Consider the following 144,179-nt stretch of genomic DNA (forward strand, 5'->3'; position numbering starts at 1 on the left):
GCTGTGAAGTAAGCCAATTATGGGAGGGAGAGAAAGGAAAACAGACATTCTTATGTCCATCTGCCCTGGCCCCGTCCTCTGGTATCATTTCTAGGATTCTCGCATCTGAATTCTAAAGCTCTGTATCCAATTAAAAACATGTTATACCTTCCACAGGGCTTTATGCTTTTCATTTTATTTTATAGCCTTTCAACTCCCATGTGAAGTATAACAGAAATGTTACAGAGAAGTGACTCATCTACATCTAACAGACCTTAAACAGTCTGGGCATAAAGCACCTAAAGCTAAGAGGCCCAAGCCTAGTCACTCTAAGCCTTCATTTTACTTTTAAAAAGAACATCAGGTTCTTCAAATCAGAGACACCGCCACCAGGAACCTTCTTCATCATCATCATCATTATAATCGCGCTTAATGATGAGGTGTGAATTGCTAATTCGCACAGCTTCCAGCAGCTTCTGAGCTTCCTCATCAAATGCTTCTTTGCACACCCTGAGAAAACAAGGGAACACCTCTTCTCGCACTCAGATTTGTTTCTCTGAGAAAGACTGCAGTAGACACAAATGACAAATGAACATGGCTGGGGAGTGGGGCAAGGAAAGTGTGAGGGATACACAGGAGAGGGAAGGCAGGAGGTGAAGGAAAATAGAGAGTAGAAATAGAAATAGACTAAAATTTAAGAGGATCCTCCAGGAGGCTTTTGCTTCTCAAAACAGTACTACTGATAGCAACAGCTAACACATAACACTATTATGTGTTATATGCTAGGCACGGTTCTCACTACAGGTACCCTTGGCTGTTCAAAGATCATACCTATACCACTTCACCCTTATGAGAGCCCAACATTAGCAACTGTTTTTGATAACCAAAGGAAGTCTAAAGATTTTTGCTTTTCTCTCTCTCTCTCTCTCTCTCTCTCTCTCTCTCTCTCTCACACACACACACACACACACACACACACACACACGTAAAAAGCGAAAATAGCATTTGGATCTAGCAAGCCATTATAGAGGCAGCACAAACCCAAGCAGCAAGAGCAGTGGCCCTTCCACGCCCCTTCTCTGGGACCTACACTGCCTCTCAGCACCATGCTGGCATAGCTTTAAACTGTCAGGCATCTGTGCTTTATATCAATTTATTTTGTGCATGTGTCCTAAGGTATCAGAAAAGCCTGAAAGAGGTTATTGTTTAGGTCCAGGAATGCTCAAAAAAATTTCCCATATAAAATTAATTGTAATTGCTTCTCTGCTTTACATCATTTTCGCTTATGAAAGTTTTCATAGAAACACTCTACCTTCAGATAGTAAAACAGAATAGGCGCCCCCCTTCTGAGTCAGCTGATCAATCCTCATAATAAAACATGGGCAGATATCATTTCACCCATTTGTAGATAAGGAAACCGGAACACAGAGATTGGAGACTAGTGCAAGTTCAAATGTCTAGTAAGTTCCAGCTAGCTTTCAAACTCAGGTAGTCTTGCTTTAGAGTTCTTCGCTGTTACCACTATGCTACACTCTCAAAATTCCACGTCCTATGTGAGAAAAACAAATACGGGCCTCAAAAATATGCAAGGATCCACAATCAGGCTGATCCTTAGGCCTGCAGTACACAAGTGGTTCCCCAAATCCTGTTACAGGAAACTTTCACCTTAAGAAGCTAATGAAGACTTACCCCAGAACTTTCAGTTTACATTCAGGAGACTTCAAGACTTCACATAACTTCATCATTCCTTCATACCCTAAAGTATTCTGTTTCAGGTTTATTTTTATCAGGTTTTGGTTGCTTCTAAGAGTAGATGAGAGATCCTGACAGCACAGGGAGGTCAAACCACAGTATTCCAATCTGCAGGGAAGAGAGGCTAAAGATAAAAATTTTATCCCAGAGAGCAAGAACGTAAGAGATCTGTGAGCTGGGAGTGTAGGAGGACTCCAAAGCTTAAAATGAAGGGAGCATAATTAGAGTAAATTTGAAGAATGTAAGTCCTTCTCATATTCATTATTACTAGTTATTTATAGACTGAATATATCCCCTTCCTAAATCAAGAATTCCAAGTTCATAATTATGGTCCAGGGAATAAACAGGAAAACACACTAAGAAAAGTTGAAGCAGTTGGATTTTTGATCATTAAAAGTATAGATGTGTAAGTAGACTTTTGAAATATGGTATTGAGTATTTCAAAAGCAAGATATAGAATGAGGTCTCTAGCACTGTGCCATTTATGCAAATAGAAATGCATACACCAAAAAACATTATATCTTTTACAATGATACAATTATATGGCATATTTCAAACACAGTAGGCCAGCTGCCTACACAAGGGAAGAAAAATGGTTAAAGGAGATAAATTAACCAATAGTCAATAGAGGACATTTGCATAAACCAATGATACTACTAGGAATTGAAGTATTTTAAACTCAACCTTCTACACCTGATGACATCCCCAAGCAATTAATCTTATGTTTACCTAGCCATTCAATAATTGAGTGCCTATATAGGTGCTGAGTTTAAAACATTTAAGTTGCTGCCTCCACATGGAACTCGCCATTAATGTCATAGACCAACAATTTCACTATTTATGACACGAGGTTAATATCACACAAAATAAACCGTAGGGTAAAAAGCACTAGGAGACATAAGAGGTTAAGAATTCATCAGGGGGATCCCTGGGTGGCGCAGCGGTTTGGCGTCTGCCTTTGGCCCAGGGCGCGATCCTGGAGGCCCGGGATCGAGTCCCACATCGGGCTCCCGGTGCATGGAGCCGGCTTCTCCCTCTGCCTGTGTCTCTGCCTCTCTCTCTCTCTCTCTCTCTCTCTCTCTCTCTCTCTCTCTCTCTCACTGTGTGCCTATCATAAATAAATAAAAATTTAAAAAAAAAGAATTCATCAGGAAATAATCATTCTAAGTTTGCAGTCACTAATAATGGCTTCACAATATAGAAAATTAAAGATGCCTTGGTGGCTCACTGGTTGAGTGTCTGCCTTTGACTCAGACTGATCGCGGGGTCCTGGGATCAAGTCCTGCATCAGGAAGCCTGCTTCTCCTTCTGCCTATGTCTCTCTGCCTTTCTCATGAATAAATAAAATCTTTAAAAAAAATGTATAGATGATCTGAATAACAGAATATTAATTCACTTATATACAATATAGCATTCCATAACTCTTCATATTAAGTGCATCATGGTACACATAGAAGAACTGACTATATACTAAGTCATGAGGCTAATATCAAATTTCAAAGAATTGTAATCATGCTTAGTATGTTCTCAGACCACAATGCGAGAGATTAAATATAAAAAGATGACAAGAAACACCTCATATTTGAAAATTAGGGAATATACTTTTTTTGGGGGGAATATACTTTAAAATAACCCATAGATTGAAGAAAAAAATCATAAGGGAAGTTAAATATTTTAGACTCAAAAATAACAAATGGTGCATATAATATCAAATATAGGATGGAATTAATGCCATGATTTGAAGAAAAGTCCTATGTTTAAGTGTAGAAAATGAGGAAATATTTATCCTTCAACTCAAGAATTTAAGAATGGTAAAATAAACTCAGTAAAAGCAGAAATAAGATAAAATAATAATTAATGAAATAAAAAATATAGAGAAGATCTATGTTGTGTTCTTTGAAAAAGTAAAACGAGAAAAAATTCAAACTGCCAATACCAGGAAAAGACAGGAGACATCACTAGATGTCTAAGTCACTGGAGATGATCAGAAGTTGAGCAGAGAATAAAATTTTAGACACCTGCCAATAAGTTTTAAAATTCAGATGAAATGGATAAAATCGTAGGAATAATCTTACCAAGAATTACTCTAGAAAACTTACATAAATGTATAATTATTTTTAAAAATGAATCAGAAGTCAAATCTCCACACAAAGGAAATTCTGGATCATACAGCTTTACCAGAAATTTCCACGAAGTTCAAGGATGAAATAATTCCAATATTACACAAACTCCCCTAGAAAAGAGAAGAGGATCACTCCTGAACTCATTTTTTGAAAATACGATCATTTGGATACCAAAACTTGAAGGGGACTACACAAGAAATTTATAACCTAATCTCCTTTATAAACCAAGATGTTAAAATATTCGTATAACAAACCACAATGACATGTTGAAACACACCTGATTCACTAAAACTTTAAAAATTAAGTCAGACAAAACTGGCAAGAATAGAGAACAAGAACTATCACACACTACCAGGGGCAGATGAAATTAGTACAATCTTTTTTTTTGACAAAACCTGATAAATTTGAAGACCTAGTGCCCATGATGTAATAAATCTACTCCTGTTTACCCTTGATGGATATATACGTATGTGCTTCAGAATTCATTATTGGGGATCCCTGGGTGGCGCAGCAGTTTGGCGCCTGCCTTTGGCCCAGGGCGCAATCCTGGAGACCCGGATCGAATCCCGCGTCGGGCTCCCGGTGCATGGAGCCCGCTTCTCCCTCTGCCTGTGTCTCTGCCCCTCTCTCTCTCTCTCTGTGACTATCATAAAAAACACAAAAGTCCACATATAATAGAAGGGTTACATAGTTTGTGGTATAGTCATTCACTGGAATACTTTACTGCGATAAAAATGACTAAAAAACTAACTACATGGGGATGCCTGGGTGGCTCAGCAGTTGAGCATCTGCCTTTGGCTCGGGGTGTGATCCTGGCATCCTAGGATCAAATCCCGCATTGGGCTTTCTGCATGGAGCCTGCTTCTCCCTCTGCCTATGTCTGCCTCTGTGTCTATCATGAATAAATAATTTAAAAAACTAACTACATGAAACTGGATGCCAATTCCTAACAATGCACACAAAAAATCATAACACAAAAGAATATACAGAGTAGGATCCTCTGTACATAAAATGCAGAACCTGACATAATTTAATATATTGCCTAGGACTATATACACTCATGGTCACTGTACAAATAAATGATGGCCACAAAGATAAAGGTTACTTTAGTTTCCTGGGCAAATTCAATTTACTGACCTGTTTTGTTGTTTTTTTTTTTTTTAAACAGGTTTATTTACTTGTTTGTATATATTTTATATTTCCTAGTGAAAATGTTTAAAATAGGACTTGGCAGATTTTTTTTTTCTGCGTATAAACATTTCAAGTTTTTAAATTCCCAGTTAACATACAGTGTAATATTTCAGGAATATAATTTAGTGATTTATCACTTACATACAACACCCATGCTCATTACAAGTGCCATCCTTAATACTCATCACCCATCTAAGCCCACCTACCACCCACCTTCTCCCTCCATTAACTCTCGGTTTGTTCTCTATAGTTAAGGGTCTGTTTTGTATTTGCCTTTCTTGTTTTTGGTTTTGTTTTTTTGTTTTTTAACTATCACTATCCAGCAATTGCATTACTAGGTATTTAACCAAAGGACACAAAAATGATTCAAAGGGATACATGCACTTGACGTTTATAGCAGTATTATCAATAATAGCCAAATAATGGAAAAAGCCCTAGTGTCCACTGATTATATATCTCAATCTCCTTTGCCATTCAGTGGCATTATTCAGCCATCAAAAAGGTGTAATGACATGCATGGAGCTAGAGTGTATTATGCTAAGGGAAATAAGGAAAGATCATATGATTTCACTCATATGGAATTTAAGAAACAAAAGAGATGAACATAGGCAGATCTTTAAAATATCAGGAGAGAAAAATAAAAATTACAGAATGTAGGTGACATAAGAAGCAAAAAGGAGGTTGCCACTGCTGAAAACACACTCAGAAATATGTAGCATGGGTTAGAGAAAAGTGAAAGAAAATGAGTTTTAAAAAACGTATAAAGACAGACAAGAGACCCAACACAAGCATAATTAAGGACCCTGAAAATCAGATAAGCAGAAATTAAAGTAGGAAACCCTACCAAAATAGAGCACCATCTATAGACTAAAATAGCACACCATTTCCCCAGAAAAATATTAATAAGGAAAATTCTACACGGGAATGATTGTTCCTGAAGAGCAATTCTAAGGACATCCAAGACAAAAACAATGTTTAACCAGTAAGGACACTGAAGGGGAAGAATCAGCTGGGCATGATGACCCAAATCAGTGGAACAACACAGACCACACTGGAGTGAGATTAGAGGTTTGTTAAATTTGGAAGTATGGGCCACTGAGTATCTCTTTATTGGAGATGGGACTGCTTTGGGCCAATTTTTTGCTCCCTTTATGGCCAATGATACCAAGATCAGCAGGTCCTGGTCCCTCTCATGAGTTGTAATGGATAACAAGGCTAACTTATTAGGTTATAAGCAGGATAAAATTACATTTCAGATCCAATAGTTACAATATATATTTTTATCACAACAACAATAAACAGTTGATGCATACATAAATAAAACAGCACTTTCTTGAAAGAGTCTGGGAGACAAAATATTTGTGTTTCTCACATACGGAACAAAATTCTTGACCCAGAGGTCAATAATTCATGCTATACAAGTAAAAATGTACTAGCCAATATCATTTCAAGATTTTAAAAAATAATATACGATTGAACATAAAAAGTACTCAAAACAGAAGATAAGATTTTATTAGACCACAGGCTTCTTAAGAGCATAGATAGTAGGATGCCTAGGTGGCTCAGTCGGTTAAGGGTCCAATTCTTCATTTTACCTCAGGTCATGATCTCAGGGTCAGGAGATCAAGCCCTGCATCGGGCTCCACGCTCAGTGTGCAGAGTTTGCTTGGGATCCTCTCCCTTACCTCTCCCTCCACCGCTCCCCCTACTCACACTCTCCCTCTCTCTGCCTCTACCTCTCTTTAGAATAAGAGATGTTAAAGATTTTAAAAGATTCAAAAATAAATCTTTTTTAAAAAGAGCATAGATAGCATTTTTTCCAGATAGAAGACAATTGGCAAAATATTCAGTTTATTTATTTATTTATTTATTTATTTTGAGAGAGAGTACACATGTGCAGGTGAGCTCACGCAAGCCAGGGGAGGGGAGGGGAGAGAAGAGTAGAAGGAGAAGCAAAATCTTAAGCACCCAGTGTGAAGTCCAATGCAGGGCTCAATCTCCTGACCCTGAGATCATGACCTGAGCCGAAATTAAGAGTTGGGCACTTAACCAACTGAGCCACCCAGGTGTTCCAAAAATCTTCAATTTAATAAGAGAAGTTCATTCAAAGACAGATGGAATATCTGAAAGATGACAGAACATGGAAGAGTTTAAAGCTAGTACCATTTACTTAATATAGACTCTGGCCAAGGCACTAAGGAGGACACTAAGAAACATGAAATACAGCTTCAATACTAATGCTTAATACACATCGATCCATATATTTGAAAATCAGATTCTCATTTCTGATAGTAACTTACCTTCTATCTATTCCATTTTTCATCCTCTTTTGTGTACTAAATTTCTTCTAGCCACACTAGCCACCAAATATGTAGCATTTTCTTGATGGAAAACTGAACTCACCCAAGCCTCTGAATATTGCAGTTTGGATGTCTCAAAGCCTCACACAGAATTTTTACTCCATCATCCCGCAGGTCATTGTGCCCAAGGTCCAGGTTCTGTAGGTGTGAGTTGTTCAGAATAGCAGAAGCCAGATCCAGACAACACATACTAGTAAGAACACAGCCCATCAATCTGCAAGAAATACAGACGAAGTGAGACATTTGGTTGTGAAGCTTAATTAGTTATTCCTAGGAGAGAAGCCCAGGTATCTGAGCCTTTTCCCTGACCCCTTTTCTATCCACAATCCAGGATGCACATAGGAATGTCTAACGTTATCAGCAGAAACAAATGGGATTGCTTAATGAGAAGAAAAAGTGTGAATAAAGCTGCTTTCTCCCAAAAACACTATCTACCAAGCTTCCCAAATCAGAGGTATAAATACTTTTTCCTATCAAAACTAAAAAAAGGGGGGGGGATAGAAGTTTACCCAAGGAACCCACAGATCTGTGCTTTCAGTTTCTAATATATTTTTGAAATAAAAACACTTCCAAGGAATCTATCTTAAAATGTTTTCTGGGATGGCTGGGGGGGGGGCGGGGGGCTCAGTGGTTGAGTGTCTACCTTTGGGTCAGGTCATGATCCCGGGGTCCTGGGATCGAGTCCCACATCGGGCTCCCTGCAGGAGCCTGCTTCTCCTCTCTCTCTCGCTCTCTCTCTCTCTCTCTCTCTCTCTCTCCCATGAATAAATAAATAAAATCTTTTTTAAGAAAGCATTTTTTCCAAGCAGCAGCAGACTGCATATATGAATATATTTCTTTCAGTCTCCAGTAGGGCAGTCAAGAGCATTTACAATCTGGCTTCCAGCATTCGCTTTCCATATTTCATCCCCATCCTAGTCACCAACCATACACATCCATTTTTCCCCCCAAACCTACCACCTCTATCTTCATGTCTCTTCTCTCTTCCTACCTTCTGCCAAGGATACCTGCACCCAACAAAATCCTCCTCATCTTTCAAGGCTAAGGTAACTCAGTCCCCTCTGTTCCACTCCTTGCTTCTTGGGACTTTTGTCCTATCTTTATAATACATGGAATATGTTCTAACTGGCTTTGTATTTATTTCCTGATCTCAGCATTTTGTGAGATATTTGAGGGCAAGAGCATCACGTTAGTAACAGCTTTTAATGCCCTCAGAATGTAGCTTATATTTGTTGTCAACTTAGGTTAAAAGAATTGGCATGGGATGCATGGAGGCTGTGAAGGTAGCTAAGAAACCAAAAGATTTGTCTATGTGTTTACAGCAGTGGTGAGGAGACAAAGTGGAATAACCAAACATCTTGCATGTATAGGTCACTTAGAAATTGTGGCTGACATAAAGGTATTGGATTTAACAATAATTTCCATGAAGTAAAACTTTGTTCTTCCAGTTGAAACTTCAGAGAATCACATCATACACGTTTTCCTGAAGAAAGTACAGGTATTTACGGGACTCACAGGTTGAATCGCCTTAGTGTTTACCAATGTGACAATCAACTATTAAACTCTTGTGGCAATTTGGCTATCCTGAGTCAGTCCAGTCAAGCCAAACACCTCTGGATATACCAACAATCTAGAGTTTATAGTTCTAAAATGCTAGAGTTTGACTTAATGACTTATCCAGGTGACTAGTCCCATGGGAGGCCCTGGTGGGAAAGGGAGCTAAGACCACTAAGTAACACCACTATGTTGCTTCACTCTAGCCACAACATTTACATATTGAAATATTAAACACTAAATATAGTGCATCTGTTAAAATAGCCAATAAGATAACTGTATATAAGTATTCAAACATTTCTGAAATACCATCATATGAAAAGGAAGCCTCAAAGTTCTATCTATGCAGGATTCACAATTACATATAGATGCAGCATGCATGTGTGTGTAGACCCACTCACAGAATGGGAGGATATAATAAGAACAGCTATTGTTTAATAATGACTGGCTTGTTGGATATTTTTAAAAATTCCCTTCCTAGTGGGTGCCTGGGTGGGCTCAGTCCATTAAGCATCTGACTCTTGATTTCAGCCCAGGTCACAATCTCAGGGTCATGAGATCAAGCCCAAGAGTATGGCTCCCAGTAGGGTATGGAGTCTGCCTGAGATTCTCTCTCTCCCTCTGCTACCTTGCTTGCACATGCACTCTCTAAAAGAAAAAAAAATTGTCTTCCTAGTTTCTTTAGAAGTTGACCTAGTTATAAACCTGAACTGAGGGGTGCCTGGGTAGCGGCTCAGTGGTTGAGTGTCTGCCTTTGGCTCAGGGCAAAGGGGTCATGATCCCGGGTTCCTGAGATGGAGTCTCACATCAGGCTCTTCACAGGGATCCTGCTTCTCCCTCTGCCTTTCTGTCTTTCATATGAATAAATAATCTTAAAAAAAAAAGCTTAACTGAAAAGTAGAGCATAATTTCTGCCTCATGGATATAAGGCAGAGGACACACAATAAACTCATTGGGGCACAACCAAAAAATAAAATAAAATGACTGATGTTCAGCCTGTTGTCTCTGGTCCTTCTTACCTGAGGGAGGTTGACTTTAATTACTGTAGTAACTGTTTAAGAAAAATCTGATGAACATACTTCCCGAACTTGTCTCAGGCAGGATGAGAGAGAGGCAATCAGCTGTTTATTCTTTCTTTGACAGATACACAGCTCATCCCTTTCCTCATCTCCCCTGACCTCACAGCAGTAAAAGTACATAAAGGAAGGTCACAGAAAACCTACTCCAAGTCCTGAAGGTTACAGCTTGGATGCCGAAAGGCATCACACAGAAGCTTTATTCCATCATCTTGTATCCAGTTTGACCCCAGATCCAGATGTATCAGGCTCTTGTTGCACAGGAGAGCAGACGAGAGATGTTCACTGCTAAGTGAAGTGAAGTGGCAACGCCTTAGCCTATAGGAAGGACAATGTAAGCAAAGATGGAATCACCGCTATACTGGCCAGAGGTTTTTATCTTTGAAAAGGTTTCATGCTCTGGTCCCTTATTTGCCAGCACTATCTCAAATATTCTCTTCCCTCATTACCTCTTTGCCTGTATCCCTTGGGATACTTAGGTTTGTACCAAATTGCACAAACTGGATCCATGTTCTCAGAATTTTTCTTACTATAAGTGAAATGTTGACTTCTTCACACTGTACAGGAGTAATCATAATAAAGTACTTTTTGTACATAATAGAAGTAGCATTTCCAGTCAGTAGGGAAAAGATTATACCATAAATAATTTGGGAAGGCAGACCTGACATATGGGGGAAATAAGTTTAAGCTTTATTAGAGTAAATTAGGAATAATTTAACATTTAAATTTAAAAAGTAAACCATAAGGAATAGGACATTAGTTTTTTTTTAAGAAATATATTTCCAATTATGACAAAACTTCCAGAAGAAGTCATAAGGAGAAAGATAATTTGACTTCATAAAAATTTTGAACTTCTATATTCTAAAAAGGACTGTAAGCTAGGAATACAGCAACATGCTAGGTAAACTATTTGCAATATATAAAAAATAATGTTTATAATGTATATGTGCTATTAATAATCATCATATATAACATACATAACAGAAAACATCCAGAGGAAAATTGGGCCTACAAAGAGGCAATGCTTAGAATACTAAAGGCCAAAAATATTTGAGATGTTCAATAAATTATTTTTAGTTATTTTCAATTATCCAAATAATATTGATGGAAAAAATAGATATCCAGTGAGGATATTAAAATGTAGGCCTCAGACTGCTGAGGAAATATGAACAATCTCTGAAGAAATTTAAGCATATATGACAAAATAAAAATTTTGCCTCTAATTCCACATCTAAAATTGTCTAAGAGCAATGAAGAGAATAATCACACTGTGATATAGCCATACTATGGGATGCTACATTTCTGTTTAATGGTGTTAATATAATCTGTTCTAAGCCCAGAAATGGAGCTGGACAGGCAGACTTTAGTCCTGAATCCATCATTTTCTTGTATTAGGCAAGCAACATAATCTTTCTCAGCCTCACATTTCCTACCTGTCCAATGAGGCACTTAGAACCCGGATGGCCAAACTAATACCAACAGGTGCTTTTGTACAGGTTAAACAAATTTAGCACAGGGCCCAGCATAGAGTAAAGATACAATATGTGGTAGTTATTAACAGCATCATCTTTGTCATTTTCATTATGGATAACAAAGGAAAAAGGGACAGGATATGTTCATATTTTCCTTTTTAAAATAGATTTCAAAATGTAATATACATCAGAAGGATGAAAACTAGTACAGTCTTACACAAGGCTCTGGAGTTTGCACTGTGGATGTTTCAAAGCATCTTGCACAAGCTTTACTCCATCATCTCCCAAGATGTTATCCGCCAAGCACAAATGTGTCAGTCTTTTGTTGCTGATGAGAGCCAAGGAAAGATCCTCACAACCAGCTACCGTGAGGCCACAGCTTTCCAGGCTGAAAGAGAAACACAGGAAGAAATTATTCAAATACCAAAGTTCCTGTTTCTCTTCTCCTTTGCAGGGACTCTAGGCTGTAACTTATAGCCCCTACACCTCTGCTATAGAATCAACCTTTTCAATCTACTAAAATTACAAATGCCACTGCAGCTATATACAGGGGAGGGGAAGAGGAGGAAAATAATAAAAATAAGCAGTCATGAAGAAAAGCAGCATTTAAAAGTCAAACTAGGGACACCTGGGTGGCTCAGTGGTTGAGTGTCTGCTTTTGGCTCAGGTCATGATCCCACGGTCCTGGGATTGAATCCTGCATCAGGCTTCCCACAGGGAGCCTGCTCCCTTCCTCTGCCTCTGTCTCTCATGAAAAAATAAATAGATAAAACAAATTTAAAAATAAATAAATAAATATAAAATAAGAAAATAAACAAATATCAAAAAAGGAAGGAAAGGAGGCCTTTACGTAGAGTTCACCCAGGCTTGACATATGAGCCAAGTAGTGTCATGGCCCAAGCAGTTTGCCCTTTCAGCTCTTCACTAAGCCACACAAGACTGCACAAAAGGATTCCAGGGAAAACAAATGAGCAAGACTTACGATAGTCTCTCTAGGTAACACTTGGGATGTCCTAAGGCCTCGCACAAGAGCTTGACTCCATCATCCAATAGGTGATTGGTGGACAGATTCAGAAATCTCAGGCTCTGACTTCTGATGAGAGCCTTGGAGATATTTAGACAGCAAAGTGTAGTTAGGTCGCAGGATTCCAAGCTGGAAAACATAAAAGAACAGAAATGACCCTACTCAGAGAAGAGCTATGACAACCACTCACCCAGCCTGAGGGTATAGTCTCCCAGGCTTTGTGACCAGTTCTGAAGACCAGCTTCCTTACACGGAGTGAGTTCCTTAATCAGCACAAGGCTCTAACAGCAGATTAGAAAAGGAAGGAATAGGAAGCTTGTTTCTTCCATCTCCACCTCTCCAATTCCTTATGGAAATTAGGTATGAATGTACTAAAAATATTCTTTAAAGATTATTTGAGAGAGAATGTGAGAGCATGTGTGGGCAACAGAGAAAGAGACTCCTCAAGCAGACTCCCTGCTGAGCACAGAGCCTGATAGGAGGCTCCATCCCACAACCCTCAGATCATGACCTGAGCAGAAATCAAGAGTCAGATGCTTAACTGACTGAGCCACCCAACTGTCCCCTAGGGGTTTTTTTTTAATATTTTATTTATTCATGAGACAGAGACACAGAGAGAGAGGCAGAGAGAGCAGCAGGATCCATGCAGGGACCCCGATGCCGGGACTCGATCCTGGTATTCCAGGATCACGTCCTTAGCCGAAGGCAAAGGCTCAACCACTGAGCCACCCGTGTCCCCCCTAAAGATATTTTTAAATGATAATCTTTTAAGCCAGGAAGAATTTCCTCCAACTACAACCTGGAAGAAGGTGGACTAAGATGCTGTGTACACCCTGACTTCTGAAACAAAGGGGTAGGAAGTCGGGAACTAAAGGTGTGATTCCCACTGTTAAGAGCTCACCTATTCATAGGAGTCAATTCATGTTTTCTGAGGAACCCAGTCCTTAAGAGTAAAAATAAGTGAGTCAGAAACAAAATAATTTCTAAAAATAAAGAAGGGAAGCAGAAGAATGGAAGAAGTGCCTGTAGAGCCCAAATTTTTAGAGACTCCTATTTGTGCTCGGAGGAGCCTGGGCCTGATACCAGCTCCAAGAGAAGGCAGGTGGCAGCAGGTTCCAAAAACCTGGAGTTGCTCTAATTCCTTCTTTGAACCAAGCACGTATCAACTCCATTACTCAGGAATTGGTTCTCTTCATCAAAATAAGGGTGTCCATAGGTAGGAAAGAGCTGCCCTCCTCAATCCAGAACTAGACTGCAACAGATGACTGAGGACACAGCCTAAGGCTGAAAACTTCAACTTGCCCTGAAAAGGTGTCACGGACTGAAGTGGCTTCAACATACAAATTTCGTGGAACACCAAACTCCCAAGTGACTGTAGGTGGAGACAGGCCTTAGGGAGATAATTAAGGTTACATGAGGTCATAAGAGGGACCCTGATGCAACAGGCCTGGTGCCCTTAGGAGAGGGGCACCAAGAACATGCACGCACACACACGCAAAAGGCACATGAAGACACCACAAGAAGGGGGCTACCTACAAGCCAATGGGAGAAACCTCACCAGAAATGCACCCTGATCTTGAACTTCAGGCTCCAAAGCTTTGAGAAATAGATTTCTGTTTTAAGGGGGTACTTGGTTACAGCAGCCTGAAGAGAGTGATACAAAAGGGAAGTCTGTCAGCAGCCAAGCAGGCAGAGAAACAAGAGAAACGCTGGGTTTGGATGGAGCGCTTCTAGACAGATAAAAGATTCCAATGTGGAGAAAATATTAAAGCTTAACTAAGGGACAGAAGATAAGTACACATATGAAAAAGAGAAAACAGAAACAGAAGAAAATGTTTAGAATGGCTTGTTTTACGTTTTAAATGTATAGGAATATGCAAATTCTCTGAAGAACACATCCTAAGTGGAAATCAGGCTGAGAAAAGGAAGGTTTAAGATTTAAAAAGAAAAAAAAAGTGCAATAGTTTAAAGACAAGGGAAACCTGAAATCCATATTTCAGACAATAAAAAACAAAATCAATGAAAATAGGGACACGTGGGTGGCTCAGTGGTTGTTCCTCTGCCTTTGGCTCAGGTCATGATCCCAGGGTCCTGGGATCCAGACCTGCATCAGGCTCCCTGCAGGGAGTCTGCTTCTTCCTCTGCCTGTGTCTCTGCCTCTCTGTCTCTCTCATGAATATTAAAAAAAAAAAAATCCATGAAAATAAATTTGATATACCCCAAGAAGGGGAAAACAAGATTAATATGAGCAAAAGTAACAGTTATATAGGAAAAGAGCTACAACCAGTGACTAATAGACACTCTTGAAAAACAGAGCAAGAGGACTAAAACCTTTGCTAGGCCTTGGGAAAACAACTCATAAGTACTCATCAGTCTAATTTTGATCGTTTGTTTAAATACTGTGTCACTCTTATTTCAAATTGATATTTAATTTCTAAATGTTACAAATAGGGAACAGATTTTGTCAATCAGAAGATCACCAGTACTCTCCTCTCACATATAAGTTTTAAAAAGCATAACTTTCCCTAGAGTTTGAAGGTCTTATCTCCATTAGATTAATATATAACCTGAATCACCAGTGATTCAATCAAAAGCTGAGCTGAGGATGCAGATTCCAAACGGCCCCCTGCATATGGGTCAGCAAACAGAGGAGACATGTTAACTTACATTTGGGTCCTGCTGCAGCGATGACCCAATTATCTCTTAATAGTACCCCTATGGTAAGGGCCTGGGCTGACAATTTCCAGACAAATTATAATTTTTAAAATTAAAGCAAGCAATTATAATTTTGTTCTCATTGATTTCGGTCTGTCTTTCTAACAAGCTGTCCATGGGTATAGGTCCACCAGGTGGTCCTAGATGCAGTGCATTCAGAAGAAGAAATCCACGTTTCAAGGATAAAGGTCTCCTGATGTTGGAGACATGGCTGGGGTAGGATTCTATCTGATGCAAGATGCCAGATTTTTCCCACTGAAGTAAGCTCTCCTGTGCTGCTAGCAGCTCAGGATCAGTACACTGCCATTCCAGAGGCATCGCCGGAGAGGCCAGTCTTCCCTTAGCTAAGATGGTCTCCCAGGCCCTCCCTCCAGGCCCTCAGAACAACTGTGTGAATGTTTTCTCAAAACTGCTGTATCATTTCCAGGATGCCCAAGACTTTTGTAAATCTTTTGTTATTTGAGTACAAGATTATTATGACTTTTGATAGTCATTAGAAATTGCAAGAAGGCAGGAGAGTTGTTTCTAAAACAATATGGTAATAGAAATTGTTCCCTGCAAGAAGGAAAGCCTTTGGATGAACAGGATAGGCTTCATGACCCATTATAAATCAAGGTAAATCATAAGGTAAATTAATTTGTTCTGTAATTTGAGACTTACAAGAGGTCATTGGGATTTATGTCTGAATTTACCATAATGAGAAATAAGAATGCAAACAGTTTCTAGATCATACACAGCTTTGTATTTTTAACAAAAGAATCTAAAAGAAAGAATTTCCTATATCTCTTTTAGTTCCCTTCTAGGTCACATAATTATTACTTATATTAATATTTAAAAGCATGCAAATATAAATTGGGATATATAATTAAAATGAGTTAATATCTAATATCATAAATGACCAACATCTTTGTAAGTTGTAATCTTGTAAGTCATAAAATCAGATAATATTGCAAATATCATACTATCTGGATCAACCTCTGAATGAGGAATATACCAAAAAAGTATACTTAACAGTGGTTATACGGTCTTTAATGTTAATTTAAATATAGTTTCCAAACATTGATTTTTAGAAACTTGGAGTAATATTTTTTAAAAAATAGTTTCTCTAAAAATCTCTACAAAAGTTAAACTTCAAAGGGAAAATAAATCACATTCTTACCTATTTGTTATTCTTCCTACAACTCAAATTAAGATAGCAAAAATCAAGGTGTTCTTATATTCCATTATTATTTATGTTTGAAGTTAGGGCTGAAATCTTTAAATGATATTTCATTTAAATCCTGTGTAGTGTTATTATGAAGCTGTGGATGTATACATAAAGTTTATTAAAGTTAATGAGTAGAAGACATTTTTGCAATAAAGAAAAGAACACTAGTAGTTCAGGTTTCACCTCCAGTTTGTGTGCTGGATAATCTGTGCAGGTGCAGAAGTTCTGACTTCAAAGTGTATACTCTCCCTTTTCCAAAGTCTGTTCATATTTATAACTCATTTTAGAACCCTTCATGAATGTAAACAATTGTAGTAAACTAGAAGGATTCCAAACTCCTGGGAAAGCAAAAATTTTCCACTGGTCTATATACTATTTACCTCTTATAAAATATTTATTCTAGTTAATAATAAAGTCAAAGCTGTGGTTCATTCTCAGGCACCTTCCTTCTTATCTTGATCAGTAATCAGTTTGTCCTGGCAGCTATTTTAGATGCCACCCTTTCTGAAACATTAGTCCTCTAAATTCAAAATCTTTGAAGATGTAGAGAATGTTTTGCTTTAAAACCATTTTGGGGATGCCTGGGTGGCTCAACAGTTAAGTGTCTGCCTTTGGCCCAGGGCATGACCTGGGAGTCCTGGGATAGAGTCCCACTTTCGGTTCCTTGTGAGAAGCCTGCTTCTCCCTCTGCCTGTGTCTCTGCCTCTGTCTCTCATGAATAAATAAAATCTTAAAAAGAAAATACCATTTTGGCACTCTTCAGGTGGTTGTTTGGTGGCATCAACAATTGCACAAGGTGGCATTACTAATATGCCCAAGGCTTTTATTATCAGGACCACACGTAGGAAGAAGAAAAAGTTATTAGCACAAGGATCTTGAGTGGATCTTTCTCCCCTTCTAGAGGGGAATCTTTAGTAAATATTACAGTGAAAGATCACATGAAAGTGATTGTACTTTTCCAGTATGCTCATGTATAAAAGCTAATTGGAGTCTCTCAGCAATTTAAAGTTTTCTTAAATAGTTTAAATTTGCAAAATTCCTATGGTAATTGGAGATATTTTGTGAGGCAGCCTGGCAAAGACCTACTAATTTATCAATACTCTCACTGCTCACATCATCTAGAATCACTGGGAAAATAAATATCAAAATGCAACTCTACAATGCTCAGCGTGATCTATGCACAAACCAGACTACTGTGACCAGTCAGCTGTCCATAACTGTGATGAGGTCTAATGCAAACATAAAACTGAAACTTTCTTCAAAGTGTAAATTAGGGGTCACCCATCGTGGGAGAACATCCAATCCTACATAATGTGACATTCAATTATTATGAAGCTCTAGTGACTTCTGCCACCAAAACCTTTTACTTACTGGTAAAAGGAGCCCTACTCTTTGACCCAGATAGATGGTTTCCTATTTGAAAGCCTAGTAACTGGGTCTACATGAAGGCTAGCAGTGGAAAACACTGTTCAAATGTCAACAGATAGGGGCACCTGGGTGGCTCAGTGGTTGAGCATCTACCTTTTCTTAGGTCATGATCCCAGAGTCCTGGGATTGGGTCCCACACTGGGCTCCTCGCAAGGAGCCTGTGGTTCCCTCAGCCTAAGTATCTGCCTCTCTCTCTCTCATGAATAAATATTAAAAAAAAAAGTCAACTGATAAAAAATCTTACCAAGGCCTGCTGCTCTATAAAGTGCCAGGGCATTTTTGTCTTGGACCCATGGCTCCCACTGTAAGAAAACCTCTTTCCCTCCATTTAATAGCTTTTTGCTACTAACGTGTTTCATTTTTGATGGAAGAACCAATGACCTACTTCTCACCTGCGTTCTAGACTAGAGGCTGCAGGTGACTGAAAATTCCTCACAAGGTCTTAAGACTATTTCACAGATGGTAAAGCCGATACCCCAACCTGGCCTAATAACTGAACTCAACCCATGTTCAAGAAGCATTCAACTTTCCAGACATGCTATTAGTGAATTTCATCCTACAAAACATGGTGAAGCTTAAAGAATTCCCAAAGGTAATTTAGTTCATCTCCCTATTAGTAAAAAGATCTTGTTCTGGATTTTACTTGTGCTTTCTACATATAGATTACAATTTGCTTCTGACAAGTACAAACCTATCTTGGCCTTTCATGCGTCAAGGTTCTGTCTTGCCCCCTGCCCACCCTACTCCACCCCCCCTTTCAGCTCTTCCCCACCCCTAAGTGAGTCCATGGATTATGAAAATTTCTAAGGTAAAATTTACTACAGTGACTTTATTTTGTTCTTGTTTGGTTTTAGTTTTACTTTGTAAGAAACTGAACTAAAAACCTTTATTTGGAAAAGGAGAGCTCCCTTGAAATTGGTCATACAATGTGGGGACCAAGTAGGATCGACAACCCTCACTTTCAGGGGAAAAAACAAAAAACAAAACAAAACAAAAAAACAGACCCACTACTAGGATCCAGTGTGTGAGAGCAAGTGAGCACCTTGACAACTAACAGCTGCTGTTTTCTTCCTCAACTTTTTGTATTGGTCAAGGAGTTGCAATTTTAAGAGTAATTAGTTATCAAAACAAGTAAAACTGAGCCCTCTAACTCTGCCCCCAGTTACCATTCATGCATTCTTATAAGCAAAGATACAATGAATATATATATGGCTGTACTTAAATATGAAAATATTTAAATCTTTATAAATTCTGGGTTTTTTTTTTTTTTTTGATTTAGGAAATGGAGACACAGAACTGTACAATGGAGTGGGGACTGTCTTCAGTGGGGGGATGGGAGCAGTTAAAAGTCTTGTCAGAAGGAAGTCACTCTGAAATCACGGATTCCTGCTATTCCATATAGTGAAAATAGACTGAAGCTGGTCCTGTGAACAGCAAATCCAGGCTGTAAGAATCTATCTGGATAAAAGAGTCTATCTGTTCAGTTATAATAAGAACAAAAAAACAACTCACAACTTACCTCAGATTCTGTAGTTTACACTCTGGGTGTTTCAAGGCTTCACATAATGACTTTACTCCATCGTCCCCTATATCACTCCCTTTCAGGTCAAGATGCATCAGATTCTGGTTGTGAGTCAAAGAACTAGCAATATCCTGACAACCACCCGGGAAAGAAAGAAATCTCATCCTTTAGAGGAAAAATATGCAGGAGGAATTAACAAAATTATCTCTGTCCTGGTTAGAGCATTCCCAACCCCCCCCTTTTTTTTTTCAAACTCAACTCTTATATATCTAAATATTCTTGTCATTTCTTATCTTACTTTTAGTTTCTCATATTTCATGGGTAGTCATAAATCAGTTTCAGGACGTTGCTTAGAAAAACAATTGGGCTACAACTTAGGTGTCCCTTACATCCTGACAACTGATACTCTCAACTTTTTTTGACCTTGAAGTAAGAGAAGGTAATATCAGGAAAACCAGAAGAGGAGTTTTTGAACTCCATTCCAGTATACCACAAATAATGGAGGATATTCCAAATACTTTAATTATAGCACTAATTCACAATATTGCATGCTTTAAATAACCCAAGGTAAGTTCATAGTTAATATCAACTGATGTAAATGATTAGCAAAACAGATTACTGCAAAACATGTCACCTCATGGACTTGGCAAGGTGTACAGAGATAGTCCAAAGCTAAATATGGGAGGAAGTTAAATACACCCATATTTCTTCCTAGTTGTTATCTGCTACTCAGTGACTGTTAGCTATATCTGATTCTTCCATAAGTGTCTCTGCATGTTTACACTGCTCACCAACTGTTCGGAACATCCCTTTGTAACATCACCTCTCCTCCCTTTTGCCCACTACCTACCCTTCACCCTCACCCTCCCTCTGGCCAAGCCCAAGAAAACAGCTTTTACCTGGGGTTTATGGCACTAATCATCATCATCTGGTAAAAGTGCCTAATGCACTCACTAAATACAAGTTGAAAGTACAATTTCATGTGTTAAGGAAGAGGGACTTGAAGCAAGGCCATTCCACTGTGGAGGAAAGACTAAGTTCAGCCTTTGTGGTGTCCTCCCAAGAAGCCCTCACATTGTAAAAGAGGAAGCCTTTTAGCCCAAAAAAAGGCAGTAGCTATTGTTAGGGCTTTAGACTGGTGACATTCAGTGAAAGGGAGATGTAGGGGAGATGTTTGGGGGTAAAGGAAAAGGATTTCCAGGAACCCCTTAATATTGACATCTGTGCTGTCACCTACTACATCTATGTGTAAAACCAGGCCAAATCTGATTATTTGAAACCGAAGGTCAATCTCACTAAAAACAGATTCCAAGGGACATATTTAGGGAGAAGCCTGTCCTCCCACCCCTCCACCCCCCCCCCAAAAAAAAGAACAATCTCCAGTGCTAATCATTTGTTCAGCATTCAGTACATATTACTTAACACCAATTAGACCTTGAGCACATGGATGGGCACTGAATACAGAATAGGCTCAGCTCCAGCTCCTAGTAGAGCCAGTAGACAAGGAGACAGAAGTGTAAACCAGCCACTATAAAGAAGTGATAGGGTCTGTAGAATCAAATTAAGATGTAATAAAGACTGAAATAGCAAGTGTCGGTAAGGATGAGGAGCAGCAGGGACTTTAATATATTGCTAGTACAACTGAAAAATGGTACAACCACTCTAAAGAGCTCATTGGCAATTTCCTAACAAGTTAACATCCATCTGTGAAATAGCAATTCCATTCCGAAATATTAACCTAAGAGATGAAGACCTGAGTCACACACAAAGTGTATACGAGAATAGTCATAGCAGCCTTATTCATAATAGCCAAAAACTGGAAACAGCCCAGGGGTCTATTCAAAAGAGAAGGAGTTGCAGTATATCATACAATGGCATGCTCCTCAGCAATGAACTATTAAAGCATGCAACTAACATGTGGGTAAATTTTCAAAAATATTTTGTTGAGCAAAATACTGACACAAGTACATACTAACTATATGAAACAATCCCAATTTTTAAGAACAGAACAACCTAATCTATAGTGACAAAAGGTAAGAAGGTGGTTGCTGCAGAGACTGCATAGGGTAAGAAAGTTGAATAGAATAAGGTAGAAGGAAACTTCCGGAGGGGATATATTTTCCATCTAATTTTGGGTATTGCTTACATAGGTGTATGCAATTGTCAAAACTTAACCAGATCTGTGCATTTTATTAAATGTCAATTATCTGTGCATTTTATTAAATGTCAATTATTCAATATAAAAAAATCTTTAAAAAATCTTATCTTTGTTTTGAAGATTTATTTATTCATAAGAGACACAGAGAGAAAGGCAGAAACATAGGCAGAGAGAGAAGCAGGCTCCCTGTGGGGAGGCTGATGCAGGACTCTATCCCAGTACCCCAGGATCACAACCTGAGCCAAAGGCAGAAAGAAGCTCAACCACTGAGTCACTCAGGTGCCCCCAGAATTTATCTTTGAAAATACTCTGTTGAGCTGCCTAGAATGCCTTAGCTCTTTGTTCTTCAACTAGAAAATTCCTTATCAAGCCTCAAAAAAATGCACATCAACAGCTGCTACACTCCATACAATCTTTCCCAGAACAAACTAGGTCTGCTTCCACATCCCCAGAGGCTTATACGATGGCTGTCCTTAGGTATTTTACACAGTGAGTTTTAAGTATTCATTGGATCCCCCTAATAAGTAATAGTGGGAGGTAGGACAAAGAAAGTTGAAATAATTTCATGAAATTTTCTCATGCCAAACTTACAATAGTCTTTGTAGTTTACAGTTTGGGTGCCTCAGTTCTTGATAAAAAGTCTTCATGGCTAATTCATCAAGGTTGCTATGACACAGGTCCAGTTCTCTCAAGTGCTCATTTGTATGAAGCACAGAACAGAGATCTTGCCAACAATGAAAAATGCTACCACCATCCTTTTGCCTAAATAATTGAGAAAAAGACAAGACCAATGTATCTATTTCAGCCCAGGCAATTCTCAGAAGATGGTATTGGGTGAAAGTATATTCTGGAAATGGCGAATGCATCAGTGCAGGTCTGGAATGGGCACAGTCCACTCAAAAGTCGTCTTCCTGGCACTCCAGGAGGCTATGCTTCCCCAATGATTCCCTCACACACAAAATTACATTAGAGAGACTTCATTTTGGATGAGGCGGCTTAGGAAGGATGACAGAGGTCTTCAAATATCCAAAGAGCCAGTATCAAGGAGAAAAATAATCTAAGACTTAAAGTATAAGAATAAGAGTAGTGGGTAGAGATTCAGGCACGGAGTGGGGATTAAGAACCATGGGTTATGAGCTCTAGTTCTCCAGTTTTCTAAACTACATTACTTTAGGTAAGTCACATCAGTTCTGAGAACTCTAAGCTTTCTTCATCTAAGAAATGGGAATTCCATCCCCTTTTGCAGGATTGCAGGGATCTAATAGTCAAGTTCAGTGCATACACAAAAGCATTTTGTAAATGTTGTATAATAAATAAATAAATGTAAATGTTGTATAATAAACTATGAGGCATACTTTCAATAAGCCCATTATAAACGAAGGTTAACAAGGAATAAGACAGAGGAACACCCTATGATTATAAGCGTACACTCTAGAACAAAAACAGTCCTGAGTCCCAACTCTGCCATTTGCTAACCTGGGTGATTCTGGCACTAATTTATGTGAGCCTCAGCTTCTTCATCTTAAACAATGAAGATAACACGATTTCTTAAGATTTCTGTGAAGATTTAGTAAAACAATCTACAGAAAATGCTTAGCATTTACAATGGGAAATACTTGCTAACAATTGGTAGTTGCACTTATTCATATTAAAATATATGAAGTCTAGCATGTTGCCTGATACAAACAGCTGCTGTAGGAGGGGAAAAAACTTTTTCCTTGTGTCGTCCCAGCTTCTAGCTAGGGACTTGTAAATTGGAATGCCAAAAGTCAGGTTAACAAGAGAAAAACATACAAGTTGTACTAGCTTGTGCATTGTGGATACTTGTGGGTGACGTTCAGTGAGGAGTAACTCAAAGGTAGAATTTGGGCTTTGTATAGCTAAATTAGCAGGAAAAAGGCAGAGGAAGTAAAGGCACTTGTGAAAAAACAAATGATCTGTTGGGAAGATAAATGGACCCTTCAGAGAACAGATAGGACAGGATAGTTTGTGACTATGTCTACAAGGGTGTGGTGCCAACTTCTGTCTCCAAGAAGAAAGTAGAGAAACTCCTTCCAGGGAGAAGATTTAGGACAGTGGAGTTCTTTTCAGAGGCTTTGCTTCTAGGCAGGTAAGGGGTTTCAGGAGCTCTTAGGTCTTCAGCTCAAAAGACTTCTTATGGAAAAGTGGCATATTTTGAGGTGGCATATCCTGAACTCCTTCAGCACTCCATAAATATTGATTCCCCCATACCTTACTTACCTTGGATTGAATAACATTGCAGAGTTCTGGTTTCTACATCACCTGAGGTCTTAAATTTGACAAAATTAGGCAATAATCATTCAAACATTCAAGTGCTTACTATGTAGAAATGCCATAGGATATTATGGTGAACAAGACAGAGAGGCTGTTAAGTTTATAATGTTGTCATTTTGTAGAATACAATGACCCATCTATAATGTGCCACTTAAAACACTGATATCTCAGGTTTATTTTGGCAACAATGCCAACTCTAATATTAGGTAACACTACAACATAGGTGAGGGGAAGGTAGCATGAGGACCAGCAATATAATGGTCAGAATGCCTTCCTAATATTAGGCACAAAACACAAAATACCTTCTAATGTCCTGGGTTCAATCACAGCATTAAAAAGAACTATGAAGTCAGAATTGAGATAACAGACTGAAGGAGGTTATTTACAACACCCCAAGGACAGTAAAGGTCACAGCATCCCAGCCTACAATTCCTATGTCCACAGCAGAAGAGAAATAAAAACGTATGTCCTTATAGGAGACATGGTTCTGCAACTGTGTGTAATGGCAGTGAGGGAACATGGGGTCAAGCTAGAAAACCAAGGACTTAATCAGATGTGTGACCTCAGTGAAGTTGAGATCTTCTTGGTACCTCAGGGTTTCTACTAGGAAAATGGAAATAACAGCATCTTCCTGGGTTTGTTGAGACTAATTGAGTTGGGACTCAGAAGACTGTCAAGGCACGTGTCAAGCAGATGCTAGCTGTTATCTGATGTGTGCTTGAATCAATAATGGTACGCTTTCTAGGTGAACTTCTCTGAATCAGAGTTTTGTAATCTCAAAAATAAGTGGAGATATGCTTTTGACCAGCATCACACTGGATGATTGGTTAAATATCCCATGTACTATATACCATACAGTAAGCCCTCAATTTTAGTTAAATCTAGAGCTAATCCCATAGTTTAATCCTTCCCTTAGACATAGACCGAGAATGACAGAAAAGCCAACTCATGGAAGAGAAGAGGGTAATATAGGCATCAAACACTAAAGATTCATTTATTCTTTCAAAATATACATTCAGCTCCTACTATTTCTTACCCAAATCAGACTTTCCCCACTGAGGTTAAAGGGCTGAGATCTTTCATGAACTACAAAGGCTGACCTACATCTAGGCAATGGAGAAGGTGAGCTAGGTTGGTAGCTTACAGAGGAACATCACCCAGATACCCTGTGTAAATTAGCTTCAGCATGAAATTCCTGGTCCCTGGCTCTTCCATAGTACATTCTTTTTAAAAGTTAAATATACGTATCATAGTGGATCCAACCTTGTGCTAGGTCACATCCTTCCCTGAGGACTAAAGATTATTTCTAGTTGTTGAAAGTGTTGCCAGGGGATTGCCCTCAGCCACGCCCCTTTCTTGGGATGGCCCTCAGGCCAGGAGAGTCACTACAGGCTAGATTTTGTCCTTTCCTCACCAGAAGCCATGACTAGTCAATAAGGGATTTTAGTGCTTGGCCTCCCTACCTCAAGGTGGGACAACTCTGAAGGGTAATCTCAGCTCTGGGACCTCAGCTAAACAATTCTCCTTTCCTCCCTCTGATGAAATTTACTTCCCCTCACTCCCCTGACAGGGCACCTCCCCACTTACCACATTTCAGCTGGGGGACTGGAGTTTAACGTCTTCTCAAATACCACAGTCACAGATAGTTTAATGGTCTGTAAACATTGGCAGTGCTTAAGGCAGAATGAAGACACAAGCAAATGGACTTTCCCACACACATCAATGACCACCTTTTGGAAAGATCTCATTGCCTGCCTTATAAATGCTTCATCTTGAGTCTCATGCAGATAGAAAAACAATTCCAGAAATTCTAGCTCTGCTGGAAAACATTCGATGTTTCCCAGTATCTCCAGCCACTGAAGGATCTTCCCTTTTATCTCCAGTGACAGTCTACATTTCAAAGTTGTCTCCAGTTGTTTTAGTAGATCTTCATTCAAAAGGCCAAACAAAAAGCATTTCATCTGCATCAAATGGGGATCTTTAGAACTCTTGCTTTCAAGCAATAGCTTCAAATCTTCAAAAGATTCAAATAAATTATTCCTGGTCTCCCAACTGTCTCTTAACATATAGAACATAGCTGCAAGAAACTCCTGAACATGCAGGTGAGTGAACACATAGCAATTTTCATACTCTGTGTCCTTTTGAAGAATATTCATGTCCAGGAAAATCGAGACATCTGATTTAGTTAACCCATGCTTTCTGAGATCTTCCCTATAAAACACAGAAGTCATAGTCCACACTCCTTTGGCAGCCAAGTGGCATAGGCTCTTCAGTTGGGTTTGATTGGGCAGACTAGGACAGATTCCATCTACTGGTGGGAACAGGCTAGAAATATAGCGGGTGAACAGAGCTGTTGTTGTTTTGCAGGTTAATGAAACATCACCACCCATTTCTATTTGCTGCTCCAGACAGGTACAGATGGCCCAGCATACCAGGGGGACTTTACACATGCTAAAAAGCATCTCGTTGCTTCTTAGTGAACTGAATACTTGCGAGGCCCTCTTCTTGTCTTCAAAGAACTGGTAAATGTATTCTTTTCTTGCATCCTTGGACATACCCAGCAGCTCTACAGAATGCTGGTTCTTCAACAAAGGCTTTAGCTTCTTACAAGCTGTGAGTCTCGTTGTCACCAATAAAAAGGACTCAGGGAGCATTACTTTCCTCAGCAGACTACTCATAAGGAAGGACACGGGGTGTACCTGGGTCCAGTCTTCACATAGCACAAAGTCCGGTTCCTCAAAGGCAAAGTTCAGTTCATCAAAACTATCAATAATAAAAAGGAGACTACTCGGCTGGGTCATTATCCTTTCAATGGGCCTTCTGTGCTGGGCCAGTCCTTGGATATCAGTTGAACAAAGCTCCGTTCTCTCAACTGGTTGATTTCTCTTGCATTGAGATAAAAAACATAGCTAAACCTCTGCTGATAGAGATTGCCCTCAGCCCAATCTACTATTGCTTTTCTCACCAAGCTGGTCTTCCCAACTCCAGCAGCCCCCTGGAGCACAACTGTCTGTGGCTGCTCGCCAGTTTTCACATCCACATCAAACAGATGTTCCAACAGTTCTCGATCTTCCTGAGCAATTCCAGGATGGAAATCTTCAGGTCCCCCAAACAAACACTTCTTATCCCACATGATACGAAATTTTTCCTTTACTTGGATCCTGTATTCTGTTCCATCACCTAAGTCAGAATGCAGCAGGAAGAAAGAAAACACATAATCAAAGCAAATTCTATGAACTGCAGTGTTAACACTGGACTTGGCTCAAATCAAAGTGCAGCTGGTTTAGCTAAGAATGTAAACCAAAAAAAGTTCCTATAGATTTAAAACTTGCATAAGAAACTGAAAAAACAAAATTGATCATGCATAAGAATGAATTTGGGGTAAAAAGTAAAAATTAGATTCATTCTAGAAATATGTTCTCTTAGACAAATACCATATGTAGAATTTAATAAACAAAACAGATGAACATGGGTAAAGGAAGGAAAAATAAGATGAAAACAGAGGGAGGCAAACCATAAGAGATGCTAGACTAGGAAATAAACTGAGGGTTGCTGGAGGAGAGGTGGGGGGATGGGGTAACTGGTGATGGGCCTTAAGGAGGGCACGTGATGGAATGAGTATTGGGTGTTGTATGCAACTGATGAATCACTAACTTCTCCCCTTGAAACTAACAATACACTGTACATTAACTTAAATTTAAATAAAACAAAAAAAAAGAAATATGTTCTCTTCTTTGTACTTTTCCTCTACAGGGAGAAAAGGACAACTATATGAAGGATAGAGTCATCACCCAAATGAAAGAACACCATTAACAGTGACCGTGAGGAAGGACCTGAAGACATCTCTCAATCTACAGATCAAAATAATCCACTTTATAGTAAAACATTAAAAGAAATGAACATTGAAGCATAGCCTGAAGAATTTTTTTTTTAAAAGAAAAATATTCTAAATCTTTTTTCTAAATATGTCTCCTCAGGCATGGGTAACAAAAGCAAAAATAAACTACTTGGGGCAGCCCCAGTGGCACAGCAGTTTAGGACCGCCTGCAGCCCGGGGTGTGATTTGGAGACCCGGGATGGAATCCCACGTCAGGCTCCCTGCATGGAGCCTGCCCCTGTGCCTGCCTCTGTCTGTCTGTCTGTCTGTCTGTCTCTCTCTCTCTCTCTCGTCCCATGTCAGGCTCCCTTCATGGAGCCTACTTCTCCCTCTGCCTGTGTCTCTGCCCCCCCCCATGAATAAATAAAACTTTTAAAATACAATAAACTACTGGGACCACATGAAAATAAAAATCCTGCATAGCAAAGGAAACAATTAACAAAACTAAAACAATCTACTGAATGGGAGAAAATAGTAGCAAAGGATAGATCTGATAAAGGATTAGTACCCAAACTACATAAAGAATTTCTAGGGGCACCTGGGTGGCTCAGTGGTTGAGCATCTGCCTTTGGCTAAGGTTGTGATCCTAGAGTCCTGGGATCAAGTCTAACATGAGGCTCCCCACAGGGAGCCTGCTTCTCCCTCTGCCTAAGTCTCTGCCTCTCATGAATAAATTCTTAAAAAAAAAAAAAAAAAAAAAAAAAGCCAGCCAGGCCAGCTCAGTCAGTGGGGCATGCAACTATCTCTTGGTTGTAAATTCAAGCCCCATGTTGGGTGTAGAGAATACTTAATATTAAAAACAAAACAAAACACACACACTTCTAAAACACCAAAACCCTCCAAATAATCCAGTAAAAAAAACAGAAGACATGAACAGACATTTCTCCAAAGACGACATACAGATGGCCAACAGACACAGAAAAGATGCTCAACATCACTCATCATTAGGGAAATGCAAATCAAAACCATACTGAGTTACCACCTCACACCAGTCAGACTAAAAATCAACACAAAAAGTGTTGGTGAGGATATGGTGAAAAAGAAACCCTTGTGCACTATTATTGAGAATCAAACTGATGCAGCCACTGTGGAAGACCATTGGAGATTCCTCCAAAAATTAAAAATAGAATTACCATATGAATCAGTAAGTCCACTCCTGGGTATTTACCCAAAGAATATGAAAACACTAATTCAAAAAGATATATGCTCCTCTATGTTTATTGCAGCATTACTTACAATAGCCAAGACGTGGAAGCAGTCTAAGTGTTTTTATTGAAAGATGAAGGGATAAATAAATGATGTATATAATGGAATATTAGCCATAAAAATGAAATTTTGCCATTTGCAACAACATGAAAGGATCTAGAGAATATAATACTAAGTAAAATAAGTCCAAAAAAGACAAGTACCACATGATTTCACTCATGTGGAATTTAAGAAACAAAATAAGTGGACAAAAAAAAAAAAAGATAAACCAAGAAACAAACCCTTACCTATAGAAAACTGATGGTCACAGGGCAGGGGGTGTGGGGTGGGTAATGGATGGAATAGGTGAAGGGGATGAAGATTAAGAATACACTTATGATGAGCACTAAGTAATGTACAGAATTGTTGAATCACTATATTATACCTATATATATATATGAAATATAACACTCTGTGTTAACTGTACTGGAGGTTTAAAAAATATTCCCAAGTGTCAAACCAGATGGAAATGGAAAGAGTTTCACCTAAATCCAATTACTTCTTTCAATCTGAAACGTCACTATCTCAGAGGAAACTTCTGTGAACCCCAATGCTAGAATAGTTCTCTTTCATAATTCTCAAAACATGGTATATTTTCATTCACAGCATATCTCACAAGCTATAATTATTTTTTAAGTAAATAATTCTTTGTTCTATCAGGGCATTCAGTATAAAGATGTAACAGTTCAAGTCCCACTAGATTATGCTTATTTTTTTTTGAAATTTTTTTATTTATGATAGTCAGAGAGAGAGAGAGAGAGACAGAGACATAGGCAGAGGGAGAAGCAGGCTCCACGCACCGGGAGCCCGACGTGGGATTTGATCCCGGGTCTCCAGGATCGCGCCCTGGGCCAAAGGCAGGCGCCAAACAGCTGCGCCACCCAGGGATCCCTAGATTATGCTTATGAGGAGGAACAGAAGGCTAGCTGAGGACAAAGCAGAAGCTGACACCCCACAAGGGACCCCCGCCCACCAGGTGGGCTAGGTCGGACATTCCTCAAGCACTCCTGGCTGTCCTAAAGCTAAGTGAAAGGAGAAATAGTTAACTTATAGAAATTATAGTCTTATAGACACAAGTCTCCCCGAGCTTACAAAATGTCTTAGAAATTTACAAGAAGGGGGATCCCTGGGTGGCGCAGTGGTTTGGCGCCTGCCTTTGGCCCAGGGCGTGATCCTGGAGAACCGGGATCGAATCCCACGTCGGGCTTCCGGTGCATGGAGCCTGCTTCTCCCTCTGCCTGTGTCTCTGCCTCTCTCTCTCTCTGTGACTATCATAAATAAATAAAAATTAAAAAAAAAAGAAATTTACAAGAAAAAAAGCATTACTTAATCAATAACCTAACTTCCAGGAGGAAACTCCCAACTATCTTAATGCTTACTAGAGGAAAAAATAACCACACCTAGACAATGGCAAGGCCTCCAAAGCTTGTAGGTCCTGTTTAGCATACAAAAAAAAATTTTTTTTTTATAAATTTATTTTGTATTGGTGTTCAATTTGCCAACATATAGAATAAAACCCAGGGCTCATCCCCTCAAGTGCCCATCACCCAGCCACCCCCACCCCCCCGCCCACCTCCCCTTCCACCACCCCTAGTCCATTTCCCAGAGTTAGGAGTCTTTCATGTTCTGTCTCCCTTTCTGAGATTTCCCACTCATTTTTTCTCCTTTCCCGTTCACTATTTTTTATATTCCCCAAATGAATGAGACCATATAATGTTTGTCCTTCTCCAATTGACTTATTTCACTCAGCATAATACCCTCCAGTTCCATCAACGTCGAAGCAAATGGTATTTGCTATTTCTAATGGCTGAGTAATATTCCGTTGTATACACAGACCACATCTTTATCCATTCATCTTTCAATGGACACCGAGGCTTTTGAAAGAATTTTCCTTACCTCTTCCAACTCCCAGGTTATATAAAATCAGCCACCGCTCATAACCCTGCGGTAGCAGCTCTTTTCTGCCCATGGGTCCTGTCCTTGTGCTTTAAATAAAACCATCATTTTTGCACTCTCAAGAATTCTTTCTTGGTCATCAGCTCTGGGGCTCACCCCACCAAACCTCACCTATATTCCTAATTTACATCTCTTAGATCTCCTCCAGAAGACAGTTTGTATTACAGATACTCTTTATGGTATTATCTAGTACAGTACTTAAAAGAAAATTGGGATTATGAGGATGATTTTTACTTTCTTTGTTAGAGTTTTATCTATCTTCCAAATCTTCTAACAGTCAACTTCTATGAGGTGGAATCCTGATTTCCTAAATTTATGGCCAGTAATAAATACCACAGGAATAAAATTTCCCCATACTGAATCAGAAATTAAAGTCAAAGCAGAAAGTTATCTTCGAGATCATTTAACACAATGAGCAATTTTTATTAGTGCTTAGAATAAAGTAGCTCTCAATTAACTTCTTGAATGAAATAATGTGGCCCATCAGAAAGCAGCCATAGCTGGGGTAAGAATGGATTTCCCACATGGTCCAATTTTCTTTCTACTGTAATTCCATTTATATAAAATAGAATTCAACTACATAGAATTTAAAACAAAGTCGGGGGAATGGAAACAGTATTGAACCAAGACTGAGAAGACTTGGTTCTACGAATTACATTCTATATGGACTAGTTGGTTACCTCTCCTACAACTCAAATAAATCATTTTTTAAAATAATTTTTTATTGGTGTTCAATTTGCCAACATACAGAATAACACCCAGTACAGAATCATTTCTAAAGGAAGAGAGATGTGATAAGCCCAGTAGTCCCTGCCAAACTCAGACTCTAATTCTGTAAAATAATACATGAATATACCCTCCTTCATCAGACTGTAAACTCACGACTGGGCTTTTCCAAATACTATTCTCACTGAGGCCTTGAGTTAACACGGCCCTGATTTTGACCTTGGCTACAGAGTCAGTTTTGTTGAGTCTCTTTGAATAATCATCAACAACTGTCTCCCTGGGGCATAAATCTCTAGCACACTTCAAACCTTCAAACTCCTCCCAAATCACAAAACATCTACTCACTTTGCACTGCCTCCTGATCATCTTGTTCCTCTTGTGTCTTGGCACCTTCTGTTACCATGGTCCGGGCTGTCCCTGAGACAGGTTCCAACAGGATTGTGAGATTTACCATACACAAGGAGAGCTTTAGTGATAGCCAAACAGGGGTCAAAATGGTCCTCAGTGGTCTAATTCTATGACATCTGGGCTCAAGAAAACTGGAGCAAACAGAGCCTCAGACTCCCCCTAGCTTAGCTAAGGAAGTGAGGTGGTGTCAACAGCACCAAGGAAGGGACCTCTTGCCAGGCTCTCCATTCTGTAACTCCAGGGCAAGTGCTGTAGTCTAAGCCTGTTTCCTTGTCTACACTGACCTCACAGGGATATGGTGAGGCTCCTAGGAAATAATGAATACAATTTTGTAGCTGTAAAGCTTTGTAAAGTACATAAGAAATTTTTGAGGTCTATAATATTTTATACTTAGAAATGACTAGAAATATCAGCTTGGCTTACGCTTTGCCCATTCCTCATATTTCAGTGAAGATCTTAAGTCCTATCTGAAGGTACTTAAAATTTAGTGCAACCTACGACTATTTGCCGTTCAGGACAATTCTTATCACTCAATTCCTTTAGTCATCCTAATTAGTACAAAATGGATGAATTCTGTCCCCACCCCCCACCCCGCCAATTAAGGAGCCACACTGAATAACAGTACTCAAAATCCTCCTGCCTCTTCAGTGTTTCTCAAATGATCCAACAATGGTTTAATCCCCAAGTCCCTTTCTTTTTAATAATTTCCTTTTTTAAGATTTTATTTTATTTATTCATAAAGACAGAGAGAGAGGCAGAGACACAGGCAGAGGGAGAAGCAGGCACCACACAGAGAGCCTGACGTGGGAATCGATCCCGGGTCTCCAGGATCACGCCCTGGGTTGCAGGCGGCGCTAAACCGCTGCGCCACCGGGGCTGCCCCCCAAGTCCCTTTCATAGAATCATGCTGATGGGGCTCCAGAAGCACATCTTTCCCCCAGCCCCAGAGAGGTTGCAAGCATCACTCACAGTTGATCTCTGCTGTTGCCCGCTCACACAGATCCTTCAGGTTCATCTTGCCAAAGATTTTGAGAGCCACATCCCAGGCTTGCTCTCCTGGATAATATTTTTTCATCAAATTAGCCAGGTCCTCTCGCTTGGCCTTCTTCACCTCAACCCAGGGTATCTGGCAGGACCTGGGCTCCACAGTCTCATTCTTTAGAAATGACTTGAATTTATTCAACTCCTCTTTGTTTAGCTCCTCCAAATACAACAGCAGCCCAAAATCAGGGAAGAAGGAAGATGATGACCCATCTGTCATCTTGTTCACAGATCAATACTCAGGCTTCAGTGGGGGGAAAAAAACATCAAAAGAATATGAAAGGGGCACCTGGTGGTCTGGTTAAGCATCCAACTCTTGATTTCGGCTCAGGTGGTGTGATCTCAGGGTTGTGAGATCCAGCCCCATGTAGGGCTCCATGCTCAGCAAGGAGTTGCTTAAGATGCTGTCTCTCTCTGTCCTTCCCCCTCCCCCAGCACACTCTAAAATAAAAATAAATCTTTAAAAAATATATAGGAACAAACAAGACTGACAAAAGATTAGAAAATGAAATACCCATAAAAATATAGATTAATTCAACAAACACACGTTGAAGCCCCACAGTTAGACTCAGTACTGACTTGGTGCCCCCTGCAATATGTTTTGCTGTCATAAAAACATTCCTCTAATACAGATCACTGTAGGTTTCTTCCACATTTCCAGAGTTACTCCCAGTCCCACCACTTATGAGCTGTCAGAAATAAAGGCAATTCATCTCTCTGAGCCTCAATTTGTTCTCCTAAAGGAGCAGCTCTGGATCACCCTCAGAGAATCACAGTATGGATTAAAGGAGGTAGGAGTTCATCTATTGCCTGGCATAGTCTAGGCTCTTACTAAGTACTGGCAACTCTTGTCATGCCTTCTCTCCTCTACCAACATCCAACATATACCTCAGTCCATAAAACATTGTTATTACACTGCTCCCAACACATCATTACTCCTGAAGCACACGCACTTGGAATATGCCACCATCCAGGTCTTTTTGTCTTCTCATTTCTTGTCACAAGCCCTACATAGCTAGTGACGATCTGTGTTCCCAGCTCATGAGCTCCTTTCACACCGAGTCCCAACACTGCAAATGTTCTGGATGTGTTCCAAGTTACAGCTCACCCCAAACAGCATTCTCTTACATCACGGACCTGAGCTCCTGAGACTATTCCACTCCAACATTTCATTCTGATGCTCTCACTCCAGACTTCATCAGTAATGACTACTCACACTTAACCTGCAAGCTCCTATAACCCATTCTCTCTGAATACCTTCCAGATAGCAGCAATTTCTTGCTCTCCCTCCCACTGTGACAGTTCTTCAAATACAATCAAATCCTCTTCTCTTGAGGCCTGTTTTCCTCTTATTTGTCAGTCATGTAGGAGCCTTATTCAGTTTCTTATTCAGCACAGGTACCTCGAGTTGATCACTTAAACTGTCTCCAAGTGCCTTATCTCCTCTAGAGCAACTGGCTAGAGAGACAACTAGTAAGTGGTAAGGACAGAACTCCACCTAGAGCGGTCCATCCTCCAAAATGCTTACCACTGATCTTGCTAATGGGCCTCAAAAAGAAGGATGGGGGAAATAAGGTTCCATAGTAACTTATTAAAAAGCAGCAAAAAGGAGTAAATTTGAGGAAACTTCAAAGGAAGACTGAAATTTATCCAGAACAAAAAGGCTTTTCCCCTCAGTCCTTTTCATTAACATTTAAACATGCCCAAATCTATGTTCCCTTTACTCTGCATACCCCTCATCTTCATGCTCAAACTTATTCAGTCTTCTATACTTAACCTATTATTCCTTCACCATCCACTGCAAGCTCACTTTTGCAATCAGAAATGCACTGAGATAACTTAGAGCAATTACCACCCTGTTGCAAAAACCTAATAGGTATTTATCTTTGAATTCAAGTTTCTAACAGTCTCCACCTCTGCAAAGATTAGAATACATGCACCTCACAGGGTGCCATACACATAATAACTGCTGTTTAAACAATGCCTTACTTCTTGATATTCTCTTTCCCTTTTGCTTTCATAATCCCACACTTTTCATTTTCCTTTTGCTTTTTGGGGGGTCTCTGGGAGCCAAGATCTATATAGTTCTGGATCCTACTGGGTTTCTGCTACTATATGATGTCTACAAATTCTGACCAAGTACCATATACCATATTTTGGGGAAGAGGGAAAGATGCTCTGTCTGGTGTTGCTACTCTTCTATGAAGACATTCATAAATTCCAGTATGTTCTGAACTAAAGGAGTCCATGGTCTTGGAGGATTGAATTTGCAAATTTATTGACGTAGATGTTTGCCCTTAATTAAACCACATTTGTTCAAAAATATTCAGTACATGTTAATAATGCCACATTTGTTGAAGATCTACAGTGTATAGGTTCTTTATGAAAATTTTTAGTATTAAAAAATAGTCCTGAAACTTGCCCAGGTTACAGAGTTGACAAGTAGCCAATCAAAATACAAAGCTCATTTGTTTTCTACTAGGTACCACTACCTTTTAATTTCACTTTTTCTAGGCATGGGGAATTCGGGGTTAAATGTAATCTTTGTGGCCATGTTCTGTGATACTGCACTGAACACTGCACTGAACACTGGTCTTTGGGAAGAGGAGGGCCTCTAAATATATAATGGCAATCTTCTGAGCTCTAGTAGAACTCTAGAGCACAGGATTCTTTTCTATAAAGGGTAGAGATGGGAAGGTCTGGGGGAAGGGACATTTCATCTAGAAAACATATTCCCACCTTTTTCATAGTACTCTCACCTGATTTTCTTTCTTGGTTGCTCTAATGCAATCTCCTATAGCAGTTTCTCAACCGCACTATTGCTAACATTGTTGACTGGATAATTGAGGACCCTCGGGTGTACTATATGATGTTTAGCAGCATTGCTGGCCTCTACCCACTCGATGCCATTAGAACTTTCAGTCTCCTGCAGTCATGGCAAAGGGTTTTCAGACATTGCTAGATGTCCCAGGGCAGTAAACTGCCCCAGAGGTTGAAACCACTTCCAAAGCCTTACCCCCCTACTGCTGAATATGTAACTTGATCAGTCCTTCTCTATGATGCTACCATAATCAAAGCAGCAGAGTAGATAACTCAGGAAAAGACAATCTGATAAGATTTCATGTATAATAAATACTGTAATTGAAAAGGAATCATATCAGTGCAGATTATTTAAGGACAACTGGTAAACCATTCAGGAAAAATGATTAGTATCCTTATAGAATAAATCTCTGAGTAAATCAGTAAGTCATCAATACTCAAACCAGAGGAGGGAAAAATAAAGAATATATATTACACCTCAGGAGAGGAGAGACTTACCAGCTTGGGCATAATGAGGGAAATAAAGAATCAGGATGTATATAAGAAAATATGGTTAACTATGTTGAAATTAAAACCTCTTGTCTATAAGATTTCAAACAAATGGCAAATCAAAAAAATAGCAAAAATTTTTATAGGAAATTTGGCAAATACAACTGGAATATAAATGTCAACAGTTCTAGAGTGGTTTTTACTAATTTCTAAAATTATAAGCACTCAGATTCAGATCAGACAGGTTTAAATACTGTCCTTCAATAAGAGGAATCAGGGCTTCCTGGAGAAATTCAGATTCTAGGGCCGGGGTTAGAAATATACAAGATGACCGTAGAACTTATAAGGTCAGAAAGGAAAAAAGGATGGGGTAGGTCAAAAAGACACAGGAGCCAACTGGAAAGAGCTTCCACTGGCCAAAATAACATACTACTTTATTATAACCCAAAGCAGAAAGTAAATATCCATGAGTACATACAGATAGAGATAAATGATTGAATGAATAAATGGAAAGAGACAAATCACTCTTACAGAAAAATTCCAAATATGTTATATAGATAATTCCCTCCTCCAGGAAATATATCTTAACCCCATCCCACTCCTACACAGGAGTGTGGACTGTGATTAGTGATTTGCTAAGTGGGGAAACCTGATAAACAGTGGTCTCAGCCTGGTGATCAAGGTTAGTATCAGCCATAGGTCACTGACATTGGAATGATGTGAGGAGAATGGTACATCACCACCGTCCTATTCCTCCCTCAAATCCCAGTCTACACATGAGGAAAACCTCAGACAAACTCAAAATGATCTGCTACAAAATACCTGATCAGTACTTCTCAAAATTGTCAGGGTCATATTTAAAAAGAAAAAAAAAAAGGCAGAAAGAGAAATCAAGGAATCCATACCATTTACAATTGCACCAAACTCCTAGGATACATAGGTATAAACCTAACCAAACAGGTAAAAGATCTGTACTCTAAAAACTACAGAGCAATTATGAAATTGAGGAAGACACAAAGAAATGGAAAAGCATTCCATGCTTATGGATTGCAAGAAGAAATGTTAAAAGAGCTATACTACTCAAAGTAATCTACACATTGAATGCAATCCCTATCAAAATACCACACACACACACCCCCCCTTTTTTTTTTTACAGAGCTGGAACAAATAATCCTGAGATTTTTATGGAACCAGAAAAGACCCCAAATAGTCAAAGGAATGTTGAAAAAGGAAACAAAAGCTGGAGGCATCACAATTCCAGACTTCAAGCTGTATTACAAAGCTGTGATCAAGACAGTATGGTACTGGCACAAAAAAACAGCCACATGGACCAATGGAACAGAATAGAGAACCCAGAAATGGACCCTCAGGTATATGGTTAACTAATCTTCAACAAAGTAGGAAAGAATATCCAATGGAGAAAAGACAATCTCTTGAACAAATGGTGCTGGGAAAATTGGACAGCCACACACAGAAGAATGAAACTGGATCATTCTTATACCATACACAAAGATAAACTCAAAAATGGATGAAAGATCTAAATGTGAGACAGGAAACCATCAAAATCCTAGAAGAGAACATAGGCAGCAACCTATAGGACTTCAGCCACAGCAAATTCTGGCTAAATAGGTCTCCAGAGGCAAGGAAGACAAAAGTAAAAAAGAACTATTGGACTTTATCAAGATAAAAGCTTTTGCACAGCAAAGGAAACATGGACAAAATTAAAATACATCCCATAGAATGGGAGAAGATATTTGCAAATGACATATCAGATAAAGGGCTAGTATCCAAAATCTGTAAGGAACTCAACACCCAAAAAACCCAAACAAGAAACGGGCAGAAGACAGGAGTAGACAGTTCTCCAAAGACATACAAAAGGCTAAGGTGTGCCCGAGTTGCTCCTTTAGTTAAGCCTTGGACTCGATTTTGGCTCACGTCATAATCTCAGGTCCTGAGACTGAGCCCTGCATTGGGTTCTGCCCTCAGCACAAAGCCTGCTTCAGATTCTCTCTCCCTCTCTGCCCTTCCCCCTGCTCTTGTTAGCATTTATCTAAAAATAAATTTTTAAAAATGGCTGAAACATGAAAAAAAGTTCAACATCATTCATCAGGGAAATACAAATAAAACCACTCGAAATACCATATACCTATCAGAATGGCTAAAATTAACAATTCAGGAAACAATAGATGGTGAGGATGTAGAGAAAAGCAAACCCTCTTATACTGTTGGTGGGAATGCAAACTAGTACAGCCACTCACTAACATAAGGAGGTTCCTCAAAAAGTTAAAGACAGAACTATCCTATGACCCAGATATTGAACTACTCAGTATTTATCCAAAGAATACAAAAATAGTGATTCAAAGGGGTATGCGCACCCCAAATATTTATAGAAGTAATGTCCACATTAGCCAAAATATGCAGAGCCCAGATGTCCATCGATGAAGAAATAAAGAACATGTGGTATATATACACAATGGAATATTACTCAGCCATTAAAAAGAATGAACCCTTGCCATTTGCAAGGATGTGGCTAGAACTAGAGGCTATTATGCTAAGCAAAATAAGTCAAAGAAAGACAAATACTATAGGATTTCATTCATGTGGAATTTAAGAAGCAAAACAGATGAATGTAGGGAGGAAATGAAAAATAAGGCAGCAAACTGTAAGAGACTTAACTATAGAAAACAAACTGAGGGTTGCTGAAGGGGAGGTGGGTGAGGGGATAGGGTAACTGGGCAATGGGGATTTAGGAAGGTACTTGATGTAATGAGCACTGGGTGTTAATACAACTGATGAATCACTACTTTCAGCCTCTGAAACTAATAAAAACAAAACTTTATGTTAACTTGAATTTAAAATCTTTAAAAAGAAAAGGCAGGTGGGGGTAGGAGGACTAAAACTGTCACAGATCAAACTGACAAAATGTAATAGGTATGCTGGAAAAGATCCTAGGGGGAAAAAGAAAACACTAGGAAATGCTGGTGAAATGTAAGTGTGACTTAGTTGTGGTCTCAATTGCCTTAGTGATTTCAAATATACTATAGTAACACAAAACGTAAAAATAGGGGAAATTGGCTAAGGAGTATATAAAAACTCTTTCTGTAAATACTTTTTAAGATTTTATTTATTTATTCATGAGAGACACCAGAGAGAGAGAGAGAGAGAGGCAGAGACACAGGCAAAGGGAGAGGGAGAGGGAGAAGCAAGGCTCCATGCAGGGAGCTTGATGTGGGACTCAGTCCCAGGACTCCAGGATCACACCCTGGGCCAAAGACAGGCACCAAACCACCGAGCCACCCAGGGATCCCCTCTTTTTGTAAATCTAAAGCTACTTTATAATAATTTTTTTAAATTGGAGACATGCATCCTCTATACACTAACAAGTACAGTCCTTAGAATACACTCAAGAGAAGTGTGTGTGCAGAAACGCTAAGAGACATAGAAGACTAGCCATAGCAGCATTATCTGTCATTCCCAAGTACTGGAAAAGACCCAAGAGCCCACCTATAGAACCAGAAATACTGGAAAATTCATACAAGAAATCTCATACAGCAATGAAAATATAGGATATGCAGCTACCTGCTAGGATGAATCTCACATAGTCAGTGAAAGAAACCAGACCCAAAAAGATTATGTACCATATAGTTCCATTTATAAAATGATCAAAATTAGGGCACCAGTTTGGCTCAGTTGGAAGAGCTTGCAACTCTTAATCTCAGGAGTTTGAGCCCAATGTTGGGTGTAGAGATTACTTTAAAAAATAAACTTTATAAAAAGATTGAAACTGAAAAAAGGGATTCCCCGGGTGGCTCAGCGGTTTAGCACCTGCCTTTGGCCCAGGGCGTGATCCTGGAGTCCCGGGATCGAGTCCCACGTCGGGCTCCCGGCATGGAGCCTGCTTCTCCCTCTGCCTGTGTCTCTGCCTCTCTATGTCTATCATGAATAAATAAAATCTTAAAAAAAAAAAACAAAAAAAGAAAGCTTAACTATGCTGTTTATGGATGCATATATAGGTGATAAAACCATGCTTTTTAAATGGGCTAGGGGTAAGGAGATTACTACTTATAAAAGTTGATTTAACACCACCCTGGCAGGGAGGGAGGGGTTTACATTCGGGGAGATGCCCCTGGGGGTTCGTGGGTGCTGGTAATGTTCTTTTCCTTGATTTTATATTGGTTTACATGGGGGATGACTTGGTAACCACTAGCTGCACATTTAGGTTTAATGCCGTTTTCTAGATGAATTGTAGTTCACACTAAAATATGGTTTTAAAAAGGTTCATATTATAGATTAGAAACACTAAAAGCAAAGTATTATTAATAGCCTATTCAAACAGGGAGAAGGGTAAACCTATTACTATTTTCTGAAAGGTTAGTTCAAACTGAAAGAGATAATATACAAACTAGATGATATCACTTTACATTGATCAAAATGGCAAAAATATTTAGCTTTAAAAAATACAATAGGACAATGAGAATGGAATGGAGCAGATATTGTAGGAAAATGTTAATAGCTACATTCTTGGAAAGCTTTGTGCCCACCTATGAAGAGCTTTAAAAACCTGCTTGACTTTTCAATCAGCAACCTCCCTCTGGGAAATTATCCAATGGAAAGAATCCCGAATATAGAAATAAGGTTTTCTATCTAAAGGTATTTTAAAACATAACTGCCAAATTAAAATTCATTATGAATAATGAAATAAATGCATTAAAATATAGCAGGTACTAGGGGTACCTGGGTGGCTTAGCTGGTTAAGGACCATCTCTTAATTTAAGCTCAGGTCTTAATCTCAGGGTTGAACGTTCAAGCCCTGGGTTTTGCTCCACGATGGAAGTGGAGCCTACTTTAAAAATTTAGAAATACGTCCTACGCTTGATCTTTCTGGTCATTAAAATAACCTCTTCATGCAGCAACAAGCAACAGGTGGAGGGTTAAAAGCATATGGTAATATGAGGCTAATTAAAACCCCTGCAGAAAAAAAAAAAGCCAAAATATTAACCGTGGTTGTGTTTTGGGTTTTTGAAAATATGTGACAATCTTAATCAGAATACATTCCTTTAAAAAGCGGAAAATCAAAAAGGTAAAAAAGGAATGCAAGATCAGTTTGTCAAATCCCGAAGAGACCAAGAAATGAATGCCCGTCGACTGTACTTGAATTTAGTAGGTGGGAGCTCACTGGTAACCACTGTAGGAGAGGGCAATTTTAGGTTTTAGGTCACTGCTGGGGGAGAAGGGTGGGAGTTATTTAAAGCCTCACTACAATGGGTACAAGTGACTATTCTTTCTAGACCTTTGCTAGTTAGGAGAAAAACTTGTAGCGCGGAGCACAGGTCTGTAAAGGTTTTGGCTCGTCTTAGTATCGTCTTCGGTAGGAAGAGGGGCTGCGAGGAGGCAGAGCGGAGGAGCAAAGGCAGAGCCCAGGGGGAGGAAATACTCTCAGGTTTAAGGCTAAACACCTGTTCCCCGGCCGGGAGGAGAGAGGAGCGCCTGAATTTACGAAGTTTGGCGAAAGTGAGGATCATCATACCACCTGCCCTCAGGAGAATTAAGCAGCAGGTACTGGGCGCCAGTTCAAGGCTATAGGGGGTCCCCACCCAAGGTGGCGTCCCCCATCCAAGCGCGCGCGGCCTCGCCGGGGAAAACCACCTTGCCCCTGGGTCGCCCACGCCTGACAGCTCCTCCCCTTGGACCTCCGGCGGGGCCTCCAGTCCCCTCCTTACCTTCCATAAGAATGGGGGCGCTGGGAAGACCCTCAAGGGTCCTAACCTTCTCGTTTAGAGCGAGCAAAACACGCCCAGGGAAGAGGAGGGTCCTCCCCCCCGCGGGCCGGGGGGCGTCGGGGGCCGAGGTTAAATCCCGGCGCCGAAAGCCGCGGGCCGAGGAAGGAGGAAGAGGGAAAGAAACGGCCCCCCAGGGCCCGCTTCCAGACGCGACGCGGGAACGCGCTCTTCGGCCTTTTATGCCCCAGCTCCATCCCGGCGGCGCGCGGAGCTTGGCGCCCCCGCCCTCCCGCCGGCCCAGGGCGCGGCTCCTCCTATCGGCGGCTGGTCCCGGGGACGCCGCGCCCGCGCTCCCGCTCCTCGCGCGGTCCTCGGGCTCGCCCTGCGCTCCCCGCCCTGCGCTCCCCGCCCTGCGCGCCGCACACCTGCTGTCCCGAGAACTCAGAACAGGTGCGGACGTGGGGGGCTGGGCGCTGGACCCTGGCTGCCGAGGACCTCTCCCGGACAGGCGGACTCCCAATAAGCTTCATCTCTCTCCTCGTCCATCCAGTAAGCCGTGGAACTTCTGAGCACCCACCTCGCGCCTGGCAGTCTTCTGGGCCCTTTCTAGCTGGGAATAAAACAGCCGAAGTTCACAAGTACATACATCTTAAGGGAAACTATGAATGTCATAGGTTTGGGTTCCAAAGCCATTTCTAACATGTTTGTAAAACCATAAAAAAAAAAAAAAAGAACACATTCATTCCATGAAAAATAAATTGAGGCAACCCTTAGAGTAAGGGTTTTAGAAGCTGAGCATCCCAAACTGTGCTTTTTTTTAAAGATTTTATTTATTTATTCATGAGAGACACAAAGGGAGAGAGAGGCAGAGACACAGGCAGAGGGAGAAGCAGGCTCCATGCAGGAGCCTGAAGTGGGACTCGATTCCAGGACTACCAGGATCAGTCCTGGGCCAAAGGCAGGCGCTAAACCGCTGAGCCACCCAAGGATCCCCTCAAGCTGTGCCTTAATAAAGTGAATTAGACTCCCCCCCTTTTCATTTAATTTATATATACCTGGCATATTTAATTTTACATACATACCTACATATTATATTTTAGTGCGATCTTTTTTTTTTTTTGTTTGTTTGTTTGGTTGGTTTTGTTTCCCTCTTGGTTTGGCCCTGCCATGGAAATCCACCTTTATGAGGAAGAGCATTCCTTGCCCTTTATTGCATTATCGCTAAAGAAAATTGGGTTTTGCTGTTTCTCTATCTTGCTAAAATTTAATCTTTCAGGCCTTCTTTGTCTTAAGATGCTCAATAATGAAAGATGCAAGTCTTCTTATCTAACAACTACTAGCAAGAAAACATCTTGGAAAAAAACTTTAAGATATCACCTCATGCCCCTGCAGCTGAAAGGAGAGACGTCATTCTTCATAAAACTAAATAAGGTGGGGAGATAATAAAGGCAATTAAGAGCACATTCAACATACATGGACGAGGATGGCAAACCTTGTAATTCATTTTTGTTAATTTTCTATGGACACAAAATTATGTTCTCTATTCTAGATATAAAAGTTTCTATATAACTTTCCTTGTTGTTTTTTAAAAATTTTATTTATTTACTCATGAGAGACAGAGAGGGAGAGACAGACAGAGACATAGGCAGAAGGAGAAGCAGCCCCCATGCAGGGAGCCTGATGGGGGACTCCATGGGGATCCCAGTACCAGTACCATAGGATCACACCCTGAGCCGAAAGCAAACGCCCAACCACTGAGCCACTCAGGTGTCCTTCTATATAACTCTTAAATCAGGATTTTTATGGTACTCAATTTCTGTAGGACCTTATCTTTTGTGTTCTAGGTGTAATTCCGACACAAATGTATTGAATTTTCCCATAGAAACTGTATTTATCAAGTTCTTAAATTTATAAATTTTTGCCCTATTTATTTAGTAGGCTTAATACTATTATACTTCCTCATAAATTGTGCCTCTTTTCAATGTATAAAATCCATATCTGATTCTGAACTTCCAATTTTCTGTAATTTCTGCTTTTAATGTTTGCCTGGCAGCTTTCTGACCAACCTTACAGGTGTTTCTTGTAAACAGCATATGCCTGGATTTTGTTGCTTGACCCAGTCTGTCTCTGCCTTTATGTAAGAAAATTCAGTCCATTCACCTTTAGCACATGGACTGAAAATTTATTGCATTCTTTATATGTTACTTTGAGTTCATTATTTATTTTATACCACTATTCTCTGTTTCCTTTCCCATAATTTTTCTAACTTACCTCCATCTTTGGTTTATTTGTTATTTGTTCCTTTCTTGAACTGTTTCTTCAGATAGAAGAATTATACGGACTCTGAATTCTTACAGATCTACAAATATTTATTTCACCAGGACAGGTGACTATATTTTGGCTGATGGATGCAGCCTCTTTATTTTGCCAGTCAATAGCCTCTGTTTACTAGCTTTCAACATTACAAATGAGAAGTCTAGTGTTATTTTTCTTTTTAGATAACTTGCCCTTTCTGCCTGAAAGCTTGAGTTTTCTTTTTTCTTAGCATGTAGAAATGATATCTGTGTATGCCTAGTGTGAGTCTTTACTCATTAATCCAGATTGAAATGTAGTGACTTCCTTAGATCTGTAGATTCAGGCATTAAAAATTTTTTTTCAGCCCAGAAGAATTTTTTATTATTTTGTTATTCATTTACTTTTTTCACCTCTATCCACTCCTTTTTTCCCTCCTGGAACTTTTCTGTCTGCGTAGTAGGTATCATAGATCTATCCTTTAAGCCTATTATCTTTTTTTTTTATGATTTATATCTCTTTTTTTTCTTCTATGCTTTCGGGGTATTTCTTAAAAGTTATCTAGGCTACTTTTGGCTCTCAAAAGTGACTATCCCAATTCATTAGCTAAATTGATGAATTAGGAAGATATAGGTAGATAGACACAGATTTAGACATTTTTAAATTTAAATTTTAGAGATTTTTAAATTAAGAATTTTATTTTTAGAAGTATATACATACTTTTAAAATTTTATTAATAGCAAATTTTAAAGTATGTATATATTTTTAAAATTGTATTTAAATTAAAATTTTATTTTTAAAGGTAAAATTTTATTAATATCAAATTTTAAAGTATATATATACTTTTAAAATTGTATTTAAATTAAAATTTTATTTTTAAAGATATATATATATATCCTGGGTGGCCTAATGGTTGAGCTTCTGCCTTTGGCTTAGGTCCTGATCCTGGGATGAGTCCTGCATTAGGCTCCCTGATGGTATCCTGCCTCTCTCTGTGTCCCTCATGAATAAAGTCTTTTTTTAAAAAAGCATAAATAAATAAAATAAATAAATACATACATACATACACACACTAATGTATGTGTATATTGTAAATTTGTTTTGTTTTTTTCATTTCACTGAGGTTCAAGTCTGATTAATGGACTATTTTAAGTGGTAGCAGTCCCATAGATAGGGGAAAACAAAAGAGGCCAGGAACTTTACTGCAGCGGGCTGTTGAGTAGAAGCATGAAGCCTGCCATTTTCCTACTATGACCCCTGGATAAAAAAAAAAAAAAAAAAACCCTCTGGCTTTCTAGTTTCCTTATAATCTCTCAGACTCAGCACAGGGCCCAGCAGCCTACGAGTTCAGCTTCTTCGTGGTCTCTTGGGAGTCAGAGAACCTCAGTAAATTTATACAGATCTTCTAAGGTCTAGGCTCTTTTCAAGAAATCCCACTTTCAAGTCCTCACACCTGGGCTCTGACATTGTTTGCTACATTCTTATCTATCCCATAAAGAAGGAGATGGAGAGATATCCAATATCAGGTTTCTAAACCAGTGCTCTGAGCTCAAGGTTCCTTTCCATAAGTTCCAGTTCTCTGGTGTAGGAGAAGCAGACATCAGAATAGGAAATAGAAGAGCTCATTACACATTTCCCGCATGATCCACATCTAACTTTTAGTAGAGAGCTACTGCTCTTTTCTGTGAATGACCTTATGAAATGGGAGATCCATTCACTTTCTTTTATAAGAAAAAGCCCTGCTTTTTCAAAGTATTGCCAACCTTAGCATGGAGAAGACATGTGTCTAAGATGAAAGGTCTTAAGGATTAGTGTTCTTAATTAGAAAAAAAAAAAAACAGTTGTTTGAAACAAAACTCTGAGTTCCACTTCCCTTTCAAAATAAGTTCAGAAAAGCTCAAAATGCAGGAGACCGATCACACATCTGAGATCCTCTGATACACAATAGTTTAGTCTCAAAGCACATTTAAAAATTAGACTAGGGATCCCTCGGTGGCTCAGGGGTTTAGCACCTGCCTTCGGCCCAGGGCATGATCCTGGAGTCCCAGGATCGAGTCCCACATCAGGCTTCCTGCGTGGACCCTGCTTCTCCCTCTGCCTGTGTCTCTGCCTCTCTCTCTCTCTCTCTCTCTCTCTCTGTGTGTGTGTGTGTGTGTGTGTGTCTCACGAATAAATAAATAAAACCTTAAAAAAAAAAGACTATAGGGATGCCTGAGTGGCTCAGCATTTGAGTGTCTGCCTTCGGCCCAGGTTGTGATCTTGAACTCCCAGGATCCAGTCCCACATCGAGCTCCCTGCATGGAACCTGCTTCACTCTCTGCCTGTGTCTCTGCCTTTCTCTGTGTCTCTCATGAATAAATACATAATGAATTAATTAATAAAAAAGAGACTATAGGGGCTTCTGGGTGGTGCAGTGGGCTGTGTCTCTTGGTTTGGCTCAGGTCATGGTATCAGGGTTGTGATCTCAAGGTCTGAGATCAAGCCGCATGCAGAGCCCCCAACAGGCTCTGTTCCCTGACCAGTCTGTTAGAGATTCTCTTTCCCTTTCCCTTTGCCCTTCCTGATTTAAACTAGAACTATTTAACCATATTAAAATATTCATCTTACAGATTAGAAAACTGGGGGTTAAAGACTGAATATCTTGCCCAACATCACCTAATGGGTAACACAGCAGGTTTTATTTTTTAAAATTTTTTAATAATGTATCTTTTTTTTAAAAAAGATTTTATTTATTCATTCATGAGAGACACACACAGAGAGAGGCAGAGACACAGGCAGAGGGAGAAGCAGGCTCCATGCAGGGAGCCCGATGTGGGACTTGATCCCAGGACTCCAGGATCACACCCTGGGCCTAAGGCAGGCGCCAAACCCCTGAGCCACCCAGGGATCCCCCACAGCAGGTTTTAAAGTCAGTTCTGTTAGCAAAATCCAAGCCTTTAAACACTGCCCTATGGCCCCTGAATGTGTAAGTCAGGGAGGGATCCACACAGTGATTTGCAAAATGTGATCTTGGGAGTCACAGAAATCCAGGTGTTCATTTCCTAGTGGAGGCCAGAGGGGTAGGCCCTGACCACCTGCTTCTGCTAATCCTTGAACTGTGAACATATTAACATATAGAACTTTCTATGTGCCAGGGACCGGTTTAAGCATTTCGAGGACACCAACTCAGTTAATTCTCACAACAAGCCTGTAAAATAGTTACTATAATTATGCCTATTTTAAAGATGGCACAAAAAGGGTGTTATTTAGCCAAGATCACATCATGAGTGGGTGGTATAGTCAGAACAGGATCCGACGGAGTCCACTGCTTCTAAAGACCACCACCCTACAAAGCATTCCTTACCTAACACTTGAATCTTACTGATCCAGCCTAAGTTTGAGGAAAAGTGCTTTAAAGAAATGAAAACATTTTCCTGAGGGAACACTGAACGAGATAATAGAAGAGCGGGTGGCGAGATCTCTTTCTGAGGCTTTTTCCGCGGCTCCGCCTCGGTCCCACCTTGTCTTTCTCCTCTCTGCCTGGAGTCTCCAGAGAAGCCCGGGACTTGGCAAGGGACGAGGGACGAGGAAAGCGCGGCAGCCACAGCGTCCGCAGGAGCCAAGCCGGGGCCTGGGGACCTGGAATGTGCAAGGTCCTCTTGGTGGCTGCGCGGCTCCACCCTCGAGTTTAGGGACAATGCTGGGGCCGGAGCCAGCGGGGCGTCTATTCCGCCGGAGGCGCGGGACAGCGGGCGCAAGCATCCTTCGTCCCCAAAGACGTGACAGCAAGGGTTTCCCCAGATTCCTACGGGGGGTCAGGGGGTCCCCGCTCGGGGGTTCTGAGGGTCCCAGAATTCTCCGAGGCCAGCCCTTATTGCTCTGAATCCCCAGCCCTGCCCCCTTCCCAGGGGCTCTAAAAGCACCCAGAGGTAGTGGAAGGGGAAGTGGGCGGGGGGTTGGGGTGACCGGGTGATGGGCACTGAGGGGGGCACTTGGCGGGATGAGCACTGGGTGTTATGCTATATGTTGGCAAATTGAACTCCAATTAAAAGAATTTAAAAAAATCCCAAAAAATAAAAAATAAAAGCACCTAGAATAGTCCTATTCCGTTAGCATCGGGGGCGAGCGCGGAGAGGCAGGTCTCCTGCCCACCAAGGCGGGGGGCAGAGGGCCGAGCTGCGCCCCGAACCTTCTGGCCAATCAGGAGCCACGTTCCCCGGCGCTCGCCTTTCCCGCCCCGCCCCCCGTCTCCATGGAAACGCTGAGTGTCTACTCCGAGGCCCGGGGCTTCCGTTTCGGTCTTGCGGGGCTGCGGCCATTGTTTGGGCAGACGGGCCATCTCGGCGGGTCCCGGTCCCCCCCAGGCTCCATAGGTGACGCGGACTCTCGGGAGCACCGAGCCAGGAGCGGACACGGGCGGGGAGAGCTGTGATCGAAGGAAGAGTGGCAGAGAAGGGAGGGTGAGGGGCCGAGAAGCGGCTCCGGCTTAGAAATCCCGAAGACACCGGTGTAGGTGGGTCTTTCACAGCCGCCCTCCCCGAGTTAAATCCGAACGTGGGGCAGGGGAGAGGAGCACAGAGGCAGCTTGGAGCCCGGGGCCGGGTGCTCGGGGCTGGGAAGTGCTGGGGCGGAGCTGGGGGCGGGGGCCTGGACGTGGACCCGAGGCCTCGCGTGTCGTCGCCGCGGGAGCAGAGGCCGCGCACAGCCACGGCCGGGACGCGGGCGGAGCCGGCTCCTGCAGAACCGTCCGTGTGTCCGGGTCCAGGATCACTCGGCAGCGCGTGGCGCGACGGGGAGCCCAAACCCAAGCTGCTCTCGAAACGTCCATGAATCTCTCTCGCTCTCTTGCTCCCCGGTGGGCTCTTAACTGTCTATCATTTTCCCCAGGGACCTGTGATCACCAAGGCAGGACCGGGGTAGCAAAGGCTCATGCCCCCATTTTACAGGTGAGGAAAGTGAGGCCCCGGGGAGTCCAGAAGTTTGGCGATTTTCAAAGTTCTACAACTGGTAATGGGGTTGAGACTGTTCAGGTCCTGGGAACGCTGGATCTGGGATCCTTCTATAAGATTCTAGGTACTCTGATAGTATTAAACCCGGTATTTCTGTTGTAATACGTACAGAAGAGCAATGGAATTGTCTTTCTGCTTTACTGATTGAACAAAATAAGGAAAGGACTTTTAGCGAGAAGCTAAGTGTCTCGTTTTTTGTTATTTTACTATGCTTGTTAATAATTAACTAGGAAAGCCTTGAAACTCAGGCTAAATTACCTAGAGAGCATCTGCATCCCTGCAGGGACTGTGGGATCAAATTCTGTTTTCATGCCCAAGCTAGAATTGTACCTTTGAAGATTTAAAGGTTCAGAAAGAAAGTCCAGGGTGGCCATTCTCATAACTCTCCAATCTGGCCCTTGAAAGGGAATAGAAATGTTCTTGGGTTCTTTCTGGCCTCTCTCTAGGAGGCTTGGTGGTCACACCCAGTTAGTATGTGGGGACTGTAGTGAGTTTGAGAATTGCAAGGCATACCCAGTCTTTGATTCCTCCTTTGTTCTCCCTCAGCTCAGATTTCTCAAAACTCTACCCTTCCCCAAGAGAGGAACATAAAAGAGGAAGGAATGTTCACTATTTTCCTCATAGTTTGATCCCAGGTGAGTAGGATTGTCTTCTCTCACTTATAAAATGCCCCTCAATTCTCTATGAGTGGTGGGAGTAGAAGAAGTGGGAGTGGGGATGGACAGACCAGATAGAATAGAAAATGTTCCTCACTTGCCTGAGAAACTTCCAAGCCTCCGTCCTATGCAGCATTTCCCTGCCTCCCACCCAGTGTCTTTTCCCATCATTTACTCATTTATTCAGCCAATCATTCAGGTCTGCTGTATAATTTGTACTGTTCTTAATGCTCTGAGAAAGGAAATAAAAGAATGTCTTTCCTTAACATTGGGGAGATAAACCATATGAGATGAATAATAATTCCTCAAGTTATCATATATTAAAGTGTCAGAATGAGTGACACTCAAAAAACAAGAACAGGAGCTCAGGTCTGAAAAATCATCATGAATAGGAAGATACTCTTCTAGAGAGGAAGGACCATCCTTTTGTCTAAGGCAGAAGTTGAGGGAAAAATAAGAAAACTGAGCTAATTACTGTAGAGCATGTAAGTGTGCAAGTATAAGGTGAGGCCACATTGTGGGAGGCCATTCATGTTTAATTGGTCACTTATTCTTGCGCACCATTCAGTCCCCTGCACATCAACCAGAGGCAGGCATTACTGACACATCTACTTACTTTAAGGCTTTTTTCTAATATTTGATATACATACATATATTCACTAGTCTGTATAGACACTAATATGTTTACATATACACCTATATACAAATATAGGCACATAGGTAATCTAACATACATATATGTAGAGAGATGAGTATATATAAAAACTTTGAACACAGTAAGTAGGCTCTACGAGGGCAGAGAACATTTCCAGTACATAGAACTATGCCTAGTATGTACTAAGCCCTCCTTGAATATTTGTTTGAATGTATGGATAGGTGTTACATGTATAATTTTTTCATTGTTAAATATATATTACATATAAATATAATTAACTTTTCCAAATATTTTTTGGTAGTATGGGTTTTTAATGACTATATAATATTCCATTCCAAGTATGTATCATTCCATTCTAGGTACATGGGCTTTAATCTAGGTATATAGGTTTGGCCAATTGCTAGTCAGATGTTCCAGCATCATTAATTATATAAACCATCTTATCCCCACAGATTTGATAATATCTTTATCATGTTTAGAATTCATTGCTCTAGGGGCACTTGGGTGGCTCTGTGGTTGAGCGGCTGCCTTTGGCTCAGGTTGTGGTCTTGGAGTCGAGTCCTACACCAGCTTCCCACAGTGAGCCTGCTTCTCCCTCTGTCTGTCTCTGGTGAATAAATAGATAAAATCATAAAAAAAGAAAAAGAATTCACTGCTCTCTTTGAGTCCATTTCCAAATTTCTGTTCTTTTCTATTGATGTTCTCTATTCCTGCGTCAACCTCATGGTGTTATAATTACAGAGTTGCAGAGTTTTAATATGCCACTTAGGTTAGTCACCTCTCATCTCTTTTAAACACTTTTCCTTTTTCTCACAAAAGTACTTAAAATCATGAAAGTACTTAAAATCAGTTCTCAGACCTTCCCTCAAACCTGTTAGTGTCATTGAAAACGTAGATAAGTTTACTGAAAACAAAATTATATTTATTTCTCCTACCTAAGATTAAGGAGTATTTTCTAAATTCAAAAGCTACATTTATCTACGTTCTCAGCATTTTTATTGAGTTCATAGGAATTCATATTTAATTGCTATTGTAAATGTCATTAAAAAAATTGTCTTATTTACTTGTGACAGAGACAGCGAACATGGGTGTGGGGGCAGAGGGAGAAGCAGACTCCCCACTGAGGCTGGAGCCTTGTGCAGGGCTCCATCCCAGGCCCCTGAGATCATGACCTGAGCCGAAGGCAGCAGCTTAGCTGATTGAGCCACCCAGGCACCCCCATTAATGTTTTTAAAATACCTTTTAATGATTACATGTCTGAACTTTCTAAATTATGTAATTGTATTTTACATGGTTAATTAATTTGAACTTATGATGCATTACGTGCATGCAAAAAATATACTAAAATATATATGTGTAATTTAAAATAACATAAACCCCCACTATCTAGACCAGCAAATATTTTTAAAAGCCCCCTTGCTGACCCCACAATTTCATTCCCTCTTTCTCTAGAGAGGCACCTGCTATCTTAAATGTTGTGTTTATTATTCCTTAGTTTTATATAAATGGAATCACTGTATACTCCTGTGAATGGCTTCTTTAGTATAATGTTAATTTTTATAGTGCATCTATGTTGATTTATGTAGCTATAGTTTTTTTCACTGCTGTGTACTGTTTCACAGAATGACAAACAACTTATTTATCCATCCTACCGTTGTTGGGCTTTTTGTATTGCTTCTAGTCTTTTGCTCTTACAGCAGTTATACTGAAAATGTTTTTGTACATATCTTCTGGTATGCATGTGTAAGTTTCTCTAGGGTATAAATCTAGTTAGTATTGGAATTTCTGGGACATTGACTTTCCTTGTAATTACTAATGATTTTCAGTTGATTTTCTTGGGTTTCCACTGTATTATCATCAGTGATTTAAAAATAATGAATTTGAAGTATCTTTGTTGAGTTCCAGTCTTTTTTTTTTTTTTTTTTAAAGATTTTGTTTATTTATTCATGAGAGACACACACACACAGAGAGAGAGGCAGAGACCTAGGCAGAGAGAGAAGCAGGCTCCATGCAGGGAGCCCGATGTGGGACTCGATCCTGGGACTCCAGGATCACGCCCTGGGCCGAAGGCAGACGCTCAACCACTGAGCCACCCAGGTGTCCCTGTTTGTAATTTTAAATGAAGGACCCATATTGCATTTTAAGAAGTACCTTTTTGGCCGTGATTAAAATATATGACTTTTCTTATTTGACATTATTATGACAGTTTACAGTTAATAGATTTCTTTATTTGGACCTTTCTTTACCTTTTGGAATAAACCACTATTCCATCATGCTATAATGTGTTTTGGTATTAATAGCAGATTGCATCTGCATTTTCCAAAGTTGGCCACACCTATAACATATCTGACTTATTTTACAATGTGACGTATACTCTTCCCTCCAAAAAGCAGGATTTGCGTACCCTCTTCTCAAATCTGGCTGGGGCATATGATCACCTCAACCAGTGGAGTACAGTAGAAGTAAATGCTACGTGACTTCCAAACTAAGTCATAGATAGGATGTAGCTTTTGATTGCCTCTATATTGAGTGGTAGCCCAGGCCACATGACCAAGTGCAAAGAAACTGAGACCTTCCATCAACAGTCACAACCAGCCTGCCAGCCATGTGAGTGAGCCACCCTGGAAGTGAATCCTCCAGCCCAATCAAGCCTTTAGGTGACTGCTTCTCTAGTCCACTACTCAACAATCTTGTGAGAGATCTGAGCCAGAACTGCCCAGCATGGCCATTCCTGAATTTCTGACCCAGAGAAGTTGTGAAAGATAATAATTATTGTCATGTGAAGCCACGTACATTTTGGAGTAATTAGTTCTGTGGCAGTTATGTTATAAATATAGGTGTTGCCAGATTTTATTGGCCTTATATTTTCCTTTATTTAGTCTTGAAATTTATATCAGTATTCATTAGTAACAGTGTAGAACTATAGTTTTCTGACTTTTACTGTCTCCGTGTTTTCCTGAATGTTTTAAAATTTTCATAGTTTTTCTATATATTTGGAAGAATTTAGTAACTCCAAATCTGTTCCTTGAAAATTTGAAAGAATTTATGTGAGAAAACTTTTGGGTCAGTTATTTTTCAAGGTTATAGTTCTTTGAGAACTTGAGCAATTTCTTTCATAATAACTGATCTGTTTAGACTTTTTTCTCTTTAGGACATATTGCATAGTTTTCTAGGAAAAAATATACTTCCTTTTAAGATTTATTTTTAAAGAGCTGTGGAAAGTGCCCACGTAACATTAAGTTAAATTTTTATCTGTTGCCATTTCCCCAGTATCAATTCTAAATTTTTTTTCGATTCATGCTCACTACTTTTTTTCCCCTTTGGTTAGCCAGCTGGTAATTTATCTAATTTATTGTTAATATTTTTCTTCCAAAAAACCAGTTCTTGGATTTGTTTCACAATGGTAAATGCTTTCAACTCCACCATTTTCTTTTACTCTATAGCTTCCACCTCCCCTTTAAAAAAAAAATTATTTGAGAAAAAGAGAGTAAGCATAAGCAGGGGGAGAGGCAGAGGGAGAGGGAGGAGAAGCAGGCTCCTCGCTGAGCAGGGAGCCTGATGACGTGGGGCTCCATTCCAGACCCCAGGATCATGACCTGAGAAGAAGGCAGATACTTAACCAACTTAGCCACCCAGGCGTGCCCTTAAGCGTTTAATCCACCGAAGTGTCCACATTGTGTATGATACTAAGTGGAATCCGTTTTTATTTTTTTTATACAGTTAATCACTTTTCACAGCATCACATAGTAAATAATCCATACTTTCCTTTTATTTTTAATGCCATCTTTATTGTTGTCATATATAAACAAGCACAGTCTGAGTTTTCCATGCTGTTTTTTTTTTTTTTTTAAGATTTTATTTATTTATTCATGAGAGACAGAGAGAGAGGCAGAGACACAGGCAGAGGGAGAAGCAGGCTCCATGCAAGGAGCCTGACATGGGACTCGATCCCGGGTCTCCAGGACCATGCCCTGGGCTGAATGTGGCACTAAACTGCTGAGCCACTGGGGCTACCCCCTTCCATGCTGTTTTACTGGTCTATTTGTCAATTCTGATTTTATTGTGGTTTGGTGGTATGTCACTATCTGGTAGGACAAGTCTTCCTGCTTGGTTTACTTACATTTTTATATTATATCCTTCTTTTCCTTCCCTGTAAGTTTTAGGGGAAAAAGTATATTGTGTTCCTCAAAAAAAAAAAAAAAAAAAAAATCCAGCTGGAAATTTGGAGGTATAATGAATTTAATTCAACCCATTAAAGAACATGGAAGTATGCTTCTCCTTTTATTTAGGCTGCATCTTTCTGTTTATTGGAATTTAAAAGTTGTCTTCAAAAAGTTCTTATATCCTTGGTTAAGATAGTATTTTTCATATTTGTTTTTTTTTAAGATTTTATTTATTTATTCATGAGAGGCACAGAGAGGCAGACACATAGGCAGAGGGAGAAGCAGGATCCCTGTGGGGGTGCCCGATGTGGGATTCAATCCCAAGGGATCATGACCTGAGCCAAAGGCAGATGCTCAACCACTGAGCCATCCAGGCACCCCTGTTTTGCTTTTTGTGAATGGTATCCTCTGTATTCTAGTAGGTGATTGCTGATACAGTTATGCATTATTATATCTGGTAATTTTGCTAAGCTCTATGTTTAGTTTATGGTTTATCTCTGTACTCTTGATTTTTCTAGGTAGATTGCTATAAATGCAGAAAGTTACATTTTTTGTTTTTACTTCTAATCCTTATGCCTCTTGTTTCATTTTCTTATAGTATTTGTCAGCATTGTTGAAAGCAATGGTGATGGTAGTCATTCTTATATAACTAATTTACCATAATAAAAGGAACACAAAAAATTTGTCTATTCAGCTTAATGTTTATGTAGGTTTCTAATATGTAAACTTTACTGAATGAGGAAAGTTTGTTTTTATTCCTACTTTGCTAAAAGTATTTTTAAAGACCGTATAAAGGTGGTGAATATTATGAACTTTATCGTCTGATTTTTCTCATTAGTGAATTAAGGTTTTCTTCTGTAGTCTATTAACACTGTGAATTATGTGAATAGATTTTCTCATGCTTAACTGTCCTTTCTTCCTGTAATAAACCATGCTTGATCATGATGTATATTTTTACTATATTTCTGAATTCAATTAGCTAATATTTTATTTAGAACTTTTATAGATTTATAGAATTTACAAATGGGATTATAATTTCATGTTTTTGTATTGTCTTTATTTGGTCTTGGGAGTCAAGATTACACTAGCCACATAATGAGCTAGCAATTTTCACTTTCTATTTTCTATTTTTTTTAAGATTTTATTTATTTATTTATGAGAGATAGAGATAGAGAGAGAGAGAAGCAGAGACACAGGCAGAAGGAGAAGCAGGCTCCATGCAGGGAGCCTGATGTGGGACTCAATCCCAGGACTCCAGGATCAAAGGCAGGCACTAACAGATGAGCCACCCAGGGATCCCCTACTTTCTATTTTTTATAAAAAAGTTTAACTGTAATGGTAATTAACTGCTAATAGAATGTATGCTAGAACAATAACATTTATTGCATACTAAATTATACATAGCAGCTTAAAATAACAGACATTATGTCACTCAATTTCTAAGGGTCAGGAAGCTCAGAGCAGCATAGGTGTGTGGTTCTGGCTCAGGGTCTGTCATGAGACTACAGTCAAACTGTCAGCGGGACTGCAGCCATTTGAAGGCTTCACTGGGGCTGGAGGATCCTCTGCTAAAATGGTTCACTCATGTGGCTGTTGGCAGGAGGCCTCATTTCTCACTGAGGACAGAAGGCCTCAGTTCCTGGCCATGTGGCCGCTTCACAGGGCTCCTTAGTATTCTCACCACATGGAAGGTAGCTTCTCCCAGAGTGAGTGATCTAAGAAAAAGGGCAGAAAGGAAGCTGCAGTGCCTTTAAGAGCTAGTCTTGAGGGACGCCTCGGTGGCTCAGTGGTTGAGTGTCTGCCTTTGGCTCAGGTCGTGATCCCTGGGTCCTGGGATCGAGTTCTGCATCAGGTTCCCCGCAGGGACCCTGCTCCCTCTGCTTACGTATCTGCCTCTCTATCTCTCTCATGAATAAACAAAATAAAATCTTAGAAAAAGCGCCAGTCTTGAAAGTTGTACACCATTACTTCTTTCCCTTACATTTTTTAATATAATATTCATCAGAAGTGAGTTCTTAAGTCCAGCCCATGCTCAAGGGGTGGGGAACTGGCTATACATCTTGAAGGGAAGGGAATCAAATAATTTGTGGGCATATCGTAAAACCACCACAAATAAGATAGACCTATATGAACTGATATGTGAAGCTGTACATTATATATTATGTGAAAAATGCAAACCAGAATTATCACATCTTTGTTAAGAAAAAATGCAGTGGGGTATGTATGCATGCTTTTGTGTATGCATGAAAAAATGTCAGAAAGGCAACAGTAAAAACTATCTTGATTATCTCCCAAGGTATTTGGGGAGGATGGCTTTTAGTTTTTATTGATATTAATTCAGAATTATTTAAAAGTTTTATGGATATATTTTCAGTAAGAGCAATTAGACTCAATCTTTAGTATATATATTTTAAGATTTATTTATTTATTTTAGAATGAGAGAGCACGCACGAGCAAGGGGAGGGATAGAGAGAGAGAGAGAATCTTCAAGCAGACTTCCTGCTGAGTGTGTAGCCTGATATGGGGCTCAATCCCAGGACCCTGAGATCACGACCTGAACTGAAATTAAGAGTCTGCCACTTAACTGACTGAGCCCTCTAGTATAATTTTTTAAATAAATTCTTACATTTTTTTTAAGGAATTCTTGAATATTTTAAAAAGTAACAAAGCCAATAACAACAGGCTGAGTTTTATTTTTCTGTACTTTTTACTAAGTAAGAAACCAATGAGTTCTTTTATTTTCTGACTGCAGTTTTCAGTCCTGTAGTCTGGGCTTCTGAGCATCCCAATTTTTTCTTATATTTTCACTTGTATGTATTAAAATAGACTTATTGTACTTTAAGTTTTTAACATTTGTTTTATAAACATTTAAAAATAAACACTGCATTTTCTCATTCTTGAGTTCTTACTTGTGGTTAATATTTCATTGTTTAGGCATGGATTTTCATGTGGTTTATATGGAAAGCAATACCTAGGAGGTATATTTTGAATCCTTAAATATTTCAGTACATCCTCCTTTTGTCCTTTTGTTAACACAAAAAGGATGTAAATGGAAATCTTGATTTAGGGCAGCCCTGGTGGCGCAGCGGTTTAGCGCCACCTGCAGCCTAGGGTGTGATCCTGGAGACCCTGGATCGAGTCCCAAGTCAGGCTCTCTGCATGGAGCCTGCTTCTCCCTCCGTCTGTGTCTCTGCCTCTCTCTTTGTGTCTCTAAGAATAAATAAATAAATAATCTTAAAAAAAAAAAAGAAATCTTGATTTAGAACCCTTCACCAAGTTGTTTTTGACTTCTCTTGACTTCAACTTAGCAGGTAGTCCTGTGTTTAAAAACCATTATTTTTTAACTGCATTACCTTGTACAAGTTACTTAATCTTGCTAAATGTTGGTTTCCTTATTCCTTTAGTGTTGATAATTATACCTTAAGGATTGTTGTGATAGAAATAACAGTCCTTTTCACATAACTTCTTGATAATATTTAACTGCTATGATTATGATTTGATGGTCATGATATCCTAGTTTTCCTCCATGAAAAGTACCTATTTCCTTTATTCGTAGTATTTACTAAACATTTTTAATTAAACTTTAGAATTGAGAATATATCATCAAAGAAATGAAATTAATTTGTCACATAATCAACTTATGAGCTGTTTTCTTCACTAAAAAAGGTATTTTTAGGCAGTATGAATACATACATTTTTCTTTCTAAAACTGCATGGTAATAAAAAACTAAAAAATATATGAACCTGCAATGATGAAGTAAAGAAAGAACCATCAGCAAATGAGAAATTTCAACAAAAAATATGGAAAAGGTGCCTGGGTGACTCAGTTGGTTGGGTGTCTGGCTCTTGATTTCAGCTCACGTCATGATCTTGAGGTGCTGGGATCAAGTTCCACCTCAGGCTCCATACTCAGTCTGGAGTCTGCTCTGGATTCTCTCTGTCTCCCTCTACCCTGCTCCGGGACTAGCGTGCATGTTTGCTGGCTCTTTCAATCAATCAATCAATCAATCAAATCTTAAAAAAGCTTGGAAGGGAACAGGAAGAACAGTGTTAAGAGCCACACAGGGCTAGACACATTACATCCTGGAATGCTCCCAAGAAGAATAAGCACAAGAAGGATTTGATGAGCCCTGTGAACTTTGGGAAGCTGAGGATACATCCGTACCATTGGAGGCAAAGGGCCAGTCAAAAAAGAGGATCCTAAAATATTTCCAAAGAGGAAAGAAAAAGTTGCCTGCAAAGGAATTAAAGTTAAAAAAAAAATAGAAACAATAGAAGAATTAGAGACAATAATGAAGACTTATGAACAGTGAAGCAGTTCTGATAAAATTCCTTTTGCTCTAGAATTTAATACCCAACTACTTGTGAGTGATGATAAGGACTTCAAGCATACAGTGTAACCATGCTTGGAGATTCTCCTTTAAATCAAAGGTATCCTAAAAAAAACCTTGCCTGTTTCTCACCTTTTGCTTTTCCAGTGGCCATGGAGTTAACATTCATAGCTTGATTGAACTCATTTGGGTGTATACCTCCCAATTAATGGAGTAAATCACAAAAAGAAGCCTATGATCATGAAAATAGAGCACTAAAAAAATAAATAAATAAAAAAGAAAATAGAACACTAAAGAATAGCCAGCCCAGATTGAAGCAGGAATATGAACATTTCCAGTATATAAAGGGTTGAGGGGTCAATTGACTTAATCTTTTTCAACCATTATCTACTAATTTTTTTTTTTTAAATTTTTATTTATTTATTTTTAATTTTTTTTTTTTTTAATTTATGATAGTCACAGAGAGAGAGAGAGAGAGGCAGAGACATAGGCAGAGGGAGAAGCAGGCTCCATGCACCAGGAGCCCGACGTGGGATTCGATCCCGGGTCTCCAGGATCGCGCCCTGGGCCAAAGGCGGGCGCCAAACCGCTGCGCCACCCAGGGATCCCCCATTATCTACTAATTTTTAAAATTGGGATAATAATAGTGTCTACAAGAGATGGTTGCTATGAGGACTACTTGAAATATATGTAAAGTCCTTAGCCTAGTGGTCAGCAGAAAGATTCTATATAAATGTTTCTTATGACAGATGGGCTTCAGTGACGGGATACATTATTTATCCAACCGTATTATTATGTCTCTGCTTGTTTTTCTTCATTACTGAAGTTCCTTCTTTTTTGATTTTGTCACTTATATTACCTGTTAAATGGCTGTTTCTTTACCCATCTTCTTACTTAGATTTCTTCTTCCTGGAAAACCTGATCTTTGACCAGATGGCAGTAACATTTGAAGATGTGACTGTTATTTTTACTTGGGAGGAGTGGAAGTTCCTGGATTCTTCTCAAAAAAAGCTCTACAGAGAGGTCATGTGGGAGAACTACACAAATGTCATGTCAATAGGTAAAGTTATCCCAGCTCTTAAGTAACAGAATTTGTTTCTTCTGGGACCACTTTTGTTGAGTGTTTTGGTTCTTCATCTAGGTATTGTATTGAGATAGGAGAAATATGACCCTCAGAAATTGGGTCATAGATGACAGAAGATAGAGTGAGACATCTCCCCTAAGACACCTAGGCTATGTAATTAATAGGTGTTTGTGATTTTTATTATTATTTTTAATTTTATTTATTTATTATGAGAGACACAGAGAGAGAGAGAAAGAGAGAAAGAGAGAGGGAGAGCGAGCGAGCCAGAGACATAGGCAGAGGGAGAAGCATGGAGCCTGATGTGGGACTCGATCCCAGGACTCCAGGATCACGTCCTGAGCCAGAAGGCAGATGTTTAACCGCTGAGCCACCCAGGCATCCCAGATTTTAATTCTTTTTTTTGAAAGATTGTATTTATTCATGAGAGAGAGAGAGAGAGAGGCAGAGACATGGGCAGAGGGAGAAGCAGACTCCCTGCAAGGAGCCCAATGCAGTACTCAGTCCCAGGACCCTGGGATCATACCCTCAGCTGAAGGCAGACCTCAACCACTGAGCCATCCAGGTGCCTCTGTGATTTTTATTCTTTTTTTTTTTTTTTTTTTTTATAAATTAATTTTTATTGGTGTTCAATTTACCAACATACAGAATAACACCCAGTGCTCATCCCGTCAAGTGTCCCCCTCCGTGCCCGTCACCCATTCACCCCCACCCCCGCCCTCCTCCCCTTCCACCACCCCTAGTTCGTTTCCTAGAGTTAGGAGTTTTTATGTTCTGTCTCCCTTTCTGATATTTCCCACACATTTCTTCTCCCTTCCCTTCTATTCCCTTTCACGATTATTCAAATTCCCCAAATGAATGAGAACATACACTGTTTGTCTTTCTCCGATTGACTTACTTCACTCAGCATAATACCCTCCAGTTCCATCCACGTTGAAGCAAATGGTGGGTATTTGTCGTTTCTAATGGCTGAGTAATATTCCATTGTATACATAAACCACATCTTCTTTATCCATTCATCTTTCGATGGACACCGAGGCTCCTTCCACAGTTTGGCTATTGTGGACATGGCTGCTAGAAACATCGGGTGCAGGTGTCCCGGCGTTTCATTGCATCTGAATCTTTGGGGTAAATCCCTAACAGTGCAATTGCTGGGTCATAGGGCAGGTCTATTTTTAACTCTTTGAGGAACCTCCACACAGTTTTCCAGAGTGGCTGCACCAGTTCACATTCCCACCAACAGTGTAAGAGTGTTCCCTTTTCTCCGCATCCTCTCCAACATTTGTTGTTTCCTGCCTTGTTAATTTTCCCCATTCTCACTGGTGTGAGGTGGTATCTCATTGTGGTTTTGATTTGTATTTCCCTGATGGCAAGTGATGCAGAGCATTTTCTCATGTGCATGTTGGCCATGTCTGTGTCTTCCTCTGTGAGAGTTCTCTTCATGTCCTTTGCCCATTTCATGATTGGATTGTTTGTTTCTTTGCTGTTGAGTTTAATAAGTTCTTTATAGATTTTGGAAACTAGCCCTTTATCTGATATGTTATTTGCAAATATCTTCTCCCATTCTGTAGGTTGTCTTTTAGTTCTGTTGACTATATCCTTTGCTGTGCAAAAGCTTCTTATCTTGATGAAGTCCCAATATTTCATTTTTGCTTTTGTTTCTTTTGCTTTCGTGGATGTATCTTGCAAGAAGTTACTGTGACCAAGTTCAAAAAGGGTGTGGCCTGTGTTCTCCTCTAGGATTTTGATGGAATCTTGTCTCACATTTAGATCTTTCATCCATTTTGAGTTTATCTTTGTGTATGGTGCAAGAGAGTGGTCTAGTTTCATTCTTCTGCATGTGGATGTCCAATTTTCCCAGCACCATTTATTGAAGAGACTGTCTATCTTCCAGTGGATATTCTTTCCTCCTTTATTGAATATTAGTTGACCATAAAGTTCAGGGTCCACTTCTGGGTTCTCTATTCTGTTCCATTGATCTATGTGTCTGTTTTTGTGCCAGTACCACACTGTCTTGATGACCACAGCTTTGTAGTACAACCTGAAATCTGGCATTGTGATGCCCCCAGATATGGTTTTATTTTTTAAAATTCCCCTGGCTATTCGGGGTCTTATCTGATTCCACACAAATCTTAAAATAATTTGTTCTAAGTCTCTGAAGAAAGTCCATGGTATTTTGATAGGGATTGCATTAAACGTGTAAATTGTCCTGGGTAACATTGACATTTTCACAATATTAACTCTGCCAATCCATGAGCATGGAATATTTTTCCATCTCTTTGTGTCTTCCTCATTTTCTTTCAGAAGTGTTCTATAGTTTTTAGGGTATAGATCCTTTACCTCTTTGGTTAGGTTTATTCCTAGGTATCTTATGCTTTTGGGTGCAATTGTAAATGGGATTGACTCCTTAATTTGTCTTTCTTCAGTCTCATTGTTAGTGTATAGGAATGCCATTGATTTCTGGGCATTGATTTTGTATCCTGCCACGCTACCAAATTGCTGTATGAGTTCTAGCAATCTTGGGGTGGAGGCTTTTGGGTTTTCTATGTAGAGTATCATGTCATCGGCGAAGGGGAGAGTTTGACTTCTTCTTTGCCCATTTGAATGCCTTTAATGTCTTTTTGTTCTCTGATTGCTGAGGCTAGGACTTCGAATACTATGTTGAATAGCAGTGGTGAGAGTGGACATCCCTGTCTTGTTCCTGATCTTAGGGGAAAGGCTCCCAGTGCTTCCCTATTGAGAATGAGATTTGCTGTGGGCTTTTCGTAGATGGCTTTTAAGATGTCGAGGAAAGTTCCCTCTATCCCTACACTCTGAAGAGTTTTGATCAGGAATGGAAGTTGTATTTTGTCAAATGCTTTCTCTGCATCTAGTGAGAGGATCATATGGTTCTTGGTTTTTCTCTTGCTGATATGATGAATCACATTGATTGTTTTACGAGTGTTGAACCAGCCTTGTGTCCCGGGGATAAATCCTACTTGGTCATGGTGAATAATTTTCTTAATGTGTTGTTGGATCCTACTGGCTAGTATCTTGTTGAGAATTTTTGCATCCATGTTCATCAGGGATATTGGTCTGTAATTCTCCTTTTTGGTGGGGTCTTTGTCTGGTTTTGGAATTAAGGTGATGCTGGCCTCATAGAATGAATTTGGAAGTACTCCATCTCTTTCTATCTTTCCAAACAGCTTTAGTAGAATAGGTATGATTTCTTCTTTAAATGTTTGATAGAATTCCCCTGGGAAGCCATCTGGCCCTGGATTCTTGTGTCTTGGGAGGTTTTTGATGACTGCTTCAATTTCCTCCCTGGTTATTGGCCTGTTCAGGTTTTCTATTTCTTCCTGTTCCAGTTTTGGTAGTTTGTGGCTTTCCAGGAATGCGTCCATTTCTTCTAGATTGCCTAATTTATTGGCGTAGAGCTGTTCATAATATGTTTTTAAAATCGTTTGTATTTCCTTGGTGTTGGTAGTGATCTCTCCTTTCTCATTCATGATTTTATTAATTTGAGTCTTCTCTCTCTTCTTTTTAATAAGGTTGGTTAATGGTTTATCTATCTTATTAATTCTTTCAAAGAACCAACTCCTGGTTCTATTGATCTGTTCCACAGTTCTTCTGGTCTGAATTTCGTTGAGTTCGGCTCGAATTTTAATTAACTCTCTTCTTCTGCTGGGCGTCGGGTCCATTTCCTGTTTTTTCTCTAGCTCCTTTATGTGTAAGGTTAGCTTTTGTATTTGAGTTCTTTCCAGTTTTTGAATGGATGCTTGTATTGCGATGTATTTCCCCCTCAGGACTGCTTTTGCTGCATCCCAAAGATTTTTAACAGTTGTATCTTCATTCTCATTAGTTTCCATGAATCTTTTTAATTCTTCCTTAATTTCCTGGTTGACCCTTTTATCTTTTAGCAGGATGGTCCTTAACCTCCACGTGTTTGAGGTCCTTCCAAACTTCTTCTTGTGATTGAGTTCTAATTTCAAGGCGTTATGGTCTGAGAATATGCAGGGGATGATCCCCATCTTTTGGTATCGGTTCAGACCCGATTTGTGACCCAGTATGTGGTCTATTCTGGAGAAAGTTCCATGTGCACTTGAGAAGAATGTGTATTCAGTTGAGTTTGGATGTAAAGTTCTGTAGATATCTGTGAAATCTATCTGGTCCAGTGTATCATTTAAAGCTCTCGTTTCTTTGGAGATGTTGTGCTTAGAAGACCTATTGAGGGTAGAAAGAGCTAGATCGAAGTCACCAAGTATAAGTGTATTATTATCTAAGTATTTCTTCACTTTGGTTAATAATTCGTTTAAGTATTTGGCAGCTCCCACATTCGGGGCATATATATTGAGGATTGTTAAGTCCTCTTGCTGGATAGATCCTTTAAGTATGATATAGTGTCCCTCTTCGTCTTATCACAGAATGATCTGATTGGTGCTGGATGGTCTCAGATGAGGCTGGACAGTGACTTACATGTCTGGCAGTTGGTCATTATCAGTGGGGATAATGGGGATGTGTTGTTGACCATATATCCCTCTTCTTTTTTTTTTTTAACGATTTCATTTATTTATTCATGAAAGAGAGAGAGAGAGCGAGAGGTAGAGAGACACAGACAGAGGGAGAAGCAGCCTTCATGCAGGAAGCCTGATGTGGGACTCAATCCTGGGACTCCAGGATCACGCCCTGGGCTGAAGGCAGGCACCAAACTACTGAGCCACCCAGGGATCCCCATATATCCCTCTTCAAGCAGCCTAGCCCAGGCTTTTTTTTTTTACATGGTAGTGGTCATAGGATTTTCAAAACTAGCAAGAGAGAGGGCAAGCCCCAATACACAAGCACTTTCAAGTCTCTACTGGTATCACTTTTGCTGTTGTCCCAGTAAACAAAGTAAGCTGTATAGCCAAGCTAAAGTCAGCATGGAAGGGGTACCAAAGGTACAGAGTTAATGCAGCCATTTTTTCACACAATCTGTCATGCTCTGCTAGCACAGAAAAATAGAAACAGTATGTTATTTCTTATCATAATGCCCCAAATACAGTAATCTAATTAAGTCTTAGTTGTTTTTTTATTTTTTTTAAATATTTTATTTATTCATGAGACACACAGAGAGAAAGAAAGGCAGAGACACAGGCAGAGGGAGAAGCACGCTCCATGCAAGGAGCCTGATGCAGGACTCAATCCCGGGACTCCAGGATCACGCCTTGGGCTGAAAGCAGGTGCTAAATTGCTGAGCCACCCAGGGATCCCAGATCTTAGTTTTTAAGGTGATTTCCACAAAGCAGTCGGCCTTACTTGTTTATTTATAACAATACTTGGTAAGTAGTAGATGGCTTAAGATATATCTATGGAATGACTAAGTGAATGAATGAACAAACACATGAATTTCAGACATACGAAGCAGCCTAAGTCATAATTCTTTCCCACTCTCACGCACACATATAGTCCCATAAATCTGGAATTCACAGATTGAGATACTTGGAAATTTTTTAAAACCACTTTCATCTCACCAGTGGATTATCTGCTTATTCTTTTAGGAAACGGGAAAGAGAGCTACAAATTCCAAGAAGAAAAATTCAGATATTTAGAACATGAAAATCTTCCCTGTTGGCAAGGCTGGAGGAATGCCAGCACTCAGATATATGAGAATAGAAACTATGTGGAAACTGTCCAAGGAATAAATTCCAAAGACCTAAAGCAACAAGACCTTTCCCACCATCAAGAATGGTTAATACTCTCCACACAAGTACCAGGGTATGGGAACTATGAACTGACTTTTGAAGACAAAAGTGCCAGGAACTTAAAATATACAAAGCTTATACCTTGGAAGTCCTTAGAAACAAAACATAACCCTCAAGACTATGCTAGAGAAATCTACATGAATGAATCACATGGTTTTCAAGGAAGCAGATGCCACTTTGACATATCTAGGAAAAATTTCTCTGTGGAAAAAGAACAGAAGCTCATAGTTCAGCATTCTTATGTCCCAACAGTGGAAGCCCTTCCGGACTACACCGGGGAGCTATGTCAACATGACCTACTGAAAAACTCTATGGAAGAGGAATACTGTAGATGTAATATATGTAAAGAAATTTATTATTGGAACTCACAGTGTGTTCTCCACAAAAGAAATCAACTTGGAGAAAAGTTCTATCAATGCTCTATCAGCACAGCATGTTTCTCTCCAAGATCAGATCTATCCAGACATCCAAGAATTCACATAGGAAAGAAGCTGTATGGATGTGATCAAGTTGATGATAACTTCACTCAGAGCTTAGGTGTTCACTTTCATCAGAGAGTCTGCCCAGGGGAGGTTTCTTATATATGCCACGTGTGTGGTAACAGCTTCAGTCAGATCTCTAGTCTTCACAGTCATCAAAGAATCCATACAGAAGAGAAACTTTATAAATTTGAATGTAATAAGGACCTCAGTCGAAATTCTTTACTCCATATTCACCAGAGACTTCACATTGGAGAGAAGCCTTTTAAATGTGATCAGTGTGGTAAGAGTTTTAGTCGGAGTTCAGTACTTCATGTTCATCAGAGAGTCCACACAGGAGAGAAACCATATAAGTGTGATGAATGTGGTAAGGGCTTCAGTCAGAGCTCAAATCTTCGAATTCATCAGTTAGTCCACACAGGAGAGAAGTCCTATAAATGTGATGACTGTGGTAAGGGCTTTACCCAGCGCTCAAATCTCCAGATTCATCAGAGAGTACATACAGGAGAGAAGCCTTATAAATGTGATGACTGTGGGAAGGACTTTAGTCACAGCTCTGATCTTCGTATTCATCAGAGGGTCCATACTGGGGAGAAACCCTATACTTGTCATGAATGTGGGAAGGGCTTCAGCAAGAGTTCGAAGCTTCACACTCATCAAAGAGTCCATACTGGAGAGAAACCCTATAAATGTGAACAGTGTGGTAAGGGATTCAGTCAGCGTTCGCACCTTCTCATTCATCAGAGAGTTCACACAGGAGAAAAACCCTATAAATGTGAGGACTGTGGAAAGGGCTTTAGTCACAGCTCTAATCTTCACATTCATCAGAGGGTCCACACAGGAGAGAAGCCTTATCAATGCACTAAGTGTGGCAAGGGTTTCAGTCATAGCTCGGCTCTTCGAATTCATCAGAGAGTCCACACAGGAGAAAAACCTCATAAATGCCATGAGTATTATAAGGGATTTGATCACAGTTTACATATTCACAATAATCACCCACGAGAAACCTTATAATTACATTCATCTCGTTAACCACTTTAATCAAAGCTTAACCTTAAGCCCAATAAATGCTGCTGGGAAGAAAATTCTATAAATAACCTGAATAATCCCAAGCAACATTTATAGTTTCCCCTAACTCCCACTAAGAATCATTTACTTCAAGAAGAAATCCTTGGGATGCCTATATATTTAAAATGAAAGTGTATTTACTTTTTCTATTCTATTATACCTGTCCATTATAAAATATATGAAGGATTCAAGGAGAAAACTCTTCATACTGTTTTATTCTAGTCTTTTTTTGTGCATTTTCATGTACATTGAAATCATACTGTGTATTCAACCCTGTATTTTCATTGACTTCAAAACATTTACTTACATTTTGTTTTGAACGGAAATTGGTTAGCTATCTATGAAACAGCATTCTGACTCCTTTGTAAAGTCCCCAGAAAGCCACAGGGACAAAACACAAAACTTGAAACTCAAACTGGTAGATAACCTCTTGCTCAAATATGGAAGAATTAACTATTGGGCCAGTACAATTCGATTGGTTAGGACACAGGAAAGCACTGCATGACCCTTTATCTAAGATAGGATGTCTTAAGAGATGTTATCTCCGTCAACCAGAAGAGTCAGGAAGCATTCTTTTGCAGGGGTCCTGCACTTTTACGTTACCACGGTCGATTCTCACATCCCCCTCTCCAGGTTTCCACATTGATTCATAGGTTCAGATACCATGTAACAAGAAGTACAATATTTAATATCCGTGTGAAAGATGTCAGCAAAAGCTGATAGAAGTGAATCTTCAGGAAACTAAAGATAGTCCAACTGTTCAAAATTAAGAGATTTAAGCAGTAGACTGACTTATTCTCAGTAGAACAGAGTGGTAATGAGAAATAGCTGCTGGAAGCAGAAGTGAATGCAGGGCTATGTGCAAAACTGAAATTAATTAATGCTAGGAGAGAGAATGTGGCCATTGTAAAATGGAGCAGAGTCAGCAGGAATACACCAGTCCTAACTATTGGTAATATAAATATGCTCAGACATCATTACCCAAGAGAAACTAAATTAAGTGGACGTGTTCAGGGAAATAACAAGGAATTGCAGCACCAAAGAAAGAACACCACTGTGAAGAGGTAAAACCTGATAGCCCTGAAAATTAGCTATTTCAGTCTCCTGAAGGAATTTTCAAAAAATTGGTGTTCTAAGTGGCATGACAGAAAACCTGAAATCAGTAAAACTAGAGTAGAAATCTAAGTACAGAAGAGCCTCTAAAATGAAAAGAGAAATAATGGACTACAGGGAAATTTAAAATGGATCAAAGTAAAAGGCAGTAAGAGCAGAATTGGCACTGCAGAATATCAAACACTGTAGTGAATATACTTCAGAAGATCTTCAGTGCATACACAAAGGATAATGAGATGGAAACAATGAGACAAGACGGAGTGTAAAGAATGGAGATGCAATGTAGGAATTAAAGGTGTTTCTAAGGAAGATAAAAAGAACGTAGAATAGAATCAGTGATCAAAGAAATTAAGACATTTTACCTGCGCTAAACGTACATATGGCTTACTAGATTTTAGGCAAAACCAAATAAAAATCATGCTTAGAAACAGGGAAAAAAGAACAATTGAAAGCATGCAGAAAGAAAAATTCTGGTCTCTACAAAGAGAGTGGAAAGAGAGAATGGATAAAGAACTCCAACAGTAAATGTCAAAAGACAGCTGAACGACACCTTTAGAATTGTGAGATTAAAAAACCTATTATCACTTTTGGTATTTTTTAAATTGTCATTGTTTAAATTATGCAAGCACCAAGTTAGATAAGAAAACAAAGTATCATACATGTTCCTTTCTTAAAGGGAGGTCAAGAAGTGGCCATTAAATGTGCCTAAAACTGGTAATGAACACTAAAATCAGTTAAACATAGAGTTAAGTCAGAATAATTGTTAATTTGTTTATAAAATATCAAAAATTTTAAATAGCTGTGCAAGAAAATATTTAATATATGAATAAAAGCAGATTATATATAAATGCCTGAGTGGGAGACTAGGGTTGTCGGATAAAATACAGGACACCTCGTTCAGATTTCAGATATACAATGAATAATTTTTTAGTATAAGTATATCCCAAATATTGCATGGGACTTGCACCAAGAAATTATTTGCTTATATGGTATTCAAATTTAATTAGGCAACCTGTGTTTTTATTTGGAAATCCAGCAACCCTATGGGGGTAAGAAGAGCAAAAGAAAATGTGCTACATTTCTGATCTTATTTTTTTATTTATTTATTTTTTTATTTTATGATAGTTACACACAGAGAGAGTGAGAGAGAGGCAGAGACACAGGCAGGAGGAGAAGCAGGCTCCATGCACCGGGAGCCTGACGTGGGATTTGATCCGGGGTCTCCAGGATCGCGCCCTGGGCCAAAGGCAGGCGCTAAGCCGCTGCGCCACCCAGGGAACCCTACATTTCTGATCTTAAATAGCAGGGACTCTACATCTTCTTTAACAGTTAAAATTGAAGAAATAAAGATGTAAAATATATATACACATATATATTTTTATAAGTTAGAAATTGCAACTAATAGAACTGAAGCACATATACTTTTCAAAACAGGGAGAAAATAAAAACAAATATTTGGTCCCTATATTAGCCAAAGAGAGAAAAAAATTAAAGCAAAATGATACTGGTCAGTAACTATCCATTATTAATTGATTGATTGTTCAATATTGACTTACTGATTAATTTTATTGATCTAAAAGACTAGGCAAAGGTTTATTAGACAAACATAAGGGAGTACCTACAATACGTCTTTAAAAGTGAATTAAAATGAACTAATTAAACCCATAAGGTGAGTAAAAATAAACCAGTAGTTTCCTGAATTCTTGCTGTAATCACAAAATATAATAGGTGGGAAAAAGTATAGTTTGTAATAACACTAAAATTTCTTTCTAAAAAAGAATAAAGATGTAGAATGAAAATAATGAAAAAATCTGAGGAAAATAAAAAAGGACTTGCATAAAGAAGTCTTATAAATTTTTTAGAGGATGGGATCCCTGGGTGGCGCAGCGGTTTGGCGCCTGCCTTTGGCCCAGGGTGCGATTCTGGAGACCCTGGATTGAGTCCCACGTCGGGCTCCCGGTGCATGGAGCCTGCTTCTCCCTCTGCCTATGTCTCTGTCTCTCTCTCTCTCTCTCTCTCTCTCTCTGTGACTATCATAAATAAATAAAAATTAAAAAAAAATCTATACATTTTTTAGAGGAAATGTTCCTAAGTTAATCTATAGATTTATTTGAAATTTCATCAAAACCCCAATGAGATTTGAAATTTAAAAAAAATCTAAAATCTTATAAGAAAAACACTGGAGAAGATCAAAGATAATTTATAAGATTAATGATATTGCCCTAAAATAAGATGATATAATTGAAGCTAAAATGGAGAACTTCATTATACATATGAAAAAAATGTTAAGAATGCTCAGTCAGCAAGTCACTTAGAAACAGACCAGTATATGGATTACATATGTATATATGAATTTAGTATATATGCATATATACTTTACATATTATATAGATCCATGAGTAGGAGAAGGATTATTCAGTAAATGGTGCTAAGAAAATGATTTACCTCTGGTGAAAAATAATATTAGGCTTTCATCTCATGACCCACATCATATATATATATATTGATTTAATACAGACTGATTAAATCACTGATTAAAGTTTTCAGGCAGAATTTCATTAACTTCCATGTTGTTTCGTGAAGGCTGGTGCATTAGAAATACAGTACAAATTTAACCCCATTTTTATCTGCTTTTCAAGATTAGCATAAGATTTCTTTTTTAAAAAGGGTTGTGCTGCTTTAACGTAAATGTTTAAAATTCACCAAAGTCGGTTTTTATATGGTTGAAAACACATATGCATTTTTTGAGAATTAGATAAAATGGAAGAACTCAGAAAAAATACCTAAGAATTTGGGACACATAAGGTTTTTTAAACTGTAGGTAAAAACATGGAAATCAGACAATAGGAAAAATATTTGCCATGGCTATGACAGGTAAGAACTTTTGTAAATTAAAATGGAAGACTGGATATCTACTAAAAATTGGCAAAAGACATCAGCAGATTAAAGCAATGAAATCCCACTTTCATTAACAATTATAATAGCTATTTTCAGTGAGTAGAGAGTGATCGATGCTTACACACTACTTACAATGAGGGTAAATTGATAGATTTTGGACTTATGATTTGGCTAATAAGCCTCAAAAGTCTTGATATTCTTTCCTACAGTGATTTCATGTCTAGACATATATCTTTTGGAAATAGATTACACATTTTAGAGCATTTCTATTTCCAAAAACAGATGCCTGCTAAAGTTATGTAATTGAAAAAAGAGCTATATAACATTCATGTTTTAGAACTTGCACTAGAAAGCCATTAGACAAAGCCACTCTTTCAAAAACTTCTCTTTCACTAGCCTCTATTCTCTCTACCTGTTGACCTCCTTACTTACTCTGCAGGTCCTTACTTTGCAGGTCTGTAATTGCCACCATATCCATGAATATATGTTTTTTAATTCTATTGCCTGCCACTAACTTGTAACTTCCTTCTGGGTCTCTGTTCAGATTTCTGAGTGGGGAAGATGATTGGCTCAATTTTCATTACTACCTCTACATAAGCCTTTAAAGCCAGGCTAAACCATAGGCTCCTGGGAAGCCTTTGGATTGGCTAGCTTTGTATCAGATGTTCACTCTGGTCCCTTCAGACATGCCCAGGAATAGGATAAGGCATAGAACACGGCCCTTTTAGGCTGATGTTCCAAAAGGTTTCCCCAGAAAGTGGCAGCAGGTTTAAGCATTCTGAACTACATTAGACCCACAAAGATAAATATTCAAGATATTTATTGAGGTTATTCTTTATGCTGTGCTACCCTCCCCCAAATAGGGGAAAGGTCAAATAAATTATGATGCACCTGTATGTGTAATATGCAGTCATTTAAAATTATATTTTCTAAGACTATTGTAATGATAATGTACCCTACAGTGTTAAGTACAAGATAAAGAACTGTATATGGGGTAAGATTCTATTTATATATTTATATAGATAGTCTCATGGGGAAAAATCGGATATATATATATAAATATATACACACAAAAATGTTAGTGGATCTATTTGATAGACTGGATTGTGGCTATCTTTATGTTATTCATACTTTTCTGTATTTTTTATATTTTTATTAGTGCTTTATTTTCATAAAAAATAAAATCACATTTTTACATACAACTTATTTAAAATGTTAATGGTTAATATTCCATTGTGTTACTGTACCATAATGCTTATCTCTATATCAGGGATTTGGACTTTTCATTTTTATATCATGTATTTAACTGCCATAAATGTCATGTCTGAAGTTTTCGATTATTCTTGTCAACTTTTATAATTTTCTATGTTCAATTACTGAAATACAGGTCACAGAGTGTAATTTGTACAAAGAATTAAATAATAGTGGGACGCCTGGGTGGCTCAGTGGTTGAGCGTCTGCCTTTGGCTCAGGGCATGATCCCAGAGTCCCAGGATTGAGTACTGCATCAGGTTTCCTGCAAGGAGCCTGCTTCAGCCTGTGTCTCTGCCTCTCTCTCTCTCCTTCTGTGTGTCTCACGAATAAATAAAATCTTAAAAAAAAAGAAATTAAATAATGAAATTAAATGATGTAAACAGCCAGCTACAAGTACCCTGACACTGTTGGTGTAGAAAGTGTCAGTGAAAGGAGAGGTTAAAGGATGGCCAGATCATGAAGGACTTCCTGTGTCTAACTAAAAAAATTCTGTTGGTCGTGAAGAAACATGAAGAGTGTGATACTGCCATTTTGAAAAAAAAGATGGCTTTAACAACAGTGAGGAGATTGGATATATTGTAGAGTGAGGGAAGAGAATGAGGAAGAATGGAGGTCCAAGACCATTTAGCACACCACTAGGTGGTATCAATGAGTTTTGACAGTAGGAGGTAGTTTTTTTAATTGTTTCTTTGAGTGCTCACCAGTATAAATTTGGAAAATATACTCACTAAAAAAATAAGGTGAGAGATAGTATGAAAAGCCATTGGAGGGTTTTAAGGAACAGATTTAACTTTAAATTTTAACAAGGTCCCTCTGAAGGCTGTGAGAATTGACCCAAGGTAGAGGCTAGAGGCAAAGCCAGGATTCCACTTGGAAGGTACTGCAGTAATGCCTTTAAGAGATAAAGTGTTAACATAGTGTTAACAGGGGAAGTGAGAGAAATAAATTTTGGATAGAGTCTCAGTATGATGATTATCAGAGGGCAGTTTTAAAATTGGGCTTTGGATAGCATATTAGTGGTGGCCAAAAAAGTTTAGAAATAGGAATTGCTTGTAAAAACTTGCAGTTGAGCACAATGGTGTTTTAGGAAGAGTGAAATTATCTAGATTAATGATTTCATTTTGGAGTTTGAGCTATTCCTAGTTTTTTTTCATCTGGATAATATAAAGCTCAAATTGTGCCATAAGACTAAATCATGCCCAACCTTGGGTAGGAGTTAGGGGGTGATTCTAATCTCAGCCCGAATAAACTGAAATTTTATTCAGTTATAAACTGGGGCCAGGAGTTGAGGAAGGCAGAAAAAGGGAGTTGGGTATTTCTTTTTTTAAAAAAAGACTTTTATTCATGAGAGACACACGGGGTGGGGGGAGAGAAAGAGTGAGAGAGAGGGGGGGGGGTGGGGGGCAGAGGGTGAAGCCAAGCTTCCTGCAGGGAGTCTGATGCAGGACTCGATCCGAGGACTCCAGGGATCATCTGAGCTGAAGGCAGACACTCAAGCACTGAGCCACCCAGGTGCCCTGGAGTTGGGTGTTTCAAGCAGACTGAGCAAAATACGGAGTCTCAGGAGTAAGTATAGCCTGGTGATTAATTAAGAGCTAGGCTGCCTGAGCTCACATCAGTTACTATGAAAATAAGTCATATTTCTACCTAATGCCAAAGGTCACAATCATTGGGCCAATGTGAACTAGGAGTAATGCAGACTGTCGCCAGGCCAACCGTCAGAGTCAGGCAGATGTGCCAGAAATGCCTACCAAACGACACCTACTAAATATTGTACTAGGCTTACGCAGGCTTGTGAGATCCACGATCTTCTGTTTTTGTTCATCTTCACAGATTCTAGAATTTGTAACACCGCTATGAGTCACGTGTACAGGTGTCTTTCACTAAACATTAAAATTGCCAAATGAATTCGAATCTTAACTTTTTTTTTCTTTTTTGGAAAAAGTTCTCCTGGTGAACAGTGAAAAGGCACAATGGCTGAGAGATCTGAAGGACTCTGCGTGTTACCGAGGGTCTTTTACTGGCTGCATGGCACTGGGATAATCATTTGACTAAGCACCGTGAACTGTAAATTACTAGAGGTTGGATCAACAAGTCTTAAGTCCCCTCATGAACTCTAGAATAGCGCATCACACATAGGAAAGTGCTCGTCTTCACGGCACACTCATTCTGCAAAATCTTAACGGTTCAACGTCATGTTAGTGTCGCAATCCAGGGAAGGTCCTGGCAAGCGGCACGCTGGAGTCCAGAGCGATCACGGCTCCAAAAGGCTCGCGAGGACCGCGACCACCGCAAGCGGAGCCGCCCAGCCGGAAACCGCGAGGTCTTCGGACACCAAATGGAACCGGCTTTCACGGCCCCGGGGACGGGAGGTCGCGGTACACCTCCAGTAGCAAGTGCAAGAGAAGAGAAGCCCAAAAGTCAGAGCGGTTACCCGGTTTTCCTGGGAATGCTTGTCAAGTCCAGCACCGCGAGGCGGCCGCGCAGGTACAGGCGGACCGCCCCGCCGCCGGCTGACCCCCACCGCGCTTGCGCACAAGGACGGACGCGGCCGCAGGCCACCACGCAGGCTCCGCGCCGCCCCACTTCCGGTCCCCCTGCCCCGCCCCGGCCCCACGTGGGCGGCGCCTTCCGGCCGGGATAGACCCCTGAGCCGCCGCCGAGGGAGAGGCCCGCGGTGGTGGGGTCGAGCCGGGCGGGGGAGCTGGGCTGGGCTGGGCTGCGGAGCCTTCCGGCCTGCCCTGCCCTGGGACACCGGAGGCGCTCCCAGGCAAGCAGAGATTTAGGCGGGATTTCTTGTTTTTGTTGACAGGCTGACGCCCGGACTGCAGACCTCGCAGGGCTCCTCTGGAGCTTCCTGCAGCTCTTGGGACTGCCGACGGTGAGCTCAGACCACCAGGGCCGAGCCAGGCGACTTTATTCTGGAAATGATGGGAGGGATTTGGAATCCATCTAATCCCTCAGGGCGGTGGGGCCTCGAGAAGTAACCTCGCGAAACTGCAAAAGGGACCGTCCTTGCGCTCTTCTCCCGCAGGTCCCTCTTACACATTTTCATTCATAAGCCAAACCCACTGAGCTGTTACCGTCTTGCCTTAGAAGATGTAAAGGAAAATTCTGTCACCTTATTTCCCGCACTCGCTAGACCGGTACATAGTTACGGTCTATGACAGTTACGGATCTTTAAAAATGTCTTTGGTTACATAGTTTTAACAATGAGATGTAAAAAATAAGTGGTAGGTCTCTTTCCTTCTCACTCACATTCAATATTATTTGTTGCCTGTCAGTATGATACTTTTTACAGAATACTTGTCCCCCCGCCCCAAGCCATACTAAATACAGGATACAGTCCAATAAATAATTGTAATAAGATTCCTATAGGTGCTATACACATGTAAGTATGTGGAATTTAGTAGATAGTCTTGGGTTGTCAGAGGTGGCTTTCTAGGGGAAGAAATCTCTTCAGCTGAGCTTGAAGGAATGAAAATTAGCTAGATGAAGAGAAGGAAGAGGTCTCCAAGAACAGGAAATATATGGAAAACCACACTGCTAAGCATACACAGTGGATGGGAAACTGGAAGCTGTTGCATGGCTGATACATGGAGTCCAAAGGGTGTAGGGCAAGAGAACATTAGAACATGAAAGGCAAATGAGTCATTTCAGAGTTTAGATTTCACCTTTTTAGGTCAACTTTTGTTGGCAGGGAGTCTTTGAAAGGTTTAAGCGTTTGTGTGCAATAATCAAAACTTGTATTTCATAAAAGATCCTCTGCCTGCATTTTACAAAATTTAAGGCAGAGACACTAGTTGAAGTAAGGTAGGAGAGAGGACAATAACCAGAAATATAAATATATTATCAGGAGGGATATATGCAGATACAAGGAAGAGTCTAAAAGATCTGGTGAGTATATTAACTAAGGTACAGGGCAACCTGTGATACAAAAGAAAAACAAAACACAGCAAAACCAGGAGCTTATATGTGACAAGTTTATTTCTACCAGTATGGAGGTAGATGGGTGGTCCAGGATCCCATTCCCAATACTGGCTTCCATTTGTAGTCCACTACAGTTACTACGGTTTTCATGGTTTCCCAGCCAGCAGGGAGAGGAAAAGGTGTCAGGAGAGTAGGATAATACCTAGCTTCTTGAAGACCTGGAAGTGACATACATCACTTCTGTTCACATCCCATTGGCCAGTACTAACAGAGGGAAATTTAGAGTTGGGTGGCTAAAATTCTATTGACAGTGAAAATGGGATGAATAATGATAATGGATAACAACTAGCAGAGTGCCTTAATAATTCATGGGATATGGCATACAGGCACAGAGAGAAGGGGCAGGTTTTTGAGATTAGACAACTGGACCATTCCCTGCACTGAGGCTGAACGGCTCATGAGCTATCCATATGGAGATGTCTTATAGGTCTGGAGCTTGGGGAAGATATTTTAGCTTGAGGTCATCCATGCAGAGATAGTAACTTAAGTTACTTCAGTAACTGAAGACTAGAACAGTGAGGAGAAACATCACATGGAGAGATAGTCAGATCTCTGACTCAGGAGGAACTGCTGTCAAAGATTTAAAAGGAAAATCAGGATACTGTAGTATCTTGTATACAATACAGTATACTGTACTATAGTATATAAAAAACAAGGGAAAAAGATACCTCAAGAAAAAGGGAGCCACTGATAGAGTCAAACACCACAGGGAGATAAAGGTGAAGGAAGATAAAGGCTGAAAAGTATGTTAGGTTCCAAAAAAGAAGCAGTTGGTTACTTTGTTGAGCACTCTTTCATTAGAGCGATGAGGATTATGATCAGATTGCAGGTTGTTGAGGAGTGGGCAGTGAGCCAGTATGGACAACACTTTCCGGAAGTGTGGCTGGCATGGAGATGAAAGAGAAGTATAATTACTATGGGTAGTAGAGCAGAGAGGTTTTTGTTTTGCTATGTTCCTTTCCTAGTTTTTCAAGGTAGATGTGACCTTTTAAATGCTGATGAGAAGATGCCAAGTATAGAAGGTGAATTTAAAGATATAAAAGGCGGGGGGGATCCCTGGGTGGCTCAGTGGTTTGGCGTCTGCCTTTGGCCCAGGGCGCGATCCTGGAGTCCCAGGATCGAGTCCCGCGTCAGGCTCCTGGCATGGAGCCTGCTTCTCCCTCGGCCTGTGTCTCTGCCTCTCTCTCTCTTTAGGTCTATCATGAATGAATGAATGAATGAATAAATCTTAAAAAAATAAAGATATAAAAGAGGTGATTGATGGGAGTGGGGATTTTTTTGCATATTAAAAATAATTTATTCCTTTTTTTCCTTTTAATTTAAATTCAATTTGCCAACATATAGTATAAGGGAGTGATTTCTCTAAGAAAGTGAAAAGGGAAAGATGCAGAGCACCATGGTATGAAAGGATAGTTCTTCCATTGTTACAGAGGAGAAATGCACTCTGAAGATTTGATGGCAGGATCTGGAGATAGTTTTGGTCTGGCAGTATGCAACTTCTCTGATGGACGCTGATCTTCTGAGAGCTGGGTGTGGTGATTTATGAAGGTGAGGAGAGTAAGAAGGCATAATTCTGCATAATTCATTTAGAAATTGTGTCTAAATAGTGTTTGGGAAATGGAAAAGACTGCTGTCTGGGGAAGGAGAAGGATTTCTGGTAAGCATCAATGCCCAGTAAAGAGCTGGATGACTAGCTCAGATCATACAGCAGGTACATGGTGCCAGAAACATGTTCACTGTAAAAGCTGAAAGAAGAGTCCTATATTTGTCTTCTGTAGGCTCTCAGAGTAGGGAGGAAGTGGACAGCCACATGCAAAAAAAAAAAAAAAAAAAAAAAGACAAAAGTAGAGGACTCTTATACCATATACAGAAATTAAATAAAGGGATGCCTGGGTGGCTTGGCAGTTGAGCATCTGCTTTCGGCTCAGGCTGTGGTCCCGGGGTTCTGGGATCAAGTCCCACATTGGGCTCCCTGCATGGAGCCTGCTTCTCCCTCTGCCTGTGTCTTTGCCTCTCTCTGTGTCTCTCATGAATAAATAAAATCTTTTTTAAAAAATTAAATAAAAAATGGATTAAAGACCTGAAACCAAAAAAAAAAAAAAAAAACTGAAACCATAAAACAAATGAATACAGAATAATTTTCTACATTAACTCATAAGTGTTCACACTCCAGTATACCTTTTTGGTTTTTGAATAAGATGAGCTTTAACAAAAAGCCCCAATCATAATTCATTGGAAATGTCTCCTATAGAAGTATTTTGGGGCAGATTAAAGATAAGCTTGTCTCAGGATAACCTTTGTCTCAGGATCCCAAAGGGATCCTGAAGTAACTTACAGAAGGAAAAGGAAGTTCTAGAGCATCGAGTATTAAGACATTTTATTGACCTCTTAATATTTGGTATAAATGATAAACCTGAAGCTATGGATCTCTCTCCAGCCTAGATCCCAAAGAGTACTTTTAAAAATGCAGATATGAAGACTACCTATAGATTTGTTAACCCACCTCCCACTGCAGTTGATAACTCTCCTCCAATTCTAGTCCCCACTCAGCACCAGGACAGTGAAGAATACTATCAGGGATGGAGTAATTTGCCATGGCTGTCATCTCTATTAATTCAGAGAGTTCAGTCCTTAGAAGTATAGTCTTTCTGTATTCTTCTGGGCTCCTGGTTTCTTATGACCTTCTTAGAAGGACTGAAAGTTTGAGTTTTATTAAAATATCCAACTCCAAGGGTTTTGCTTGGCTCCTCACTAATACCTACTTCAATAAATCATGTGAATATAGGATGCCATAGTTCCCATTTATGAACCAGGAATGATGGCAACAGATAACAGAATAATGATAGGCAGACTTGTATGGTGATACATTTAACTCCAAACCCTTCTGGCTTCATTTGAGAGCCTGGAAACCACCTCAGATTCCTATCCAATAACAGATTTCTCTCCAATATTAATTCCGTCATATCAATTAAAGAATAATCCCTGACAAATGTTTTCTTGCATTTACTCTATTCACTGGATTCCTTCCAGTATAAATTCATTGATGTAGGTAAGTAATCCTTTGTTGCTTCCTGTTAGAGGACTTCTCTTGAGTATGAAGTTTTTGGTGTTTTTTAAGGTTTGAATTCCTGTTGAAGGTTTTCTCACATTCCTGACATTTGAATGGTTTCTCTCCTGTATGAATCATTTGATGTCGAATAAGCGATGAGCTTCGGCTGAAGGATTTTCCACAGCTTTTACATTCATAGGGATTATCTCCAGACTGAAGTCTTGAATTTTTATTACGGTCTTCACTCTCACTGACAGCTTTTCTACAGGTATTGCCTTCACAGACCTTTGCTTCAGTATGAATTTTTTGATGCTTAGTAAGGTTTGTACGTCTGTTGAACAATCTCCCACATTCACTGCATTTATAGGGTTTCTCTCCTGTGTGAATGATCTGATGTCGAATGAGGGATGAACTCCGGCTGAAGGCTCTTCCACATTGATAGCATTCATAGGAATGCACTAAGGTATGACCTTCTGGGTACTGAACACCTATACCCAGGCTCAAGGCATTCCCACATTCATCATATTTTGAATATTGCTTACCTGAGTCTATATTAAACTTGAAGTTAGTTTTAAACTTATCACATTTTGAGGACCCCTTTCTTATAGGAATTCCTTGTTGTATACCCAAAATTGAATTAACTGACTTAACATCTAAGCTTTTCTTATTCTCTCTACTTTCAAAGTTTCCCACCTCAGAGCAGACTGTCTTATGAACAAAAGCTTCTGACAAATTTATGTCCCAGTGTTCCTGTTTCCTATATAGCCAATCATCGCTCACCCAAGCATCTAAAGAAGGGGATCCACTTTTGGTCAGTCTTGTCATAATCACGCCAGGAGATGAAACTTTTCCAGAAATGCTCTGCATTGGAACTGAATCTTGGTTTTCTGAAATTACCTCTCTGTCTATAAAAAGAAATAAAAAATTCCATGAAATAGAAGAAAGGCAAGTGTTTAATTAGGAAAGGAATGCTAAACCACACAAGGGAATATGCATATTTTATAGGTCTTAAATACAGAATGGAAATGTGAGGTGAAATTAGAAAAGGGGAATTATAGAAAAAATAAAAGGGAAACAGTATTAAAAAGGAGGTCAGGAGGGATCCCTGGGTGGCGCGGCGGTTTGATGCCTGCCTTTGGCCCAGGGCGCGATCCTGGAGACCCAGGATCGAATCCCACATCGGGCTCCCAGTGCATGGAGCCTGCTTCTCCCTCTGCCTGTGTCTCTGCCCCTCTCTCTCTCTATCATAAATAAATTAAAAAAATTATAAAAATATTAAAAAAAAAGGAGGTCAGGAGATCATAAAATATGAGGACAGCTATTTAGGAATATTAGAGAGAATACATAGGGCTTGGTAAAATACCGGCATATTAACTGGGATGGGGTGACCTATTACAGTTCAAATTATTACTGGTTCGGGGATCCCTGGGTGGCGCAGTGGTTTAGCGCCGGTCTTTGGCCCAGGGCGCGATCCTGGAGACCCGGGATCGAATCCCACGTCAGGTTCCCGGTGCATGGAGCCTGCTTCTCCCTCTGCCTGTGTCTCTGCCTCTCTCTCTCTCTGTGACTGTCATAAATAAAAAAAAAAAAAAAAAAAAAAAAAAAAAAAAATTATTACTGGTTCATAAATAGTCTGTGTGGGCTATACCTAACTTTACTTTTTACTTTTTTAAAAAATTTATTTAATTTATTTATTCATGAGAGACACACAGAGAGAGAGGCAGAGACACAGGCAGAGGGAGAAGCAGGCTTCCTACAAGAAGCCTGATATGGGACTCGCTCCTGGATCCTGGGATCACACCCTGAGCCAAAGGCAGATGCTCAACCACTGAGCCACCTAGGCTTCCCATCAAAATCCCTTTCTCATTTAGCTTCTGTATAAATATGTCCAATATACTGTATTTTTTAGCAATTTTTTAATAATTAAATTTCACTGACTTCCCTTTATCCTTCTGCACCTAACTTCAGCTTTATCTAATGCTTTTACTTCCACATTTTATTGCTAGCCAAAACACATCTTCAGCTTTCTAGTCTCACATATATTATCCACTTTTTTTTTTTTTAAATCTGTCTCCAAGACAATGCCACTTGGCTATCCTACTACTGTCTTCCAACTCAATAAACGAGCCTGAGAATTTTCATCTTTAATGTGGAAAGAACCTCCCTCAATGTCCTTACTTGTTTGGTGAGTCATTGTTCTTCTAATATTTATACTAGTGTCTGCAAAGATTTCTTGCATACTCATTGCTCTTTATTTCTTGTATCTAATCTGCCCTGAGGTACTATTATTTTATGAAATGACTTTTACCTCAAAGCAGCCCACTGATACATCCAATTTTGTCAAATACTTATTAATTCACCCTGATTTAGCCTAATTTCTAGCAGAAATTGTCTGTATAATGCACCAGAAACTGGAGGATTAAAACAATCTCCTAGGGCAGAGTCTAGGAATATAATGAGAGTACTGACTATAGTTTCCCTGTTTCTGCCTCTTTTTTTTTTTTTTAAGATTTTATTTATTTATTCATAGACACAGAAAGAGAGGCAGAGACACAGACAGAGGGAGAAGCAGTCTCCATGCAGGGAGCCCGATGCGGGACCCGATCCCGGGTCTCCAGGATCACACCCCAGGCTGCAAGCCGCGCCAAACCGCTGTGCCACCAGGGCTGCCCTGTTTCTGCCTCTTAAGTGTATACTGGGTATGTGGGCAGATAATCTATATTTTAATTCATAGATCTTCAGTGAGAGAGAAACCTCTTCTAAACCTGTACCTAATTTAGGTGGTGAGATCCTGGACTTCAAGCTTGATCCATAATGAGATGACGTCTCTTAGGAGAGAGTAAGTGTATTTAACAAGGGAGAGGAAAATAATTATTTGTGTCCAGAGACAGACCAAGTAGATCAAAATGGTTGCACATTCATAAAAACCCACAGTTAACATTGCACTCTAAGGGGGAAAAACAGAGCTCTTCCTCTAAGATCAAGACAAGGATGTCCACTCTCACCACTTTCATTCAACATAGTACTGAAAGTCCTAGCCACAGCAATCAGAGAAGAATAAGAAATAAGAGGCATTCATATTGGTAAATATGAAGTAAAACTCTATTTGCAGATGACATGATGCTATATATAAAAAACCATAAAGACTCAAACAAAAAACTACCAGAACTAATAATTTAGTACAGCTGCAGGATACAAAATTAATATTACAGAAATCTGTTGCAATCTTAAAATGAAGTAGCAGAAAGAGAAATTAAGAAAATAAACCAAATGGGAGGAGTGGGGAAGGGAGGAGAGGGAAAGGAATGGAGGAAGGAAGCAAACAGTCCTGTTTACAATTGCACCGAAAAGAACTAAATATATAGGGGAAGTGAGTGGAGGGATGGAGTAACTGGGTGATGGGCATTAAGAAGGGCACTTGAAGTAATGAGCACTGGGTGTTGTATGCAACTGATGAATCACTAAATTCTTCTGCTGAAACTAATAATACAGTAGATGTTAATTAAACTGAATTTAAATCAAAAATAGAAAAGAATAAAAAATACAGGAATAAATTTAATCAAGAGTCAAACACCTACACTCTGAAAACATAAAACGGTACTGAAAAATGACTTGAAGCTAATAACACTAAGAAATGGAAGGATATCCCACGTTCATGGATTGGGAGAGCCAGTATGTTAAAATGTCCATACTACCCAAAGCAATTTACAGATTTAATGCAACCCCTATAAAAATACCAATAGCAATTTTCACAGAACTAGAGCAAAGAATAGTAAAATTTGTACAGAACCACAAAAGACCCCAAATAGCCAACCAATCTTGAAAAAGAAGAACAAACCAGAAGGTATCAAGACATACTATGCAAAACTGTAGTAATTAAAACAATGGTACTGGCATAAAAAAATAGACACATAGACTAACAGAACAAAATAGAGAGCCAGAAATAAACCCACAGTTTTATGATAATTGATCTAAGACAAAGGAGGCAAGAATACACAATGGGAAAAAGATGGTCTCTTCAACAAATGGTGATGGGAAAACTGGACAGCTACACGAAAAAGAATGAAACTGGACCCCTTTCTAACACTATATACAAAATTTAACTAAAAATGAATTAAAGACAAAAATGTGAGACCTGAAACCAAAGAATTCCTAAAAGAAAACATAGGCAGTAGTTTCTCTGTCATTGGTCATAGCACCATTTTTCCAGATATGTGTCCTTTGGCAAGGAAAACAAAAGCAAAAATAAACTATTGACACTACACCAAAGTAAAAAATATTTTGTACAGTGAAGGAAACCATCAACAAAATTAAGGACAACCTACTGAATGGGAGAAGCTATTTTGATTTTTAAAAATTTTTTAAAGATTTTATCTATTTGAGAGAGAGAGAGTGAGAGCATGAGCAAAGGTGAAGTGTAGAGGGAGAAGTTGACGATGCAGTGAGCAGGGAAGCCCAAGATGGGAGTTGATCCCAGGATCATGACCTGAGCTGAAGGCAGACACTTAACCAACTGAGCTAGCCAGATGCCCTGAGAAGGTATTTTCAAATCACATATCCAATAAAGGGTTAGAATCCAAAGTATATAAAGAACTTATACAACTCAACATGAAAAAAAAACCCCAATAACAATCCAATTCTAAAATGCACAGAGGACCTGAATAGATATTTTTCCAAAGCAGACATTAGATGGCTAACAGACACATGAAAAGATGTTCAACATCACACATCATCAGAGAAATGTAAATCAAAACCACAATGAGATATCACCTCACACTGGTCAAAATGGCTAAAATCAGAAACACAAAAAATAAGTGCTGGCAAGGATGTGGAGAAAAAGGAACCCTTGTGCACTGTTACAGGAATGCCAGCTGGTATAGCCACTATAGAAAACAGCATGGGGTTTCCTCAAAAAATTAAAAATAGAAATCCTATATGATCTAGTAATTCCTCTACTGGATATTTAGCCAAAGAAAAGGAAAACACTAATTCAAAAAAATATATATACCCTTATGCTTATGCAGAATTATTTATAATAGCCAAAATATAGAGGCAACCAAAATGTTCATCTATAGAGGACTGAATAAAGGCAATGTGGTGTGTGTGTGTGTGTGTGTATACACACATACATAAACACACGTATATACGCATACATATACCCACACACGTGTATACATGTCTATATATACAGACATGTATACATATATATACATCCATACATACACATATGATGGAATACACTACTTACTAAGTCATAAAAAATAATGAAATCTCACCATTTGCAACAACATGAATGGATCTAAAGGGGATCATGGTAAGTAAAATAAGCCAAAGACAAATACCTTAAGATTTCACTCGTAAGAGGAATTTAAGAAAAAAAAAAAAACAAAGGAAAAAAGACAAACAAAAAACCAGAGTCTTAAATACAATGAACAAACTGGCACTTGTCAGAGGGGAGGTGAGGGCATTGGGTGAAATGGGTGAAGAGGCTTAACAGTACACTTAGGATGATGAACACTGAATAATGTATAGAATTGTTGAATTATCATATTGTACACCTGAAACTAATAACACCACATATTAATTATACTAGAGTAATAAAAAGAAATAGATACACTCTCTCATAGAGAAGTGGAATTTATTTTTCTTTCTCTTGAAAATGGGCTACTCCTGTAACTGCTTAGCCAAAGAATGTAGAAGTGATACCATGTCACTTCCAGGCCTGGCCTTTAGGAGACTAACGATTTCCAATTCCTCTCAGGATATTCCCAGAACCTGGTTGGCACGCTATGAGAAACCCGTGCCTCAAGAAGAGACCACATGGAAGTGCCATGGTCCACAGGGCAAAAGTTCCCAGTAACATCAATGTCAACTGCTAGCCATGTGATAAGCCATCTTGACCATTCCATCCCAGCAGAACACTGTATTCTCAGCCACATCATATGAATCCTGAGAACTCCTAAGTCAATTCACAAAATTGTGATAGTTAATAAAATGGTTGCTGTTTAAAGTAAGTTTTGAGGCAATTTGTTAGAAATAATCAGTAACTGAAACTGACGCTGTTCCAGCAGTATTTACTGATTGGAAAATACCTAAATGTGTTCTCTAAGTAAATCTCTGATATTCTCATATTTCTACAACTCATTTTTCATATAACTCCTTTAGTCCTTTTAAAATCACTTTCATATATTTTGTTATTTTCAAATCAGTACTAACATATAGGAAAGCTACCAATATTTTTATTTTATATCTGGCCATCTTAACAAAGCTCTTAACAGATATAACAGTTTTGACAATAAGTTTCTTGGATTTTCTAAGTAGAAAAGCTATCATTTACAAATAATGGTCTTTTTTCCTTTTTTTCTACTAACTTTCTCATTTTTTCATTTATGTCTTTCAGGTCAACATTAAACAATTATAGCAACAGACACTCTTTTCTACTGATTTTAGTGGAAACACCAGTTTATCTTTACACCCATGATTTGTTCCCCTTTTGCCCTAAACAGATTCTGAATCATTGTCTTATTCCTGCCAATCCCAAACTGATAAACTATGCTTTATCTACAAGACTTTGTCCCTATCTCTAACTTGAAACAAAAATGAACACTTTGAACCTTAGCCTATCATCCCAATCTTGGGTGTCTGCTCATAACTCCCCTGGAGACTAGCCTCTGCTAGGCCAAACCATCTCTGCCTTTCTTTGGCCTATCTGAAAGTTTCCCCTAAGTTTTCAAATCATTCCAGTGGCTTATCTGTGTTTAGTAGATTAAAATCCACAGGATTCTTTTTCATAGGTTTTGACTAATTAAGCTGTCCAAAATTTGACTTTATATTTCTGTCCAAATTTACCTTAAACTGTTTATAATAAACTTGGATCAGGGATCCCTGGGTGGCGCAGTGGTTTAGCGCCTGCCTTTGGCCCAGGGCGTGATCCTGGAGACCCGGGATCGAATCCCATGTCGGGCTCCCGGTGCATGGAGCCTGCTTCTTCCTCTGCCTGTGTCTCTGCCTCTCTCTCTCTCTCTCTCTCTTTATTTATTCTCATAAATAAATTAAAAAATTAAAAAAAAAAAACTTGGATCATTAGCACTTAAATCTAGATTTGCCTCTGATTATCTGAGGAGCCTTTAAAGTATATATATGTGCACATGTGTGTATATATATGTTTGTACATTCCATGTAGCTACATTGGGCTTCTCCCAAACAGAGTGATGTCAAGCTAGTTGAAGTAGTGGCTGCTAATTTCTAAGACAAAGAAGTGGCAGGTTCAAGTCTACATGCTAGACCTGGAAATGGCAGTGTCACTTCTGCTGCATTTTATTGATTAAACACAGTCTAGTGCTAGCTGAGATTCAAATGGAGGGGAAACATAGTCTGCATATTTTTTTTTCCTAACTGAAGTATAGTTAACACACAATGTTACATTAGTTTCAGATGTATCAAGTCTACATCTTGATGGAGAGAGAGATGAAGATTCTGTAGCCACCTTTAATCCACTGTAATCCATTAACCCTTTCAGAAAATAAATTACATTTACCAAGGTAAATTCCGGATTGACTGACTGAAGTATATTTAAATGATGAAATAGATGGAATCAGAAAGAAATTAGGAAATAGGTTTCTAATTTGGGGATGGAAAAATTCTTATGCCTAAAAATAACAGATATAAAGCACTGGGTATAAGATAGACATAATGATAACATAAATTTAAAAAATATGTACAGCAGACACAATAAAATAAACTTCAGTGATATTTAATTTGCCATAACTGTGATCAACAGTGGGAATTTACATAAGATCTTACTTAAAAATTTCTAAGGTCTTAATAGATAAAGGACCTAAAATCATTTACTAATCACAAATGACCAAAACAAATAATTTTTACCTTTCTCATAATCCAATATTTATCTAACCATTTTTTTCCTTGGTTCCTATAAATGTGCAAAAACTTGAGAAATAAAGGTAGGGCAAAAAGACACATGGTCCTTACCTTCAAGGAACATAAAGCCTAATGTGGAAGACAAAGACCTATACAGATACGAGTAAAATATAACTGTGATACGTGCTAAAAAGAGAAAATTATGATCCTATGGAAGTATATAACAGAAGAAACTATTCAAGACAGGTTTTCCTGAGGAAATGTGAAACTGAGATCTGAAGGAAGATGAAGAGTCAACTAGGCAAAGAATGAGAACGAGCACTTTATGTAAGGAAGCTGCATGTACAGAGGCCCTGAGTTGGAGGGCCAGCTGCACTCAAGGGTCATCTGGAATGTGTATCCTATGGAACTCTTTTCTCTGCAGTCTTTCTTCACCCATCAGAGTGCTTAGGACACAATAGATGCTAATATTTATAGGGTGATGACTACAAGAGCAGTGTGGTTTGGGTGTAAAGAGTGAGGGGAGGATGCAGTGTAAGGCAAGGTTGGAGAAGCAGGTAGGGACTAGGTAGGGAAAAGCAAAACTGCAGTCAACATAATGATTTAAGCAAGTACAGGACAGAATTCAATCTCTTTGATTGCAATGTGGGTCAAACACTGGAGCTGGGGGAAAAAGCAAAGAGACATGGCAAGATCATGCAGTATGATGAATTAAAAGATTGTGGGGATAGTGTAGAGGAGAGATGATGACGGTACATGGACTACAGAGAGAAGTGCAGACATTCAGGGGATATTGAGAAAGATAAAATAATACCAAGTATTAGAGAGATGAAGAAGAAGTGTCAAGGATAATACACTACACTCTATAACTGGATGGACAGCAGTGCCATTCACTGAGGAACAATGAAGGAGGACTGAAAAGGAAAAAGTTATGACTTTGGTTTTATAGAACTGGTCATCTTTCAGACATCCAAGAGAAATGTCACATATCTCTAAATTTTTCAATTCTGAGAAGAAGCCTAGATTGGGGACACAAACTTGTAAACTCACCTACACTTGTGTGTAGTAAGTGAAGTTGCAGTTGTGGATATAACTTAGAGAAGAAAACACAGAGTAATAAAAGAAGACAAAATGAGACCAAATGTTAAGAAACTCTGAAATTAGAGCTAGAGAGAGCAAGTCTCCAACAGAGAGAAGGGTCAGAAAGAGAGGAGGAAAATTGGAAGTTTTACAGGAACCTACAAGTGTTTTAAAAGTGAGGAGCAGGTAATAGAGGCACTTGCTGTGGAGAAGTCAGTGGGACAAGGAATGAAAAAATATCCACTAGAGTTAGCTATAAGAAAGTCATCTATGATCTTAGGAAGGACTGTTTCAGATGGAGATCTGGAATAAGAGTTAAACTGGGGGATCCCTGGGTGGCGCAGCGGTTTGGCGCCTGCCTTTGGCCCAGGGCGCGATCCTGGAGACCCGGGATCGAATCCCACATCAGGCTCCCAGTGCATGGAGCCTGCTTCTCCCTCTGCCTGTGTCTCTGCCTCTCTCTCTCTCTCTGTGACTATCATAAATAAATAAATAAATAAATAAATAAATAAATAAATAAATAAATAAATAAATAAGAGTTAAACTGGAATGGGGCGAGGGATAAATGCTGAGGAAATGAGACAAGTATAATATATCTTGAGAAGTTTGGCAATAAAGAGGTGGGAGATAGAGTAATAGGTTGAGAGAAAAAAAATGTTAAATCCTTAATGACCTGAAAATGTTAAAAAGCTAATGGGAGGATGAGGCAGAAATGGTAAAATCTTAAGTGAAAAAAGGCAGGGGAAAAAAGGCATGGGGTCCACTGGAAGAGGGTGGGAATTTACCTTAGAAAGGAAGAAATTAAATAATTTGCCTATCAAATCAAAGATTTCAGGTAAACAATATGGTTCTAGGGTGATAATAAATAGATAATACATTATTAGTGACCTATAAACTGGTATAACCTTTCTGTAGACAATACAGCACAAAGTAACAAGACTGTTAAATATATTCATGCCCTTTGATGCTGAAGTTTCTCTTCTAATAAGGTATATTCTATTGCCAGATATGCCTGAAAACTTGGCAACAACCTGAATGTCCTTGGGACGCCTGGGTGGCTCAGTGGTTGAGTGTCTGCCTTTGGTTCAGGGTGTGATCCTGGAGTCTCGGGATCGAATCCCACATTGGGCTCCCTGCATGGAGCCTGCTTCTCCCTCTGCCTATGTCTCCGCCTCTCACTCTCTGTCTCTCTCATGAATAAATAAATAAAATATATTTTTTTAAATAAATAAAATCTTAAAAGAAAAAAAAACCTGAATGTCCAACAGCTGGGGGTGGGGAATGGTCAAATATATTATGATACATGTATATGATGGAACATTACATGTGAATTAGAAACCACATTTCCATAGACTAAAGTGACCCAGGTAATTGCCCATCGTATTATATAAGGTGAGAAGACTGACATATATAAAATGACATATCCCTGACAAACTCAATTTTGGAAAAATAACAAATTTTCACAAGCCACAGATACATCATCACACACACACAAAAAAAGCCTAAGAAAATATATCAAAATGTTAGTACTGAAAAAAAAAATGTTAGTACTGCATAGCTCTGGGTAGTGAGATTATGTGGTGAGTTCTATTCCTCTTCATATTTTTCTATATGTATTAAAATTTATATTAAGCACACAATAATTGATAATCTCCCACAAACAAAATGTTAATAAGAATAAAGAGATTATGGGGTGTCTGGGTGGCTATGTTGGTTAAGTGTCTGCCTTCAGCTCAGGTCATGATCTCAGGGTTCTGGGATCGAGCTCCACATTGGGCTCCCTGCTTGGTGGGGAGGCGTCTCCTGCCATTCTCCCTCCCACCTCCCCACCCCCTCTTGTGCTCTCTGGCTCTATCTATCCCTCTGTCAAATAAATAAAATCTTAGAAAAAAAAAAAAAAGAAAGATTACAATGAAGGTAGAAAGAGAGGGCACAAGAAGTTCTATGGTAAACAAAAAGGAAAAACGGAAAATTACTAAAGTCACTCTAGTATAAAGCAGAGCTTTTCATTTTCTTTAAAAGAATATGATTTAATATTACGTTGGCTAGTTTGTTTACATAGCGCTTACTATGTGCTAAGCACTGTTCTAAGTGTGCTACCCATGTAAACTCACTTAATTTTCACAGGAATGTGGAAGAAAATACTGTTACTAATTCGATGCTATAGATGAGGAAACTGGCAGATAAGTTGCTCCAGGGCACACAGCTTTAAGTTTAGTCTCTATGATCCTCACCTACAACATTCTTTTGCCTCCCTACTTAAGAAAAAGAATCTGTGAACGAGAAGGAATGATGACTTTTTTTCCTTCAAAGCTTCAGCAGTCTTGCTGTTACCTCCTCAACTCTTAAAAGCTGTTAACAGTACACAGTGTGTTTAACAAAGAGAAGCTTCTTACAAATGCCTCGTATCTGCCTGGTTCTTACCAAAAACAGATGTGCTTGGGATTTCTTGCTCCATTATCCATCTTCTTTCCTTACTCTCCAAGTTGGAAATCTCAGCTGGTTTGGAAAGTAGAGGTTCTATTCATGGGGAAAATGAAAAAACAACAACAGGCAGACACTTCAGATATTTTTACAGGGAAAAGATTCCATCCTTATGTAGTAGTCAAAGAGCTGCTGAAATATAAGGCCAGGGGTCACCACAGACCTGGGTATTTCTAGCTCTTCCACAGAAAGGACTTCCCCTCAGATACAGCAGGAAAATCTGCTATTGTGCCCAAAGGATATTAGGAAACCTGAACCCAAACCCAAGTGCCCTTAACCACCACAGTAGTCCTATAGTTTTTAGCAGCAGATGAAGAGACTACTGATGGGCAGATGGGGGAAATACACAGAAGCCACCTTGATGCAATGAATTCAGGTTCTTATAGTTCTCCAGCATCACATCCCTGTACACGTTCTTTACAGCAGGGTCCAGTTGTCCCCACTCTTCCTCGCTGAATTCCACAATCACATCTTTGAATGTTACTGGTTCCTAAAACATTAAATTCCTTTTTAATCAAAGGGAACTCCCAAAAATATTAATAGAGGAGAAATGAATTTGGAAAGGATAGGCTGCCCAGAATATGTAAGAAACAGACAAACATTTGGGGTTCTAAGTGATGAAAATCGAAGTTATATTAGAGGTCTATCAACCTGGTACTCTTGTGAGGGCTGCAAAAGGAAAATCAAGTGTAGTCCTAATCCCAAATTTTCATTTTGGTTGAGAAAAAGACAGTTGGAATAATTGTGGAATAAAACATTACTATAGAGTAAGAATACTTGACATAAAAGGAGTTCAGAACAGAAGGAGTTTCAGGTAGATTTGAGGGGACTTTGTAATGAAGATGGAGCTTCTGCTAGCAGAAAAGGTAGGGTATTTTCTCTAATTGAGAAATGCAGTCTGCTAACTCCTTCCTATTTAGGGCTTCCGGCCCAGGGACATCTCATCATGCAGTCCTTTCCTGATTACCCAAACCAAGTAGCCACCCTCCTCATTGGTCTCTACTGTATTTATTTCTTTTCTTTGTAATAATTATTATTATCTGCAATTATCTTATTTGCATGTGTGTACCTATCTACTTCTACTGACATTTCCACAAAGGCAGGGGGTTTCCTTTTGTTCATCATCATATTCCCAGCCCTTAGACAAGTGGCATATCGGGAACTACACAAATATTTCTTATGAAGGCCTTCACACCAGCAATTGTTGCACTTCTCTCCCCAGGATTCTCAACCTTGTCATAATGGGCACCTTCGATCACAATGAAATACACGAATCTCTTTCCTCACTCTACCTCAGAGCCAGATGACTCTAAGACATCACGACTTTGTGAGTAAATCATCTACATTAGTTTTGCCTACTTCCTCCTCACTGTCTTCCTCAGTCCTCTGCAACCTGGCTTTTATTCCCATGTATGACAGTATCTCCACAATGCTTAGGAAATAGGTACTCTTCAGGCTAAATTTTCCTAAATTTTTAAAGGATTTATCCTTGAAATCTTCTCATCTTTGGCTTTTGGTGACATCCTATCTTCTTGGTTTTCCTCTACCATTTTGATGCTTTCATTTCAGTATTTCTTTGAGGTTTCCTCTGCTCCTGCCTAATCAATGACCTTACTCAGGATACTGTCCTTGGCTCCCTTCACTTTTCTTTTATTTTTTTTTAAGATTTTATTTATTTATTCATGAGAGACAGAGAAAGAGAGAGAGAGAGAGAGAGAGAGAGAGAGGCAGAGACACAGACACAGACAGAGGGAGAAGCAGGCTCCATGCAAGAAGCCTGACATGGGACTCTATCCAGGGAATCCAGGATCATGCCTTGAGTCAAAGGCAAATGCTCAACCGCTGAGCCACCTAGGTATCCCCCTTCACTTTTAATTCTAAACATTCTCTGGTGGGCTCTATTTCTATAGCTTTATCATCTACAAACTTGAGGGAAAAGATGCACAGAAAAATAGAAAGATTAAATATTTTCCAGAGAGTTCATCACCAACTAAAACAAAATGGATCCGGGATCCCTGGGTGGCGCAGCGGTTTGGCGCCTGCCTTTGGCCCAGGGCGCGATCCTGGAGACCCGGGATCGAATCCCACGTCGGGCTCCCGGTGCACGGAGCCTGCTTCTCCCTCTGCCTGTGTCTCTGCCTCTCTCTCTGTGTGTGTGTGATTATCATAAATAAATAAAAATTAAAAAAAAATAAATAAAACAAAATGGATCCAATGTCTTATGGGAGAAGTAACAGTCTTATGTCCTTAGATGGACCTATGTTTAGCAAAAGTTCAAAAGCCAAAAAGAAAAAGGTCATTCCAGTAAAGATCCTAATTCACCTGGGAATTGACGTTTAGTGAGTCAGCATCCATTTTCTCCTTAATGCTCTCCTTCTGGAGCAGGACAGAATCCTTGCAGGGTATCTCTGAGGAAGATGAACAAAAACATTAGGGAGATAAGGTTTGCCCTGGAGAAACACTTAATGATTATAGTAGTTTAAGCACATAGGAATCATCTTTAGAATTTTGGAAAAATAGCCATGTCAGCCCCTACCAGCAAACAGAATCTCCAAAGGTTGAGAGCTCAAACACTATAGTCTTTAAAAGCTCTAATAGTGATTCTGATTAGGGAGAAGAGGGATTAGGGATTAGGGATAATTAGAATTCTGTCCTAACTAAAGTCATTGCTTTGGGGTAAATTTTGAAATTGAAAATATGCATTCTCAAAGTTTGTACTTCATCAAGGCTGTTTTGAGCATTTGGAGTCCTTTGTAATTCCATATGAATTTTAGGATTAGCTTGTCTATTTCTGCAATAAAGGTAGCTGAATTTTGATACGAATTTCATTCAACTGCAGATGCTTTAGAGAGCATTATCACCTCAATATTAAGTCATCCAATACATGAATACAGGCTGTCTTTTTAAAATTATTATTATTATTTTTAAAGATTTTATTTATTTATTCATGAGAGACACACAGAGAGAGGCAGAGGGAGAAGCAGGCTCCATGCAGTGAGCCTGACGTGGGACTCGATCTTGGGTCTCCAGGACTACACCCAGGGCTGAAGACAGCGCTAAACCGCTAAGCCACTGGGGCCACCCTAAAATTATTTTTTGATGAAAAAAATTGATAGGTAATCCAGTCTCAGGGACCCAAGGCTGCTGACAGGCTCTGCAGGCCTCTCTGGGTACTCAAGGGTAGTAGTTATGACCTTTAAACCAGTTGTCTTCCATTTGACTTGTGGAGATGAGTGGGCAGTTGTAAATAAATGCCTTGTGGCTTTTGCCATCAAATCTTAAAAAACAACAACAAAAAAAGTCACATAAAGGTGGACCTACGCAGTTCAAGCCCATGTTGTTTAAGGGTGAGCTGCATAACAACAAATCAAATAACAGTAAAGACAGCTTTACTTCTTCCTTTCCAATTAGGATGCCTTTTACTTCTTTTTCTTGTTTAGTTGCACTGGCTAGTACCTGCAGTATAATGGTGAACAGAAGTGGTGAGAGTAGGTATCCTTATCTTGTTCCTTATCCTAAGGGCAAAGCTTTCAGTCTTTAACTATTAAGTATGTTGTTTGCTGTAAGTTTTTCACAGATGCCCTTTATCAGAAAGAAGAAATTCCCTTCTATCCCTAGCATGTTGAGTGCTTTTATCATGAAAGGGCATTGGATTTTGCCAAATGCTTTTCTGCATCGAGGTCCTTGAGATTTTCCCCTTAATTATATTAGTATGGTATATAATGTTGACTTTCATATGTTGAACCATCCTGTATTCCTGGGATAAATCCCTTTTGATCATGGTGTATAATCAATCCTCTAAAGTGAAGTCTCCAACTATTAAACTTGACCTCTTTCTCCCTTCATTTCTGTCAGTTTTCTGCTTCATATTTTTGGGAGCCTGATTGTTGCAATTCTTGCTCAATTACTTTTCTGAACTGATTTGCAAAGTCTATATTCTTTGTTGTATGTGTCCACTTAAGATTTCCTTAGCTACCTGAAACCAAAAAACCACACACACATACACACACACACATACACACACACACACCCATTTCCTAGTCTGCAGATGGGCTGTGTGTGTTGAAGCTGGCCTTCAACACTTAGCCAGATAATTTTTCAATTTTACCTTAATCTTTAGTTCCTGTTTATGAAAAGCCTGAAGGTCAGCCAAAAGTGACAGTTAAGGCCTTATCACATCTTTCTGAACATGTGCCCAGCCTTCTAGATCTCTAGGAATACATACAAACTTTTCAAATCCCTTATTCCCAGAGCATCTCATACCCCAACCTTTCCTCCCAATCTTTTTGTGTTTGCCTCAACAGTTATTCACTTAGTGGCAGAGGCTAACACATTTCCCATTAAATGCTTTGACAAGTGCCCTGTAGGTGGCTTACCTCTGCCCTGGGAGAGTTCTAAGTCAGATAAAATAAGAGCAAGTCCTTTGGGTGGGTTCTTCAGAGAGCCAAGACAGATTAAAAGAAACTAAAAACCTTTCTCATCCTCTATTACCTAGCAACCTCTCCTTTCCTCCTAAACCAAACTTCAATAGTCTATAATCATTATCACATTCATACCTCATCCATCCGTTTTGTTTTGGGTGGGGGTGGGGGAATGTGATAGGGAGAATAATAGACCCCAGAGATACCAACACCCTTAATCCTTGGATATACTGGCAAAAGGGACTCAGCAGGAACGATTAAAGTTAAGGACCTTGAAATGAGGAATTACCCTGGATTATTTGGGTGGTCACAATCTAATCACATGAATTCTAAATAACTGAAGGTTCCCAGCTGTGGTCAGTGAAAGTGAGACACAGTGAGAGGGAGAGAGAGGGAGAGAGAGGGAGAGAGAGGGAGAGGGAGGGAGAGGGAGGGAGAGGGAGGGAGAGGGAGGGAGAGGGAGAGAGAGGGAGAGAGAGGGAGAGAGAGAGACACACACAGAGAGAGCAAACATGCTCAACTGAGCAAGTACATGTACTGTGACCAAAGAATGGAGCAGAAGAGAAAGCAGCGTGGAAAAGACATGGCTCGCCATTGCCAGATTTGAAGATGGGCGAAGGGAATCATGAGGCTCAGAAAGGAATGCAGTCCTACCGAGGCCTTGATTTTTGTCCAGGGAGACCCATGTTGGACTACTGATCTACAAATGTGTAGTAAAATACATTCACATTCTTTTCAGCCACTAACTTTGTGGTCATTTGTTGTAACAGTAACAGAAAACTAAATATAACTAACTACAAATAAGCACCACTTCAACTCAATCTCTGAAACTTTTCCAGAGCTTAACAATTACTTCATAATCAACAATTTCAGGAAATTACTTTCAATACTTATCTTAAGAGGAAAACCTTTTTGTCACACCATTTTTGAACACTCCCTTCTTGAAGATTTCTTTCTTAGCTCAAGATACTAACGCTTCTTAGTTCTCTGATGTCCTAGGTCACAGTTTTCTAGCCTGCTTACCTAGCTTCTCTTCTTCTGTTTAGTCCTTTATTTCTTTTTCAAATAAGGACTAAACATAGGAACAATAACAATATCACTGTTCCCAGTCAATAATTCCTTGTCAAATATCCAATTAATTGCCTCATGACTTATAAGGTTCACACATTTATGTGATTGATCATACATCTTTTACATTAATTTCTAAATCCCTCTTCCATACCCCTACTTCTCCTTTAAAATTATTTTGTTTCAGAGAGGTGCCTAGGTGGCTCAGTCGGTTAAATGTCCAACTCTTGATTTTGGCTCAGCTCATAGATTATGGGGTCATGAGATGAAGCTGTATGCTGGGCTCCACACTCAGTGCAGAATACTGGAGGTTCTCTCTCCCCATCTCTCCCTCCCTCCCTGCTTGTGCACATGTGCTTGCTCTAAGTAAAATCTTTAAAAAAAAAAAACAAACAGAAACAAAATTATTTTGTCTTAGAAACTAGATTGTCCTGTGGTTTCTCAGAGTTTAAATTTTACTAATAGCATTCCCTTGGTATAATTTAACATGTTCCCCCATCTTCTGTATTTCCTATAATGAGTAGTTATATCTGCAATTGCCCTTAAATATTGATGCTCCCTGAGGATATATATTTCTCCTACTTCTGTTTGTACCTATAAGTTTTCAAACCCACAGAGACCTCAAATTAAACAAGCCACATTAAAAAAAAAAAGCCACATAATTACTGTATAAATCCCTTCCCATAAAATCTGCTACTTATGCCCCATTCTTATAAAGCAAGAACATGCACATTTACATCAATCTTATCCCACTCACACCTTACATGCAGCCCATAATTCCTTCTGGCTCAAACTCCTCTGTTTTCCCAATACTCCCTCATCCTTTTTAAAAATTATTTATTTATTTATTCATGAGAGACACAGAGAGAGTAGCAGAGACATAGGCAGAGGGAGAAGCAGGGTCCATGCAGGAAGCCCAAGGTAGGATTCAATCCTGGAACTACGGGATCACGCCCTGAGTCAAAGGCAGACACTCAACCACTGAGCCACCCAGGTATCCCTACTCCCTCATTCTTTAACACCTCATCTATCTTAACTGATTTTCCTGTTTTCAGAGCCCTCAGGTCTATCTTTTAAACAAGATGTTGATAAACTTCTTTTGCAAAGATTCAGATAGTAAATATTTTGGGTTTTGCAGGCAATACGGTCTCTGCTGTAACTAATCGACTCCAGTCATAGCATGAAAGTAACTGTAGACTAAAGGTAAATCAGTGGATGTGCTGTGTTCCAAAAACACTATTTCCAAAAATATTTGGCCTTTGGGCCATAGTTTGCCAACCACTACTCTCTAATGTTATCAAAATGACATTTTAAAAGGCAAATCAAATAATTTTACTCCCCTACCCATTCTGTGAGATCTCATTCCCTATTTCTATTTCCTACAGAATAAAATTCATGCTTCCTGATATAGGAAACTCCTTCAGGATCTGGACTTGACATCTTCTAGCTTCAGAGAGAGATAATTTATTTTCATATGGGAAGAGTCAATAACTTTTTTTTAATGCTCTTTTCGTCTTTTTACATGAGGTATAATTCACACACAATATCATACAGCTGACCCTTGAACAACAAGGGTGTCAGAGGCACTAACCTCCTGAGCAGTTGGAAATGTGCATATAACTTTTGACTCTCCAAAAACTTAACTACTCATAGTCTACCACTGCCTAGAAGCCATACCAATAACATAAGCAGTCTAATACACATTTTATAAATGTATTACATATTATATTCTCACAATAAAGTGAGCTAGAGAAAAGAAAATGTTAAGATAATCTTAAGAGAAAATACACTTACAGTGCGGTGCTGTATTTATTGGAAAAAAAAAACCCACGTATAATTGGATACACAGTTCAAACCCATGTTGTTCAGGGGTCAACTGTATTAGCTTCAGGTGTACAATGTAATGCTTCAACATTTATGTACATTACAAAATGATCATCACAATAAGTCTAGTTAACATCTGTCACCATACATAGTTATAAACTTTTTTCTTGTAATGAGAGCTCTTATGATTTAATGTCTTAACTACTTTCAAATATGAAATACAGTATTATCAACTGTCACTACCCTATACATTACATCCCCACGACTTATTTACTTTATACCTGGAAGTTTCTATACCTTGTGATCCTCTACTCATTTTGCCCACCCTCCATCCCCACCTCTGGCAACTACCAATCTGTTCTCTGTATCTATGAGCTCATTTTTCTTTTTTTTTTCAAGATTCCACATAAAGGTCAACAATTCTACTGACAATTTTCTACAAATTCTCACCTTTATTGTTAAGCATTTCAATCACATCCTCTATGAGGGTCACCACTTCTTTGCTGTTCTTTGGATGTTGTAAATTCACCCAAGTCCTGATGTCTTCAGGGAGAATTGTCAGAAATTGCTCTAGCACTAACAGCTCTAGGATCTGCTGCTTTGTATGAACCTCTGGTCTCAGCCACTGAAGACAGAGCTCCCAGAGTTGGCACAGGGCTTCATGAGGCCCAGACACTTCCAAATACTGGAAATGTCTGAACTTTTGACGAGAGGCCTCAGAGTCATATGTTTCCATGACTGGGATGGATTCCTGTTGCCAAGATACATCTGATCTCAGGGCCTCACTTTGTTCATTTAGAGTCAGGTTTTGAGGTTTTGAGATAGCCATCAACTTGATCAGAGGCTGCATCTTCCTATACAGAACTCCCACTGTAGTTCAAATTTGTCTTACTAGAGGATAGTAATTCTTGGGCACGGGCTAAGCACTTGTATACAATATGTGTGCAGTGTGATTTCAGCCAAGTTCTATCTCAAAAAGAGAAAACTTCCAGGAGCTTCAGACACAAAGCCAACAGTCAGGTACCTGAGACAATGAAAAAAAAAGACACCAATATGACCTATATATGATGAACATGTTTTAGCAGTGTTAAAAGATAAAATAATACAAATAATATTCTTAAAATTGTCTAATAAGATAAATATTATGGATTATCCTTCCATTCTTTCTTTTTTTATAACAAGAAAATATGCTGTCTCTTCCCCTTAATCACCCACCAAAAAGACAGAAAACAAACACAGACAACACACAAAAAGTGACAATCTTTTTAAAACAAACCTCGTAATTACAATTAGATTTCTCCTGCATCAGGCGACAATACATTTTTGCTTTAAAACTAAGCAAAATACATCTTCAGAAAGATATTCAAGTTATTAAGGCTTTACACTAGTGATGCCTAAAAATATCTCTTTCTAAATTCTCACTAAAATATCAATAAGGTTATATAAAATGAGTATAATTGCAAACGCTCCTAGAAATTAAGAAACAATTGTTTAAAAAATAAAAGAATAAATATGAATCATTTCATTGTCAGGGATAAATCAAAAAATGACACAAAAATAGATACATAGATAGGCCAGGAAGAACCCATATCTATATGATCAATTAATCTATGACAAAGGAGGTAAGAATACACAATGAAGAAAGGACAGTCTTTTCAATAAATGGTGCTGGAAAATTGGACAGCTACATGCAAAATAATGCAAATGGACTACTTTCTTACACCACATACAAAAATAAACTCAAAATGGATTTAAAGATCTAAATATGAGACCTGAAGCCATAAAACTCCTAAAAGAAATACAGGCAGTAATCCCTCGACATTAACCTTAGCAACATATTTATGGATATATCTTCTCAGACAAGAGAAACAAAAGCAAAAATAAACTACTGGGACTACATCAAAATAAAGATCTTTTGCACAGTGAAGGAAAGCATCAACAAAACAAAAGGCAACCTACTGAACGGGAGAATATTTTTGAAAATGACGTATCTGATAAGTATTTAATATCCAAAATATATAAAGAACTTATACAACTCAACACACACACACACACACACACACACACACACACACATATCACATCACACTTCAATTAAAAAATGGGAAGAAGAGGGACGCCTAGGTGGCTCAGCGGTTGAGCGTCTGCCTTCAGCTCAGGGCATGATCCTGGAGTGCAAGGATTGAGTCCCACATTGGGCTCCCTGCATGGAGCCTGTTTCTCCCTCTGCCTGTGTCTCTGCCTCTATCTCTGTGTCTTTCATGAATAAATAAACAGCATATTTTTAAAAAATGGGAAAAGGAACTGAATAGACATTTTCCCAAAGATATACAGATGGCAAACAGGTACATGAAAAGATGCTCAACATCACTAATCGTCAGGAAATGCAAAATAAAACCACAATGAGCTATCATTTCATACCTGTCAGAAAATGGTTAGTATCAAAAAGGCAAGAAATAACCAGTGTTGTTAAGAATGTAGAGAAAAGGGAATCTTGTGTACTATTGGTGGGAATGTCAGCTGGTGCAACCACTGTGGAAAACAGTATGGAGGTTTGTCAAAAAATTAAAAATAGAAATACCATATGACCCAGTAATTTCACCATTGGGTATTTAGTCAAAGAAAATGAAGACACTAATTTGAAAAGATATATGTACCCCTATGTTTATTGAATTATTCACAATAGCTAAGATACAGAAATAACACAAGATGAATGTATAAAGGAGAGGTAGTATACATGTACAATTGAATATTAGTCATAAAAAACAATGAGATCTTGTATTTGCAACAACATGGATGGATCTGTAGGGTATTACGCTAAGTGAAATAAGAGAAAAAAAAATTTCATTTACATGTGGTATCTAAAAACTAAAACAAATGAGCAAACAAACAAACCAAATAGACTCTTAACTATAGAGAATTGGTGCTGCCAGAGTACAGGTGGGTGGGGGGATGTGAAAAAACTTCAGTTATAAAATAAGTACAGAGATGAAAAGTACAGCATAGGGAATATAGGTAATAATATCATAATAACACATGGTGACAGATGTTATTGTCACTTGTGTACAATATATGTACAATAGACTACACTTACCATGGTGGTCATTTTAAGTACTGTATAGAACTGTAGAATCAATGTTGAATACTAAAACTAATACTGTATATTAATTTTACCTCAATTAAAAAAAAAGTGCATTCCCAGACTATAATGATTAGGAGTTTTCATTTGTTAGGACTCACTATGGGCCAATCTGCAATGTTCACCAGGGAGGTTATAGGCTCAACTAAACATGTAGACACACAAGACTACATGGGCCGTATTTGGCACTAGTTTGTTCAGAAGGCCACTGGACAGAAAACACAGCTTACTAGCAGAGTAACTAGCACTGTTCTTCTGTGGGAGTCCTCATAGAGTATAGCCAAATGAAGAGATCCACATTGGTTGTGCAGAAAGCATACTGACTGAAAAGCATTCCCATAAGAGCCAGTATCTTTTAAAAACTTTAAGAGCAGAGCACTCAGCGTTCCCCCAAAAGCTTGCCCAATTATGAGAGTCATTACATTCAGAGAAGTTCAGATACAGCTTTCTATCCAATTTACAATTCTCCCAGTCTGGATGTAATTCAAACTTTCAGGGTTCACTTTTATTACCCATCTCTAAGCCAGTGGTTTTCCGGGGACATATGGTACCAGGGGAAATCTGACAATGTCTGGACACAGTTCTGGCTGTCACGACTGGGGGGTATTACATGCATCTAGTGAGAGGAGCCCAGGAATCCTGCTAAACATCCTAAAATACACAAGACAATGCTCTAAACATAGACTTATCCAGTCCAAAGTGTCAGTAATTCCAAAGAAAGAAACCCTGCTATAGAGAATATACAGTGACTAAGAGTACATACTTTAGAGTCATACTGACCTGAGGTTAAATCCCAGCTGTACTAGTTACTACATGTATAAACTTAAGCAAATTATTTTACCAAACCTTGAGTTTTCTCAACCGTAACATGGATATAACAATACCCATCTGACTGAATTATAGGGATTAAAAGAACACCCATTCACTTCTTGGCAGATAATAAGCACCCAATACCATTTTGTTGAGAGTTTATCATTATAAGTGGATGTTGAATTTTGTCAAGTGCTTTTTCTGCATCTATTGAAATGATAGGATTTTATTTTTCATTTTCTTAATGTGGTATATCACATGATTGATTTGCAGATATATTTGCAAATCATATATCTGATAAGAGATTAATACCCAAAATACATAAAGAACTCACACAACTTAATAACAAAAAAGCAATGTTTTAAAGACATAAGATTTGACTATTTTTCCAGAGAAGAGATTTGAATGTTTTTCCAAAGAAGATATGCAGATGGCCAACAGATATATAAAAAGATGTTCAACATCAATAATCAAGCATATGCAAATCAAACCTCAATAAGGTATCACCCCATAACTGTTAGAATGATTATTATGAAAAATACAAGACATAACAAGTGTTGCTAAGGGTGTGGAGAAAAGAGAACCCTTGTGCTCTGTTGATGGTGGTGTCACTTGGTGCAATCACTGTGGAAAACAGAATGGAGGATCCTTAAAAAATTAAAATAGAACTACCCTATGATCCAGCAACTCCACTTCTAGGCATCTATCCAAAGAAAATGGAAACACTAATGGGGAAAGATATATGCACCCTCATGTTCATTGCACATTTACAATAGCCAAGATATAAAAACAACCTAAGTGTCCATCAAGAGATGAATGGATAAAGATGTTTATCTACACACACACACACACACACACACACACAGAGAAATATTATTCAGCCATAAAAAGAATAAAATCTTACCACTGGCAACAACATGGATGAACTTTGAGGTCATTATGATAAGTGAACTAAAGTCAGAGAAAAAAAATACTGTATGATCTCTCCTATATGTGTAATCTTACAAAACAAACAAAAAGACAAGCTCAAAAAAACAAATTGGTGCTTGCTGGAGGAGAAGGGTGGCAGGTGGGAGAAATGGGTAAAGGCATCAAAGGTTTAGGGAAAAAAAAAAACCTGAAGCAATGGGCAAAGTATCAATTTTCAATACTTTCCATTGTGTTTTACTGGAATCATATAACAACCATTAAAAAACCCACACACAGCACTCAATAGACTATTTAATCTATACATGTATAGGTCTGCTTATTAGCAGATCTTACAGATTGGCCAAAAGTTTGTTCACAAAAGTACTTCCTGACCTCATCTGTTGGCAATGTCTACTTGAAAGACCACTCAACATTCAAATATGGATTAGTAGACAGAGGGAGAGAACAATATATGGAGACCAATGAAAAGACAGTATAGAAGGAAAAATGCACAATGCTCAAAAAAGTCAAATGAAAAAAACATTTTATTTTTATTTTTTTTTTAATTTTTATTTATTTATGATAGTCACACAGAGAGAGAGAGAGGCAGAGACACAGGCAGAGGGAGAAGCAGGCTCCATGCACCGGGAGCCCGACGTGGGATTCGATCCCGGGTCTCCAGGATCGCGCCCTGGGCCAATGGCAGGCGCCAAACCGCTGCGCCACCCAGGGATCCCCGGAAAAAAACATTTTAGAATGCAACTTTCTGAAGAAAAAAATAGAAGTATGGAAATGAGTGGAATCTGTAAGACTAAAGGCAGAGGAAAATATACAGTAGCACTGTACTCTAGTTGATAAAGTTAATTCCTATGGAGGTATAGGTTAACAATTCTGATACTGCTATACTGAACAATAAGTGGATCATAGACGATGAGAGGCAGGTTTCTCCATGTTTCAGTAGTTTACAGATAATCAAGGGAAGGAAATAAGAATGACCCAGGCGGTAATGAATTAGAGTTGGAAATATCAATATGAACCTATATTTAGCTTGATACAGGTAAAAGTGGTTACATACAGAAGTACTTATCATAGATATTTGTATATACAGGGGTTGGTATACACACATATATTTCCTTGCTCTGTCAGCTGAGTGGACCTAGAAGCAAGAACATCCCAGAAGCAACAATACTTAGTTCCCAGATTTTGGTTTTTAATGCAATACAAGGAACCAAGGGTCTAGAGAGAAATGGCTTATTCTAGAACTGGAGCAGAAGATATACACTGGAGCATCTTGAAGTATTAGAAACTAAATAAGAGGGCAGCCCAGGTGGCTCAGCAGTTTAGCACTGCCTTCAGCCCAGGGCCTGATCCTGGAGACCCAGGATCAAGTCCCACGTCAGGCTCCCTGCATGGAGCCTGCTTCTCCCTCTACCTGTGTCTCTGCCTCTCTCTCTCTCTCTGTGTCTCTCATGAATAAATAAATAAAATCTTAAAAAAAAAAAACTAAATAAGAGCTCAAAAACAAAAACACATGTACTGGATCATGTCATATACGTCCAGGAGTCAAGTGAGAGAACTCCCAGGGGCCAAAGCTGAAACAATATGAGCAATAACCTAAATCATAAAATTAATACCCATAAGCAATATAGATATATATGACTGACTGAATCAATCAATAAACAGGGAAGAATAGACCAATCTCTCATGCAGAAGAATTCCACATATTTATGTAGATACTCAGCCTTCCAGGAAGTGGAGCATAACTCTGTCCCTTGAGTTTGGGCTCTGCATAGTGAATCTCTTTGGAAGAGTATATATGGAGGAGGGGAAAAGAGTAAATTTATAGTGGAGAAAGCTGAAAAATATATATCAGCCATGTGATCAAAGTTAATATTAATAATGACAGGTCACGCTGGAGTATGTACCTTTGAGATAATGTGGTAGAAACAGCACTTTATCTCTGTGATTTTCCCCTCCCAGACCCATAACCCCAGTCTAATTATGAGAAAAATTCTAACAGACAAATGCTAATAGATGGGCTTCCCATACTATACCTGACTAGTACTCCTCAAAACTGTGAAGGTCATTAAAAAGCAAGTCTCAGAAACTGTCACAGCCAAGAGGAGCCTAAGGACATATGACAACTTAATGTAATGTGGCATCCTGGGTGGGATCCTGGATCAGATAAAGGTCATTAGGTAAAAATCAAAGAAGTATGATTAAAGTATGGACTTCAGTTAACATGTCTATATTATTTCACTGACTGCAACAAATGTACCGTACTAATTTGTTACTAATAGGGAAAATGAGTGTGGGGTATGTGGGAATCCTTTGCACTTTATTCACAATTTTTCTGTAAATCTGAAATGATAAAATAAAAATTTTATTTAAGATATTAAAGACACTTGCCTGATGTATTCATATTCAAAAGGATGCATGGTAAATTTGTGGAACAGAATTAGGGAGTCATTTGGTAAAACAAGAGGAGATTAAGATAAATATCAAAATGGATTAAGAGACTGACAACCTTGGTTGGAAGGAGTAAAGAACAAAAGGGACACTTCACTGAACCAATGATATGACAAACCTAACAGTCTCTCCAGAAATGCTGAGGTAAAGGGAGAACAACATTTTATGGTGTAAAGCAAATTAAAATTATAGAGAAATTTTTTCAACTCAAAGTGATCCATGCATATGGCAAAAAGAAAAATGATCAAAAGCATATGAGAACTTTTATGATGAAAATCAAGGGTTCTACCCCACTCTCATTTCTATGCCCAGGTTTACTACAGAGAGGTGAGTTTTATTTTTTTATATTTATTTTTTAAAGATTTTATTTATTTATAAATAAATAGTTTAGTTTTCTTAGTTTTCTGTTCATACTTAAGCGTTAGGGTGACTATTCCAGAGGGTCATACCAATTTCTACTTCTGTTGTATCAGTAGATTGGTTTCCTAATGGGCATCTACTCTGGGAGATCTTCCAAAAGCCAAGTATAAACAATACACAGAAATATAATGAATTAAAAAGCACAAATGCATTATACCAGACAAAGATAAAACATTAAATGACCAAAGGTACAATTTATGCTGAAATATGGCGTGTTAAATGTACCATATAACATAATTGGAATATATTTATCACATATTCCTCAGAAAACGAAAGATGAAATCAACAATGACATGCTAGAAATAGTAGAGATTATGGCAACTTTCTAAATCCTTAGCAAGATACACTAAAATTAAATAACAATATAGTAGATATGCAAAATGTATTTAAATGTGATATATAAAACGAGATAGCACTTTTTAAAATAAGATTCTTTTTTTAAAATTATTTGACAAAGAGAACACAAGCAGAAAGAGCACCGGGCAGCCCAGGTGGCTCAGCAGTTTAGCACTGCCTTCAGCCCAGGGCCTGATCCTGGAGAACCAGGATGGAGTCCCACAACAGGTTCCCTGCATGAAGCCTGCTTCTCCCTCTGCCTGTGTCTCTGCCTCTCTCTTTGTGTGTGTGTGTGTGTGTGTGTGTGTGTGTGTGTGTGTCTCTAATGAATAAATAAAATCTTAAAAAAAAAAAAAAACAAGCAGAAAGAGTAGCAGAGAGGGAGAGGGAGAAGGAGGCTACCTGCAAAGCAATGAAACACATATGGGGCTCCATCCCAGGACCCTGGGATCATGACCTGAGCTTAAGGCAGACACTTAACCAACTGAGCCACCCAAGCGGCCCTACAATGTAAGTTCTACTCAAGCACTTTTGAAAATGTTTACAAAAACTACTATATTTTAAATTACAAAAGTCCTCAAATAAAAAGTATCTACCAGTGGTGGAGACCACCTTTATTATTAGAATGAAAACTAGAATTTAACAGAAACAGAAAAAACATTCTCAACTAATTTGAAATTTAAACTTTGCTCCTAAAATACCACTGAAATTCAAAACAATAAAAACATCACACATCATGAGTGAAGTAAGTCAATCGGAGAAGGACAAACATATGGTCTCATTCATTTAGGGAATATAAAAAATAGTGAAAGGGAATAAAGGTTAAAGGAGAGAAAATGAGAGGGAAATATCAGAGAGGGAGACAAAACATGAGAGACTCCTAACTCTGGGAGATGAACAAGGGGTGGTGGAAAAGGAGGTGGGTGGGGGGTGGGGGTAACTGGGTGATGGGCACTGAGGGGGGCACTTGATGGGCTGAGCACTGGATGTTATGCTATATGTTGGCAAATTGAATTCCAAAAAATAATAATAAGAAGAATTAGGGGATCCCTGGATGGCTCCGCGGTTTAGCTCCTGCTTTTGGCCCAGGACGTGATCCTGGAGTCCGGGATCGAGTCCCATGTTGGGCTCCCTGCATGGAGCCTGCTTCTCCCTCTGCCTGTGTCTCTGCCTCTCTCTCTCTCTCTCTCTCTCACTGTATGACTATCATAAATAAATAAAAAAAAATTAAAAAAAAAAGATGTCGAAGCCTTACATACGTACTTGTTTAAGTACGTAAACAAGAATGAGATGATTAAACAGTCAACTGCAAGTGAGAAAAACAAAAAAAATATATACTGGGAATATATAGGTTAAAAATATAAATTAATAACTCAGTCGGTATCAATATTTACAGGCCCCGAAGGTCAGGGACGTTCAGGAGGACCTGCTTGCAGTGAGGATTCCAGAAAAGGAGCAGTTGGACGACAGAAGGTCAGCGTAAGGCTGAGACTGCGAGCAGCCTCGCGCTGTGTAAGCCATGAACACTGGCGCGAGCAAAGTCAAGAAGGCTTAGAGTTTAACCTCTGCAGTGAACGGCCGCCTCTCAGGACGGCGGTGGCAGGAGCGAGGGAGAGCTTCGAGGGCGAGCCAGGCCCACGGACACGGAGGGCGCGACAGGCGCGGGCGGCAGGGATCTCGGGCACTGAACAGGGGCCACAGGGTCAAGGGATTTTCTAGCACCGAGGACTCAGCAGGTGCCAATTATGCACAAGGTACTTTCCGTGGGTGGAGAGGGTTGTTTTGTAGAGCAAGTTTAAATTTCAACGAAAGAGCTGATAGGCAGCAGCCTAGGTAAACCCCTTCGCGCCTGGCGCAGGGAGAGGGGCGCACAGGGCCCTGTGCACACGGAGCGTCTGAGACCGAGAAAGACGCCCTGAACTGTCCGCACTGGCGGCGAGGTTAGGAATGGCTGGGAAGAAGGCCAGCTGGGATGCAGATTTCCCACCGCGTCTGCGGCCCACGGATCCAGCCCCGTCATCCCGGCCCCGAAGCCTCCCCCCCCCCCCCCCCCCCGGCGGCACGAGGCCCGCAGGCCGCCCCCGCAGCAGGGCAGAGAGGCGGCGCCGCACGCGGCTCCCCGGGCTCCGGCGCGCACCCCTCCTCCTGCAGCCCGCGCCTCCCCGCCGCCCGCGCCCCCCGCGCCCCCCGGGGTCCCGCACACACTGCGGGGCGCGCGCCCCAACCCGCGGACGCGCCGCAGCGGGGCTCCCCGAGCCGCACAGCGCGTCCTCACCGCCACCGACCCGGTGGTCCCTGGGCGCGGCTCCCGGCAGGGGCTCCGTTCCGTCCGCCCGGGCGCCAGTGGCGACGGCAGCCGCGGAGGCCGTGCGGCTCCGGGCGGGGGCAGCCGGCGTGGGCACTAACGCCCGAGCCAAGCAGCAGGGCACAGCCCGCCCTTCCGCGCCGCCCGGGTCCGGCGTGTCCCAGAAGCCCAGGCGCCCCGCCCCGCCCCCGCCCCCCGGGCGCACGCACGCGCACCAGCCCTGGAAGGAGCCCCCAGCGGCCCCCGCGGCCCCAGTCCACCTGAGAAGCCTGGGGCTTCCCCAGACCCCGCCCCTCCCCATCGCCAGGCCCCGCCCCCTTCCCATCTCCAGACCCACCCCCTCCACATCTCCAAGTGCTGCCTGATCCCCAGCTCCAGGCCGCGCCCCCTCCTCATTCTCAGGTCCCGCCCCTTCCATCTCAAGCCCCGCCCCCTCCTCTCTCCAGGCCCCGCCCCCTCCCCATCTCCAGACCAGCCCTTCCCTAGGCCCCACCCACCCGGAGAAGGCTGTCCACCCAGGGGGCTGGGAGTGGGTGGCAGCAGGCCACAGTGAGGGTGGAGGTGAGGTTGAGGTGCAGGGAGAGGCCTGTCATACATTCTTAGCTTTCCCCATCCCACCCTGTAACTGCCCCAAATCCTCACCTTCTCCGCGTCACCACCACCCCATTTGCCTGGGACCAAAAAACAGGGCAGAATTTCGAAAATATACTGGCATGTATAAAACATGGTGGTCCCCGATTAATTGATTCACTCAATCATTCATTCTGGTTTCCATCCAAGTAAAAAGTCTGGCGGAAGTCTCGTGAATCCAGTTTGGGCTTGTTAAGTACGAGATAACTCTGGGTCATCCAAGAAGCATTATCAAATAGGCAGATGGACCAGGGGTCTGCAGTTTATTGGGGTCTGAGGCCAGAGGTGTACGTTTTGTGTCTGTTCTGGGTGGATGATACTTGAGGCTATGGGGGATGACATTGCAGACATGAAGAGAAAACGAGAAAACACTAAAACAAGGTCCTGGCTTGAGGCCCAGGAGAAGACTCAACAGAATCAGTCACAGAGAGCCTCCAGGGAGGGAGCTTTAAATCTAGACCATGAATTCATCAAGGTAAAACAAAGGGGAACTAGGAGCTTTTTCTAATCTCCTCTGTGCTCACTACTGTCTTAAGCACATTATATACGTAGCATCTCACTCATCACCACAAAACACTGTAAAGTGGAGATTAGCATCCCCAATTTGTTGCAACTCAAATCTGGCAAAGCTAAGCTCCAAACTCAGATCACTTCTTACTCAGATCACTGCTATTCACTCAATGATATTTTCCAAGATTGGGGGTAGGGTGTGTGCTATGAATTGTTTGTAATGAAGCTGATCTTTATGAAAGTCATAATAATGTAGCCAGGCAAAATTTATATTTTAATTTGCAAGTATTGCCAGGAAACAGGCTCAAAACCCAGTGAGACCAGGGAAATGGAAGAGGCACAAAGGAGGACAGAGAACGCCCAGACCTTCTCTCCAACCTCTCATAGATATGAGGTTTCTGACCATGTGTCCTCATGAAACCCTGAAGGCCTGAGTCCGCTATCTAATTGAAGAAGATAATTTTTGGTTGCAGTCGCTTCACTAAAGGTCCAGATTTTTTTAACGGAACAATCTTGTAAGGTTTCTCTCAATATATGACGTTCATTGTTCAGGTAAAGGACTCTCAAGCTCTCTGGGACTTGATCCTTGAGATGCATGCAATTGATTGCTACAAACTCCATTTCCTTCTAGCATCATGAAAACCAGATCTTCCAATATTAACCCATCTGTATTTATTTAATTAAAAGTACAGGGGCACCTGGGTGTCTCAGTTGCTTTAGTATCTTTCTTGGGCTCTGGCTGTGATCCTAGGGGTGGAGAGCCTCTTCCATCTCTGACTGCCACTCCCCCTGCTTCTGGCCTCTATATAAAATAAATTAATATAACCTTTTTAAAAATGGTGAGAAAACTGGACTTGAGGCAATACGTTTCCTACACTAATATTCTTTCAGCAAATTCTTATTGAGAATCTAATTTGTGGCAGATAGTGTACTAGCAGTTGCATTATATTAGTAAACACAATCAGAAGAGGACACTATATTTTATAAGATTTTATTTTTTTGTTTGAGAGAGAGAAAGCATGAAACAGGGGAGGGGGCAAGGATGGAGTGAGAGGAGAGAAGAGGGAGAGGAGAAGCGGTATTTGGTTTCACAGGCCATGTGTAATGGTCATATGTCAGTTTTTGGCTTCTGGTCATTTGGGTTGCCTTTCCACATTTATGGTCTTCTGTGTGTCTTGGGCTAGTTGGAGCCTGTCTCCCTTACAAGCTGAATACATCTGAAATCAGTTTCTTGTTTTCACTGCGGCTATGGTTAGCTTGCAAGGTGGAGTCACGAGGTCTACACTCTGAATTAGCTCTAGTGACATGAAAAAGCAAGAACAAGCCGTCTCTGTTGTTTTTTAAAAAATAAACTTTATTTTTTTAGATCAGTTTTAGGCATATAGAAACTGAGAACACCCTGAGTGTTCATATGCCACTTTCCCTTATTACAGACATCTTACATTATTATTATTGTATTGTATTATTGTATTTATCAAGAAAATCAACATTGAGGGCAGCCCAGGTGGCTCAATGGTTAGGCACTGCCTTCAGTCCAGGGCCTGATCCTGGAGACCCGGGATCGAGTCCCACATCTGGCTCCCTCCATGGAGCCTGCTTCTCCCTCTGCCTGTGTCTCTGCCTCTCTCTCTCTGTCTCTCATGAATAAATGAATAAAATCTTAAAAAAAAAGAAAATAAACATTGATATTCCATGATTTTAAGATTTCTTTCTTTCTTTCTTTCTTTCTTTCTTTCTTTCTTTCTTTCTTTCTTTTGAGAGACAACAGGGGGAAGTGCCTAGGGGGAGGGAGAGAGAGAACCCCAAGCATCCTCCAGGCTGAGTGTGGAGCCCCAAGTGGGGAATAATCCCACCACCTGAACATCTCGAAATCATGACCTGGGCTGAATCCAAGAGTCAGACACCCAAGTGACTTAGCCACCAAGCCCCCTACTGATACAGTATTAACCAAAATTCATACTTCATTTGGATTTCTTTCTTTCCTTTAAAGAGTTGATGTATTCATTTGAGAGAGACAGCAGGAGTGGGGGGGGGTAGAGGGAGAAGCAGACTCCCTACTGAGCAGGGAGGCCCACATGGGGCTTGGTCCCAGACCCCGAGATCATGACCTGAGCCATAGGCAGACACTTAACTGACTGGGCCACTCAGGTTCCCCTGATCTTTTCTTTTCTTTATTTTTATTTTTATTTTATTATTATTTTTTTAATAAATTAATTTTTATTGGTGTTCAATTTACCAACATACGGAATAACACCCAGTGCTCATCCCGTCAAGTGTCCCCCTCAGTGCCCGTCACCCATTCACCTCCACCCCCTGCCCTCCTCCCCTTCCACCACCCCTAGTTCGTTTCCCAGAGTTAGGAGTCTTTATGTTCTGTGTCCCTTTCTGATATTTCCCACACATTTCTTCTCCCTTCCCTTATATTCCCTTTCACTATCATTCATATTCCCCAAATGAATGAGAACATACACTGTTTGTCCTTCTCCGATTGACTTACTTCACTCAGCATAATACCCTCCAGTTCCATCCACGTTGAAGCAAATGGTGGGTATTTGTCGTTTCTAATGGCTGAGTAATATTCCATTGTATACATAAACCACATCTTCTTTATCCATTCATCTTTCGATGGGCACCGAGGCTCCTTCCACAGTTTGGCTATTGTGGACATTGCTGCTAGAAACATCGGGGTGCAGGTGTCCCGGCGTTTCATTGCATCTGAATCTTTGGGGTATATCCCTAACAGTGCAATTGCTGGGTCATAGGGCAGGTCTATTTTTAACTCTTTGAGGAACCTCCACACAGTTTTCCAGAGTGGCTGCACCAGTTCACATTCCCACCGACAGTGTAAGAGGGTTCCCTTTTCTCCGCATCCTCTCCAACATTTGTTGTTTCCTGCCTTGTTAATTTTCCCCATTCTCACTGGTGTGAGGTGGTATCTCATTGTGGTTTTGATTTGTATTTCCCTGGTGGCAAGTGATGCAGAGCATTTTCTCATGTGCATGTTGGCCATGTCTATATCTTCTTCTGTGAGATTTCTCTTCATGTCTTTTGCCCATTTCATGATGGATTGTTTGTTTCTTTGGTATTGAGTTTATTAAGTTCTTTATAGATTTTGGAAACTAGTCCTTTATCTGATATGTTATTTGCAAATATCTTCTCCCATTCTGTAGGTTGTCTTTGAGTTTTGTTGACTATATCCTTTGCTGTGCAAAAGCTTCTTATCTTGATGAAGTCCCAGTAGTTCATTTTTGCTCTTGTTTCTTTTGCTTTCCTGGATGTATCTTGCAAGAAGTTACTGTGGCCAAGTTCAAAAAGGGTGTTGCCTGTGTTCTCCTCTAGGATTTCGATGGAATCTTGTCTCACATTTAGATCTTTCATCCATTTTGAGTTTATCTTTGTGTATGGTGCAAGAGAGTGGTCTAGTTTCATTCTTCTGCATGAGGCTGTCCAATTTTCCCAGCGCCATTTATTGAAGAGACTGTCTTTCTTCCAGTGGATCGTCTTTCCTCCTTTATCGAATATTAGTTGACCATAAAGTTCAGGGTCCACTTCTGGGTTCTCTATTCTGTTCCATTGATCTATGTGTCTGTTTTTGTGCCAGTACCACACTGTCTTGATGACCACAGCTTTGTAGTACAACCTGAAATCTGGCATTGTGATGCCCCCAGATATGGTTTTCTTTTTTAAAATTCCCCTGGCTATTCGGGGTCTTTTCTGATTCCACACAAATCTTAAAATAATTTGTTCTAAGTCTCAGAAGAAAGTCCATGGTATTTTGATAGGGATTGCATTGAACGTGTAAATTGCCCTGGGTAACATTGACATTTTCACAATATTAATTCTGCCAATCCATGAGCATGGAATATTTTTCCATCTCTTTGTGTCTTCCTCATTTTCTTTCAGAAGTGTTCTATAGTTTTTAGGGTATAGATCCTTTACCTCCTTGGTTAGGTTTATTCCTAGGTATCTTATGCTTTTGGGTGCAATTGTAAATGGGATTGACTCCTTCATTTCTCTTTCTTCAGTCTCATTGTTAGTGTATAGGAATGCCATTGATTTCTGGGCATTGATTTTGTATCCTGCCACGCTACCAAATTGCTGTATGAGTTCTAGCAATCTTGGGGTGGAGGCTTTTGGGTTTTCTATGTACAGTATCATGTCATCGGCGAAGAGGGAGAGTTTGACTTCTTCTTTGCCAATTTGAATGCCTTTAATGTCTTTTTGTTGTCTGATTGCTGAGGCTAGGACTTCCAATACTATGTTGAAGAGCAGTGGTGAGAGTGGACATCCCTGTCTTGTTCCTGATCTTAGGGGAAAGGCTCCCAGTGCTTCCCCATTGAGAATGATATTTGCTGTGGGCTTATCGTAGATGGCTTTTAAGATGTCGAGGAAAGTTCCCTGTATCCCTACACTCTGAAGAGTTTTGATCAGGAATGGATGCTGTATTTTGTCAAATGCTTTCTCTGCATCTAATGAGAGGATCATATGGTTCTTGGTTTTTCTCTTGCTGATATGATGAATCACATTGATTGTTTTACGAGTGTTGGACCAGCCTTGTGTCCCGGGAATAAATCCTCCTTGGTCATGGTGAATAATTTTCTTAATGTGTTGTTGGATCCTATTGGCTAGTATCTTGTTGAGAATTTTTGCATCCATGTTCATCAGGGATATTGGTCTGTAATTCTCCATTTTGGTGGGGTCTTTGTCTGGTTTTGGAATTAAGGTGATGCTGGCCTCATAGAATGAATTTGGAAGTACTCCGTCTCTCTCTATCTTTCCAAACAGCTTTAGTAGAATAGGTATGATTTCTTCTTTAAACGTTTGATAGAATTCCCCTGGGAAGCCATCTGGCCCTGGACTCTTGATCTTGGGAGGTTTTTGATGACTTCTTCAATTTCCTCCCTGGTTATTGGCCTGTTCAGGTTTTTTATTTCTTCCTGTTCCAGTTTTGGTAGTTTGTGGCTTTCCAGGAATGCGTCCATTTCTTCTAGATTGCCTAATTTATTGGTGTAGAGCTGTTCATAATATGTTTTTAAAATCGTTTGTATTTCCTTGGTGTTGGTAGTGATCTCTCCTTTCTCATTCATGATTTTATTAATTTGAGTCTTCTCTCTCTTCTTTTTAATAAGGTTGGCTAATGGTTTATCTATCTTATTAATTCTTTCAAAGAACCAACTCCTAGTTCTATTGATCTGTTCCACAGTTCTTCTGGTCTCAATTTCGTTGAGTTCTGCTCGAATTTTAATTAACTCTCTTCTTCTAGTGGGCGTTGGGTCCATTTCCTGTTTTTTCTCTAGCTTCTTTATGTGTAAGGTTAGCTTTTGTATTTGAGTTCTTTCCAGTTTTTGAATGGATGCTTGTATTGTGATGTATTTCCCCCTCAGGACTGCTTTGCTGCATCCCAAAGATTTTGAACGGTTGTATCTTCAGTCTCATTAGTTTCCATGAATCTTTTTAATTCTTCCTTAATTTCCTGGTTGACCCTTTCATGTTTTAGCATGATGGTCCTTAACCTCCACGTGTTTGAGGTCCTTCCAAACTTCTTCCTGTGATTGAGTTCTAATTTCAAGGCGTTATAGTCTGAGAATATGCAGGGGACGATCCCATCTTTTGGTATCGGTTCAGACCCGATTTTTGACCCAGTATGTGGTCTATTCTGGAGAAAGTTCCATGTGCACTTGAGAAGAATGTGTATTCAGTTGAGTTTGGATGTGAAGTTCTGTAGATATCAGTGAAATCTATCTGGTCCAGTGTATCATTTAAAGCTCTCGTTTCTTTGGAGATGTTGTGCTTAGAAGACCTATCGAGGGTAGAAAGAGCTAGATTGAAGTCACCAAGTATAAGTGTATTATTATCTAAGTATTTCTTCACTTTGGTTAATAATTGGTTTAAGTATTTTGCAGCTCCCACATTCGGGGCATATATATTGAGGATTGTTAAGTCCTCTTGTTGGATAGATCCTTTAAGTATGATATAGTGTCCCTCTTCATCTCTCACTACAGTCTTCGGGGTTAATTTTGGCTTATCTGATATAAGGATGGCTACCCCTGCTTTCTTTTGAGAACCATTTGAATGGTAAATGGTTCTCCAACCTTTTATTTTCAGGTTATAGGTGTCCTTCTGTCTAAAATGAGTCTCTTGTAGAGAGCAAATATATGGGTCCTGCTTTTTTATCCAGTCTGAAACCCTGCGCCTTTTGATGGGGTCATTAAGCCCGGTCACGTTCAGAGTTACTATTGACAGATATGAGTTTAGTGTCATCATGATATCTATTTAGTCCTCGTTTTTGTGGACTGTTCCACTGAACTTCTTCTTAAAGGGGAATTTTAAGAGTCCCCCTTAAAATTTCTTGCAGAGCTGGTTTGGAGGTCACATATTCTTTCAGTTCCTGCCTGTCTTGGAAGCTCTTTATCTCTCCTTCCATTTTAAATGAGAACCTTGCTGGATAAAGTATTCTTGGTTGCATATTCTTCTCATTTAGGACCCTGAATATATCCTGCCAGCCTTTTCTGGCCTGCCAGGTCTCTGTGGAGAGGTCTGCTGTTACCCTAATATTCCTCCCCATGAAAGTCAGGGACTTCTTGTCTCTTGCTGCTTTAAGGATCTTCTCTTTATCTTTGGATTTTGAAAGCTTCACTATTAAATGTCGAGGTGTTGAACGGTTTTTATTGATTTTAGGGGGGGATCTCTCTATTTCTTGGATCTGAATGCCTGTTTCCCTTCCCAGATTGGGAAAGTTTTCAGCTAGGATTTGTTCAAATACATATTCTGGCCCTCTGTCCCTTTCGGTGCCCTCGGGAACCCCAATTAAACGTAGGTTTTTTCTTCCTTAGGCTGTCATTTATTTCCATTAATCTGTCTTCATGGTCTTTTAATTGTCTGTCTCTTTTTTCCTCAGTTTCCCTCTTTGCCATTAACTTGTCTTCTATGTCACTCACTCGTTTTTCCACCTCGTTAACCCTCGTCGTTAGGACTTCTAGTTTGGATTGCATCTCATTCAATTGATTTTTAATTTCTGCCTGATTGGATCTAAATTCTGCAGTCATGAAGTCTCGTGAGTCCTTGATGCTTTTTTCTAGAGCCACCAGTAGCTGTATAATAGTGCTTCTGAATTGGCTTTCTGACATTGAATTGTAATCCAGATTTTGTAACTCTGTGGGAGAGAGGGCTGTTTCTGATTCTTTCTTTTGAGGTGAGGTTTTCCTTCTAGTCATTTTGCTCAGTGCAGAGTGGCCAAAAACAAGTTGTATTGGGAAAATGGGAGAAAGAGAGGGAAGGAAAGAAAAGAGAAAAAGAAAAAAGGAAAAGAAGGAAAAAAAAGGAAAAAAAGAGAAGAAAAAGAGAAAGAAAAAGAAAGAAAGGTGAAAAAAAGGGGGGATGGGGAAGCAATCAGAAATCAAAAAGAAAAGAAAAAAGAAAACAAAACAAAAACCACGGGGGAGTATCTTCTGATTCTGTAGACTTTAAGTCCCTTGACTTCCCCTGGAACTGGTCCGTCCACCTGGTCTTCTGGGGGAGGGGCCTGCTGTGCTGATTCTCAGGTGTTAGCACTTGGGGGAGCTGCTCTGCCCCTGCCTGCTGCAGGGCTCAGTGGGGGCTGTTTACCCCGTCAGGCCCCAGGAGGAAAAGCCCCAGTGGCGGGGCCAGCTCTGGAAGCCTGGATTCAGTCCCCGCAGTAACTACTGAGCTCTCCGTCTGCAGGGCCTGGAGGCTCCGGGGCGGGGCCGCTGATCTGCTCAGCTCGGGGCAGGAGCGTCCTTGCTGTCCTGGGCCCTCCCGGCCTCTGCCTGTCCCGGGGGAGGCCGGATCCTGGGCTGTGTCCCGGCGCCCTGTGCTCCGGGGCCTGCGCTGTGGGATTCGCGCTCCCGCCCCGCAGCCCCCTCCGCGGAGCCGCCACCCGAGCCCCTCCGAACTGTTCGTCGGTCCCGCCGTGCGCGCTGCAGCCCTTAGGGAGCTCGGCGCACTCTCCCGGGCGCAGGTGTCTGTTAGTGTCCCCGGGAGCCCGAGGGCATCCCCGCCCTCCTGGGTCCTGCTCCAACTCCCTGCGGGCCCCTTTCCGCCCGGGAAGGTTGGTGCAGCTCCTGCTCCTCCGGGACGGGGCTCTCCTGTCCTGGGGACACTCGCCCCGGCCTCAGCCCGGCTCCTCGCGGGGCCCCTCCCTCTTGGAGGCCTTTTGTTTCTTTATTTCTTTTCCCCCGTCTTCCTACCTTGATAGAAGCGCGGACTCTTCTCACTGTAGCGTTCCAGCTGGTCTCTCTTTACATCTCAGGCCGAATTCGTAGATTTTCAGGATGATTTGAAGGTTATCTAGGTAATTTGGTGGGGACAGGTGACTTGGGGACCCTACTCTTCCGCCATCTTGCCCCTCCTCTCTCTCCCCCGTTCTTTTCTTTTCTTCTCTTTTCCCTTATATCCCTTTTCTGATCCAGGATCCCACACAGGATGCCATATTACATTTACCGGGCATCTCTCCTTAAGATCCTCTTGGCTGTGACAGGTTCTCAGACTTGTGTTTTGCTGACCATTCCAGATTTAAGGAGTACTGGTCCCATATTTTATAGGAAGCCGACCTATTAGATTTGTCTGGTGTTCTTCTCATGATTCGACTGAGGTTATGGGTTTAGGGGAGGGAGGTCACAAACATAAAGTGTTATCTCCATCACGTCGTCTCAAGAGCACATACTACCCACGTGATCACTGTTGCTGTTCTCCTGGATCACCTGACTGACCTAGTGTTGGTCAGCACACAATTTCCTTAGTCTTTTTCTTTCAGGGGCAGAGGAAGCACCAAGGGGCCAATTTCCAGCCTCAGTGAAGCAGCAGCTCCAGCAGCGGAGCCTGGGCTGATGGTGCTGGCAGAGCGACGTGCGCCATCTAGTGCTGAGTGGCAGCGAGGCTGTCATCACACCCATTCTATCTGATTTTGGCCTGTGGTTCTGGCTGCGGGACCAGATTTACCATTCTTTCAATATTTTTCCTTTTAACTTAAATCACTCATAGTGGGTCTTTCCTACTTGCAATGTAGAACCCTTATCTACATTTTATTTTATTATTTTTTGGGGGGTGTATATAGGAAATATTTTCTTTAGATGCTTTCTGGCAGTTTATTTCTTGTCTCCCTCCATAGCAAGAGAGATAACATGTGTTGAGGGTTTTGTTTTGGTTTGTTTTGAGAGAGGTCATAGATTTTATTAGTAGTGTGAAAAAGTCCCAACACCATCTATTTTGATGGAATGAATGGGAGCATAATTCTCTCAGCATTTTGGTTATCCACTGCTGTATAATAAAACCATCTCAGAACTTAGTGCCTGAAAACTGTAACCATTTTATTTTGCTCAGGATTCTGTGGTTTCAGAATTTGGAGTGGGGATGGCAACTATTGGTAATAGCAATATTAAAAATATGACCATGGTGTGGATGGCTGAGTTCATTGGAAGAATGAAGATCAAGGAATTTTGTGAATGCAGAATCATTGAATATTTTTTTATGTGAAAATTAGAAAACCTAAGATCTATAACAGGAGTAGTGTGTTGGGGCTAGTGACAGTGACCTACGGGGTTAAAATCTTCAACGAAAAGGGGAAAGTGACCAAGGAATCTAAAATTTTTTATAAAGTTCACAATTCAACTTTCTCAGCCATACCTTCTTTCTTCTTTCTTCTTCATGGCCAGACTTCTCTAAGTTAATATCCAAATTTTCAGTTTACATTTCCTTATTTTTCTTCGTGTTGCTTAAACAGTATCATTTACATCCTCATGGGCAGCCTAATCAGCATTTTCACCTATTAGTGTTTTGTCCTTGTCTATAACACAAGTAGCACATGCTGCTTATATCAAAGTTTTCTCTGATCTTCACAGCCCTGATTGGAATTTGTCTATTGTGGTCCAGCTCCGGTAAATTTAAAAATAGTAACAAATGCAAAAATGTGTATTGAAACACATAATGTGTCAGCTATGCTCTGGGTATATTGGATACAATTAGAGTCAGATGAGAGAAAATGAAAAAGAGCTCATAACGGTTTTTAAATAAATACATGGATGCATGAATGAAAGAAAGAAGAAATTTAGCTACTAGATATTACTTCACTGGGGAGGTCTTCTACAGCAGAGTCAGTAGTTCCTGACTCCTGACATCTGTTGTTCCTGGACTCATATCCATGGTCACTGTAGAAAAAATTTACAGTTACATTGAATCCCCTCTAAACATGTGACTGATTAAAAGCTTGGGGGAAAATAGGCAGGTGGCTGTCAGGCAGATTGTTTGTACTAAGCATTCATGAAACCGAAAGTGGAATGCAGAAGGACCATGCTAAAGAAGTTGAGTTACACTAAGATGTGGTTCTAGGCATCTAAGCCCATGGAGGGGTCAGCCTCAGGTTTGCAAATACCAATTTCTAAAATCCTAAATTCTCTTTTGCTTTTGGAAGAGGGATTCAATGGATAAAATGAGCTCATTCAAAGGAGGATGACCAGAATGAATACAGGGTGCCAGTGCATGTTAGATCTAGGAACTTTAAAGAAACAAGTGAGTGGTTGGCTGTGAGAATTGAATTTGGGCCAATACAGAAACTGACTTCAGAGGGTCCTGGAATAGGAAAATGCAATTTTCCTATAGGACTAAAGGACTCAAACTAGAGAACGTGAGTTCAAGATATAGGAACATTGATTTTGACTTACCATAGGAAGATCTTTGTAAAAGCAAGATTTGGACTGTAAAAGCAGATTTGGACTGCATGGGTCCACTTATACATGTTTTCTTTATATACAGTACAGTACTGTGAATGTATTTTCTCCTATGATCTTCTTTATAACATTTTCTTTTCTCTAGCTTACTTTATTGTATGAATACAGTATATAATACACATACAAAATATGTGTTAATCGACTGCTCATTTTATTGGTAAGGTTTCCAGTGAACAATGCTATTAGCAGTTAAGTTTTAGGGGATTCAAAAGTTGTTACATGGATTTTCCAATATGCAGTGGTTGGCACATGTTGTTTGATTGTCAGCTGTATAAATGAAAGGGGATGATCCAAGATAGTAGAGAGGTATATAATCTTTTTTTTTTGAGAGGTATATAATCTTAAGCAAATGCTGGATAATCACTCAAAATAGAAATATTATGGACTGGTTTAAGCCTCAGAACTTTGTTTCAGTTAAATGTTAAATTTCCTTTTTACCCTATAGTTTGTGTTTGCATGAAATTTGGGATATCAAGATAAAAAAACTGTTGTTTTTGAAGTTTTCAGGAGAAAATATCATGAACTGGGAATTATTTTGCCCTTGGTGGCATTTTACAAGATGAAATGCTTTGAGTCATGAATGACCCCATATTAAATACTCTTCCAGATATATTGGTTGTTTCTATCAGAGCCTAATCCTAGATTTGTATGAGTGGGACATCTAAACCAGAAATGTCTTTGGTGTTAGAATCATGTATGCCAGTCATATTAGATGTTATATCAAAATAATTCAGTTTAAGCCTTAGATTCAGTTGTATCATGTTGAAAAAATATCCACATTAGCGGAATTAACCCAGAAATTCCAAAATAGCACTTGTGTTTTATAATCAGGAAAACATAAACTTTTTATCCTTTTATTTCTCTCCTCTGTGTTCTAGCTCAGTGTGCATATTCATGGTTTTTAGAACATGTCTTCACTTTTATGCTTCTTGAATTAATTCATAACTGTCTACTAAAATCCTGTACCTCTTATAAGAATGTTACCAGAGTAACATAGTGGCTCACCAGTTGAGCATCTGATTCTTTTTTTTTTTAAGGTTTTATTTATTTATTCATGAGAGGCAGAGAGACAGAGAGGCAGAGACACAGGCAGAGGGAGAAGCAGACTCCATGCAGGGAGCCTGATGTGGGACTCGATCCCAGGACTCCAGGATCACTCCCTGGGCCAAAGGCAGACGCTAAACCACTGAGCCACCCAGGGATCCCAAGCATCTGATTCTTGATTTTGGTTCAGGTCATGATTTCAGTGTCATGAGATGGAGCCCTCAATCAGCTCTATGCTAGGGATGGAGCCTGCTTAAACATTCTCTTTCCCTCTCCCTCTTCGCCTTGTGCTACCTGTTCATCCACACTCTCCATTTAATTAATTAATTAATTAATTAATTAATTAATTAAATAGGGCCTCCTCGGTGACTCAATCGGTTCAGCAGCTGACTTCAGCTCAGATCATGATCTCAGGATCTTGGGATGGTACCCCTCCTGGCCTATCCACTGAGCAGGGTGTCTGCTTGTCCCTCTCCCTCTCCTACTGCCATTCCACCAGCTCCTACTCTCTTTCTCTCTCAAAAAATAATACTAAACTAAGCTAAACAAATATAAAAGTCAAACCCTAGATCACCGCTGTTGAGAAAAGGACTTTCTTCCAGCTAGTTTTCTGAAAGCCCCTTTAACATCCTTGTTTCTCAGGCTATAAATTATGGGGTTCAACATTGGAGTCACCACTGTATAGAACACAGAGATCATTTTATCCTGCTCTTTTGTGGTCTTGGAGTTTGGCCGCATGTAGGCGAATATGCCTGAGCCATAGAACAGGACAACAACAATGAGATGGGAGCCACAGGTAGAGAAGGCCTTTAGCCTCCCCTCCCCAGACTGCATCTGGATCACGGTGGAGATAATATTCCAGTAGGAGACCAGAATCAGGCACACAGGAGCTAAGAGGATGACCACGCCCATTGCAAAGATGGCCATTTCTGTGCTGTAAGTATCTGCTGAAGCCAGCTTCAGGAGGGCAGGAGGTTCACAAAAGTAGTGATTAATAATGTTCTGTCCTTGATAGGGTAGTTGGAAAGTAAAGGTGGTATCCACGAGAGACACGAGTGCTCCACTGGCCCAGGATCCTATGGCCAACTGGAGACACACCTGTTGGGTCATGATGCTAGAGTAGTGCAGGGGCTTGCAGACAGCCACGTACCGGTCATAAGACATCACCGCCAGCAGTGCACACTCTGTACACCCAGCCAGAAGGAAAACAACTATCTGTGCCATACACCCAAGAAAAGAAATTGTTTTCCTCTTTGCCAGGAAATGGACCAACACCTGAGGGACGATGCTAGTAGAGAAACAGAGATCTGCGAAAGAGAGGTTTCTAAGAAAAAAGTACATGGGAGTGTGAAGTCGAGAGTCCATGAAGATGAGAATGATGATGAGCAGGTTCCCAAGCACAGTCAAAAGATAAATGAGGAGAAAAAGAACAAACAGCAGGATCTGGGTCTGCAAGTCCTGTGAAAGGCCCAGGAAAATAAACTCAGCCACAGAGGTTTGGTTTTCCTCTCCCATTGAGATTATGCCTGTTTACCTGTTTGCACAAATAAAAAGAACAACCTTTTGGTTTGTAACATCAAGTCTTGTAGAAGAGTCTTATTTAAAGCTCATATTATAACCAAATTGGATATTTCTAGCTTTTTGCTACCCAAGCCATTCTAATTAATACTAAATAGAATATATTAATTCTGATTACTTGGTTGTAATTTCAACCCATTTTATTTTTTTTCAAATCTCCTCTTCCCAGTGCCATTTATCTATATTATGACATCATTAAAGCCTTCCTGGCTAGTTCTCATATGAGGATTTGGGATTTGAATGGATTTTTTAAAATGGCTATACACATATTCCTACAAAATTACTGTGTTTACTTTTGGCACTATTGCCATGTACAATCCTGCACCACTAACTATTCAAAATACTACACATTTAATTATAACATATGCTTGAATATGTGAAACAGCTTTCAGGCATCAAACTTAATTTGACTTCTTAAAAAACAGCAATTTTTTCTTGGCTTAGAAATAGAGGCTTGGGCAGCCCAAATGGCGCAGCAGTTTAGTGCTGCCTCAGCCCAGGGTGTGATTCTGGGGACCCGGGATCTAGTCCCATGTCAGGCTCCCTGCATGGAGCCTGCTTCTCCCTCTGCCACTGTCTCTGCCTCTCTCTCTCTCTCTCTCTCTCTCTCTCTCTCTGTCTCTCATGATAAAAAAATAAAATCTTAAAAAAAAGAAATAGAGGCTTATCACTTAATATACCAAGTATTGTTCTTTTTGGATTAAAGAATAAAATGCTAAAAGCTAAAAGTAAAAAACCAGGAAAAACAAGTCAAAATTCTTGTGATATCTGGACAGGATCAGACTGACACAAAAGTCAAGAGACCATGAGGAAAACATGCAGAAGTTACAACATAAAATGAAAAGCTTTTGTGCGATAATAGTATCATGAATAAATTTAAGATGAACTACATACTGACGAAAATACTTAAAGATGTCAGATCAGAGGTAATGTCTTCAATACACTAAGATTACATATAAAACACCATGAAAATTGTTGAGTCCAAAAAATAATGAGCTAAGAACATGAACAGACTACTTACAAAGATGAAATGCAGGAAGGAGGGGAACTGAGCAGAAAATATTAGAAAGGGAGACAAAACATGAGAGACTCCTAATTCTGGAAAACAAAGGGGTGCTGAAGGGGAGGTGGATGGGGGGATGGGGTAGCTGGGTGATGGGCACTGAGGAGGGCACTTGATGGGATGACCACTGGGTGATATAGCATATGTTGGCAAATTGAATTTAAATTAAAAAACAACAACAACAAAAAGATGCAATGCAATTAGTTACTAAATATAAGAATACTTGGTATTATTACAAGTAATTAAGTACAACAATGAAGGATACATTTTTCACCTTGGAAATTAGCTAAGATTTTAACAAAACAACCACATCACAAAATAGTAACTTGGATTTTATTTAAAAGTTAACACATGACAAGCATGAAGGGTTTTAATAGTACATTGTCTCAATGACATTATAAGGTAGACATTATTAATCTTAGTTTGCAGATGAAAAAACTGAGGCATAGAAAAGTTTAGCTACTTTCCCCAAATTACACAATTAATAAACAGCAGTATTCATTAAGTGTAAAGGGAAGGTTTACAAAAAAAGACTTTTGTGTACAATGCAAGAGGGTAGGAAAAGTAGTCCAATCTGTCTGGAAAATAATTTTGTCAAATATATTAAAAACTTTAAATATTTGTATACCTTGACCAACTTCTCAATAGGATGGGGGGAGGGAAAGATTTCCTTTTTACTGGTCTTTTCTTCCCCATGAAGAAGAATCTGATTTGTGACATTCTAGGATGTTGCTTGGTCCCTATTTACTACTGGCTAGGGTTACTGTGCTTTAAAAGGTCATGCATGTTCGATTTCCTCACTTCTTCATGGAACTGGACTAATAAATTGGACCAAGTCCCACTAAACTGTAAGAAAGGTTGAAGATTTTGAAAGATTTTAGACCAAGTGCCCCAACCCAGGCTTATCAGAGTTCTGAACTAGAGTGACATTCGGGACTAGCGCAACTAATAAAAAGCAGTCTGTTATTTTTCATCTTTCTTGTTTCTTTTGTAGGTCTCTAAGGAGAGGAATGACCAGGACTAGAATATTAGGAGTTTCTGAGTCCCTAGGCCTAATATCATATAATATCCTCAAATATTATGCCAATTTCTAAATCCAATTCTAGGAATCTATTCAAAATAAATAAACTCCAGAAAAATATTCACAAGAAAATATGTTTATCTTGTTACATAATAATGTTTAAAAATGGACAGATACACAAATGGAATATAATAAAGACCTCACAAATAAACCCTTACAAGGTTGGGTTTCTGTGTCAAGGGTGCCAAGGATACACAATGAGGAAAAGACGGTCTCTCCAATAAATGGTGCTGGGAAAACTGGATATCCACACATTCCAAAACAATGGAATTAGGTCCTTATCTCACATCATATACAAAAATCAACCCAAAATGGATTAAAGGATGTAAAATATGACACCATATAACTAAAACATAAGTTTACATAGGTTTGGAGGTATTGGAGTAAAGAACGGGTCCAAGCTGAAGCGACCATCAACTTAATATAGGCCTCTTTATGCAGAAGATGCTATTTACAAACGAAATGGTGACCACAAATCAAAAACCAGTAATAGATATGCAAAGATTAAAGAGAAAGGAATCTGAGTATATCACTAAAGATAGCCAATAAACCTTCTCTCTTTGAAAGAGAGCAAGAGAAGAAAGGATCAGAGAAAAACTACAAAACCCACAAAACAAGTAACAAAATGGCCATAAATACATATATCTCAATAACTACTTTGAATGTAAATGGAGAAATGCTCCAATGAAAAGACACAGGGTAACAGAATGGATAAAAAACAAGACCCATCTGTGTGCTTCCTACTGGAGACTCATTTCAGACCTAAAGTCACATGCAGATTGAAAGTGAACTGATAGCAAAAATTTATCAGGACGCCTGGGTGGCTCAGCAGTTGAGCACCTGCTTTGGCCCAGGGCTTGATCATGGAGTTCTGGAATCCAGACCCACATCCGGCTCCCTGCATGGAGCCTCCTTCTCCCTCTGCCTATGTCTCTGCCTCTCTCTCTCTCTCTCTGTGTGTGTGTCTCTCGTGAATAAATAAATAAAAGCTTTTTAAAAATTAAAAAAAAGAAAAACATCTATCATGCAGATAGAAGTGCAAAGCAAGCCGGAAGTGATACTTCTATCAGACAAAATGGACTTAAAAACAAAGAGTGTAGCAAGAGACCAAGAAGGATAGATAGATCATTGGATAGATCATCCAAACACAAAATCAACAAGGAAACAGTGTCTTTCAATGACATATTGAACCAGATAGATCTAACTGATATATTCAGAATCCATCCTAAAACAGAAAAATACACATTCTTTTCAAATGCAGATGAAACAATCTCCAGAAGAGATCACACATGAGGCCACAAAATAAGTCTTAAGAATTTTTTTTTAAAAAAACAAAAACAGTGAAGTCACACCATGCATGTTTCCATCCACAATACTATGACTGGAAATCAAACAAAAGAAGATACCTGGAAAGAGCACAAATACATGGAAGCTAAATACCATGCTATTAAACAATGAATGGGTGAATCAATAAATCAGATTGGAAATAGAGGTTCTGGGTACCTCAGTCAGTTGAACATCTGACTCTTGATTTCAGTCCAGGTCATGATCTAGGGTAGTGATTGAGCCCCACGTTGGGCTCTATGTGAGCATGGAGCTGGCTTAAGATTCCCTTCCTCTACCTCTGCCCTACCCTCCCCAGCTCATTTGTGTGCGTGATCCGGAAAGAAAGAAAGAAAGAAAGAAGAAAGAAAGAAAGAAAGAAAGAAAGAAAGAAGAAAGAAGAGAAGAAAGAAAAGAATAGAATATGAAAATATTTCTTCAAAGAGGAAATGCAAAAACACATGGAGACCTTCGAAAATGAAAACACAATGGTCATAAATATTTGGGATGCAGCAAAAGCTTTTCCAAGAGGAACATTTATAGCAATATAGTCCTACTCAAGAAGCAAGAAAAATATCAATAAACAACCTAATCTTACACCTAATGGAGCTAGAAGAAAACATCAAATGAAGTTTAAAGCCAGCTGAAGAAGGGAAATAATAAATATTAGAATGGAAATAAATGACAGAGAAACTAAAAAAACCAATAGAACAGATCAATGAAACAAGGAGCTGGTTCTTTGAAAAAATTTTAAAATTGATGACCCCTAGCCAGACATAGGAAAAGGAAAGGAGAAAAGACCCAAATAAATAGAATTACAACTGAGAGAGGAGAAATGACAAATAGCACCACAGAAATACAAATAATCATAAGAAATACACCAACGAGTTCCACAACCTCGAAGAAATAGAAAACTTCCTTGATACATATAACCTCCTAAAACTGAAGCAGGAATAAATTGAAAATTTGAACAGATTGTTTACCAGCAATAACGTTGAATCAGTAATCAAAAAGCTCCCAACAACAAAAGTCCAGGATCAGATGGTTTCATAGGTGAATGCAATCAAACATTTAAAGAAGAGTTAATATACCTATTCTCAAAGTATTGCAAAAAATGGAAGAGGAAGAATAGCATCCAAATTGATACTATGAGGCCACCAGTTCAGATAAAGACACTATAAAGAGAGAGAGACAGAGACAGAGACAGAGAGACAGAGGAAGGGAGGGAGAACTACAGGGCAGTATTTCTGCGATGAACATAGATGCAGAAATCCTCAATAAAATACTAGCAAACTGAATCCAACAATATATTTAAAAATATTTCACTATGATCAATCAACATGATACATAACATCAACATGAGAACGAATAAAACCCATAAGGTTGTTTCAATGCAGAAAAAACATTTGACAAAATACAACAACCATTCAAAATAAAAGCCCTCAACAAAGTAGGTGTAGAGGGAATATATCCATATCATAAGGGCCCTACATGAAAAACTCATAGCTAACATCATACTGGATGGTCAAAAACTGAGAGATTTTCCCCGAAGATCAGGAACAAGACAAGTATGTCCACCCTTACAACTTTTATTCAACATAGTACTGGAAGTCCTAGCCCTACAGCAATCAGACAAGAAAAGAAATAAAGGGCACTCAAATTGGTAAGGAAGTAGTAAAACTTTCACTCTTTGCAGACGACACAATACCAGGTATACCACCCAAACACTGCTAGAATTGATGAATGCAGAAAGGTAACACTTTACAAAGCCAATTTACAGAATTCTGTTGAATTTCTGTACGTAATAATTGAAGCAGCAGAAAGAGAAATTAAGAAAACAATCCTATTTACAACTTCACCAAGAAGAACAAGATAACTAGGAATTAACCAAGGGGGTGAAAGACCTGTACTCAGAAAACTATAAAACATGGATGAAAGAAAGTGAAGATGACACAAATGGAAAAATATTCCATGCTCATGGATTGCAATAACAAATCCTTAAAATATCCATACTACCCAAAGCAACCTACAGATTAAACACAATCCTTATAACAACAGCATTTTCCACAGAACTGATTCAAATAATGCTAAAAATCTCTATGGAACCACACAAGAACCTGAAGAGCCAAAGCAATCCTGAGAAAGAAGAAAAACTGCAGGTACCACAGTCCCAGATTTCTTGATACATTGCTAAGCTCTAGTAATCAAAACGATATAGTATTGGCACAACAACAGACACAGAGATGTAGAGAGTAGAACAGAGAGCCCAGACATAAACCCATCATTATATGGTGGATTAATCTTTGACCAAAGAGGCAAAAACATGCAGTGGGAAACAGACACTCTTTTCATAAATATGCTGCGAAAATTGGACAGCTACATGCAAAAGAATGAAACCAGACCACTTTCTTATACCATATGCAAAAAGAAACTCAAAATGAGTTAAGGATATAAATGTGAGATCTGAAATCATAAAAATTCTAGAAGAGAGCACAGGCAGTGATTTCTCTGTCTTTGACTATAGCAACATCTTTCTAGAAATGTCTCCTGAGGCAAGGGAAAGAAAAGCAACAAATAAACTATTGGCACGACTTCAAAATAAAAATCTTCTGCACAGCAAAGGAAACAATCAACAAAACTAAAAGAAAACCTACCGAATGGAAGAAGATATTTGCAATGACATATACAATAAAGAGTTTGTATCCAAATGTATAAAGACTTTATACAACTAAACACCATAAACACAAATACTCCAATAAAAAATGAGCAGAAGACATGGACAGACATTCCCCCAAAGAAGACATACAGATGGCGGACAGACACATGAAAAGATGCTCAATGTCGCTACTCATCAGGGGAATACAAGCAAACCCACAATGGGATATCCCCTCACACCTGTCAGAATGGCTAAAATAAAAATCACAAGAAACAACAAGTGTTGGGGAGGATGTGGGGAAAAAGAATCCGTCGTGCTCTGCTCTAGGAATGCAAACTTGTGCAGCCACTGTGGAAAAGAGTATGGAGGTGATTCAAAAATATAAATTAGAATTCTCATATAATCCAATAATTCCACTACAAAGTATTTACCCAAATAATGCAAAAACACTAATTTGAAAAGATACGTGCACCCCTATGTTTATTGCAGCATTATTTACAATAGTCAAGTTATGGAAGCAGCTCAAATGCCCATCAAGAGATAAATGGAAAATAGGAAGTGACATATATACAGAGTGGAATATTAGTCATACAAAAGAATGATCTTGCCATTTACAACAACATGGATGGATCTAGAGAGTATAACACTAAGTGAAATAATTCAGAGAAAGACAAATAGCATATAATTGTGCTCATATGTGGAATTTAAGAAAAACTACACAAAGAAAAAAGAAATGAAAAAATAGACTCAACTATAGAGAACTAATGGTTACAAAAAGAGGGTAAGTGGGGGGATGGAGGAAGTAGTGAAGGGGATTAAGAATACCCTTATCAGTGATCCCTGGGTGGCGCAGGGGTTTGGTGCCTGCCTTTGGCCCAGGGCGTGATCCTGGAGACCCGGGATTGAATCCCACATCGGGCTCCGTGCACGCAGCCTGCTTCTCCCTCTGCCTGTGTCTCTGCCTCTCTCTCTCTCTGTGTGTGACTATCATAAATAAATAAAAAATTTATTTAAAAAAGAATACCCTTATCATGATGAACACTGAGTAATAAACAGAATTGTTGAATCACTATATATTTTTAAAAGATTTTACCTATTTGTTCATGAGAGACACACAAAGAGAGGCAGAGACATAGGCAGAGGGGAAACAGGCTCCACGCAGGGAGCTGGACATGGGACTTGAACCCAGACCCTGGGATCACACCCTGAGCCAAAGGAAGACACTCAACCACTGAGCCACCCACGCATCCCAAGTCACTATATTTTATACCTGAAACTAATATAACATTGGATGTTAATTATACTGGAATTAAAATTAAGAATAAATAAAAGCCTATAGGATACCACAGTTCCAAAAGAATAAAGCTTCATGATCAAGTGAATTTCTCCCATGAATGCACAGATGAACTGATTATTAGGAACTTTATTACAGCATTTCTTCGTATTAACAGATCAAAATGAGGATAAAATAATGTCAGTAGATGCTGTAAAAGGCATGGAATAAAGTTTACTTTCATTAGTAATGGGCATTCTATGTAAAATATGAGCTTAGGTGTATATCATTTTATTTTATGTTATTTAAAGATTTTATTTATTGGGACACCTGGGTGGATCAGTGGTTGAGCGTCTGCCTTTGGCTCAGGGCATGATCCCGGGACCTGGGATCGAGTTCTGTATCAGGCTCCTTGCATGGAGCCTGCTTCTCCCTCTGTCTGTCTCTACTTCTCTGTGTCTCTCATGAATGAATAAATAACATCTTTTTAAAAATAAAGATTTTATTTATCTATTTGACAGAATGTGCACAAGCATAAGGAGGGTGAGTGGATGAGAGAGAGGGAGGAGGAGGCTCCCCATGGAGTGGAGCATGACTTGGGCCAGATCCCATGACCCCCAAGATCATGACCTGAGCCAAATGCAGATGCTCAAACGACTGAGCCACACAGCTCCCTGGTATACTTCATTTTAGAAGGAATTTGAATATACTTCCTTTTATGGTATTACATATTATTTGAAATCAAAGGCTCAATCATACTCAACAGTGAAATATTAGAAACATTTACATTCTGAGTTCAGAAAAGGTATCTGTTTGCAAAGAGTTAGTTAATGCAATAGAAATTAGAAATAGAAAAAAAAAGAAATTAGAAATAGAAACTAGAATGAAGAGGTCTAATTATTGGAAAGGAAATGGCAACTTTATTATTTGTAAATGAATATTATTTTTTTGTCTGGAAAACTTAAATCTACTGAAAAGTTATTAAAAACAATAAGAAATCTGTAAACGAATGAGTGCTATATGCGCTTTTCTATATACTGAGAACTAATTAGAGAATTTATTAAATGCAGTTATAGTTGGGACACCTGGGTGGCTCAGCGGTTGTGCATCTGTCTTTGGCTCAGGGCATGATTCGAGGTCCTGGGATCAAGTACCACATTTGGGGTCCCTACAGGGAGCATGCTTCTCTCTCTGTCTATATCTCTGCCCCTCTCTGTGTGTCTCTTATGAGTAAATAAAATCATAAAAAAATAAATGTAGTTAAAGTTCATAACAGTACTCTCTCTCAAATGTTCAGTTGTGATGTTAACAGAATATGATCGAAACTAATGCAAGGGGAATATTATACTCCAGTGAGGATCATAGACATCAACATGAATACAGGGAGAAAGACACCTAATTCCCAGATGGGAAATTAAAATATTATAAAGATATCAATTCTTCCAAAATCCTTGATTCTCACATATTAGTGTTCTTCATAATTCTCTCTGTGAGAGTTTGTCAAAAATAAATATTTCTGGACTCTGAAGATTTTCGGTAGTTTGGTGGTGGAACAAAAAAACCCCGCCTTTCTAACAAGTATTTTTGGTGATTTTGATGTGTTTATTTCATGCACCATATTTTGAGAAACACTCCCCAGAAACATGCTAAAATCAAATGCAATTATAATCATAATCCATAAGCATCCTCATGGGAAATTAAGATAATTCTGAAGTTTATCCAGAAGAATACATGTGAAAATATTCACAGTAAATATCTGAAAAAATGAAACTGGAAAGCACTGTGGTAGGGTCAGGTTAGAAGATTTAACCTACCTGATACTAAGATACACAATTAAATCTGATTAATTTATATGTATTGTATTAGCCCAAGCACAAACATCTCAATGAAATAAAGTAGTGAAGAATCAAATCAGAATATACGGACATGTTTGTCCTTTTCCGATTGACTTATTTTACTCAGCATATGGTCTCATTCATTTGGGGACTATAAAAAATAGTGAAAGGGAATAAAGGGAAAGGAGAAAAAAATGAGTGGGAAATATCAGAAAGGGAGACAGAACATGAGAGACTCCTAACTCTGGGAAACGAACTAGGGGTGGTAGAAAGGGAGGTGGGCAGGGGTGGGGGTGACTGGGTGACGGGCACTGAGGGGAGCACTTGATGGGATGAGCACTGGGTGTTATTCTAGATGTTGGCAAATTGAACACCAATAAAAAACAAATTTATATATATAAAAAAGGAATACAAGGACATGAATGATACAACCGTCATCTAAATTAACAGAGAAAGGTGTACGTATTACTTAAAAATGGTGTTAGGATATCTGGGTATCTGTTTGGAAACAAAACACTCTCACAACAATTCTTATTTTTCCCCCAAATACACACGGATTAAATATCCCAGTGCAAGAAAAAAACAAAACCAAAGACACCATACTATTACCCGTAGAAAATGTAAGTGAGTACTTTCTGTGGGAAAAGACCTACTAAGGATGCCATGAAAACCATAACCATTAAGTTAGGGGGGGTATAGTCTATTATAAAACAAGGTAAAAATAAGTGGTTAAGTAAAGAACATACACAGTTAACATATAAACACCAAGTAGGAAACTAGGATATCAAAGAGCTTTTAAGCTTTTAAAAAGAATACCAATGAAAAGGATGCAAACAGGATGTTACACAGCCAATTTACAGAAGAAATACAAATGCCCAACCTGTGTAAAGAATGCTCATCTTCACTTAGAGAAATAGAAAATAAATAATACTGTTCCTTTCACAGTAGGTTAGCAAAGGTGAAATAGATTGAAATCATTCACTGTACTTTTGAGAATGCGGCAAGCAGATATGAAAAATGTACACATGTAACATTTATAAAATCTCTCTGGAAGGTGATTTGAAAATATTAAAAATTTACAAAATGGAACTGCCTTTTGTTTCTGAACAATGCTATTTTTGGGACCTTACATTTTGGAAATAATTATAGGTATGTATGAAATTTTGCTTCAAAGGATATTCACATTTGGGGGTATTTCCAGAATAAAACAAAACTTACAGTCTAGCAGTAAGTGATGTGCTAAATAAATTCTTGTTTTCCTATATAATATAATCTATACCATATAGAGAAATGGGTAACAGTACAGATGTGTCATCCTACAGACACAGGTTGAATCCTTTCCCCCTATTTCTTAGCTCTGTGGCTTTGGCCAGTTGATTTAGCTCCTTTATGCCTGTTGCTTAGTGTGAATTGGACATAACGCCACAAAGAATTGGGTATAACACCACAAATTTATAGCATGGATGTACAGATTAAGTTGAGAACCTAATGGAAAGTAGTTTGCACAGCGTCTGACAGCTGCATTGAAAGAAATGGCTGCTGTGATCATGATGCACTAACCTTAAGCCATTAAGGTTAGTAGACCTATGTCTACTAACACATAAGTAGACCTATATTTTCTTTAGAAAGATGTTGCTCACACTGTTGAGTTTAAGAAGTAGGTTGTGGGATCCCTGGGTGGCTCAGCGGTTTAGTGCCTGCCTTCGGTCCAGGGCATGATCCTGGAGTCCTGGGATCGAGTCCCATGTCACGCTCCCAGCATGGAGCCTGCTTCTCCCTCTGCCTGTGTCTCTGCCTCTCTCTCTCTCTCTCTCTCTCTCACTCTGTGTCTTTCATGAAAAAATAAATAGAATCTTAAAAAAATAAAAAGTAGGTTGTGAAAATAACATGTGTGGGTATAAACCATGCATATGTGGTGTGTGTATATGCATGTGTATGCGCATATGCAGGTTGTGTATGTTTCTGTCCGTCTAAAGAGAATTCCATTAAATAATACCCTTACTACCTCAGTGATAAACTTTTTAAAAAAGATTTTATTTATTTATTCATGAGAGACACAGGGAGAGGGGCAGAGACATAGGCAGAGTGAGAAGCAGGCTCCTCACAGGGAGCCCGATGCGGGACTCGATCCAGGGACTCCATGATCACATCCTAGGCGGAGGCATACGCTCAACCACTGAGCTACCCAGGTGCCCCTCAGTGATAAACTCTTAACCCACAACAAAAAACTTAGCATCCAGGTAAACACTGTACCGCATATTTGAAGACTGATTCTCAATCCCTTAAAGGTAGGATTTTTAGATTGACATACATATGTGTATACGTGGATAGGGAAGCTGTCCAAACACGAGAGTAATAAAACTCGGGGGAAAGGAAGTGAATAAGATGAAATGTAGTATCTTTTATATTCTAAAGGCAGCCAAGGATAATTATTTTTCCATAGTCTAAAGATTTCATTTAACTTTGTTCAATTTGCTAATTAATTAAATAATGATGTTATGTTATTGAATTTGTAGGAAAAATGAGGAGGAAAGAATCGGAGTGGGAAAATACAATGAAGAAAATAGAAGTTAGATGAAATCAGGGAACAGAAGCTTGACTTAGCGGATAGAATCTGGAGATGTGGAGAAAAAACAGAAGGAAGAAATACAGGAAGAGATTTGAAAGTATGGCTCTGTCCCCAAATCGAAGGGATAGGGAATGCATCTTTCATCATCTGAGGCCATAATAACATTATTTCTAATATGGCCTTTCCAGAAATTTTCTCTTAGTCACTGTGTCTCACACACTCACATTGCATACATGGCATTGTTCCTTGTCATATACACACATCACATGCTACATATACTCACTCTCAGCTTCACAATATCCTATATAAACACACAGACATCCAACACCACAGATACTCACTGAAGTATTTCATGCTCTAATCTGCATACCCTCATGGCCACCATATCTTTCACAACGACCAAAGATGTCCCAGTGTGGGTACTGAGCCAACTGCGTACTCACCAAAGCTGGGTGTTGTGGGAACCCACATGCCTGACCTTGTGTGAAGGATACCACCCTATGGGATGTTTGCGCGAGGGCACATGTAGTGGGCGCTAGTATCCTCTTCAGGGCTAGAAGGCCAGCGCTGCCTGTACCTGGACTCACACTACTGTCTGCCCTAACTCACCATGGGCTTGGAGGCAGCAGTGCTGGCCTTCCTAGAAGGCTGTACCACGCAGTCCTGATTCCTTCACATCTCCTGGACCCGGAGAAGACACAAGAGCAAGGAGCTCTTGACCGGATTCCTTGAAGCAAGATTCCTGTTTCCTTCTAGCCCCTTGCCTGTTCAATGGGAGAGGGTGGGACAAATGCAAGCTGAGGCAAACAATGCTGCTGAAGGCCTGACAAAGGAGGCAAAGAAAGAATCAGGCAGTTGCTTTTTAACAGTAAGAGGCACAACCTCTGTGATCTCTCTGGAAGGAGCCCCATCTCTGAAGAAGAAATCAGGGAAGGCATTTTTGGGCTGGGATCCTGGAGAAGAGTGGGAATACAATAGTCTCTGGGTGGCTAACAAGGAGTAACATTGATGTGCAAGAAAGGAAATGACAAAATTTACCTTTCCCAATGCCATGCCCACCTCACAACCCCCAATGGGTACTAAGATTCCTTCGGCCTGAGGCCCATCACCAGCTTGTCCAGTCTCACCTGGGGCAGAGAGGAGGCAGAAACTGGGCTGCAGGGTCTCTGGTGAAGGATCAAAGATCAAGTGTGGGAGCAAATGATGTCTGCAGCCTCCAGATCCAGTCTGGAAGGACAGCACTGGTGTGGGTTGGCTCCTGAGCAATGCCTCCGGGGCTGCACTCCAGTCATCCTAGAAGTCTGACTCCACCCCAAGCCTTTCTGCCTTACTCAACTCCAGATACAAACTCCAATTCTCCTAGGTCCCACTCCTGAACAGGGAGCATTTTTCCTTCAAGGATCTATTTAAAGCTGAGGTCCTGAGAGTATGTAAACAGGGCATTCCCTGGAGCTTGAGAAGCCCTCAACCTGATTACCTTTCCATCCTCTGAGACATCCTAGGGCACTCGGTCTTCTATTTGAGGTCACAGACTGAAGTCTCTAACTCATACTAGCACCCTTCATTCAAACCTTACACCGATAGCATTCCAGATAGCATCAGCAGATATATCTCAGGGGTTCACAAGTCATCAAACTTGTGTTTTCACATATATGGTAATTAAATAGAAATGAAAATAAACAGATATTGAATTGTTTGGATGCTAGCTGAGTACTACAACTTTTTTTTTAAGATTTTATTTATTTATTCATGAGAGGGGCAGAGGGAAAAACAGACTGCAGAGAGCCCCACGCGGGACTCAATCCCCGGTCTCCAGGATCACACCCCGGGCTGCGGGCGGCGCCAAACCACTGCACCACCGGGACTGCCAAGTACTACAAGCTTAATTGCAGGGCTAGTGCTTTCATTTTGGTTTATATCTGTTTTGATGTCATATGATTACCTTATGTGGTAGAGTTCAATTTGTTTAGCAAGGTCTTAATATCAACATGATACACTCATCAACATTGCATAAAAGTTTCTATTTAGTTACAACTTTACTACCATTTGGTAGTGTGAAACTCTTCAATTTTGTTAATCCATTAGGTCAAAAAATGGTATGTCCCTCTTAACTTATTATATGATACTTTAATTACAGTTGAGGATGAGCATAGTAAAATGCTTATTGATGATTTTCATTTTCTATTTATTCTGTGAAATGACTGTGTATTTCCTTTGTTACTTTTATTAGGCCATTCAAATTTTTGTTACTGCTGTGTAAAATCCTTGTATATTATGAAAAACGGGTTGTTTGATTTTGTGTTAAACACAAGTCTTTTTTTTAAAGATTTTATTTATTTATTCATGAGAGGACACACAGAGAGAGGCAGAGACATAGGCAGAGGGAGAAACAGGCTCCATGCAGGCTCCCCGATGTGGGACTTGATCCCGGGACCCTGGGATCACACCGTGAGCCGAAGGCAGATGCTTAACCGCTGAGCTACACAGGCATCCCAAAAAACAAGTCTTTTTCTACTTTGCCAGTTGACTTTATGAAGTTTTTTTCTTTAAAGATTTAATTTATTTATTCATGAGAGGCACAAAGAGAGGCAGAGACATAAAAGAGGGGGAACCGGCTCCCTGTGAGAAGCCTGAAGTGAGAATTGATCCCGGGACCCCTGGGATCATGACCTGAGTCAAAGGCAGGCCCTCAACCACTGAACTACCCAGGTGACCTGATTTTAGGGACTTTTGTATCATACATTTATAATTTAATCAGTCGTTTTCCTTATGACTTGATTTTGTGTTAAAATTTGAAATGTCTCTGTTGATAAAAAGTTATGCTTTTTAAAAATCATCCCGTGGGACACCTGGGTGCCTCAGCAGTTGGGCATCTGCCTTCAGCTCAGGGTGTGATCCTGGAGTCTGGGGATCAAGTCTGACATCGGACTCCCTGCATGGAGCCTGCTTCTCCCTCTGCCTGTGTCTTTGCCTCTCTCTCTCTCTCTCTCTCTCTCTCTCTCTCCTCTGTCTCTCATGAGTAAATAAATCTTTTTAAAAAAATCATCCTGTTTGTCTTCTAAGATTTTCATAGTTTTGCTTTCATGTACAGCTTCATTTACATCATGATACGTCTAGAATTTATTCTGATGTAAGGAGTGCTTTAGAGATCCGAGCTTTTTCCTCTCAGTTGTCACTTAATACCATTTACTGGAAAATTCTCATCAATGTTAAGTGTCTTTTATTAGAGAAATTAAACTCTTGCTAAATTTGATCTATTTTAGCACTCTGTAGATGGTTCCTTTCCTGACTTCGTATTTCTGTACAAGTACCATGCGGTTTTATTTCTCCTGGTTTTTGGGTGTGTGTTCTCAGGTGTGGAGAATGGAGTTAATTATATTCCTCAGTATATGATACTTTGCATGATTAGTGACTTTAAAGCCCCTTTCTTGTTCTTTATGAATTTGTCTGCATAATATATACCCATACTTCATTCCCACTGACTTTGTAACTGTTTAATGCATGTGATGCTCTTATTTTCCTCAAAAAATGTTTTGTTTGTGGACATATTTTTACTTTACATAAATGATATTGTGTTATATGCCTCTTTGTTTCACTTAACTGAGTCCTCTTCACCTTTTTTAAACCTTTTTTTCATCTTTTTAAACCTTTTTTACTTAACTGAGTCTTTAAGATCATTTACAATGCCAGGTGTTCATCTAATCCTTCTTCTTACTGCTGTGCAATCTCCTTGCTGCACATCTCTTGCATTTTCATTTCTCTCTTCTCCCAGTGAAGGATATCCAAACCACACAACACGGTTCCAACACAAATAACAGAACCACAAAGATTACAGGAATATACCCTATGACGGTACCATTTTCTGTGTGAGAAAATCTTTAGCTCCCTATTTGGCAATAATTCTTGTATCATAGAATATGCACAGGCGTAAGGTGACCCAGTAACACCAGATTCCTTCCCAGAATGGCTGCATCTCTCTACATTTTCCCAAATATAAATGAGTTTTCTTCTCTCTTCTACCCTTTGCCAACACTTTACAGTATCTGACAAATTTCTGCATGCCTCATAAGAGAAAATAGAGGCTTCATTGTTATTTCAATTTGTAGAGCTTTCAATTCTAATGAATTTCAGTATTGTTTTCTATTCTTGTAAGCCTTTGAAGGTAATTTTTGTGAATTCCCTTGTATATCCTCTTGTGTTTGGGTGTGTGTGTGTGTGTGTGTGTGTGTGTGTGCTGGCACGCGTGTGTGTTTGTATATGCTGGTGTTTTTCCTATTAGACATTTCTTCATTTTCCACCTGAATTTTAGAATTTATTAAGAATTCCTGATATGAAGTTATTTTCTATTTGTTTTACATAACACAAATATATCATCCATTTTCTCCCCTTTTAAACTTTCTTCATAATGTTCTTCATTGAAGACAAATCTCAGATATTGAGGAAATCAAATTCATCAACTGTTTCATTACGGTGTGTGCTTTGGAGGTTCCGTCCTCTAGGTCAGAAAGATAGATTTTCCCTTATGTTTTCTTATATAATGTCATTGTTCTATTTTAACTTTTAGTTACTTAATCCATTTAGAGTCTGCCTTCTGTGTCGTGTAGGTAGAAATGCAGTTTTATTTTTCTCTAGGTAGTAAACTAGTATTTAGCAATATGTTATAATACACTATTTGCTTTTTTCAAGGATTTTTGGAAATATCTTTGTTGAACATTAAATTTCACATTAGTCTGTCTATGGGCTCTGAATTCTGTTCCACTTATTAGTCCTTTCTTTTTTTTTTTTCACCAATGCCACCACTCTTTTCTTTTTGAGGCTTGGCAATATTGCAAATAGAAAAGGAGGAGGTTCTATTTCTAACTGGGTTTTATTTTGTAATTACCAAATGCCTAATGTTGTGCAGCATCCTTTCCTGTTCTTGTCACCTATTTGTGTATCTACCCTACAGACAAGTCCTTTGTCCATTTTTAAATTGTGTTGTTTATCTTTTTTAGTTTTGAGTTGCAGGAGTTCTTTATATATCTTGAATATGATCCTCTCTCTCTGCTCCTTCTCTTGCTTATTCTCTCTCTCTCTCTCTCTCAAATAAATAAATAAAATCTTTTTATAAAAAAGAATATATTTCTTAATGTCTGGCTTCTTCTAATAAACATCTTTCTGTCTACCTGGTTTCATGTAGTAGTAGTTTATTCTTTCAAAAATATCAAAGTATTGCATTGCATGACTGTATCACAATTTATCCTTTCTACTATCCATGAAATTTATATTGTTTCCACATCCAGATATTAAAAGTAAGGCTTTTATAAAAATCATCATTCATATTTATGGTGGATTTAAACACTCCTATCCACAAAGTATGGATACAGCAGAGGAGTAAAACTACTGGTTGTAGGAGGGAAGGCATATATTTAAGGTAAGTTTTCAGAGATGCTTCCAAATGGACTTTTTGAATTGATTGTGCCAAGTTAAACTCCCATCAGCAATGTGAAGTACTCCACATCCTCAGACATTTTAATCCATTCTTTTGAGCCTTAATGGATTTCACTATGCTTTTAATTTATGTGTTCTCATGGCTAATTCCACTGTGTACCTTTTCATATACTTCTTAGTAATTTGTATTTCCTATGCTGTAAAGACTTGTCTTTTCCCCATTTTAAAAACTGGAATTTTCTGACTTTTCCTACCTGTAGGAGTTCCTTATGTATTCTGGGCAGTAAGTCCATGATTTAGCATCAAGTTATTAAAATAACTATGGGGGTTGCTGCGCCGCCACCGCCCGAACCATGGTCCGCGCTCCACTCGGGCTCTCTTAGCAGCAGCCGCCGCCGCCGCCGCCGCCGCCGCCCTGCAACCGCTGGCTTCTCGTCCTCCTTTTCTTCTCGCTGAGCCACTTTCCTCCTAGAGCTATGACCGTCGTCTCCGTCCCGCAGCGGGAGCCACTTGTCCTGGGCGGCCGCCTTGCGCCCCTGGGCTTCTCCGCCCGCGGTTACTTCGGAGCTCTCCCGATGGTGACCACGGCCCCGCCGCCTTTACCCCGAATCCCGGACCCCCGGGCACTGCCCCCCACCCTCTTCCTCCCTCACTTCCTTGGCGGAGACGGTCCCTGCCTCACCCCGCAGCCTCGCGCCCCAGCGCCTCTGTCCAACTGCGGTCTGGCTCCGGCGGGAGGCACCTCTCGGGCAGCGCCAAAGAAGCGGCGCAAGAAGAGGGTGCGGGCCAGCCCGGCGGGGCAGCTGCCCAGCCGCTTCCATCAGTACCAGCAGCACCGGCCGAGCCTCGAGGGCGGGCGGGGCCCCGCGACGGGCCCGAGCGGAGCGCAGGAAGTCCCGGACCGGGCCTCCAGCGTGGCCCCGGGTCCTGTGGCCGCAGCCCAAACGGAGGAAGCGAGCCCGTTCCCCGGCCAGCTGCCGCCCCCGGCGCCCGGCCAGCCCTCGTTCAGAAGAGAGGTTTTAAAATCAAAGATGGGAAAATCGGAGAAAATTGCCATTCCCCACGGCCAGCTTGTTCATGGTATACACTTGTGTGAACAACCAAAGATAAACAGACAGAAAAGCAAATATAACTTACCACTAACCAAGATCACCTCTGCAAAAAGAAATGAAAATAACTTTTGGCAGGATTCTGTTTCATCCACTTTAATTCAGAAGCAGGAAAAAAAGCCTTTTAAAAACACTGAGAATATTAAAAATATGCATTTGAAGAAATCAGCATTTCTAACTGAAGTGAACCAAAAGGAAAATTATGCTGGGGCAAAGTTTAGTGATCCACCTTCTCCTAGTGTTCTTCCAAAGCCTCCTAGTCACTGGATGGGAAGCACTATTGAAAATTCCAACCAAAATAGGGAGTTGATGGCAGTACACTTAAAAACTCTCCTAAAAGTTCAAACTTAGATCTCAGATTGCAATGTCTGTCGGGTTTCAAAATCTCTGGACTCTTAAAGAAAATTGGTACAGAAATGAAAATTTGCCTTGTAACTTAGAAGTGCAAAAGATGAGTTGAAAAAATTACAACCAACAACTTGTATTATATTTTATATTTTGTAAATACTGTATACCATGTATTATGTGTATATTGTTCATACTTGAGAGGTACATTATAGTTTTGTTATGAAAGTATGTATTTTGCCCTGCCAAATGGTAGGTGTTTTGTATATATACAATGGAGAAATTTTAAGTGTGCTAAGGCACATGGAAGACCGATTTATTTGCACAAGGTACTGAGATTTTTTTTAAAGAAACAGTTATCTCAAGGTGAAGATCTAAATGTGAACAGTTTACTAATGCACTACTGAAGTTTAAATCTGTGGCACAATCATTGTAAACATGGGGTTTGTCTATGTTTCTCTAAATTGATTTCTGCGTTCTAATCTGTAATTACTGGAAAACTATTCCCATTTTCACCAAACTTAATTTCTGGTTTTTGGTTTATCCATTCAAATTTAAGATACCTCTAATTTTAATGCCAACAAAATTGGTTGTACTCAAATTTTTAAATAATAATATAATTTGGCCCCCCCTTTAAAAAAAAATAAAATAAAATAACTATGGGGTCGTGGAAAGGGAGGTGGGCAGGGGGTGGGGGTCACTGGGTGACGGGCACTGAGGGGGGCACTTGATTGGATGAGCACTGGGTGTTATGCTCTAGGTTGGCAAATTGCATTCCAATAAAAAAATAACAGCCATTCTAAAAAAAATAACTATGTGTATAAGGAGAAACCAAGAAAATAGGGTTAAAATGTTAATAATCGAAGAATCTTTTATTATCTGGGGCACATCATATTCACATTGTGCAAATTATGAAATCATATATATAATACGTAATACAACGGGGTTGCAACCTAGAACCTAGAAACCCATTACTTCATTGCAACAATACAACGCTTCCCAAAAAAGAAGGCGGGTAAGCAGAACTAATAATGGGGCCCATAAATGGAGATGTGAGTGCTAACTACATGTTATTTTCTGCTTTCCTTATAATCATTTGGGAACCTCTAAAAGAAACAGAGCTCAAGATCCACCCTAATGATTCAGAATTCTCCTGAGACTTCACCCACTGCAGAGACTGCTCCAAGTATCCTTCTGGAGACCTCATTTAAATGGAACTATAGTTGCACAGTATGCCTTGATGTCAATAACACATTTGGTGGCAACAGAAGGACAACAGAGTTGTGGGGATTTCCCTTTCTGCCTTGTCTTTGATCTTGGCTTCAGAGATTTTATGGAACTCGTTGACTCAGATAGCTTATGACTAGATGCTCACACTCCTTTCACTCTCCACTCTGCCCACTAACATGCTAATGTGATCTTTTTTCCTTCTTCAGATGAGAAAATGGGGGTAAGATTATTAAAGAGATGGAAAGAGAAGGCACATGGTGAACAAAGGTAATAATCTGGCATACATTGTGAGAGAATTGATGTCAATCTTTTCATAAATTTGGCTTTTAAAATTCAACTAATTTTGTCCAAACAATCAGATCCTTAGGGGTAAATCTCTCTTATAGATCTAGCCAAGATGTTTTCCACAGTGGGTCTACCTTATCAAACCATAATTGCAATGCTAAATTCCTTGTGAAGAAGAATCATGGTCCTCACATAGAGAGGACATAAGTAGAACTTCCATGGAATCAGTACTTGTCCTCTGAGTGGGGATGTTTATGCCTTGTTGAGCTGGGCTTGGAAGACAGGAAGTGGGTATGGATTATAGAGACTAGGTGATTTTTAGCACAAAAAATTTTGTAATCAGAACTGAAATTTAGTATTTTCTCTTGGTTCCTATGGACTCCTTCAGAATCTTCTTCCTAAACAAAACATCAGATGAGAAAATGCATGGCTCCGTGACCCTATCATCTTGTTTGATT

The 144,179-nt window shown here is 39.7% G+C and overlaps 5 protein-coding genes and 2 long non-coding RNA genes across 13 annotated transcripts; 4 read left to right on the forward strand and 3 right to left on the reverse strand.

The window, feature by feature from the left end:
- Positions 1–353: 353 nt before the first annotated feature.
- On the reverse strand, positions 354–33,329 carry NLRP14 (NLR family pyrin domain containing 14). Its single transcript, XM_055317702.1, is given in 12 exon segments — positions 354–489; positions 1,669–1,839; positions 7,449–7,619; positions 10,183–10,353; positions 11,725–11,895; positions 12,490–12,660; positions 19,401–19,568; positions 22,153–22,316; positions 25,440–26,668; positions 26,671–27,036; positions 32,006–32,077; positions 33,038–33,329. Coding segments are annotated over 12 exon segments (3,282 nt in total).
- Positions 33,330–48,800: 15,471 nt separating this feature from the next.
- Positions 48,801–69,774, forward strand: ZNF214 (zinc finger protein 214). 3 transcript variants are annotated; one of them, XM_055317529.1, is made up of 5 exons: positions 48,801–48,922; positions 49,297–49,355; positions 49,965–50,053; positions 60,122–60,283; positions 65,821–69,774. In XM_055317529.1, exons 2-5 carry the CDS (start codon positions 49,339–49,341, stop codon positions 67,515–67,517), a joined length of 1,965 nt encoding a protein of 654 aa, XP_055173504.1. In that variant the 5' UTR covers positions 48,801–48,922; positions 49,297–49,338; the 3' UTR covers positions 67,518–69,774. The 3 variants fall into 3 exon arrangements, with proteins under 3 accessions (XP_055173504.1, XP_055173505.1, XP_055173506.1); XM_055317530.1 differs by lacking the exon at positions 49,297–49,355; XM_055317531.1 differs by lacking the exons at positions 48,801–48,922; positions 49,965–50,053 and having other exon boundaries at positions 49,298–49,355.
- A 5,458-nt stretch (positions 69,775–75,232) lies between these two features.
- LOC129504911 (uncharacterized) lies at positions 75,233–78,622 on the forward strand. Its single transcript, XR_008663435.1, has 3 exons — positions 75,233–75,323; positions 75,649–75,717; positions 78,257–78,622. It is a non-coding gene; the product is annotated as an uncharacterized LOC129504911 (long non-coding RNA).
- A 564-nt stretch (positions 78,623–79,186) lies between these two features.
- ZNF215 (zinc finger protein 215) lies at positions 79,187–109,170 on the reverse strand. Of its 5 annotated transcripts, none has more exons than XM_055317783.1 (6): positions 108,999–109,170; positions 99,081–99,654; positions 93,640–93,725; positions 91,675–91,807; positions 91,258–91,353; positions 79,187–80,780 (listed from the first exon to the last, which is right to left on the reverse strand). In XM_055317783.1, the coding sequence occupies exons 2-6, from the start codon at positions 99,478–99,480 to the stop codon at positions 79,864–79,866; spliced, it is 1,632 nt and encodes a 543-aa protein (XP_055173758.1). In that variant the 5' UTR covers positions 99,481–99,654; positions 108,999–109,170; the 3' UTR covers positions 79,187–79,863. The 5 variants fall into 5 exon arrangements, with proteins under 5 accessions (XP_055173758.1, XP_055173760.1, XP_055173761.1 ...); XM_055317785.1 differs by having other exon boundaries at positions 108,989–109,170; XM_055317786.1 differs by lacking the exon at positions 108,999–109,170 and adding an exon at positions 105,543–107,041.
- Positions 80,238–85,338, forward strand: LOC129504910 (uncharacterized). The gene is made up of 3 exons (XR_008663433.1): positions 80,238–80,338; positions 81,954–82,060; positions 82,406–85,338. It is a non-coding gene; the product is annotated as an uncharacterized LOC129504910 (long non-coding RNA).
- A 13,344-nt stretch (positions 109,171–122,514) lies between the features above and the next one.
- On the reverse strand, positions 122,515–123,459 carry LOC129505041 (olfactory receptor 2D3). The gene has a single exon (XM_055317970.1). The coding sequence runs from the start codon at positions 123,457–123,459 to the stop codon at positions 122,515–122,517; it is 945 nt and encodes a 314-aa protein (XP_055173945.1).
- A 17,696-nt stretch (positions 123,460–141,155) lies between these two features.
- Positions 141,156–142,844, forward strand: LOC129504950 (proline-rich nuclear receptor coactivator 1). Its single transcript, XM_055317850.1, has one exon. It carries the CDS (start codon positions 141,229–141,231, stop codon positions 142,210–142,212), a length of 984 nt encoding a protein of 327 aa, XP_055173825.1. The 5' UTR covers positions 141,156–141,228; the 3' UTR covers positions 142,213–142,844.
- Positions 142,845–144,179: the final 1,335 nt, after the last annotated feature.

The sequence above is a fragment of the Nyctereutes procyonoides genome, unplaced genomic scaffold (genome assembly GCF_905146905.1).
Source record: "Nyctereutes procyonoides isolate TBG_1078 unplaced genomic scaffold, NYPRO_anot_genome, whole genome shotgun sequence".
NCBI lineage: Eukaryota > Metazoa > Chordata > Mammalia > Carnivora > Canidae > Nyctereutes > Nyctereutes procyonoides.

Excerpts from the sequence above, each read along its gene's own strand:
- ZNF214 (XM_055317529.1), top strand. Across the intron at positions 50,054-60,121 it reads TCCTCATAGTTTGATCCCAG|ATTTCTTCTTCCTGGAAAAC; the intron begins GTGAGTAGGATT and ends CTTCTTACTTAG. Across the intron at positions 60,284-65,820 it reads CACAAATGTCATGTCAATAG|GAAACGGGAAAGAGAGCTAC; the intron begins GTAAAGTTATCC and ends TTATTCTTTTAG.
- ZNF215 (XM_055317783.1), bottom strand. The coding sequence starts at position 99,480 with ATGCAGCCTCTGATCAAGTTGATGGCTATCTCAAAACCTCAAAACCTG. Across the intron at positions 91,354-91,674 it reads CCTGAATTCATTGCATCAAG|AACCTCTACTTTCCAAACCA; the intron begins GTGGCTTCTGTG and ends CCCCATGAATAG. Across the intron at positions 80,781-91,257 it reads CCCAAGCACATCTGTTTTTG|ACAGAGAGGTAATTTCAGAA; the intron begins GTAAGAACCAGG and ends TTCTTTTTATAG.
- LOC129505041 (XM_055317970.1), bottom strand. The coding sequence starts at position 123,459 with ATGGGAGAGGAAAACCAAACCTCTGTGGCTGAGTTTATTTTCCTGGGC.
- LOC129504950 (XM_055317850.1), top strand. The coding sequence starts at position 141,229 with ATGACCGTCGTCTCCGTCCCGCAGCGGGAGCCACTTGTCCTGGGCGGC.